General features: G+C 42.0%; 8 protein-coding genes and 1 long non-coding RNA gene across 21 annotated transcripts in view; 4 read left to right on the forward strand and 5 right to left on the reverse strand.

Moving 5' to 3' along the window:
* Positions 1-16,189, forward strand: part of LOC138967960 (proteoglycan 4-like) — a 17,827-nt gene extending 1,638 nt beyond the window's left edge. The window contains exons 1-3 of one of the 2 annotated variants that reach the window (XM_070340527.1): positions 5,770-6,100; positions 12,489-12,754; positions 13,297-16,188. In XM_070340527.1, coding sequence (XP_070196628.1) covers positions 6,094-6,100; positions 12,489-12,754; positions 13,297-14,940 — 1,917 coding nt within the window. In that variant the 5' untranslated portion in view covers positions 5,770-6,093 and the 3' untranslated portion in view covers positions 14,941-16,188. Of the gene's footprint in view, positions 1-5,769; positions 6,101-12,488; positions 12,755-13,296 lie in introns of those variants that run through there. The other variant, XM_070340523.1, reaches the window with a different exon arrangement.
* Positions 16,190-21,197: 5,008 nt separating this feature from the next.
* LOC138967972 (BBSome complex member BBS4-like) lies at positions 21,198-41,129 on the reverse strand. 2 transcript variants are annotated; one of them, XM_070340543.1, is made up of 13 exons: positions 41,046-41,129; positions 40,189-40,300; positions 39,626-39,769; positions 37,740-37,851; positions 37,248-37,320; positions 36,978-37,031; positions 36,113-36,240; positions 35,648-35,702; positions 35,132-35,353; positions 34,628-34,799; positions 33,200-33,269; positions 32,537-32,675; positions 21,198-23,645 (listed from the first exon to the last, which is right to left on the reverse strand). In XM_070340543.1, the coding sequence occupies exons 1-13, from the start codon at positions 41,088-41,090 to the stop codon at positions 23,064-23,066; spliced, it is 1,908 nt and encodes a 635-aa protein (XP_070196644.1). In that variant the 5' UTR covers positions 41,091-41,129; the 3' UTR covers positions 21,198-23,063. The 2 variants fall into 2 exon arrangements, with proteins under 2 accessions (XP_070196644.1, XP_070196638.1); XM_070340537.1 differs by having other exon boundaries at positions 40,948-41,086.
* Positions 25,237-29,890, reverse strand: LOC138967986 (uncharacterized). The gene is made up of 3 exons (XR_011456080.1): positions 29,200-29,890; positions 28,109-28,273; positions 25,237-26,788 (listed from the first exon to the last, which is right to left on the reverse strand). It is a non-coding gene; the product is annotated as an uncharacterized lncRNA (long non-coding RNA).
* Positions 41,130-41,289: 160 nt separating the features above from the next.
* Positions 41,290-51,382, forward strand: LOC138968002 (RUS family member 1-like). Of its 2 annotated transcripts, XR_011456081.1 has the most exons (3): positions 41,290-41,757; positions 44,269-45,698; positions 51,251-51,382. XR_011456081.1 is itself a non-coding variant. In XM_070340566.1 (2 exons), exons 1-2 carry the CDS (start codon positions 41,385-41,387, stop codon positions 45,264-45,266), a joined length of 1,371 nt encoding a protein of 456 aa, XP_070196667.1. In that variant the 5' UTR covers positions 41,290-41,384; the 3' UTR covers positions 45,267-45,783. The 2 variants fall into 2 exon arrangements, 1 of the variants encoding a protein (XP_070196667.1); XM_070340566.1 differs by lacking the exon at positions 51,251-51,382 and having other exon boundaries at positions 44,269-45,783.
* LOC138967993 (b(0,+)-type amino acid transporter 1-like) lies at positions 48,997-61,893 on the reverse strand. Its single transcript, XM_070340557.1, has 13 exons — positions 61,491-61,893; positions 59,929-60,127; positions 59,089-59,190; positions 58,138-58,377; positions 57,682-57,807; positions 57,078-57,177; positions 56,565-56,609; positions 55,234-55,357; positions 54,680-54,783; positions 53,242-53,338; positions 51,234-51,389; positions 50,694-50,862; positions 48,997-49,854 (listed from the first exon to the last, which is right to left on the reverse strand). Exons 1-13 carry the CDS (start codon positions 61,503-61,505, stop codon positions 49,793-49,795), a joined length of 1,539 nt encoding a protein of 512 aa, XP_070196658.1. The 5' UTR covers positions 61,506-61,893; the 3' UTR covers positions 48,997-49,792.
* A 2,747-nt stretch (positions 61,894-64,640) lies between these two features.
* On the reverse strand, positions 64,641-83,482 carry LOC138968013 (translin-associated factor X-interacting protein 1-like). Its single transcript, XM_070340577.1, has 16 exons — positions 83,329-83,482; positions 82,706-82,811; positions 81,591-81,836; positions 81,140-81,274; positions 79,913-79,982; positions 79,620-79,705; positions 79,220-79,407; positions 77,716-77,827; positions 76,915-76,976; positions 76,490-76,579; positions 75,850-76,012; positions 74,848-74,976; positions 73,851-74,021; positions 72,954-73,196; positions 72,311-72,417; positions 64,641-65,987 (listed from the first exon to the last, which is right to left on the reverse strand). The coding sequence occupies exons 1-16, from the start codon at positions 83,370-83,372 to the stop codon at positions 65,789-65,791; spliced, it is 2,151 nt and encodes a 716-aa protein (XP_070196678.1). The 5' UTR covers positions 83,373-83,482; the 3' UTR covers positions 64,641-65,788.
* A 3,124-nt stretch (positions 83,483-86,606) lies between these two features.
* On the forward strand, positions 86,607-111,042 carry LOC138968020 (ran-binding protein 9-like). Of its 4 annotated transcripts, none has more exons than XM_070340583.1 (11): positions 86,607-86,816; positions 88,946-89,063; positions 92,866-92,933; positions 94,403-94,570; positions 96,229-96,266; positions 101,695-101,879; positions 102,335-102,447; positions 102,780-103,439; positions 103,808-103,953; positions 106,620-106,731; positions 107,104-111,042. In XM_070340583.1, the coding sequence occupies exons 1-11, from the start codon at positions 86,627-86,629 to the stop codon at positions 107,232-107,234; spliced, it is 1,929 nt and encodes a 642-aa protein (XP_070196684.1). In that variant the 5' UTR covers positions 86,607-86,626; the 3' UTR covers positions 107,235-111,042. The 4 variants fall into 4 exon arrangements, with proteins under 4 accessions (XP_070196684.1, XP_070196695.1, XP_070196688.1 ...); XM_070340594.1 differs by having other exon boundaries at positions 96,229-96,251; XM_070340587.1 differs by having other exon boundaries at positions 92,881-92,933.
* A 2,186-nt stretch (positions 111,043-113,228) lies between these two features.
* LOC138968043 (putative per-hexamer repeat protein 5) lies at positions 113,229-135,757 on the reverse strand. Of its 6 annotated transcripts, none has more exons than XM_070340625.1 (18): positions 135,640-135,755; positions 133,864-133,981; positions 130,177-130,310; positions 129,630-129,680; positions 129,100-129,210; positions 128,437-128,691; positions 126,887-126,916; positions 126,434-126,526; positions 124,371-124,496; positions 122,957-123,181; positions 122,183-122,290; positions 121,159-121,404; positions 120,425-120,535; positions 119,476-119,652; positions 119,108-119,218; positions 118,186-118,272; positions 114,129-114,246; positions 113,229-113,516 (listed from the first exon to the last, which is right to left on the reverse strand). In XM_070340625.1, exons 1-18 carry the CDS (start codon positions 135,704-135,706, stop codon positions 113,390-113,392), a joined length of 2,295 nt encoding a protein of 764 aa, XP_070196726.1. In that variant the 5' UTR covers positions 135,707-135,755; the 3' UTR covers positions 113,229-113,389. The 6 variants fall into 6 exon arrangements, with proteins under 6 accessions (XP_070196726.1, XP_070196716.1, XP_070196709.1 ...); XM_070340615.1 differs by having other exon boundaries at positions 124,371-124,490; positions 126,230-126,526; XM_070340608.1 differs by having other exon boundaries at positions 126,230-126,526.
* Positions 135,758-138,646: 2,889 nt separating this feature from the next.
* LOC138968087 (kielin/chordin-like protein) overlaps positions 138,647-143,532 on the forward strand; it is a 13,999-nt gene continuing 9,113 nt past the window's right edge. For both annotated transcript variants that reach the window (XR_011456085.1, XM_070340653.1), the window contains exons 1-4: positions 138,647-139,003; positions 139,485-139,616; positions 142,123-142,269; positions 143,118-143,252. Coding sequence is in view for 1 of the 2 variants with exons in the window: in XM_070340653.1 (XP_070196754.1) it covers positions 138,946-139,003; positions 139,485-139,616; positions 142,123-142,269; positions 143,118-143,252 (472 nt within the window). In the remaining variant the exon portion in view is untranslated. The remainder of the gene's footprint in view (positions 139,004-139,484; positions 139,617-142,122; positions 142,270-143,117; positions 143,253-143,532) is intronic.

The following is a 143,532-nucleotide window of genomic DNA, read 5'->3' on the forward strand; positions in this document are numbered from 1 at the left end:
TTTCATTGTGAAAGTTGAGTAGCGTTTGCGCAGTGCCACGGGCTCAGGCTTAGACAAACAAAGTTTTAAAGATACCATTCTTCCAGGCTGTTTATCTTCTATAAGAACAGATTTCTATTTCGATAATATACGGTATACCAAAATTCTGCTGTCTGGTTGCTTTCAGTGCAGAGTAGGAGTGTGGTGGCTGGTTTTTTTTTTATATCGTTCTGAACAACTTTTCCTCTTTCCTCTCAGTTTTTTAATTAATAAAAAAAAACCGCCCTCAACCTGCCCCTCGGGTAGACTCTACCTCTCACTGTCAAAGCTGAGAAGCTCTTACTCAGTAACATGCACTTCACGGTTTGTTGAGCACATAAAGTCTGGAAGACTTAGCCCGCGAGGATCGAGTAATCTACTGCTTACCTATACACTCGGTGTGACCACGTGCAATGTTGACACGGGTGGGGTTTCATACGTCTTGTCCCCAGAAGGCCACCTCAGCTGGTTTTTTCAACCCTTAATATCTCTCTCTCTCTCTCTCTCTCTATCTCTCTCTATCTCTCTCTATCTCTCTCTCTCTCTCTCTCCCTCTCTCCCTCTCTCCCCCTCTCTCCCTCTCTCTCTCTCTCTCTCTCTCTCTCCTTCTCTCTCTCTCTCTCCCTCCCTCTCTCTCTCTCTCTCTCTCTCTCTCTCTCTCTCTCTCCCTGTATCTTGCCAGCTCTGGTTTGTTTACTGCAAGTTCCTGTTATCGTGAACTGTAAGAGTTTATCTGGCTGTATCAGTCGCCTTGAGTTTTGCCGACACTCGGCCATAGTTTAGCAGTCTCTAAATTCGCGGTCAGTGGTCACCGATGATTCTGCTATAATAACTCGGTTGTTGTAATGATTATTTTTTGTCACACACACACACACACACTGACACACACACACTGACACACACACTGACACACACACTGACACACACACTGACACACACTCATACACACACACACACACACACACACGTGACATACACACAAACACACACACACACACACACGTGACATACACACAAACACACACACACACACCTACGCACGTGCACGCACAAACACGCACACACACCAAAACACAGCGCCCTCACACGCTTTTAAAACGGGTAACCAAAAAATCTATATCATTCACACTCGCACGCAAATTACAAACATATGTATATGAAGGAGTACAACCGTGGCTCTCCCTCAGCAGATTATCTAAACCGGCCGAAGTCGACTTCGCGAAATCCTTTTGCAGAAATTCAGTGCATAAGCTTCGTGTAGCTAGCTGCGTGAAGTAGACATGACGAAGTCGACTTTACCCAATTAATTTGAGGCTTTGTACATGGCAAATTTGTCAAAGGAGTTTCTTTCATACCGAAGCACCTCAAGTCAGAGAACACTGCTATAGGCAGCCAATGTGTCACTGTGACTCGTGTCACCGTTCATGTCAGTCCTTTACATGCAATTGATCATGAGCAATGATAGGCTGGTTAAAGAAAACTGTATAGTACAGTAATTATATGCCATGAGTCAGTTACAATTTGCAAAATCCCATTAGCCCTTATTATGTAGAAAATATACCGGTACCCAGACACCGGTTGACCCAAATGTAGTGTACGTATAATGGGATACACTGAAAGGACGAAGAAATGTGTCACAAGGTAAGTACTATACATGACGGAAATGATTATCTATTTGTGAATAAGCGTGTCAGGTAAATTGGCAGAGGTACGTCTGACAAATAAAGCTGCCTGCCTACCTACCCGTGCCTGCCTACCTACCACACTCTATACCCCCACCCCTTCCTCTCCGTCCGTCCGCCGACCAGTCAATCCATATGTCTGTCTGTCTGTCTGCCTGCCTGCCTGCCTGCCTGCCTGCCTGCCTGCCTGCCTGTCTGTCTGTCTGTCTGTCTGACAGTCTGCCTGCCTGCCTGCCTGCCTGTCTGTCTGTCTGACAGTCTGCCTGCCTGCTTGTCTGCCTGTCTGTCTGTCTGTCTGCCCGTCTGTCTGTCTGTCTGCCCGTCTGTCTGTCTGTTGTCTGTTGTCTGGCTGGCTGGCTGGCTGGCCCCATACAGATTGTTTTATTTATATTACAATTGTAAAAGAATCAACAGAAAATCAGCAGAGACTTTCTTCTGAGATTATAAACATTTCTTAGCAGAGTCAAAGAGAGAGATACATATGTATATATGTCTGTCTGTCAACCTGTCTGTGTGGGTGGCTGTCTGTCTGTCTGTCTAGTGCGTGACGATGATTATTTTGATATACTAGATTAGTACCTAACTAGCCATAAACGGGACAGGGGAAGGGTGATTGGACAGGGAGGGGCGAGGAGGAATGATGTCCGATTCCATTGGATTGCTTGTTGCTTCTTTTAGTTTAGCCACGACGCGTCTGCCCAGGAATGGTCCTTTGCTCATTTGTTCGTTCGTTTGTTTGTTCGTTCGTCCGTCCGTTCGTTCGTTCGTTTGTTCGTTCGTTCGTTCGATTGTTCGTTCGTTCGTTCGTTCGTTCGTTCGTTCGTTCGTTCGTTCGTTTGTTCGTTCGTTCGTTCGTGTTTGTTTGTTTATTTGTTTGTTTATTTGATTGTTTGTTTGTTTGTGTGTAAATCCAAAAACAAAGAGACTGCCAACGTTCCCAAATTCAGAATTAAAAAAAACAAGCAAGGTAAGTTGTTGGAACGTTGTTATTGACAAAATTACGTTAAGAAAACTGATTCCATTAAGATAAGTTTTTTTGTGAATATTTGTTTGTCTGTTCACTTAAAAGACCGTTGGGTCGATATATCTGTGATCGTAACGTAATTTTGTTTGTGTGTAACCATTCTTTCTACAGCAGGGTAATACACTGAATGATCGCCAGAGTGACTTATAGTGACTGCTTGTAGATCAAAACTTAGAATTTCCAAGTTGGCAGTGGATGGAAAGGAGAAGAAAGAATGTTGGAACCAATAGCGGTCAGTAGAGGGTGGGAGGGGCCTGGTGGTATTGGAACCAATAGCGGTCAGTAGAGGGTGGGAGGGGCCTGGTGGTTCTTTCACATTATTTGAGCACACAAGTCACCAGAAAGGGTCTTGTCGTCACCAATCTTGACAGTTAAGTAGCTTTTTTCTGTCAGCCTTCCGCCAAAAAAAACTAAATCCTCTTACTACAGCAAAGTCTCTTGTGTGGTTCACTTGAGATCAAGTCACTTGGTGTTTGTTATTTTGCCCACTTAAGGGTCAAGCACTTATAGACAGGCGTATTGCTCGTGCTGCTACACCAAATACAAGTACAGAAAATTAACTTTCTTTGGGCGTGAAACGAACAATCGAGGTCTGTTCCGTTCGCAATGCAAAAAGCCTGTGCACGTGTTCATACATAGCTCTTGGGTAAGATATTCGTCTCCAAGTTGGCAAGGGAAATGTAATAACAGATCTCCGTTACAGGGTCAAGAAAAGAGCTCCCTTTCTCCCACGGTGTACTACTACGCCCTGTACACTTGTATTCTTTACACTGAGTGTTTGAAGGCACATATTGGGGTACATAGTTACCAGACACGGGTAAACTGTAGCACAGAGTATAGGAAATTGAAAAGCCTGTTCAAAGAAGAGAGGCTTTATCATTGCCACCCGGGAAACGCTGAGAAATGACGCACAGTTTCTGGGCTCTTGACTTTTTGTTTTATTCCAACACTAGCAATTTCTTCCTGTAAACTTTAGAAGCTGGATAACATATTAAACCATAGGTATATGATCTTCTGATTTGCTTCTTTGACAAGTTAACATATGTCTACTTATGTTCCACAATAGTTGATACTCCTCATGTAAAAAACCAACACTTTATAAACTTGGCTAAAAGAAATGTTACATTTTGAAATCAAGACTTAGGTTGGGTCGATTTGGGGGTTCCTTCCTTTGAGTGGCAGTCACGTGACTCGTGTAAAAGATATCATCAACCCGAAACTTAAAATTTTAAATATATTTTGAAAAAGTGTTGATTGTATAATAAGAATGAAAAATAAGATATTTTTGTAAGGAACGTAAAATAAGGCAATTCCGTTTGTAACCCCTAATATCTCAGAAGAAAAGCTGATTCCCATTTTTTTTAATTTAAAAAAAAAGGATGCAAGTTCACCGCTATAGTTACGATATTCTTGGAAATTTGACAGCAGTAATGAAAATAATACGTATCAAAGTTAAAGTTAAAATAAAAACGAGAGAAAAAACGGGAAAAAACAACGAAACTGACTGGTCCAGAAAGCTAAAACATGCATCTTTTAGAGAATAGAAAGCGTGAATAAAATGGCACGGGTATGTTTTCTTCAGTTGAGGTACAAAAAGTTTTGATTTTTTTTTCGGGGGGGGGGGGGGGGGCTACTCTGAGAAATACTTGATGCCATATAGATGCCATTGTCAAAACTCTTTTTTTTTCTCTGTGTATGTCTCTTTCTCTGCCTTATTTACCTGCCGAAAATCTAGCTGTCATCGTTGCTTCAGCGTTTTCCTTCTATCAGTTACCTCCCTTTCCAGCACATGCTCACGTGACGAGTACTGATATGATTTGGATTTTCAAATCAAAAACCGTCAAGTTTTGTGTCGCAAACAGACTCTACCTCTCTCAATAGTCCGCCATGAGGCTACGTCATTGAAACATGAAATAAATGTTTCATGGAATAAATCAAATGTCAATGTCAAAATCATACCCTTTCAACACAACGCCATAGTTTTCTATTTCTGCAAAGTGTTCTATCATGTAAAAGCTTCTTTGAAATTAGAAAACCTAACCGGTCTTGAACATTACCACTGAAGTGTATATATCTATGACCGGCATTCGGAGCGGATTGAATATCGCTGTAGCTTGTGGCAATCATAGACTAAATCCAGCAGAAAATCCTCGAGCTCCACAGAAATTGCAGTAAATGTTCAGACAGGACCTGGGTGCTTGAAGCTCCTGTGGAAATCTGGAGGGACGTGTGATGAATCAGTCTGCAATGATTTACACGGGGAGGAGAATATCTATGCTTTTTTCTTTCATATCGTTCAATGTATATAGTGCCCTCCCTCCCCCCCCCCCCCCCCCTCCCCCATCTCTCTTTCATTCTACCTCTTTAAAGACCCGATTTTCCGCTAATAACAAATATAAGATTTTCTCCATTTGAAGGCTCCCTTCCTCAGATTTTTGGAGGTCGTGTACCAGGTGTTCTGACCACAACCAAGAGAGGGTGAAAGAGCACATAACATTTTGTAGGTACGGTACTGTATATAATTATGCATTCTTTGACACAGCGACACACAAAAGAACCAAACTGCTGCAAACATACACTTCTTGCATTTGAAACGGCCCCGCGCCGCACCAGGCAACATGGCGGAAATGGATGACGTCTGCAGAGGGCAAAGTTCATCTCTCGCTCTCATTTACACGAAATTGTCACCTCAAAAAACACCTGTGCTAAAGCTTACCATTGCGTTGGGTCACGTCTGCACCTTGAAGATCGCTCATGACACCTCTCAGTCCTGGTCGTTGACTCCTAAATTACCTTTCGTATTGTCAACTGATCCTTTCGTTGCTTGCAGCTGTGCGATTTTCAACGGCTGAAAGCATGAGCGTGGCCATTTTTGTGGAGTCTTTGTGAAGACATTCAAGTCTGAGTTGTAAAATATTGTCTCGGCTCCGAATGAAAGAGTTCTTTGTACATTCTCTTTTCTTATGACATACACAACTGCAACAAAAATTCTGTGAGAGTGGTCATACACGAAGAGCAGTATATGTGTTGCAACGGGCCTTTGAAAGCAATGTTTGTCCCGTAACATAGAAGAGAACATTATACAGGACTGCTTATGGTTCTCAATGCATAATACTTGTAAACACTTCTATAACCGTGCCAGTCGGTTTCTCGCAGAATACTGGACATCTTTTAAAATGTCCCTCAGAAAATTATCTGATGGTGTTTTAACTACGCAACGAGAGCGAGTACTATCATCCAGAGATGTTTAAAATTTAATTTTTCCTTCACACTTTGAGTGAATTACAATGTGCCTGTCTTGTGGTTGGTGCTGACGACAGGATTATATGTGGTAGAAACCTCTGAGAGGCGAACGTAAAACCTGCCAACATGAGTGGTGAGTATGTATTTGGTTTTTGTGAGTGTCATCATGTTCAGTTTGTTTAACTTCGACTGGATAATTTGACCACACAACAATACTTTCGTTATAACGAGGTTTTAGCTGTCCTTGGTTTTAGTTTTCTCGCGGCCGGCCTGTGTCGACATCTGTCAGTTTCTCGAACGCCGTCAAGCAATTGGTATTGAACGTGTGATTACAGCCATTCCGGTGTAAAGTTTTCGGCCAACCTGGGCAGAAGGGATGTAAGTCGACCAAAAGTGGAAAAATTCTGGAGGCGTTTTTCCTGTATACAGGGAACACCCGGGTGCGTTTCCTGTAGAAAACTTCCTTACCGCTCAATCTCGCGCCAAGCGCTTGACTCAGTCAGCGTTACTTCCCTTCATAGACATCCAAGTTGCGGTTCGACAGGACTTGGTGGATTTTCTCATCTTTTCAATAAAGTTGCAACACTGAATCGAATCTCTTTGAAAACGACAGAAAAGGAGAGAAAGATATCAAATTTTACCGATGTGACTATGCATCACGTAACTTTCAATGAGATCGGCGAAACGCCACTGGCCATGCACCGGAATGCATTCGCTGTATACAGGAAAAGGGTACATCACGAAGCGTCCCGGTACCGAAGCGTCCCGGTACCGAAGCGTCCCGGTGCCGAAGCGTCCCGGTACCGAAGCGTCCCACTATAACGCGTCACAGGGGTACCGGGACGCTTTGGTACCGGGACGCTTCGGGACGCTCCCGCGCAGTAGGGCACGAAGCGTCCCGGTACCGAAGCGTCCCGGTGCCGAAGCGTCCCGGTACCAGTCACCACGCACATCCTCGGCTCGCATGCCAATGTATTTATAAAGCAAAGGGAATGCCTGTAATTCACACAGAGCAATCACTTGGTCTTAAACGTGCACAAGACAAAAACTGTCATACTGGGGGAGCGAGCCAGTCTGAAGAGTACTCGGGTCCAGCGCGAGCGTTTTTTATTACCCAAATGAACCCAAACAAACCCAAATTAACCCAAATGATACAATTTAAAAGTCGGAGGCAGAACTGAAAAGACTTTTTCCGACGCTCACGCTTAGTGAAGCCAGAAAGCGTGTGTGATAACAGACATATCCCTCTTGTGAACGGAAGCCTCCGGACTTTTCCCCCGAACTTGTCCACACGGGTACAGTATTTCTAAATTGGTGTAATGTGAGTACAGATCTAAAGTAAAGTTGGGGAAAAGTTGGGCAAAAAGTGAATTTTTTTTACCGAGAGCAAATCAAGGTCTGTGCAAAATTAAAAAAATCAGTGAAGTTAAGGTCAAATCAAGGTCAAGATTAAATTTAAAAAAAATAAATATGGTTAGTCAAGTCAAGATCAAATCAAGGTCAACAAGGGCGGATCTGGGGGGGGGGGTTACACGGGTTACGTAACCCCCCCCCACCCCCCCCCCTCCCCCAAAAAAAGAGGTAATTTATTGGCTCAGGATGCACCAGATAGCTCTATTTTTCTTCTTTGGATAAAAAAAAATTCCAGGGGGGCATGCCCCCGGACCCCCCTAGAGGCTTAGGCGCTGTCAACTTCTATCTTCGTTTAACTTGTATCTTGGTCAAGGTTTAAAAAACAAAAGTCTAAGTCCTGTGACGCGTTATAGTGGGACGCTTCGGTAAAGGGACGCTTTGGTACCGGGACGCTTCGGTACCGGGACGCTTTGGTACCGGGACGCTTCGGTACCGGGACGCTTTGGTACCGGGACGCTTCGGGGTGTCCCCCAGGAGAAACGCGCTTTGACCCCTTCTGCCCAACTTGGAAGAAATATGATATGAATGCATGCAAACTTGAACTTAAGCAAATTCCAGTCATGAGATTATCTGAACTCCGATTTTCTCTCTGCGCCATGTCGCACGCTTGTGTAGCTTTTGTCGGGTTTTGCTTGCTCCTGGCTTTGAAATAAGCCATCGGGACATTTTAAGATGCGTTGTCCACTTGCCTTTGTCCTTTCTGGTTTTTGAAGTGCATTTAAAGATAGCGTCCTTCCTGCATACGATCCAAATGTTGCTACCTACGTGACCGTATTAAGGACAGACATCACATGCACACTTGACGCCGATTTGTTCAAAGCAGAAAAACGTTTCTGTGCATAACGATACCTGCTGAGTTGTACGCCTTAGACATAGACATAGACATAGAACACTTTATTATCTCCACGAGGAGAAACGCAGGTGTGGTGTATACAGCATTGCAATAAACAACATAAAACGTAAGAACATAAGTGAAATATCGAGGCCTTGTGTCCAACACTTAGGACTACAAGATCATTTTACTCAACTGTGATCAGTGAGGGGCATAAAGAAGCACAAAAATCACGATACGAGACAGACAGACAGACGGAAAGACAGAAACATAGTTAGACAGATAGAGAACAGGACAGACAAACAGGTCACAAAGAGATCAAATAAATGCAAAACAGAAAATTCAAACAGAAAAAGAAAATCATATGCGACACTCCCATACAGAAGAAGACGAAGGAAAAAAACCAGAAAGAAAGGAGAAGAGATCTGTCTCACTCAAGCCCTGTGACAACACAACACAACACAGCACAGCACAGCACAGCACAGCACAGCACTTTTCTCCAATCACATGTCAAGTAGGCAATTAACTGTACCCCCAGGGCTATTTCCCCACCGCTGATTTAAATTAATCCATCGACTCAAATCCTGAAGAACTTTGAGAACGAAGGATTACGCCTGTTTATCAGGAGTCAAGAATGCATGTTGCCCAAGGGCCACAAGACGACATAGGGTCGGGTTGTGTAATTAAGTGGAATATCCGGTTATCAGTTGAGGTCGACGGGATTACTCCAATTTGTAACAACTCACCTGGAGCTCAGTGCAACACTGATGTCAAAATAAACGGGGACTTTTGGATGGCTGGTTAAATGCGCTATCCTTCCCCTGTTAAAAAATTTTTTAAACATTAAAAGCCTACAGAATAAGAGATATGTAAGGCAAACTTCTTCACGTGTAAACTGTTTGGCTCACCACCTCAGATCTTCCCAGGCTTTTACATGAGATACGACCATACTTCCACTTGGTCACGTACCCAAATTCCTTACCCTGACGGTTTGCTGTGGGGGAGTTGGAACTTTTTTTTATGAGAGAGAGAGAGAGCGAGAGAGAGAGAGAGAGAGAGAGAGAGAGAGAGAGAGAGAGAGAATTGAATTGAATTGAATTGAACTTTATTTAACAAGGATTAAGATTTAAGGCTACGCCTTTTCTTACAATCTGTCCTTGGGACGCATAGACACACAATTATATAATTAAAAAATTAAAAATTAAAAAGTTAAAAAGTTAACCAACAAAAGGAGGTCGGAAAACTGGTCTTATACAGGTCAATTCGTGGAATCGGTGGGATCAAGTGGGATCAAGTTGACCGACCCATATCTGTGGGTAGCTTTATTAAATAATGATGTAATGTAAATCGGCACTTTACCGTAATACAATTTATGCATGAACATGGCTTTGTTTAACTTGAGATGCTTTTCCAGTGGAAGAAAGTTAAGCATTTTTAATTTCATATCTGTTGAAGCATTATCCTTTACGATGAGTTTGGCCGAGCGACGATAGAGAGAGTCTAACTTTTTCAAGTGGACATCACTGCTGCCATCCCAGAGCGTCGAAACATAATTAATGTGAGGCATTACGTGAGCATGGTGGAACATTTCCAGAGTCCTTCTGTCCGTAAATTGTTTTAACTTGGATAGGAGGAAAACGTTCTTGGCTACTTTCTTGCAAATATGCTGTAATTGTGCCTGCCACTTGAATTCACAATCAACAATTACCCCTAAAACGCGATGCTGTTGAACTTGTTCAATTGATTGCGTACCAATAGCAAGATTTCGTTTCAGTGGAGAAATCTGGTGTTTTTGTCTGGTTGCAGTTACCATACTTTTAGTTAGAGAGAGAGAGAGAGAGAGAGAGAGAGAGAGAGCGCGCGCGAGAAAGAGAGGGAGAGAGAGAGGTAGAGATAGATACTCGTAGATATATATAGATAAATACATAGGCTTACATAAATAGGTAGAGATAGATGGATTAGATAGATAGATAGATAGATAGATAGATAGATAGATAGATAGATAGATAGATAGATAGATAGATATAGATTGATAGATTTTTTTTAACTGTTTTGACGCACGTACGTGTGCCCGGCCCGTATCGTATTTTTAAGGGTTTTAAAAAAGCAAAGCGGTTGTGAGTGCTCATTGCTCTGCAGATTAAACAGAGGATAGAAAAAGTTCGTGAAAAAACATCCTGCAGCCATAAGCTTACTTACAACAGTAAATCAGCCATGAAAGATTGAGTTATTCGAGCTTGGTCATTCGCCAATACACTTCTTGTGGTTCCTTGTTTTCCATGGTGATAGACTGAATGCATGTGATTTAGGCGTGAAGACAGTAAAGTTGGTGGTGGTTCGGAAGGTCGAGTGTTCGAATCCCGGCCGCGGCTGCCTGGTGGGTTAAGTGTGGAGATTTTTCCGATCTCCCAGGTCAACTTATGTGCAGACCTGCTAGTGACTTATCCCCCTTCGTGTGTACACGCAAGCACAAGACCAAGTGCGCACGGAAAAGATCCTGTAATCCATGTCAGAGTTCGGTGGGTTATAGAAACACGAAAATATCCAGCATGCTTCCTCCGAAAACGGCGTATGGCTGCCTAAATGGCGGGGTAAAAACGGTCATACACGTAAAATTCCACTCGTGCAAAAAACACGAGTGTACGTGGAAGTCAAAGCCCATGAACGAAGAAGAAGAAGTTGGTGGTGGTGGCGGTAGCGTTGTTGTTCTTGTTGTTCTTGTTGTTGTTTTGTTGTTGTTGTTGTTGTTGTTGTTGTTGGGTTTTTTGTTGTTGTTTTTGTTGATGTTGTATGTGAAAAAGAAGAGGAGACACTCTCCTTCTCTGTCACGGTCACTGTCACTGTCTGTCTCTCTCTGTCTCTGTCTCTGGCTCTCTCTGTCTCTCTGTCTCTGTCTCTGTCTCTCTCTCTGTCTCTCTCTCTCTCTCTCTCTCTCTCTCTCTCTCTCTCTCTCTCTCTCTCTCTCTCTCTCTCTCTCTCTCTCTCTCTCCCTCTCATATGCGTTCGACTGTGCGTAATGTGCTGACTGCTTATTTACACCAAAGCCAACTTGTAGGGAAAAGTCCATGCACCCTTTATAACTATATTACTCACCCACCCCTTTCTCCACTCAGATTCCACTTCAGCCACATTCAGTGCCATAGTAATAGGGCCATATACGTCCGCCATTCAAAGAAACATTTTTAAGTGGACAAAAAAAAAAAAATTCAATAGAATCGCAGAATGTCGAGGCATGAATGGTGCTGCCAGAGGTTTGAATGCAGTGTTATGGCTTTATAACACAGCGGTGTAAAAAAATTCTGTAGTCAATCGGTTCGTGAATAATTTGATTTTCTGTCGATTAGAGAGACTGACGTGACATACCAACTTGTACAAAAAAAATGAGCTATATACAAGGGCTAAAATATGTGAGGGATTAATTAACCATGTGAAACTTAAAAGATTTTTATAAACAGAAAGTTTCACCTTTGACGCCTTTTGTCTAGCTATCTTCGCACTCAAGTTTTACACTCGTGTTTATAATCAATTTCTGTTCGTAGACACCCTTCCGTCTGAATCTGTTGATGCGTGTATATTTGTGTCTATGGGCACTTTTTGTTTGCTTGTTTGCTTGTTTGCTTGTTCAAGTTGTTGTTTTGTTTGTTTGAGTTTGAGGTGTCCCAAGGACTGTTCCAACGTCTATATTCCTCTCATTTTGCTTCAGTCACGCCAGAACAAAATTTTGCTCCGTTTTATAAGCTTCCTGTGTGAGTGCTTCGCGCGCACGAATGTGTGTGCGTGTGTGTGTGTGTGTGTGTGTGTGTGTGTGTGTGCGTGTGTGTGTGTGTGTTTGTTTGTGTGACTCTGTCTGTCAATCTGACTGTCTATCTGTCTGTCCGTTTGTCTGTCCGTTTGTCTGTCTGTGTTCAACCGTATGTCTCTTTTGCGGCGTACGTGTGTGAGCTTGTGTGTTTGGCTGTCTACTTGTCCGTCTCTCTACCTGTCCATCTGTCTGTTTGTCCATCTGTCTGTTTGTCCATCTGTCTGGCCACTGCCTGCGCTTATATTTTTCCATAACTAATTCCGCCCATCACCAACCGAACACCACTATACACACCTACCCTACTTTAAACAACAACAACAACAACAACAACAACAACAACAACAACAACAACAACGACGACGACGACGAAACATCATCCCCACCCAAGAAAAAAAACTCACATCCAAATCCCTCCCAAACAACAGCGCTTTATTCAGTAATCCTTTTAACACGTAATTCCCTCTTCCATTGCAGACAATACAGACAGCGGGTCCTTCGACGCTACGCAAAAGGCCCTCATCACTCTTGGAGTGCTGGGAGCCTTCATCCTCATCGCCGTTGTCATAGCTAAGATCGTCGACTACTGCTACGACCAGCACATGGCCATCAGCGACGACGCCAGCGACATCAGCGAACACACGCGCGAATTGATACAAATGAGGGTGAACGCCTTTCGGACGAAGAAAAAAGACAAAACACCGAAGGCGAAGAAGAAGGATGTGTCTGAGAAGCAAAGCAAGGTGGGTTGCTTGGACTGAAAGGCACAGACTGTCCTGTGTAAGAGAGCTCGGGTCAGCATCTCCAATCTGTCCAGGCTGCTGATTCAACAGACTTGGCTGCTGTCTGTGCAGTGTTTGGCATTTTAAAGACACCTGACAGTACATCTGTGAAATTCTCACTTCGCATAGGAAGCAATCAGGGCAATCGGTACATCTTCAAGTGTGTGTGGGGGGAGGGGGAGACGGTTGGTGGTCTTATTCCATGTAAAAGCCTGGCTAGATTTGAGATGAGATGGTAAGCCGAACTGTTTCCACGGCTGGAAGGACTGTTCATTGTAAATTAATCAAATTGGGGTTGAGAAGAAAGCAGATTTTGCGATCTGTCAGATTGAACTACATTTCGATCTCTAAGAATTACCTTTTTTTTTTATTAGTCACATCGGCTTTTGGGGAAAGCCCAACGGGCGCTTGCATCACCACGCGTCGAGTTCAGGTAATGGTCGAATTTAGTTAATGAACTTCTGGGTTTATGTATGTCTTAACGTGTTTTCCTATCTTTTCAGATCATCCGCATCTGGTCGGCCAAGGCGAAGGAGTCACGGCGGATCGCAGACCAGCGGCGAGCGGAGGATGCGGCCAAGCAGGCGGCGGCAAGGAAAGAGATCATCATCAAGGTGGAGGAGGCGGGGGGCAACCTGACAACCAAGCGACAGATGCTGACCGTTCCCTCCGTCATGCTCCATGTCCACTCCGAGACGCCTCCGGACAATACGCTGACCGTAGTGGACAAGGCCGACAAGAAGGACGAGGAGAAAATTCCTAAGACCAAGTCCTCCTTCCCCATCAGACCCGAGCTGAAGAGGACACTGTCCGGATTGAGTATAACCAACAACATGGCCGACTCCACGGCCGTAGTGCACGTGTCGGCCTCTGGAAACACTTCGCGTCTTTCCTCGAGAGGAAGCCGGTCTGGGTCTCCCACCAAGGTTCACTTCGCTGACAAAGACGTGGAGGCGCAGCATTCAGAACTGTCCACACCCGCAAACCGGCCTGACGGTTCACAGTCGCCGCTACCTAAATCAGCGAGTCCTAGGTCGCCAAGGACGCCTGAACGGAAATCGCCCGAGCCTAAAAGGCCGCCATCAAAATCTCCTCCGCCTAGACCCCCACCTTCTAAAGCTTCAGGTTCAAAATCTCCTGATCCCAAGCTTTCTGAATCTAAGCCATCAGACTCTAAAACAGCACAGCCTAAGACTGCGGTATCTGAATCAACGGGGCCTAAAAGTACGCCATCTAAAACTGTAGAGTCTAAAGCTGCAGCACCCAAACCGCCAGCAACAAAAACACCAGAGCCTAAACCTTCACCGTCAAAAACACCAGAGCCAAAATCTACACCATCTAAATCGCCAGAGCCAAAACTTCCTGTATCTAAAACATCAGATTCAAAAGCTCCTGTTTCTAAAACACCAGAGCCAAACTCTGCTTCAAAAGCACCAGAGTCAAAAGCGACAGAGCAAAAGACTGCTGCATCTAAACCACCAGAAGCATCATCTCCGAGACCAAAATCTGCGGTTCCTGCCTCTCCGCGTCCAAAAAGTACGATGAAAGTTCAACCACAAAGCCGCTCTCCCTCACCGGTGAAAAGCCCTGGCAGCGAGAAGAAAGAGCTGGTGTCAAATAAGAGAAGGGAGGACACAGGCACAACAAAGGCAACAGGCGGTAAGTGGACGTACACACCGGTGAAGCCTATAGGCGGGGCAGAGGCTCCGCAGGACGGTAAAGGCGAGTCGGACACACCTGACTCCCCCAGCAAAGCAAGGCCAGCGTCTTCAGTGCCAGGGAAACTCTTCACTACGGTTGCCCCACCGAAACGCTCGTCCTCGCCCACAAAGGCAACGACATCACGGGCCTCATCACCCACAAAGGGAAGTCCGCAGAACCAAGTTCGGCCTCAATCGCTAATCGCAAAAGAAGATCCCAAACTGAAGGACGTGCATCCCAAGCTTGTAAAAAGCGTGGCACTGTACGGGCGCGCGACAGAAGACTTGCAGGTCCATAGAAACTTGATGTCCAAGAAAAAGACTACAGTCTCTCCTGTGAAACCTGCCAGTGACACATCCCCCAATACTAATAACAACTATGGGCAAAGTTATATAACACCGGCAGCCGCTGCGAGAAGAGCCAAGTCGAAAAGTGCCAAGTCTTGAAGCACAGAAGGGGGTAGGAGGTATAACTGTAGCTTTTTCAGCTGATCCGTTTTCAGACCAGTTTTGTTTTACATATGGATTTAACCCATACGGCACTGGGGCATTCCCTGTTCCAGAACAACGGCCAAAGTTTTCACTAGCTGCTTTTTGAAAACTACAAAGAAACAGTTCCGTACGCCGTGAATATGGAGAGAAAACTGTAATGGAGTATTGAGTGAGGATTGAATCATTTTGTACGGCCGTCATCCTGTGCCGTCTTTACTGTGTTATAACCAAGGCGCTTGGGATCCCTTTCAGACACAAACTAGATGTGTGAATCCAGTCGGAATTTTTGTTCACAGGAACAGCAACTCTTTGTAAACAATATTCTTGACATGTGTTCAGACGCGTGTGTAGTGTTTCCGTCCAGATATTTAATTCGTGATATGCGTCCATTCGCTGGAGTAATGGTTCTCAGACTACTTAGGATGTGATGTATCACAGCACAATCAAATCTTCAAACAAGTAGATAATATACCTGTGCGATCACAGTGATTTAAGCCCAGGAGTCTAAAATATTGTATTGCCATCAATGGAGTCTTGTTTGATATTTCTGTGGTCATTCTTTCCCATATGAAATGTTGATGTTTAGATATAACGGCGAAAACTGGCTACAAAAGTAACAATGGACTCGTATTTAAAATGTAAATCACACTGGTGTTCTACAAAGTAAAAAACACATGCAAACACCAATGCAAAAACTGCAGAACAGCATAAGGTCATAACTCAAAATCGGAGACTGACTGCTGAATCAGTCCACGTCATTGCAAAAGAAACGGGATAAGATAGTTTTACTGCTGGTTTTGCATTTTTCAGAGGTGTTGATCTGACTGCGAGAAAACTGAGCATACGTTTGTGTGTGTGTCATAACTGTCCGCAACTCATTCTTCAAACGTATTTAGAAGGTATCAGTGCTTCTTTGGAGACATCGAGATGGGACTGTTATGTGTATTTACTCTTTTAATAGTTTGATTCATGTTTAAAAGTGCCATGAATGAATATAAGGGTTATTTATAGATTGATGGGAAGAGGAAAGAGTTGCTTCAAAGAATTCCCGACAAGGTCATATGCCAATGTCGCACAGATATCCATGTGCACAGTATTATGTGCCATCAGCAGAATAATTACTTAGAATTTGCTTAGATGTGTGTGTGTGTGTGTGTGTGTGTGTGTGTGTGTGTGTGTGTGTGTGTGTGTGTGTGTGTGTGTGTGTGTGTGTGTGTGTGTGTGTGTGTGTGTGTAGAACGATTCAGATTAAACTACTGGACCGATCTTTATGAAATTTGACATATGATATCCCCGGAAGTTTTTTTCTTTTTTGCGATAAATGTCTTTGATGACGTCATATCCGGCTTTTTGTAAAAGTTGAGGCGGCACTGTCACACCCTCATTTTTCAATCAAATTGATTGAAATTTTGGCCAAGCAATCTTCGACGAAGGCCGGACTTCGGTATTGCATTTCAGTTTGGTGGCTTAAAAATTAATTAATGACTTTGGTCATTAAAAATCTGAAAATTGTAAAAAAAAAAAATTATAAAACGATCCAAATTCACTTTCATCTTATTCTTCATCATTTTCTGATTCCAAAAACATATAAATATGTTAATTTGGATTAAAAACAAGCTCTGAAAATTAAAAAAATTAAAAATTATGATCAAAATTAAATTTCCAAAATCGTTTCAAAAACAATTTCATCTTATTCCTTGTCGGTTCCTGATTCCAAAAACATATAGATATGATATGTTTGGATTAAAAACACGCTCAGAAAGTTAAAACGAAGAGAGGTACAGTAAAGCGTGCTATGAAGCACAGCGCAACCGCTGCCGCGCCAAACAGGCTCGTCACTTTCACTGCCTTTTGCACTAGCGGCGGACTACGTTCAGTTTCATTCTGTGAGTTCCACAGCTTGACTAAATGTAGTAATTTCGCCTTACGCGACTTGTTGTTTTATTCTTGTTGACTTATCACAGGAGGCCTGTACTGTAGTTTGTTATCTTGTTGGATTTCATCAAGAGAGAACAAGTCGCGTAAGGCGAAAATACAACATTTAGTCAAGTAGCTGTCGAACTCACAGAATGAAACTGAACGCAATGCAACGCAGCAAGACCGTATACTCGTAGCATCGTCAGTCCACCGCTCACGGCATAGGCAGTGAAATTGACAAGAAGAGCGGGGTAGTAGTTGCGCTGGGAAGGATAGCACGCTTTTCTGTACCTCTCTTCGTTTTAACTTTCTGAGCGTGTTTTTAATCCAAACATATCATATCTATATGTTTTTGGAATCAGGAACCGACAAGGAATAAGATGAAAGTGTTTTTAAATTGATTTGGAAAATTTAATTTTGATAATAATTTTTATATATTTAATTTTCAGAGCTTGTTTTTAATCCGAATATAACATATTTATATGTTTTTGGAATCAGCAAATGATGGAGAATAAGATAAACGTAAATGTGGATCGTTTTATAAAAAAAATAATTTTTTTACAATTTTCAGATTTTTAATGACCAAAGTCATTAATTAATTTTTAAGCCACCACGCTGAAATACAATACCGAAGTCCGGGCTTTGTCGGAGATTACTTGACCAAAATTTCAATCAATTGGGTTGAAAAATGAGAGCGTGACAGTGCCGCCTCAACTTTCACGAAAAGCCGGATATGACGTCATCAAAGATATTTATCAAAAAAATGAAAAAAACGTCTGAGGATATCATACCCAGGAACTCTCATGTCAAATTTCATAAAGATCGGTCCAGTAGTTTAGTCTGAATCGCTCTACACACACACACAGACACACACACACACACACACACACACACACGCACATACACCACGACCCTCGTCTCGATTCCCCCCTCTACGTTAAAACATTTAGTCAAAACTTGACTAAATGTAAAAAGTAATAAGATGGTAGCTGATTCATTTGCTGTATTACTTAATCAAATTCTACATGAAATCGCAATTTTTCCGAGTCAGTTATTTTGTAGATTCGCATCCTTCAGTCTCACAGTTAACACAAGTGTATGTACATGCACTGGTCGTCTGCACCGCTCCTCTGAAGAAGGAGAACGGCTGCCTATATGGCGGGGCGATAAAAGAAACAAGTCGCGTAAAGCGAAATTACTACATTTAGTCAAGCTGTGGAACTCACAGAATGAAACTGAACGTAGTCCGCCGCTAGTGCAAAAGGCAGTGAAAGTGACGAGCCTGTTTGGCGTGGCAGCGGTTGCGCTGCGCTTCATATCACGCTTTACTGTACCTCTCTTCGTTTTAACTTTCTGAGCGTGTTTTTAATCCAAACATATCATATCTATATGTTTTTGGAATCAGGAACCGACAAGGAATAAGATGAAATAGTTTTTAAATCGATTTCGGAAATTTAATTTTGATCATAATTTGTATATTTTTAATTTTCAGAGATTGTTTTTAATCCAAATATAACATATGTATATGTTTTTGGAATCAGAAAATGACGAAGAATAAGATGAAATTATTTTTGGATCGTTTAATAAAAAAATAATTTTAATTACAAGTTTCCGATTTTTAATGACCAAACTCACTCATTAGTTTTTAAGCCACCAAGCTGAAATCCAATACCAAACCCCGTCCTTCGTCGAAGATTGCTTTGCCAAAATTCCAATCAATTTAATTGAAAAATGAGGGTGGGACAGTGCCGCCTCAACTTTTACAAAAAGTCGGATATGACGTCATCAAAGGTATTTATCGAAAAAAAGAAAAAAACGTCCGGGGATATCATACCCAGGAACTCTCATGTCAAATTTCATAAAGATCGGCCCAGTAGTTTAGTCTGAATCGCTCTACACACACACACACACACACACACACACACACACACACACACACACACACACATACACCACGACCCTCATCTCGATTCCCCCCTCTATGTTAAAACATTTAGTCAAAACTTGACTAAATGTAAAAACGGCCCTGAACGTAATGTGTTCACTTGGATGACAGACTGAATCACCTCTACTGTAGCAGGTAGCCCTGCGACTGTGAAAGGCACAGTCTTTCCCGTGAAAACCAGTTCACCTAACCATCACAATCTGTCCCAGCTTTTACATCCACTTTAATAATAATGCAAACTTTTATAGCGCTATTCTAGAAAAATGTCTACTCTTAGCGCTTTACAATACATACATCGACCAAGCATACTATACACGCACAGGCAAAGAAACCGACCAAACATAACCAACAAACTATACATGCACAGGCAAAGAAAGCGACCAAACATACAATACACGCACAGGCAAGATAACGACCAAACATAAACAAACATACTATGACCAAACATAACCAACATACTATACGCGCGCAGGCAAAGAGAACAATCAGCACATGTAATAATTACTGACAACTAATAATGCAGGCATACAATGACAGTCAATACACAGCCTAAGCACAAGAACCACAGTAGGCTTCTATATAAAAACGTGTCAACGGTACTATTTACACACACACAAACAGTGCTGACACAAAGCGCAGAAAATATATATACACGTTATTTTAGGCGCAACTTTCACACATAACAAGAATCAAAAGCCTGACTGCTTCCTGTGCAAAGAAGGATTTTTTTTAAAAATGGGGGGGGGGGGGGGTGAATTAAAAATGTTACGGACAATAGTGGCGTTTTAAGAAATAACTGGAGTTTGAACCCGTCCGACGTTGAGCATGGAGCTCTTTTGGGGTAAGCGCGAAGGATTGGTCCTTTACGCGCAAGTACTCTCAGACGCAACAACCTGTAGACAGCAATCATGGAACAACACCAAACTAACAAATGCACAAACATTGTCATACGAAACAAAACAGTGTCTGGTGCAATGAATGGAAAGCCCAGGGTCAGTATATAGTTCATGCCAATCAGTTGAATCTGGCCAGACTATCAATGTTATGATAGTTGGTTTGGGCTTATCAAAATACTATTATCAGAACCACTCCTCCTACTAAAGATTGGCGTATACTGTCCACTACATATAAATGTGCATTCAGTCATAAAAAAGTACTTCCGCACCATAACAGCGGCCATTGTATTTCAAGGTCTAACTTAGCACATGTACTTTGACGAAGGGGGTGCACGAATGTAAGTTCCAGTGACCATAATTATAGGAGGGGGGGGGGGGGGGGGGGGTTGTTTGGTTGGAGTTCCCAAACAGCTACAGAAAATATTTTTGGATTGTTACATTAGCTCCTTTGCTGTGGGTATCAAAGGAATGTTTGTGTCTCATTACTGAAGTGTAAGTCATATCACGCCCTTTAACAAATATAATTTGAGGTGTTATATGAATGTGTATTGAACAGGTGCACGATGAGAACAAGGTGTGTGCATGATGCGTGCAAGTTGTGCATTTGAATTGTGTTGATGCAAGTGGCTAGGGAGTGTCTGTTTTAATTAGCTGTGCTCTGGTCTTTCTCCAAAAAATACTATTTAGAACATAAATTAATTTATGATAAAATCATAAAAACCGCCTCTGACACTTGTCAGAGCCAGACAAACTGAGAAGCTGCATGATGCTTGTAAAGAGTACGCACGTTTGTTTGTGTGTGTGTGTGTGTGTGTGTGCCACGGTGTATGTGTGTGCGTGAGTGTGTGTGTGTGTGTGTGTGTGTGCGTGTGTGTGTGTGTGTCAGTGTGTGTCAGTGTGTCAGTGTGTGTGTGTGCGTGTGTGTGTGTGTGTGGGTGTGTGTCAGTGTGTGTCAGTGTGTGTGTTTGTAAGTGTGTGTGCATGTGTTTGTGTGTGTGTGTATATATGTGTATGTGTGTGTGGTTTGTTCGTGTGAGAGTGTGTGTGTGTGTGATATGACTTGGCCTCAGGAACTCTGAAGCGACTGCAAACCAACAAAAAATGGGGGGAAATTGGTTTTTTATTTGTATTGGCGTGACAAGGTTGCCCCCCTTTCACAACAGTGAGGCCAACACAGCCGCCTGTTGATTGGAAGCAAGCAATCGTGGTGTCATGGTAAACAATGAGCTCTGTTGTAGTGTCCGTTCGGTATGACGCCACTTCCTTTTAGAAATATGTTCATCACAATTCACCTATTGCTGTTGCAATGATCGCTTGCATTCACTGTTTCTAGAGCTAGTGGCCGTGCATGTTTGCACCCACGCACGTACACACACACACACACACGCACGTACGTACACATGTACACACACACACTGAGAGATTGAGAACGAGAAAGTAAACCCAAAACCAAATCAAGTTTACTGATGATAAATATTTATTTGCAAATATTCAGTGAACACCGTGGAGCATAACCCTAACTTCATCCATGCTATATTCAATACATGTATATGTAATTTCATGTTAATGCATATAATATATAATTTTCCCAATGAAAATGACATTACAACCTATGAAATACACTTCCAGGTGAGGTCATGAATTGAATCACCTGGATGGAGTGTATGTGCTATCTGAAAAGCAGCAACAACAGTGGAATTGAAACCAAAACTGTACCTACATTGCAGGTGGCTTTTCAAAAAAGCTATTTTCCGTCCAAGATAATGGACTAAGGGACAAGGGAAGGTGTCCTTAACTGGGAGTTGTCCTTCACCACAGTGGCCTTATATTACCACTGCACAACAAATAGTAGATACAGTAGAACCCCCCCCCCCCCCCCCCCTTTTTCAATCAATCAATCAATATGAGGCTTATATCGCGCGTATTCCGTGGGTACAGTTGTAAGCGCAGGGATTTTTTTTTTTAATTTTTTTTTAATTTTATGCAATTTATATTGCGCAGGGATTTATTTATGCCGTGTGAGATGGAATTTTTTTTACACAATACATCACGCATTCACATCGGCCAGCAGATCGCAGCCATTTCGGCGCATATCCTACTTTTCACGGCCTATTATTCCAAGTCACACGGGTATTTTGGTGGACATTTTTATTTATGCCTATACAATTTTGCCAGGAAAGACCCTTTTGTCAATCGTGGGATCTTTAACGTGCACACCCCAATGTAGTGTACACAAAGGGACCTCGGTTTTTCGTCTCATCCGAAAGACTAGCACTTGAACCCACCACCTAGGTTAGGAAAGGGGGGAGAAAATTGCTAACGCCCTGACCCAGGGTCGAACTCGCAACCTCTCGCTTCCGAGTGCAAGTGCGTTACCACTCGGCCACCCAGCCCTTTTAAGACCCCCTGATTAAAGACTTCCTCCCTTTTAAGACCCTAGCTTTTTTCTTAGATTTTCTGTCCATAACCTCTGTTAATTTACCCCCATTTTAAGACACCTTCCTTTTTAAGACCTGGTTTTCTCAGATGTATTTTTTTAGGTCTTAAAAAGGGGGGGGGGGGTTTACTCTGTACTCCATGAAAGGTAACACACACACTCAATTGCTCGAAGCACACCTCTTCCCATAAAATGAAACAAGCTGACACTCACTCAGCAAAAAACTGTTCTATTTAGAAACATGTAACATATCAGATCCAAGGAAAGTGCAGTTCGTTGGTTATTTATTTTTTATTTTTTTAAGTCTCTACAACTGATAAGGCTATTTTGATAATGCAAGTTTGTTCCCCAAAGCCCAGTTGAGCAAAACAAACCGTCAAACCTTTTTGATCATATTCTGAGTATATTCACCAAAGACCATGTAACCACTAAACTGCAGTAATTCAACAACACAAAAGCAAACAACACCTGCATGTTCAAATCAGATCTGAGAAAACCGTCACTCATGTTCCTTGTCAATTCAAATTTGCGCGAATTTTCATCAGAGACAGGAGAAAAGACCCACAGCAAATGCGTCATTTATAAAACATTTAACAAAGAGCTGATGATATCACACAACACTGGACGGATTTCCAAGACACAATGTACAGAAAACAATAGGTCTAACACAAGAACAACTTTCAAACGTAAAAAAACCCACAAAAAAACGGCCTACAATGTCTTCAAGCTTTCAACCTCAGATTCTAAAACAAAACAAAACATGTGAACAATCAACAAAAGAAATATTCCATATCCCTGTCCACAACAACAAAAAGAGAAAGAAATTGAACAACTCACAAAGCAAATATTCCACATCCCTGCAAGGCTCTGCATAACTCTCATCTCATACAGCCGGCATAGGTTTCCGTTTGCTCTGAGATTCTATCTCCTCCTCAATATCGCTTTCTTCATCATCCTCGGGGTCCTCAGTGGGGAGAGGGGGGAGGTTAGCAAGACTGGGTAGCCCCCCTTTGCCCCCCATTCCCTCCAGGCCCGATCTGAGAGGCGGCAACCCCACTCCCAGTCCCATCCCCTCCCGCTTGATGGGAAGGGCGTACATCTCTTCCCCGAGAGGTGGTGGTCCTGGCAACTCTCCTGGAGGATTGTCTGCCGACGATTCCGACTCCAGGTTTGCAAAGTCATTGCGGTCCAGACCCATAGAAAGCGGTGCACCATCCCCTGCAGGCTTGTTGACCCGGGCTGAGTTGATGTTGTCATTGTTGTTGTTGTCGTTGCTGGCTGCGTTGGCGTCCTCTGTGACGTAGGCTGCTCCACCGCGAGAGATTTCGTTGTCCATGTTGCGCTGGACTTCCACTGAGGTTTCTGGAGGTTTGGCAGCCTGCGCTTCAGCTGTGACGGGCGGTTTCCACACCAAGCCCTCTCCCACCTGTAGCGCTGGTCCTAGTTTGCTGGCCATTTCGAGCAGCTGGAAATTGAACACTCTCTCAGTAATATATGATTGATATATCTGTGATAATGCGTACTAACAAACACAAATGCATTCACACACAAAGACACATACCCAGCCAGCAAAATTTTGCGCAGCGAATGCGTGTCGCAGTCGCCAAACTCTGCGTAACAACTGCACTGGACGCATGCGTAACGCGCGCGATTTTGCAAAGCGAAATACATGCGTGACACACTCGTTTTCCCTCAGATTACGCAGACCATACGCACCTCCAGCGCACGCTTATTTGACACCAAGACAAATTCGCACTCTCCACGCAGACGTCACGATTGCTTTACGCATTCTCACGCTATTAACGCGCTCTCCACGCAGACGACGCGATTGCTTTACGCATTTAACGCGCTCTTGACGCAGATGTCCTGATCATCTTACGCACTCTCCACGCAGATGTCACAAATTATTGACGCATTCTCAGGCATTACGCGCTTTTTACGCTCTCTTCACGCAGATGTCACAATTGCTGTACGCATTCTCACGCATTTGACGCACTCTCCACGCAGATGTCACAATTGCTTTACGCATTCTCACGCATTTGACGCACTCTCCACGCAGATGTCACGATTGACCTACACAATTTTACGCAGACCACACAACCGCTTTACGCACTCACAAACAAATAATGGTCAGTGCACAACATTGTATTGATCCAGAAAGACAAAGGTCAAGCGTGCAGGTTCGATAACAGAGATGATCATAATTATGTACAAGTTCTAAAACAAAAATGCAGTCAAATAAATTGATTAAAACAAAGGAGAGATTTGAATCTCGCTTATTGCCATTGTGACTTCCAGGTTTTAATTTCACTGCATTTTGACATACCAGCAGCACGGAAACAAAAATGATCAAAATACTATTCAAAGCAGAATTCAAATTGGCAGAACAAAGAATAAATAGAACAAAACCCTGATAGTCATCATCGATACGCCGTAGTACATGCAGTGAAGAATCCAGTATAACTTATAAGAGAGAATTTTGATGTACACTCGTCACTATATCACATTGATGTAAACAAATAAATAAATAATTGGCACAGCCTAGGCATAGGCAGCAGTGAGTTGTATCAACATGTTTGAATACAGAACAGCAACAAAAAGAGAAAAAAAGTTCTACAAGCCAGCTAATAGTTGAACTTCAGATTACTAATGATATCACAAACAAACACTTAGTTAATGCCCATTCTCCAGGGATCGAAATCCAGTCAATGTACACCAAACTAGGATAACACATACATTTAGAATCTATCACGACTGCATAAAACATTGGTATGCAATTCACAAAGCAAGGAACTTGAAACATGAACATTGACATTAAACGTATGTGCCCCACACACATTTCGGACAAGGCAGCTGAACGAAATTCAGATGTGGATGGAGCACAAAATAATTAGATGGGGCGGCGTGAAAGCATACTGGGACAAGGAACAAGCAAGAGAAAGAGGATAAGAAGATAAAAGGAAGAACAAACAGAAGAATAAGAAAGAAAAAAACAAAATAAGAGAAGGAGAGAGAAAAAAAAAAGGAAAAAAAAAAAAAAAGGAAAAAAAGGGAGACAATCATATGAATGTGTACCATTTAAATAAAAGAAATTAAAAAAATTACTTTTAAAAAGGAGACATTTCAGGTTTTGATTTAAAGTGTGTTAACATATTCACATATACCAGTAACTTTGCATGGAAAAAAAAAGGTCACAATGATTTGAAGCAAATTCAAATGCCAGAGAAAAAACAGAACAAAACCCTGATGTCATCATTGATAATCAGTGGTACGTTCAGTGAAGAAAAAACAATTGACACAACCTAGACATGGGCAGCAGTGAGTTATCAAGTTTCACTACACAAAAGTAACAACTACAATAATGAAACAAAAGGTAAAATGCCAGCTAATAGTCAAAATTCAGAACAATATCAAAAAGAAACACTTATTCAATGCCCCTTCTCCACTGATATGTATAAGCACACCAACATGACATAAACTCATAAATTAAAAAAAAAAACATGACATAAAACTCATAAATTAAAAAAAACTTATCAGACTGCGTAAAACATAGGTTTGCCATCTCAAAATGGATGTAAAACACGCAGCTTACTCACAAAATGATAGACAAGTCTCCAGCGGCCAGCTGCTCAGCAAACAAAATAAGGTGGCGAGGATCAATATAATTGAAATGCATTTTTTTTGCTGTTTCGGAGAGAACTTTGCTTCATTTACCTTACACTGCCTGCATTCAAGGGCTAAATTTTTATCAGGTGCACCAAGACTTACATCTATAGAAATCCAATCATAACGGTTTTAACAGCAAAAAAACAAATATATATTTCTAGTCTCGCTTCTAAATTCTCAACTCAACTCCAAAAAATAATAAAGAACAACAAAAACCCGCATCATGCATTGTCTCCTTCAAGCTGCCTAGGTTGTTTGCGTTCGACTCCCATAAATGACAAGGAATTGTTAAAACCTTTTCTTTCTATTTGTTCACTTTTTGTTTTCTTCTTTTCTGAACTCTTTATACTTGTATTTTATTCATTTTAATTTAGCCTGAAGGTTTGAGTCGTGTATTAAAAATCGAATATAGTGTGTAAGTGCCCTTGAACAGCTTTTCCAGAATCATGTATTCTATATTTTTAGTATGGGATACCCACAAGAAAAGTTCAAATGCATCCATGCGTCTCCACTGATAGTAATGGTAGTTGAGCACTTCCAGTTTAGTCTTCTGTCGTTCTGACACAACCTAAAAGGGTACATCATGTCTGAACATCATCTGTAGAAGAGTGTGACGTTTAAAGCTTAGCTTAAATAATGTCCAACAAAACCCCAGACTCTTCTGTACATTACCCATCAGCCACACAGACCTGAACTGTGAAATACAATTACTCACTAGCAATTTCTCAGGCGAGTCAAATCTTACATTCATCAAATTTTTGCAACTAGCATTGTAAATAAGCCTACAGAGATTACAAAGTTCAATTACTGCAAACCAAATCATGAAGGCTCTTCCATGGCCTGTTGTCTCTTTCTTTTATCACAGGCTTCCAAAAACCAGTCTTGAACGGCCGTCTTCAAGGTCTTGACCTGTGGCACCCGTACAGCTTCACGGAACAGCCTCTGCATGACAAAACAAAAAAATAACATGAACTTAGATCATCAAACAACTATCACTGATTTGAGAAAAGTCTCAAGTTTATTTCCTGACGCCTGTAAACTTGCTAAAAATCATACAGACACACAAACTTGCATACACACCATACGCTTTTACAACACACCAACTATACTTGAGTTAGGAAATTACAACACATTGTAATCCTTGTAGAAGAGAAGTAAAAAAAAATACCTACCCTAATATTTGTTTTAACCCTTTCGCTGCCAATCAAAACTTGGGTATGTGCATTCCTGACTGCCAGGGAATATTGGAGTTTGGGGTGTAATAATTCACAAAAAAATCTAGCTTCAAACTGGCAGTAGGTAGGTAAGTAAAACCTATGTTGTTTTTAAAGGAAATTGAACCAAGAATCTGTTTTTAGTGTCTAATCATGGAAATGATAATTAGTTTGGCTTATAATGATGTTTAAATATGAACTTTTGAAAAATCAGCCCGGCGCATCTTCCGGTGCCTGTGGATCAAACACAGGTGGCTGTTTTGCTCGCTCCAAGAAAGGATTATAATCACTGTCATCTACCTGTTTCCAACGAATTGTCCGAAAGAAGATCTCCCCCTTCCCCTGTCAGTATCCATAATCATTTGCACCGCCTGTAGCGTCAGTCCGGCTTTGTTTTTCCCTACTAGGGCCCGGTCGACAGTCACCGTTAGCCATTTTGACGAGTCGAGATTTCTCTCCCATACCCTGTCGACAAGGCCGAAAATAGCCTTCAAACGCAAAACCGCGTCACCATTTATGTTTATTCATGAGAATGAGGTATCCTACCAAGCCATTGGCTGCTATTTGTGTGTCAGCAGTGACGTAGCATTTCTGGAAAATCCCGGAACGGAGAAGACGGGTTTACCCGTCCTAAGGCGCTGCGGCTGCACAAGCGCATGACTGGTATACCCGTCATAAGGCAGTCAAGTGGTTAAAGTTACCTTTACTATGACTTTTTCTTTGGGGGCCTTCGGAAATTCATAATACATGTACTGTGACGTGCAGACGCATATGTGACGACATCATACCGTTTGCTAACATCCTTATTTCGTATGTAGTCGAAAATCCATGACACTGACAAATGAGCTCAGGAACTTGGCTTCTAGCAATTTAATGTTAAGCGTAAAAGCTTTGACAACTATCATTCACATGTGAAACATGGCAAATTTAAAATTGATTCCAAAGAACAAAATTTGAGACAGAAATAACTTGTTGTTTTGTAGACATGGATTTTATCTTCTTCCTAAAAGGACCAGGATGATTTTACAAATTATGAAAAACAACTCACTGTCGATGGCTTTTAGTCGCAGCGTACACCATGGTCTCTTTCCCTGCCCTCCCCCAGAGCCCCCTGTCAGCAACCGTGTAGCCTATGGAACACCTTCGTCATCACAGCATCAGTAGTCGTCTTTAGTTCATGTCCACCAACCACACCGAGCTCATGGTCATGGATCTGAAACAAACAAAACAAGCCAACTGAATTCCAAAAATCAAATATTCAGACAGCTCTTCTTCACATACAAACAATTCAATCTGGAAGCATCATACTGTCACCTGGAACAAAAAATCAATAATCGCACTTGCTTTAAATAATTAAAAAAAAAAGTTTTCAGAAGAGCAAATGGTGATTGAGTGTAGCATTGTCATAAAATGTAATCACACACCTCAGGTGACCTGCATCAATCATTCAATACTATCTCACAAATCTTCATTTGGAAAGCACAAACATAGAACTTTAGAAGAGAGCGTCAACCGTGATACTATTCAGTGTGGACAATTTTTTTCTGACCCATAATCCGATGCCTACACAAAGTGAGAATCAGAACTCACAAGAAGGCACTGTTGCATGTTTGTGATTATTTGCTTGAGTGTAGCACTTGCAATTTTGAACTTGAGGAAACAGCGTAGCAATTTCTGTTACATCCCTGAAAACCTAGCAGATGGCAGCTCTGGCCACAGAGCAATATTTGCATTATTTCTCACAGATGCAATGATCACAGAAAACAAAGTGGTGCATGCATTTTCCGCACCCCACATGAGAAAAAGAGGCCCATCATTGTGCGTACCCATAAGCATAGTTTTATCATCAAAATGTGTTGGTTAAATTCACAAATGTGACCAATACGCATAAACCTTGCATGAATTCCCAGGATAATGGGAAACTGGTCATGACTGAGAACTGATGAACAGTTAAGATACACCCGTGAACCGTGATGACATCTGGCATCCTCCAAAAAGCACACACTCAAGGTAACATTTAAAGCCTAAAGAGCGTCTAACAATAACATGTCACTCTCACAAGATCTTGCTACAGTTATCTGGGGAAAATAGCACAGGCATGACTGGTCTGCTTTAACAATAGCATTCAAAGCCACCTACCAGTGATCACTCCTTCGACAGATCCATCATGTGCCTTCAACATCTTCCACACTCAACAGTAAAAAGATGACTCCATCGAACAGTAGCACAGGCTCTGGCTCCACCATGATTCTTTGGCGACCAATTACTAAATTAGTCGCATCAGGTCCATCTGCTCCTGTAGAACCTTCTCCAGCAGCAAGAACTGATGTTTATCTTGCCGCTCTGCTCTGCTCGTAGTCTTGTGTCCGCTGAATGGAAGAAAAGAAGAACAAAAAGACATTTACATGAAGCAATACATATTTTAGACAATCTGTCGGCCTGAAAAGAAACCATCAGCACTAAAAAACAATCTGAGCAAATGTTCAAAGTAAACGTGACATCTCTATATTTTTGAATGAATTCAGGAGAAGATGAGGAATATATATATTGCAATCAATTTTTAAAGGGGCATACAGAGTGGCATTTGATGGGGTAATAAGATGTAGGGACTCAGCAGTTGGAGATGAAAATTTTTGTGTGTATTTACTTCAAGCAGATTTTTTTTTTTTTTTTTTTTTTAGACAGAAGAACAAACACACACTAAAAATCATTGTTTAAAGTTGAACTGACCTTAAATTTTCCTCCAAACACTAGAACTTTTTGTATTCATTCAAAAATATTCATCAAAAAGGTTAAATTTTAAATTCAATTTTGCAGACTTTGGATGAAAAGTTACTCGTCTCTGGCATCCCGCGGACACAGTTCACACTTTCTCATCAATGAGATGCCTGTGTTAATTAAAAACAAACATCAATAAAACTATTAAAATAAAATAAAAATTTAAATATAAAAATAAAATCGACCAACCGCCCCCACCCGATTTTTTTTCCCTTTGCTGGAAACAATACATTTGTTTCACTAAAACAGTAAAAGAGATCAGCTGAATTTGTTTGACACATCTGGTTATAACTAAAAGAATAAAACACAAAATAAGCCAAAGTCACAGAACAAAAAGACGCTGTCAGTGTCACTATCAATGACTCTAAATGAGACACTCATTGCTATCGAGCCATACCTGTTCATCTTCACCTTGCCGGGACGGAACGACAGTCTGCGTTACTGGCATCGGTGGCGGTGTTAAGGTCACTGTCCATCTCAGCTTTCTTCACCTTCAGTTCAAACAAGCAGTGAGCACCGTCATACTCAAGTCAAAGCTTTCTGAAAAAATAAATACTTGGAAGTTAAATAGGATCACATTGATTCCCAAACCTAACAGTAACAGTAACACGCAAACATCAAAACTGGAATATTAATTATTAAATATAAGCATCTCAATTTCACTAAATTAGTATATTTATTTTCTCTGTGAGTGTGATGTATTTTTTTATTTTTTTTTATTTAAAAAAAATCTGTTTTTCAACTTTATCACTGCACACGCTGACACAGCCTCTGCCTGCCTCTCTAGTCTATGCATGCCTCGGGAACAAGGGTAATTTTTCTCTTTTCCGAGACTCAGACACAGAATATTCCACTATGAGTCTATGTCAGTATGCGGAACTGAAAGTTGAACATCTGTGGAAAAATAAAAAGATACAAATAAAAAAAAACAGATTTATGAAGAGCCTATTAGTATTACTACTAAAGCTCCTGACAACTGCTGCCGCAATGACTCGACCAGATTAGGAACCAACCAAAGTTCACCAAGAAACAGACAATGAGACATAAAATGATAAACGAAAATTCAGTTTTTATGGTGCCGTGAGCGACCCGCGAATCGGGATTCGGATGGTATTTTCACTCTTCCACAACTCCTTAAAAACAAACCACTGCATCAATCAACTTTATGTTTTTGGAAAAGTTAGTTCATTCATCCATCTTTCAGACAAAACAAACATGAATGAATAGAACAGTGTTCTTCTAGGCGAAAAAAAAATCGAAAGTGTGAGAAATTCTCTCTGGAATCAAACTCGGAAGCCGAAGCCGCGAGCTATCAAAAATTCAAATTCCCAAATCTTTCCTTCAGTTGATCAACTTACCTATTCTTGAAAGAAGTCAATCTTCATTTCAGAGAGAAGGATAAGATTACCTTGCATCCAATAAGCAAGTCAAAAATACAAGTCAATATGAAGAAAAAGCAAAAAAACGCCGATACATCATACAATGTGGATTTGACAGACTTCTTGCCAACAGGAAGTTGGAGATTGTCTGATTGACAAGGGAAATAACTTCAATAAATTGCTCTTTTCAGTCAAGGTAACTGTCTCCCCTGAAATTGAACTTTCATAGAGATTTTCTTCCAAAGCAAAATAAAATAAAATGAAAATATGCTGAGAACAAATTTTATGTAACCATTAACATCAGCCTTTATTTTGAGTAGATAATTAGTTTCAAAGTTACTTTAGTTTACATTTTTTTGTTTAATCTGAATTTTTTAAATGTTTTTATCGTTTTGTTATGGGTGTTCATATAGATTTCAGTTATCTTTTCTGTTCATATAATATTTTTATTATGCTTTGCCTAGATTTTTCCACGACATTATTTTGTGGAAAGCTGATTCCTACAACAATACCAAATCCCCATTACAATAATTATATTACATGCTAAAACAATTATAATGATAATACAAATTAAAATAATCATATTTATTTTAAGATAAAAATAATCAGGATAACAATTAAGCAAATAAATGTTAGTAATAACAAAATGATTAAATAAAAATTAAATGGGAAAACCATTACATAAAATAAAAATATTTTTATTAAACTTTTAAATGCATTTTTTTTTTTAACCGAAACTGTCTTAAGATAAACTGAAAAATAACGGATTAAAAGTTTTTATGCAATTTTTTTTCTAAAAAAAAAAACTAGAAGTTTTTGAAGAAGAATAACTATTCATAACCAAAATTTAAAAGTAAATATTTTTTAATAACATAAAATATAATAAATTATTTCATGAAGTAAATGCATAAACCCACGGTATAAAATTAGGAAAAACAAAAATTGCAATCACCTTTTCATTGAATCCATGCGTGCTAAACACTGCGTGGTGAAGTCGTTTCGAATGCGACAATCTGCGTAAAAGTTGGCGAAAAGTAACGCGCGCGAAGCGAAGGTGTCACGAGGCCGTACGCATCCCCGCATGAAAAACGCAGAAATAACGCATGCGTCACGCAGAATCATGCTGGCTGGGTACAAACAGGAGCATGCATGCATGTGCACACACACACACACTCTCACAAACACAAGCATTCACAGGCAGAGAGAGAGAGAGAGAGAGAGAGAGAGAGAGAGAGAGAGAGAGAGAGAGAGATTGAGAGAGATTGAGAGAGAGAGATTGAGAGAGAAAGATTACAAAAAAATGGAATGGTAAGTCTAACCTCCTGATCAACATTTTGTTGTCCCTGCTTGGCGTTCTTCATGCGCTGGTCAAACTGAGCGAACTGCTTGGCTGCCTGCTTGCGGTCACCGATGTTGTGCAGGAACAGGGCGTAGTTGAGGGGAATGCTGGGGTCCTTGCTGCAACAGTGGTGTGAACGGTACTTAGCGTCAGCCTGACTATTACAAAATATAGATCCATGAAGAAGTTCACAGAAACACATGCAAGAACACACACACACACACACACAAACACATGTACGCACGCACGCATACACACACACACACACACACACGTACGCATGCATGCATACATACACACACACAAGCACACTGACTCACGCATGTATGTTTTCAAATGAAAACACACTTGTTGAAACCTTAGTCAATAACAACAATCTTTTTTCAAGACAATTGGTGGTCAAATGCTCTGCTAAACAGAATGCATACGCAAAGGGTGAAAGTATACACATCAAGTTCTAACACAACGTAGTTTATACTATCCCTACATCATGCACAGTCTGCAAGGGAAGGGAGTCCAAAACAGAAGGTAAATTTACAGACTTTGTCCTGGGGAAATCTTATTTATTAAAGTCTGAAAAGAAAAATTAAGGATCTTAAACTTAAGTGTTCCTGTGGAGAAAAATAACAGAGAGAAAACTCACGCATCCAGCTTGAGTGCTTGTTCATATGACTGGTGGGCGTTCTCTGGATCCTCCAAGCGAGATAAAGCCACTGAAAACATAACAGATTAAACATTTGTATGACACGAATCCTTGATAACAACAATCACATTTGCTGCAATCAATGAATACAATTAGGGGAAAAAAAATCATTTTTCTTATCAACAATAATGTAGACGTACATCTAACATTTCCACTCAGTAACATCTTGGAAAAACAAGAAGGGCAAAGCCCATACGACTCACATGCTTGACCTTGACCTTTACATGACCTTGACCTTCAGGGTCAAGGTCAAATAACTAAACCTAGCAATGACATCATACACTAAGAACTGCTTTACACATTTTTCCTACCAAAATACATGTGACCTTGACCCAAGGTCAAGGTCATCCAAGGTCATGCAACACAAAGCTGTTAATTCAAGACATAGGAAGTACAATGGTGCTTATTGGCTCTTTCTACCATGAGATATGGTCACTTTTAGTGGTTCACTACCTTATTTTGGTCACATTTCATAAGGGTCAAAGTGACCTTGACCTTGATCATATGTGACCAAATGTGTCTCATGATGAAAGCATAACATGTGCCCCACATAATTTTTAAGTTTGAAACAGTTATCTTCCATAGTTCAGGGTCAAGGTCACTTCAAAATATGTATACAATCCAACTTTGAAGAGCTCCTGTGACCTTGACCTTAAAGCAAGGTAAACCAAACTGGTATCAAAAGATGGGGCTTACTTTGCCCTATATATCATATATAGGTGAGGTATTCAATCTCAAAAACTTCAGAGAAAATGGGAAAAATGGGAAAAATAGCTGTTTTTTAGACAACATTTATGGCCCCTGCGACCTTGACCTTGAAGCAAGGTCAAGATGCTATGTATGTTTTTTGGGGCCTTGTCATCATACACCATCTTGCCAAATTTGGTACTGAGAGACTGAATAGTGTCCAAGAAATATCGAACGTTAAAGTTTTCCGGCCGGCCGGCCGGACGGACGGACGGACGGACGACTCGGGTGAGTACATAGACTCACTTTTGCTTCGCATGTGAGTCAAAAAGGTGTGAAAAAAGTATGTGAGCTAAACTGCACATCCTCTGAGCACACAAACAAATGAACAAAGCAACAAAATCACAAACACTGAAGAACCTAGAACACCATTCCCCCAACCTCCTCCCCCCAACATGAACATGAAGTAGAAGGGAAATAATACCACCACTAACTACCCCCCCCCCCTAACACACACACCCACGAACAGAACGAACATAATACCACTACCACCCTTTGACAAGGAGCAGAATGCTGGGACGGGGCGGGGTGAGAGCATATAATGGGACAAGGAACAAGAGTTGGGACAGGCAAAAAAAATATTTAAACAAATAAAAAAATAAAATTTTAAAAAGCGCCTACCTCCCAGCAGCATGTAGAGCGGCCCCATCTTGGGCCTGAGGTTGATGGCTGCGGACAGAAAGTGGAATGACGAGGCGTACTGCTGCATGGTCAGGTGCACCAGCCCCAGGTTGTAGAGAATTTTCCAATCAAACGGCGCCAGGTAGTTGGCTCGCTTCAAACAGCTGATGGCCTGCAACACGCGACACTTCAGCAATTGTAGGTGCTCTGGCTGTTTAGGATGATACCCCATATGCCGTCTTAATTGCCTAACACTGTCGTTCATTGTTGTGACTTCAGTGTAACTTTTCTCTCTCATTTGTTCAGCTGACTTGTTTTTCTACACATTCTCATGACCAATTTAAAAAGTTTTCCTTCATTATATTCTCCTTATCCAAATCATTCATTGATCAGACTTCATATCTACTCTTTGCACCCTTACATTTCCCCTTTACCCTGTTTGCAATCTCACCCTTTGCAAACAATAAACAGAGGAGCAAGACAAAAAGGAAAAGTTACACTCACCGCAACATATTTCTTCTTGCCAAAGAAACACATTCCAATGTTGTTCCACAGTGGGGGGCTTTCCGGAGTGTTGACGGCAGCAATGCGATACTTGGTCAAGGCCACGTCAAAGTCGTTGTGGTTCTGCATCATGCTTCCGGCAGCCATGATGGCCTTGGTGTGAGTGGGGTCAAAGGTCAAGGCATTGCCGAGGTTTTCAAAAGCCTTCTGGAACTGTCCAACCTGCAACAGAAGCAGATTAAAACTCATGAAGCAAACTCAGTGCTGCCTCATCTCTCATGCATTAACAATGAAAAGATTCTTCAAAAAAGATATCAGAATGTAAAAGATAATCTCCATACTTCAAGTGAACAATATTCATAATGCAACAGCTTTTCCTCCCAAGTACAATGTCATAATTCTCAACAAAAATCTAACCAGTTACTGGAAACATCAAATATTCATATTCTATTCTAATCTTGTATCTCGATCCTCTAACAGAATTTATTTATATTCAAATTTCAGAATTTTACGAACTTGCATGTACAGTAGTCCCAATGTTGTCAGTAAATCCGGGTTTTCTGGTGAATACCTGAACAAATCAAACATATAAACCATGAGGCGAGCAATGGTTTATAAATCCTCTAGAAATTCTCTTAATTAAGAGGTTATCATAATTTGAGTTCCCATGATACAGAGACAAAAGCAAAGAATATAGTTAACCCAACAATTTCTCATTTGCATGGTAACAAAATTTCAGCAAAAACAATGAAACCAACCAATCACAAAATGTCATTCTGGGTTTCTACTTCTTCTTCGTTCATGGACTGAAATTCCCACACATACATGCACTGGGTGTTTTTTTGCATGAGTAGGTTTTTATGTGCATGACTCTTTTGCATACATCTGCGCATGCATGCACATCCACGCTTGTAGGTGAGCACACCATAAGTATAACCTATTCATTACTTCAGCCACTGCTACATGATTTCAAACACTCACTCCACAGCAGCCCTGTAGATCTCAATGGCTTGCTTGATGTCTCCTTCCATCAGATGAATCTTCCCCAGCATCACATAGGACACCTCATGGCGTCGAAACTCCAGGGCTTGAACCAGACATTGCTTGGCCTGTCGATAAAATTCACACACACACACACATTACAGTGTTGTTCTCAGGCCTCGGTCTTCGGTCAATGACACATAATGATTTTATCTGACACATTGCTCTGACGCCTGGCTGGTCAAACTTCTGATTGTTTTGAAATACATAGTAAGTCTTCTCACCATCAATAAAAATAAATTAAAAAATAAATAATGTGACTACTAAACGGACAAAACCAGGGTATTTGGACCTATATTTAACAAAATTGCATTATAATTTATGCCGACTCCAGATATAGCACAGCAATCCCAATCTACCTTCCCAAAAACAAAACAAGAAAAAAAGAGCTTTTTCACAAGCATTTTTCTATCACTGATTTTCTTCACAGCGCAAATAAACAATCGATGTCTGACAGTAATCCGAGAAACTACATAAAAAAGAGTCGCAGTAAGCTAAATTGTAAATCACATCACACGTAAATGGTTCACCTCAAGGCAAAACCAACAAAGTCAAATTAATCTCTATCTATTTACGATGACTTTGTACCTAACCCTCTCCCTCATCCAACCAGTAATAAAACTTCACCATTACTACTTTAACCAGTGTGTTTTACAGATAGTAGATACATGTACCAAAATTATTCACGAACCATTTAACCCCACTGCATGTCATTTAAAACTCAAAATACTGTCATAAAATAATTTATAGAAATCCAACTAAAATCTCAATAATCAAATCAAGTATTTATAATTAATTAGTTTACCTTTTCAAAGTCTCTGAGATACATGTTGCAAACTCCCTGGTTGTGTGATATTTCCTGTAAGAAAGAGTAGAATGATTTGTAAAATGAATAACACTTGCAGTGCAGCATTTTTAGTGCGGTGTGATCAATGCAATTTATCTCCCAGGCATGAAAAAGTACATGCCTAATAGTGTTTTCAGTACCACAGGTGATCAGACCCAAACACTCCTAACTGCCGTGGATAACACATTCAGAAAGATAGAAAGTTTGAAACAAAAAGCAATGCCTTACCCAATCTCTTTCGCTGAGCTTGGCAGCCTCATTGTAAACGTCAATAGCAGCCTTGTGTCGAGCAAGCAAAAACCTGAAATAGTTAACAATCTCAGGGTCCAACTTTTCATTTCACTAATGTGTTAAACATGAGTTAAATTAAACAACAAGTTAAACAAAGAAGAAGTCTCTCTCTCTCTCTCTCTCTCTCTCATAACCCACATAGTTCTACGTTTGTTTGTTGGGTCGGACTTTCCATACTGCAGACTTTGTATCTCCAATACCCCCCTCCCCATGCTCAATGGGCACTTAGCCTGGGAGTAATAAATACTCTCTCTCTCTCTCTCTCTCTCTCTCCATCTATATCACACACACACACACACACACACACACACACACACACACACACACACACACACACACACACACACACACACACACACACACACACACACACACACACAAATAGACACAGATTATTTCCCAACTAAACACAATGAGCACTTCACTCACAGAGATCTTGCCACTTGCTTCAGGTTTTCAGCACTCTGGGGGCTGAGAAGTGTACATGTCTGGAACAGTTCCAGTGACTCCTGAATCTTGCCCTCCTGTCGCAGAATCAGCGCTGAAAAAAGCGCATGAGGCAGGCTGGTAATAAGTCTTATATATGGTAAGAACGTTCTGAACCCTACACGTTTTCGATTCCGATTGTTGTTGCCTTGAAATAATAATTCGGAAACCATTCATTTACTGAACTGATGCAGTCGTATTTCAGTGTAGTCTGCTACGTATGACTGAGTCGATCGAGTCGACTTCCAAATGCTGGTCTAGCTGGTACGTTATCGGAATATTAACACTTGTGTTTTCTTTTAGCCGCTGGGAATTGTATACTAACTCATCATTTGGAAATGTGGATAATAATCTACATGCCACTAACACGGCATATGAGAAGAATCTATGCAAGTCGGCGAAAATGAGATAAAACACAGCGGCTTCTATTTTTAGATCAGTGGCACTGTGGCACAGGCACATGCAATCTGTCAGAAAAAAAACACTTCTGCTTTAATTGAGAAGCAGGAAATGTATCTTTCTTTATTTGCTGTTTAACGTCGTTTTCAACCACGAAGGTTATATCGCGACGAAGGAAATGTATGGTCATTTGGTATTGTGGAGAATAATTATAAGCTACATGTCATTAATTAATTCTGAGGATGAGAGTACAGTCTCGCTTAGGCAAAGGGCGGAAGAATAGTTGCTCTGTGGAAAAGTTAGCGCACTCTTGGAGTGCGCTAACAGTTTTAGCGCATCGCCATTAGCCAATCAACTGGTTCACATCAGTCATGTGACACCAGTACTTACTGACAATTATGTTTAGATTTAAACTTCAAGAACACTAATAATGGTGATGCCCTTCTGCTGAGGCACCTTGGACAATTTAAAGTCGTTTTCATTATAGCATAAGCAGTGTTGTTGCCAGGCCTCGGTCTTCGGTCTCTGACGCATTCCTTTCTGATTTGACGCATTGGACCTAGCCTTGTCCTGTCGATGGACCGATAGTTTTTACGTTTTGGTGGTCAACTGACCGATACATCTTCGTACAAGGCGGACAAGGTCTGCAATGAATGGAATGGGAGTTGCAAAGTCGGAAAACAAACCCCGATCAAAATGCTCATGTTCGCTACGAGTGAAAATGCACTCGGTGCCGAGCCCGTGTTTGTCGTCATTGACAATCGAGGCTGTGTTTACGGAAATACCCGATCCAGCCGGTGTACCTATTTACCGAAAACGGCGCAAACAGCAGAAAGTTCATCAATATAATACTACGGCATAGTAATGCGAAGATCAGGCAGGATCCCTACATTCCCACACGTACTGGGCACTGTATTGGAAAGGGTAGGCTAGGAATGTCAGGCTCTTTCTCCTAGCAAAGTTTATGAACAATGAAAACTAGGATTGTTCAATGGCTTTATTGTCATTTTTGCGTAAAAAGATCGATTTAACTCCGGACTGTAAGTTACTTGTAATTGCATGTATCAAAGGTATGGCGGTACAATTTGGACCTATTGTTTTTTTAAAGCCAGGACATTTGGACCTATTGTTTTGTTTTAGGGAGGTCCAAATGACCTATTGTCTTCTTAGGCTGGCAACAACACTGCATAGGTTATCAAAACAGTCACACAGTCTTCAAAAATGAAGACATACCTCACCTACTTACAGTGTAAATCTCAAATAAATCGTATCAGTCTAGGTACCGAGATAGTAATGACACTTACACATATATCACAAAACCCTTAACGAAAACATTTTGTAAGCACTGTCAGCCCAAGACTCTCTTGCCTAAGAAATATACACGCCGACACACACACACAAGCACCCACACACACACAGAACGGACCTACCTTGCACATACACAGCATATTCACACATGCCCCCACTCTCTGACAGGAGTTCCCGGATGAGAGACTTGCACTTGTCAAACTCTCGCTGGACATAGTGCAGATGTATCAACCAGTTCCGCCGCTCAAAGAGTGGAATCTCAGGAGCTATATTTCACAAAGAAATAAAACATCCTTGATAAATTAAACAACTTGAGTCTTATTTCATGTGCGTTTGTCTGTAGGTGGGAATATGTTCAACATGCACATGAAACACTGGAAAACTTAACAAAGCATGACAATTCCTTTGATCAAAAGGTGTTTGTCAAAAAGGGACAGATTAGGATATGGTGAAAAAACAGATGGAGTGGGAGAGAGGCTCAGATCTGAGTCATACTCTATGGAGAAGCATAAATTTAGGCAGCTAGAGAACGAGACCAAAACAGGGTGAGCTCAAAAAAAGTTTTCAAAAGTACATTAAATTACTATAAAAAAAAATATTTAAAAAAGGGGGAAAAACGACTAAAACTGTCAAAGACAGGCTGACCGAATCTTGAGTGAAAGACTTTAAGCAAACAGCAGCACACCTTTCTTTGGTCGTGGTTTTATTGCCCCTGGTGCTGCAGCAGATGGAACGCTGGGAACAACAGGAATGGAGTCCTCCCCTGACGGGATCTTTAGGTCATGATCACGGTCATGCTGTTGAAGTTGAACATCGTGGTTGAAAAGAGAACAGACATTAGGCCCAAAAAAAAAAATTGTCTGTTTAGGGTAACCCGACCGACCCTATCGATTTGGCGCCGACCCAAAAACTTTTTTTTTGAAAAGAAAAAAAAAGAGGTAAAAATGCTAAAAAGAGACATTTGGCGTTTCTTTCTCTCCCTTTCTCTCTGTTTTATTTATACGTTAGTTTTGAAACATGTATTCATCAAATATAAGAAGTGAATGTTCAGCCAACATAGCATTTACACACAAACAAAAAAACAAAAAAACAAAAACAAAAAAAAACCTACCTACCTACCGACCCTACTTTTTTTGGTCATGTTACCCTAAACAGACAATTTTTTTTTTTGGCCTTACTCACATTACTCGGTTTTGAAACAATTAATTAAAGTTGCATCATAACGTCAAAACAACACACTGAAAAAGAAAATTGCATTTCTGGTTTTTGTTAATATTAATCTTCCAGATTACGGTATGCACACACCTAAAAATCACAACTTTAATACATGTGCAAAACACGAAACATACCATCCTTCTTTGCCCACACATGACACAATGATTCAGTTCTGCTCAAGGCCTTGCCCATATGATTGTTAAACCCAAATAAAAAAACGTATACATACGGCAGCAAAATTGGACCGTCTCTTCGAAAATGTGTGTACATTGTTTTCAGAACAAACCATACAACAGTACAAGCATCCTCATCGCCGTAAATTCATACCGTTGTTAGGGCCGCCGCCTCTTTGTTGACCTCTTCTTCGGCCATCTTTGAAATATGTGCAAGTCTGCAGTGAATGTTGCTGTTCCGCACTGTAAAAAATTAAGATAATATGCAAAGAATAATAATTCTTACATAAGAACTTTGATGTAAAACGTATACTTATTTCGTAAATCATACTTTTTGATCGAAATTAAAGACGCTGCTCAAAGACCGCAAGCAATTTTTATCAAAACAAAAAGGGAGTTATCTACCGTGTTCATGGCCACCAACCAGTGGTACCAACGTGTCAAACTTAAAGTTCTCAAACCGTTGCTTGTTTTTGACTGACCCTACGCGATCATGTCGAAAACAGCAAGCCAAACTTCTCAAATAGGAAGCGTCTTGATCACAGTTGCCACTGAACAATACGGGGTGTCCTCTTTAAAGAATGACTACCACAAAACACCGGAAGGCCAACTCATCAAGGAGGACCGATCCGCAAGCCATTCGTCTTTATCTCAGTTCTTTCGCTCCGTGTTCCTGCCACAGGGGTACCCTGAAAGTGTGAGCAATGACTATGCCGAGTACCAGATGTGGGACACCATACAGGCGTTTGCTAGCAGCATTTCTAACACGTTGGCCACCCACTCACTGCTGCAAGGGATGGGTGTGGGGGACGAAGCAGCTACCGTGCTGGCAGCGACATTCACATGGCTCCTAAAGAATGGCACAAGTATTCCCGAATGCTATATTAAATATATGCTGTCTGGCTCATGGTGGTTTGGGGAAAAATACTAACTAGTGCTTGAAACTCAGCATTCAGTCCACTTCTTGTGTGTGTGCCCGCAGGCGGCGCATATGTGAGATAGAATACATGTCTGTACACTCTTCAAAAAAAGTTAAGGATCACTCTTTTACAAGCACGCCACACAAAACAGACAAGACCGAATTCTTTTATTTTTTTAAAATTATATAATTGAACAACCAAGGAGTAATGACAAACAAAGCAAAGATCGTACGCGGCAGCGACAATTTATCTAGAGTGTGTCAAACGTGACAACCCTCGAAAATGGAATTCACAACAATGTGAATCAGTGTCAATAACGCGTGTGCCCTCCGTTGTGTGCCAGGCATTCAACACATCGTTGGCGCATGGAGTGGATCAGGTTGCATATGAATGCTCTGGGAACTCCATTCCACTCCTGCTGGAGCCATTGCAGCAGTTGACCCAGATTGGCAGGAGGAGGGTGATGTTGCTGTACCCGACGACAAAGCTCGTCCCACATGTGCTCTATGGGGTTCAGGTCCGGTGTCACGAACTGAAAACTCTGCCTGAACAATCCTTCTCATTGCGGTCAATGCGCATGCGCTAACATGAGGAGAGTAATCAGGTCGTGAACAACCTAACCCTAACCCTACTCCTAACCCTAACAAAGGGAAGTAACTCTGCCTGCCAAACAAAATTCTAGGTCAAGACTTATTGTTCATTTGTTAATTCAAACACATTAATCTTTTACCCCCCGCGGGTTAGGGGGAAGAATTTACCCGATGCTCCCCAGTAAGAGGCGACTAACGGATTCTGTTTCTCTTTTTACCCTTGTTAACCCTTAGGCTGGTTGTCGCGACATGTCGCGCTACTTTACGTATACTGTCACCTGGTTGTCATGTCACCTGGTTGTCACGACATATGTCGCGCTACTGGCTCAGTCTGTTTGGTCGGTTCCGATTACCTCCCATGGCTGCGAAAACCTATATGACCGTTTTTTGTTATTTTTCTCTCTGTTATTGTTAATTCACCAGTGGCTATGTAACATGTGTTACAGAATTGCACCAGTGTAAGGGTTAATACAAGAAACATAGTCAATTTTTGTAAAGATTTTTAGTCAAGCAGTATGTAAGAAATGTTAAGTCCTTTGTACTGGAAACTTGCATTCTCCCAGCAAGGTAATACATTGTACAACGTTGCAAGCCCCTGGAGCAAATTTTTGATTATATAGTGCTTTTCATTTCATTTCATTTCATTACTTTATTGTCCCATCGCTGGGAAATTCGGGTCGCTTCCTCCCAGTGGAAAGCTAGCAGCAACGGAGTCGCGCTACCCAGGTGTCTGCGTGTTTAGGTGTATTCAGCCACCTGCACTTATGGCAGAATGACCAAGGTCTTTTACGTGCCATTGTGATGACACGGGGGTGGGACATGGCTTCCGTCTCTGGGTCTGCACATAAAGTTGACCCGTGTCCGTCCCGGCTCGAATTCGAACCTGCGACCTTCCGATCACAAGTCCAGTGCTCTACCAACTGAGCTACCGGGCCCCCGTGAACAAGAAACAATTGACAAGTGGCTCTATCCCATCTCCCCCCTTTCCCCGTCGCGATATAACCTTCGTGGTTGAAAACGACGTTAAACACCAAATAAAGAAAGAAAGATTAATCTTTTAATTATTATGTCGATGTTTAATTTTTTGGCAATTTTTTATCATTAGAATTTAGATCCGTTTTTTCAACCGATCCTTAACTTTTTTTGAAGAGTGTATGTACAGTCATCTGTGCATGTATATATGTGTGTGTTTGGGGAGATACATGTGTGCACACATGTGTTTTAGATAACCATTGTTAAGTTTATGTGCCATTTGCACATATTTGAGGAGGATATGAACGTTTCTTTGTCGAAGCATTTGCTTTTCTGCAAAAAAACTGTTACAAATAAATTATTATTCGGAAGAAAATGTTGAAAGCAAAAAATGCCTCAGAAAAAAATCCACACATTATTCCAAGAAAAAATTGTTCTGGTAATCCAACGGAAAAATCTGTTCTTGACATCATTTCTATTTTTCCGTGGAATAACCGAATAATGTCTTCATACGCAAAGGATGCGGGGTGGGGGCGGGGCCAAGTAAAAAAAAAAATGTTTTGCTTCGAGGGGAAACGATACTGCGGCGGATGTCATCAAAACTTTGGTTATCCCACGCAAAAACCTGTTGTTGTTTTTTTACAGCATTTCTATTTTTCTGTGGAATAACTGAAAAATATCATGCGCTAAGGATAGAGCGGAGGGTTAAGTGAAACATAGTCTTTTTCTCCCCGTTTCACCTTGCACAACTTCCAAGATGCTCACGAGTACAGTTCTGATTTAGAAGATTTTGTGTATTTTTGCCTGAAGTTTGATTGTAGTGCTTGGAAAAAAATAGATAAGAAGGGATCAAAATTGTAAATACGTGTTGTAATGACTTATTCCGTTTCCACAGGTATGATGGGTAGCATCATCTTTGCCTGGATGAAAGGGAATCAGCTTGACTGTGACGCCAAACGATGGAGGCTGTTTGCAGACTTTCTGAACGACTTTTCCATCAGTCTTGAGATCATGGCTCCCTTGGCGGGTACCTACTTCAGATGGGTGGTGTGTTTTGCTGGCGTGTGCAAATCACTGGTAGGAGTGGCAGGGGGAGCAACTCGTGCTGCCCTGACACAGCACCAGGCGCGTCGCAACAACATGGCTGATGTCTCCGCCAAGGACGGTAGTCAGGAAACCCTGGTAAACCTTGGCGCTCTGATCTGCAGCTTGGGCCTCTTGCCGCTGGTCAGTGGTCAATTGGTCCTGACTGGCCTGCTGTTCGTCATGATGACAACACTGCACCTCTTTGCAAACTACAGGGCAGTGAAAGCCGTGCGCATGGAGTCCCTGAACCTCGCTCGCTTCCATCTCATCATGAACAACTACTTTAGCTTAGGCAGAGTGCCACCAGTTGACACGGTCAACGCTGAAGAGCCCGTTTTCTGGACTCTGAAGCCACACTGGACTATCGATATTGGGATGTCGTTCAACTCCATTGAGACAAGCTTTGATAACCTCAGGGAAGTGTATGGTGCGATCTCCTCTAAGTATTTGCTGGACTTTAACAGACAGACTCAGAAGGTGACTGTGGTGCTCTCTCCGGAAGCCACGATGACTGACCAGCTTCAGGCGTGTATGCAAGCAGAGCTCATCATCTTCGTTATCGATCACTCCGGTCACGCTGTCAGCTCTGATCTGAGTGAGTGGATCAGCAGGCAGTGGCTTTCTGACAACCATACCAGCATGCTGTTGCAGAGTTTTGACCAGGCCAAGGGCTTGTTTCCCACTTTTCTTCACGAAATGGAACAACAGGGTTGGCGCACAGACTTGTGTCTTCTGGGTACTGACGAATGGAGGACTACGTGGGACTTCAGTGACCTAGCCAACGCTAGTAACAGGAAGAATGTGTGAAGCAGCTTGCAACTGTTAGAGCAACCTCATCACCTCATAACTCAATTCTCCATATGAAATTAATAGAAAACTTAAACTAAAGTGCTGAACCAGACTCTAGATTTTTGTGTGAAATGGGACTATCTGTGTGTCACATTTGAGTTACATGGTAATTTGTTGTGGAAATAATTTTGGATCATCAGGTTTCCTTTGCAAAAACATATAGTGTGGTGCTAACTCATCCTATCATATTGTTAAAGATGTGTTGATTTAGGCCAAAAAGAAAAATATGTCTGTTTCCGGTAACATCGCCCCAAAAAATAGGGTCGGTCGGTGTGTTTTTTCTTTTAATTTTATTTATTTTTATTTTTTAAACCTTTTTCTTACGTTTTCAGAGGGATTCCCAGCATCATTCGCCGCCATTTTTTTTTCGCGTGACGACGGAAACGGGAGGTAAGTCTCTTCGATTGTGAAGTCTCATCGACCGATTACCTCCCGTTTTTTTGGTGGTTTTTTTTTTTTTTGGGGGGGGGGGGGGGGTTTGGTGCGAAAAGAGAAAAAAAACTTTAGGGTCGGCGCTTAAAAATAGGGTCGGTCGGGTTACCGGAAACAGACATATTTTTCTTTTTGGCCTTACTCTGCCCTTTGTATTTTGAGATCATTATTCTCAGCTTGACTGTGAAGTAAGGTGTGCTTATAGTTAAATATAGATCTGAGTCATTTTTGAGTCACTTGAGAAAAAGTGACTCTATGTAATCGGTCAGTGTTAGTCTGTCCGGCCGGCCGTCCGTCCGGCCGGCCGTCCGTAGACACCACCTTAACGTTGGACTTTTCTCGGAAACTATCAAAGCGATCGGGCTCATATTTTGTTTAGTCGTGACCTCCAATGACCTCTACACTTTAACGATGGTTTCGTTGACCTTTGACCTTTTTCAAGGTCACAGGTCAGCGTCAAAGGAAAAATTAGACATTTTATATCTTTGACAAAGTTCATCGGATGTGATTGAAACTTTGTAGGATTATTCTTTACATCAAAGTATTTACATCTGTAGCCTTTTACGAACGTTATCAGAAAAACAAGGGAGATAACTAGCCTTTTCTGTTCGGCAACACACAACTTAACGTTGGGCTTTTCTCGGAAACTATAAAAGTGACCGGGCTCAAATTTTATGTGAACGTGACTCATTGTGTTGTGAATAGCAATTTCTTCCTGTCCATCTGATGCCTCATATAATATTCAGAACTGCGAAAGTGACTCGATCGAGCGTTTGCTCTTCTTGTTATGATATTTGTTTTGATTATTCACAACCTGGTTATTTAATGTTATTTCTTTTGTTGTTGGATATCTTCTTTTGCGCAAGAGTGACATTGTATTGTGCAATATGTGATGTGCATTATTTTCACTTGCTCAGTCAAACTTTGTTACATGTATTACATGACCACATGTCTACATTTCTTTGCTTTCTCACTTTCTCTTGACTGTACTTGTGTATAGTTTTTAAATTTTCTTATATTATGTTCTATCTGTGCAATTACATTACAAACACCCAGTTGCATAGTAACAAATGAAAAAAACATACACAACTGACACCTCTAAACATACACAACTGACACCTCGCAGTCATAAAAGTTTATTGTTGTGCATCAAAATACAGCCTTCCACACCCTATTGCCCTCTCATTTTTATATTTAGTCAAGTTTTGACTAAATATTTTAACATCGAGGGGGAATCGAAACGAGGGTCGTGGTGTATGTGCGTGTGTCTGTGTGTGTGTGTGTGTGTGTGTGTGTGTGTGTGTGTAGAGCGATTCAGACTAAACTACTGGACCGATCTTTATGAAATTTGACATGAGAGTTCCTGGGTATGAAATCCCCAAACGGTTTTTTTCATTTTTTTGATAAATGTCTTTGATGACGTCATATCCGGCTTTTCGTGAAAGTTGAGGCGGCACTGTCACGCCCTCATTTTTCAACCAAATTGGTTGAAATTTTGGTCAAGTAATCTTCGACGAAGCCCGGGGTTCGGTATTGCATTTCAGCTTGGTGGCTTAAAATTTAATTAATGACTTTGGTCATTAAAAATCTGAAAATTGTAAAAAAAAAATAAAAATTTATAAAACGATCCAAATTTACGTTTATCTTATTCTCCATCATTTGCTGATTCCAAAAACATATAAATATGTTATATTCGGATTAAAAACAAGCTCTGAAAATTAAATATATAAAAATTATTATCAAAATTAAATTGTCGAAATCAATTTAAAAACACTTTCATCTTATTCCTTGTTGGTTCCTGATTCCAAAAACATATAGATATGATATGTTTGGATTAAAAACACGCTCAGAAAGTTAAAACAAAGAGAGGTACAGAAAAGCGTGCTATCCTTCTTAGCGCAACTACTACCCCGCTCTTCTTGTCAATTTCACTGCCTTTGCCATGAGCGGTGGACTGACGATGCTACGAGTATTATACGGTCTTGCTGAAAAATGGCATTGCGTTCAGTTTCATTCTGTGAGTTCGACAGCTACTTGACTAAATATTGTATTTTCGCCTTACGCGACTTGTTTACCCTCTCCCCAACATTCCAAAACTGCAATGGACAGTTATCAAGTATTGAAGGGAAGTTAGCAATCTTCGTCGTTTAATTTGTGCTTGATTGTTTTAGAATTAAATTGTAAAGCGCCTGGAGCCAATTGATGGGACTCGCGCTATAGAAAAGTTTTTTATTATATATTATTATTATTATTATATTATTATATAACCTTCACCGTACTTTGTGGGTCGTGGACGACCCAGAGCCCCACAAAATTGACTTTATCTCTGAAACTTTTTGGAGTTTTTAATAGAGACTTCATGTAATCTCTAATCACCATACGACCTTTCTATCGCCCATTTTTTCAAAGATTATCTTTGTAAACAAACAAATAAACGATGACGTAACTTGAACTACACAGTCCGGATGATATGGGTCATCCATGGAATTACGTAAGGAATTTTACCTTGTTTATCCTTATTCGGATGGCGTGGGTCGTGTATGACCCATACTCTGCACAGAGGCGGCAAAATGTGTATCCCTATTCGGATGGTGTGGGTCGTGTACGACCCATACTTTTTACGTTGAATCCTTCTTTGGAAAGTGTGGGTAGTATACGACCCACATCATCCGTACTGTGTAGTCCAACGCGTGATCCGGTGAAGGTTAATACATGTATAGAGAAATCTTGTCTATTTTTAAGTGTGCTTACTTCCCTTCGTTGTTAGATTTTATCATTGATTACGCTTCCTTTTAACTAAGGCAATTGTTCTGTGCTTCCATATTTGATAAATTTATTGTACAAAAAAAAAAGGCTGTTTTGAAGAACACTTTTTAAATAAAGCAATGACTCAGACAATGTGTTGTTGTTGTTAATACATTTGTACAAATATAGTAGTAGCGTAAGTAGCAGACCACAGACGCTACAGGTAACAGCCAAACTTGTCACTTCTACCATTCTCTCTCGCCTTGACTATTGTAACTCCCTTCTTGCTGGACTTCCCGCTTCTACTATCTATTGTCTTCAACGCATTCAAAACAGCTCTGCTCGTCTTGTCGTTAAAAAGAAAAAGAAAGACCACATCACCCCTCTGTTGCAACAACTTCACTGGCTACCCATCTCACATAGGATCAAATACAAGCTCAACACTCTCACATACTAATGCCTCAACAAGCTCGCTCCTACCTATCTCTCTGATTCCCTCTCACTCTATCAACCTTCCCGACCACTCCGCTCCTCAAACACAACCTCAAACTCAACATACCTCACACAAAACTCAAAACTGCAGGCCAACCCTCTTTCTCCTTTCAAGCCCCCACCAACTGGAACTCACTACCTCTCCCCCTCCGTCAACAACAATCTTTAGAAGCATTCAAATCTGGTCTCAAGACTATTTTTTCCTAAATAATCCTCAGACTACAGTGCCCCGCTACACCCCACCCACCTCACCCGCAAGCCTAAATCAGAGCAGTTGTAAATAGCCATGTACATAATTATTATTTGGAATTTTCTTGTTTTTCATGCTTACTTTTGAGTGCCGTGTCTCTGTGTTGTTGCCTTGTCATCTTCATGTAATTTATGCGTAAGTGTATAATGAGTGTGCATGAGTTGTTAATGCGAAAGAATGTGTATGAGTGCGACTTCACTTGAGTCGCCTTGTGGTGAGATATGTGCGCGTTATAAATTCTCATATTATTATACCTTTGTTAAGCAATAGTAATATAGCTATTGAACTTCTCTTAGGAATAATGGAAAGAAGTAGAAGCTGAAGTAGTGTTGTCATAATATATATTTTTATATTCTGTGTTTGTTTTTGAGTGTGTATTGTTTTGTTTTTTGTTGTATGGTTGTTGTTTTTTTTTTTGGGGGGGGGGGGGGGCAATGATCATGAACAAGGGAACTTTTATTTCTTCATTTGTTCCTGTTGAATGCCTTCAACCAACATGCACGCTAAAGCTTCAGTTCTATATTTTCCGCATTTACAAACAAGCAAACTACATTCAATGTACACATCAGTCTTCAGCTTTGGTGGGTACCACTTGGAGGAAAAGCTGTACGAAGATGGACACATTATCTGGAAGAGAAGAAAAAGTGTCAATTAAAGAACTCACAGCATCTTTATATTGCAGTAGGATTCTCTGCAAGTGATTAAGTTAGTTTGTTTTTCTGTAGGGAGTGTCTGGGAAGCAATTTTTGGCTCACGTAAGTGTAGCCTATGCGATCGTAACTTTGTCTGTCTGTGCGTGCGTGCGTGCGTATGTGCGTGCGTGCGTGTGTATGTCTGTGGTAGAAACTCTAACATTTGAAGACGTCACATTACATTGACGTCACATTATGACGTAAGAGGGTTAGACGTCACGCGAAGGAAGTACTGAAAGTCTCGGTCATTATTATTTTGAGCGCGCCGAGACTAGTTGGCAGTCGTGTCCCTGTAAGTAGGCTACATGCAGACAGACAGATCTAGATCTAGTGTCTCGCTTTCTTGCACAGTTTCACCTATGCTCTTTCTGTGTGTGTGTGTGTATGTGTGACGGAGTGATTGAGTTTGTGTTACTGTTTGTCGATTTCTTACGTGAGCCTTGATGGCTTCGCCTCTTGTTTGTAGTGTATTGGAAGTGTGTGTGTGCTTGGTGCGTGCGTGTGTCTGTGTGCATAACCGTAGGCAAATCAGCACCATCATGTATTGCTCCATCCGAGTGTAAAGGTTTTAATTGTTTTGTTTTTCAACAAAAGATATTTTCCCTTTGTCTACTTGTTTTACCTAAATACACCTGTCGTGACACCTGCATTTTCGGGACACTTTTTGTGGCTGCATGGGATTTGTTCCCAAGGTTCTCCTTTCATGGCAGGCAACTCTGCAACCAGATTCAGAACAAACAAAAACAAGATGCCTGATGCAGCTTAGTGACGTACCATAGAATTTGACCTGCACTTTGCAGTGGACCAAGGGTATGTAGAAAATGAGGCCTCCGAGGACGAAAAGAGCGGCGTAGAGAAACTCAATCCGGGGGTCATCCACAATGGGGGCAATCAGCAAGTATAGTGAGATCAACACCATCACCACAGGTATCACCAGGGGCACCTGACAGAAAGGTAGAAAAGGTAACTACAGTGGAACCCACAATTTAAGACCTCCAAAAATCTGAGAAAATCAGTCCTTATAAAGGAGGGGGTCTGAAAATAGGAGTTAATTTACACAGGTTATCAACACAAAGTCTGAGAAAATAAAAATGTGTCCACGGCAAAAAAAAGGTACATAAAATTATATGTATCCTATTGTCTCTCTATCCATTATTTGCTCACACGAGAACTATCAAAATATTGGTCGAAAATGCTAAAAGTCGTTTTCCTTCCGGTCCCCCCATAGGGGCTCTGTAAAACGAAAAGGACAAGGTTTTAGAAACACAAATCAAATGTGTCGCTGGTGTAATTATCAATTAGATTGTATATTACCTTGTACGCTCTTTCAGCATGACGCCACTTTGTTCTATATCGGAAGAGGATGAGAGAAGCAAAGGTGAGGCCATAGAACAGCCAGGCAGTGAAACTGAAGAAGTCAATCAAACCGGCTATGTCTCCAGGTATGATCATCAACAGTGACAGGAATATCTGAAATAAACATAAGAACACATACAAAAACAAGAGGCGAAGCCTTCAAGGCTCACGTAAGAAATCGACAAACAGTAACACAAACTCAATCACTCCGTCACACATACACACACACACACACACACACACACACACACACACACACACACACACACACACACACACAGTAAGCATAGGTGAAACTATGCAAGAAAGCGAGACCCTGGATCTGCCAAGAAGTCTCGGCCCGCTCACAATAACAATGACCGAGACTTTCAGTAATTCCTTTGCGTGACGTCTAACCCTCTTACGTCATAATGTGACGTCTTCAAATAGTTTCTATCACACACGTCGAACACTTTTGACCGAGACTGACGTAATCCATAGACTCGGAAATGTTAAAGTTTCTACCACAGACATACACACATACATACATACGCACGCACGCACGCACGCACGCACGCACAGACAGACAAAGTTTATCATCGCATAGGCTACACTTACGTGAGCCAAACAGTCTGCAACTAAACGTCTTTTGTTCTTAACTGCAGCTTTGATCGGTAGATCTTTTGTCACTTATTACACCCCCGGTATAAGGGTGTGTATAGGATTCGCTCGATGTGTTTGTTTGTTTGGGTGTGTGTTTGTGTTCGCATATAGATCTCAAGAATGAACGGACCGATCGTCACCAAACTTGGTGAACAGGTTCTATACATTCCTGAGACGGTCCTTACAAAAATTGGGACCAGTCAAACACACGGTTGGGGAGTTATTGGTGGATTAAGATTCTACAAGGACTTATAGAGGGACATGTTAATGGTCAAAGGGAAATAACCTTCTCAGTTGGTGGCAGTGAGAATGGTTATTTCCCTTTGTTCTTCTCTCAATCAACTTATTTTAACCACACTTGTTAGCAGTGCCTTCTCAGTTGGTGGCAGTGAGAATGGTAAGGACGGGGGTGTTTTTCCTACCTCGGAGGAATTTCTTGTTTCGTCTGTTCCCACAAGAGGTTGGCCGCCTTTTAATTGACAGCATTCCTCATTATTGACCGCCATGGTGTTCAAGGGTCGTTTTGGTGTGTGTGTGTGTCAGTGTGCCGTTTGTCTGTCAGTGTGTGTGTGTGCCGCTTGTGTGTGTGTGCCGCTTGTGTGTCGTGTGCCGCTTGTGTGTGTGTGTGTGTGTGTGTGTGTCACGAGTGTAGCCTATGTCGGTGTGTGTGTCAGTGGAGTGTCTGTGTATGTGATGGGGGGAGGGGCGTGTGTTAATGTTTGGTTTTTGGCTCACGAAGTGTAGCCTATGCGATCGTAACTTTGTCTGTCTGTGCGTTTGTGCGTGTGTGTGTGTGTGTGTGTGTGTGTGTGTGTGTGTGTGTGCGTGCGTGTGTGTGTATGTCTGTGGTAGAAACTTTAACATTTCCGAGTCTATGTGTGAGTGGTTATCCAAGACTATGGATAAAGCTCGCATAAGATTACGTCACGGTCAAAAGTGTTTGACGTCAATTAATGCATCATGACGGCATGCCTCCCTGTAGTCTTTCTCTCTCGCGTGGTGTGTGTGGTCTCGGTCATTGTTATTTTGAGCGGGCCGAGACTATTTGGCAGTCGTGTCCCTGTACACTATGCAGACAGACAGATCTAGATCTAGTGTCTCTCTTTCTTGCACAGTGTCACCTAAGCTTACTGTGTGTGTGGGTGTGTATGTGTGACGGAGTGATTGAGTTTGTGTTACTGTTTGTCTATTTCTTACGTGAGCCTTGAAGGCTTCGCCTCTTGTTGTCTCTGTATTTGTGTCTGTCCGTCCGTCAAACCGTCCATCCATCTTTATATATATATATGGCTGTGCAACCTGATATGAAACACATGGACAAACTCACAGTGAATATCATGGATGGAACCGGTGTGAGCTTGTTGCAGTGAACGTAAGACATCATATCCGGCAAGTCCCCATTACGTGCGGCAGCATACAGCACTCTGGGCAGTGAGGTAAATCACTCAGTGTATAGTACATGTCACCAAATAAACCCCCCTTAACTAAGTTCAAGTTCTTTAAACTTAGATCTGTTTGCAAAAATTATAAAAGAGTCATTTTTAGTAGTGCCATACATGTCTCTGGTAGTGCTACGCGTAATAAAATATGATTTGTTCTGAACAAAACTTGAGCAAATGTAAACTGTATGCCTTTGAGTTACAACTTACTCAGGGCCGGACTACCGGGGGGGTTATGGGGGTTGCGCAACCCCCCCCCCCCCCCCTAGCCTAAACATGTACCTTACTTATTTAATTTTTTTTTTATTATTGCTTATTTTATGCCGTTTCATGCAAGGAGCGACCATTTTCCTATCTCAGAATATGACCTTCGCCCCCTGACCCCCACAACGAGGGGGGGGGGTGGGTTCTAGGGTTTCCGGACCCCCCCCCCCCCCCCCCCCCCCCAGCCAAAAAATAAAAATATTGAATGAGGTATGCATTTCTTTATTTTACATTGAGTTTCAATTTTTGGGGTATTAATCAGTGACAAAATCTGCTGCCTGAAACTGGTAATGATCATCCTCAGAATGCACCAGATTGCACCATTTTGCATCCTTTTTTTCAAAATTTTCCGGGGGGGCATGCCCCCGGACCCCCCTAGCAAGCTAGGCGCTTTGCGCCGTCGGCTCGGCGCTTCGCGCCTTCACACCCATATCTTCACAATATACTTTTGAAAAAAACCAGTCATAAAATGAACTGATCCGCCCCTGCCGCCAGGGGGGACATCCCCCCGGGCCACCACTGGCAACCCCCCCCCTCCTCTTCGCCTAGTCCGGCCCTGTTACTGTTCGATGTCCTTCAGTTGTCATCAGTCATCACTCAATCTATCTGCTCAGTCATTCGTACAGCTATGTAGACTGAAACCCGTATTATTTTGTCTGACACAACAGTTTGTATCAACCGGTTAAATCCCGTCTTCAGTTTCAGTCACCATAAATATCGTAAAACATTATATTTAAAGAAAAAAGTAACTTACCACAAAGAAACTACAATGCCAGGGGTCAATTTCACCGGGAAGTAAAACTGGGTTCATCTAGAATTACCCCCCGGTAAGACTAGACAAGCCAAGATTTTGACGGGAGTGAGGTGGAAATGGGTTGTTTTACAGCAAAGGAAAAGGTCCACTTGCACACATTATCCAAACATTTTGCTAATAATTCAGTAGCTTTTATTGTAGTGCAGTATTTGACGTAAAACAGCTGACTAAAAGTGAGTTTTTCAGCTTTATTGTGTCGTTTACACGAGCTTGGTATTCCTCCGTCTGTGTGTTGTTTTGCTACTGACCTTCCGCCAGAAAACGCAGTGCCATTGGCTGCACCAAAGGTAGACACCATGACAGAGAGAGGGATCAGCAGCGATGCCACCCCTAGGACCACGTCTCCCCATGTCTGCACGCACACACACACACACACACACACACACACACACACACACACATACACACTATTTTTTTAATGGGCGGTACTGTATCAATGTAAGCTGAACATTCTAATATTTCAAAAATATTTAAGTATTTATAACCGAATAACGTTTAAACAATCAATCACCGAATCAATCCGACTGTAACAACGTATAAATTCAGAGAAAACAATTTTGATTGTACGATACCAAAAGTCGTATTTTGGCCTGTGCGCTACAAAGTCACCAGCATGGTGGGAGCCCGCGGGCTGCCGGGTTGGATTGCCGGTTGAAATCACAACTGGACAAACCTCAATCCGACCCCGCGGCTTGTTCCCACTCGGTGTTTACATTTTTTGTGCACACCAGCCTTGGTTTCTTTTGTAAATCAGTATACTTCAATCATCTTCCAGCATAGAAAACATGAGTAGCAAACGCACCACAGCCACGGCCGGGGAGGCCAGCAGCTCGTCAGGCGTCATGACGGTGAAGTAGGACACGTTGGTGAAGGCGTACACTCCCGTCACCACCAGCACTCCCAGGATGTTTGCTCTCGGTAAATTTCTGTGGGAAGAAATGTTTTAACAACATCGACGACAACAGTGACAACAAGAACGGCGCCAACAACAGGAACAATGCAATGATAAAAGACAAAATCAAAGGACTGCATGAATACACTTTGTTGAGAAAACGCCATGTCCGCGTTTTTCCCCCCGATAAATTCAAAATTGAATTAAAGATAAAGTACCTCCATTATTTGGTTGAAAGTGTCTTCATGTCAAAGTAGGGTCTCTAACTTAGCCTCAAATTGACCAGAGCACAGAGCCGGCGTGTGGGAAGAAATGTTTAAACAACAACGACGACGACAACAGTGACGACAATAACCATGACAACAACGGCGCCAACACTGAACAGGAACAATGCAATAACAGATGACAACATCAAAGAACTGCATGAATACAGCTTGGTGAGAAAACGACATGTCCGCGTTTTTCCCTCGATAAATTCAAACCTCAAATAAAAATTGTGGACTTTAGTTTGGGCAAAGAAAAAAAAATTAAACCGAATACCTATGACTATTCTCGTGATAAATGGGGATACTGTTGCCAACATGGCCAGGAAAATTCGTTGTTGCAAAGACTGAGTAAACAAGAAATTCCTCCGAGGTAGGAAAAACACCCCCGTTGGTCAAAGGGAAATAACCATTCTCACTGCCACCAACTGAGAAGGTTATTTCCCTTTGACCATTAATATGTCCCTCTATAAGTCCTTGTAGAATCTTAATCCACCAATAACTCCCTAACCGTGTGTTTGACTGGTCCCAATTTTTGTAAGGACCGTCTCAGGAATGTATAGAACCTGTTCACCAAGTTTGGTGACGATCGGTCCGTTCATTCTTGAGATCTATATGCGAACACAAACACACAAACAAACACATCGACCGAATCCTATACACACCCCTATACCGGGGGTGTAAAAACAGTTGTTCTTGTTTTCTATAGAACTGTCTGTCGCTCTGTGCTCTGGTCAATTTGAGGCAAAGTTAGAGACCCCACTTTGACATGAAGACAATTTCAACCAAATCATGGAGGTACTTTATCTTCCTTTCCAGTATTCCCGCCTTCCCATAATAAACCCAGTCCCAACTCCTACTTTTACTGAGATGACTTAAACTTCTACTCAAAGTTTGTTCAGAAAAATAAAATAAAATGAAGAAATGAAAACTGGTTTTGAAGATAATTAGCTATTCATATATGTATGTGCAACTTACTTTTCAGGCTCTTTAAGCTCTTCCACGACGTAATTCAGGTTGTTCCTGTTGAGGAAGGAGAGATGAACAAATTAGAATAAAGATAAGAAAAGGAAGTGAAACAAAAACGGAAAGGTGATAATGCAATACATCTAAACTTGTTACCTTGTTAAATGTCACTGTTTTCTCGCGTTTGACTGGTTGGTGGTTGGCCGAGTGAGTGGCCGCGGGGTTGGGTTATTGAACTAGTTGGTTGGTTGGTGAGCTGGTATAGCTGTTTTTGGTGGGGGTTTTGCCTAGCTCATTTGGTTGTTGGTTTGCCGTACCCCTGTTTTCGCTATTAGTTTAGATGTTTCTGTGTTGCTGTCGTCATCCAATGCTGCAGTTGTTACAGGAAATGAGCACTCCCGCATCTGATTTTGCGCTATTCAAAACAAGACTTCATTTTGCTTTAAACATAACTGTGCTTTTATTGCAGACGGGCAGATCCGTAATGATTTAATATCAAACAATACACACATCACAGCATCTCACCAGCCGTCATAGGCCCAGAGGGCACTGTAGAAAGCCAGGGACACGGTAGCTGCATTGTCAGTTGTGCCCTCAAACCCTGTCTCCATCACGCTGGTGTAACCTACACGGGGATGACAGCGAATTAGATCGAGTAGCAAAGCAAATATTCAAACACACAGGGTAAGCCAAATGTCAAACGGGAACTTCTTAGATGTCTGAAGCTTTCATTTAGGAACAGTTCTCGATATCTGGTACTGCACACACACACACACACACACACACACACACACACACACACACACACACTGACACACACACTGCGTACGCACGCACACACGCACGCACGCACACACACTGACACACACACACACACACACACACACACGCGCACACACACACACTATACGTACGGCTCCGCGGGCTTTATGTGCCTATCCATACCTGCTGAAAACGTTTTATCAATTTATGAAGAACCCCAGATAAATACCAAAACAACATCTTAATATTTGCCAGATCTCGGGACAGAAAAAGAAGAATGGCACACTTTCTTGTCCAAATTCGCAAGCTTTACTTGTAATCCAAGTATAACTAGCCAAACAATCAATAACAGGAACTGTCGTCTGACCTTGAGACAGTCTGATGACGCCGCCGATCATGATAACAGCTAGTGCACCCAGCTTGGCTGCCGTGAATATCACCTGTACCCTGGCCGCTAGGTCTGCGCTGTAGCAGTTTACCAGCCCTACCGTCACTGCAATAGAAAACATCAGTGACGTCACCCGCATCAGTGACGTCATCGTTACCGACACATAGTTATGACAGTAACGTTAGTGACATATCCAGACCTACTACCGCTAAGATCACGGCTGTACCCTGGTCGCCAGGTCTGCGTTGTATCAGTTCACAAGGCCTTCCGTTACTTCAACGTACAAAATCAGTGACGTCACCAATCAGTGACGTCACCAATCAGTGACGTCATCATTACTGATATCGATTGTTGTGACATTAATACCAGTAACTTACTGTTACTAAAACATTACCCCAAAATGCAATCACTGCTGGATGAAAAGCTTTCACTCACCCAGAACAGCAGCAGCAGCAATCTTTACCGGTAACAAAGGTGTGCCACACACATTGACGACAGCGCATGCGTACTCTGCGAAGGTGAGCGAGATGATAGCGAGGCTGGAGGGTCGTATGACCATGACGGAAGTCCAGGAGTAGAGAAAGCCGACCGTGTCCCCAAACGCTTCTTTCAGGTACTGGTACTCTCCCCCTGACTTGCCCATCAGCGTGCCCAGCTCCGAGTAGCACAGTCCCCCTATGCCGGGGGTAAAGGGATGGTTATGTTCCTTGATAAGATGATACAAAGCATTTTGGGGGTCATGACCAAGGCTATACCGTGAGCATTCGAGGGCTTTGAAAAAGCTAGCTATCCTCAAAGCATTTGGGACCTTTGACAAAGGCCATACTCAAATAGTTCGGGGGCTTTGACGAAGGCCAGCAATACTCAAAGCATATACTCAGAAGCAATCGGGGGCTTTGACAAAGGCTTTACCCAGAAGCATTTGGGAAACTTTGACTAAGGCTTTACTCAAAGCATTCAGGAGCTTCGACTGATGAATACTCACACGCGATCTGGAGCTTTCTTTTAAGTCGTCATCAGGACCATTTGGGATTTAAATTGACTCAAATCAGATGCATCCGGGGGGTTCCGCGGCTGAGGCTATAATCAGTAGTGGCACTGAAGGACTTTCCGACACAAACACTATGATAAGAAACTTTCAGGACATACCTCCAGGGTAATAATCAGAGGCTTTTGGGGCCCTTCGAATTCACCGTGGCAGGCTTTTATTAGTCAGAATCATTGGGGTCTTTCTTTGGGGTCATCATCTGAAGTATTCGAGGCCTTTCCTAAAGCTCACCAACACAAACGCCGTAACCAGTAGCAGTTGGGAGCTTTCGCTCAAACTCTAAATGGATCCTAGACAAGCATTACTAAGTTCGGTAGGTGAAATAAATTAAATCTCACCCAAGAGAGAAATTCCACCCGATAGAATCCAGACGACGAGACTTAACGCAACGGATCCGGTATTCTGAAGAACTCCCTTTGGAGATACGAAGATTCCTGACCCTGCACACAGACACGTACACGATTACAGACAGACGGACTCAAACACGAACAACACAACACAGCACCCCCGACATCAAAGCTGGTACTTTTAAACACGTAGACGCATTTGCACATGCACATTGCCGGAGAGGACACACGATTTTCACCAACGGACTTCAAAAGTAACAGTTGTCTCCAAAGATGAGTAAACTGAGAGACGTGTTTGCTCATATAATCAAAACTCTCAACATCCACACTGTAAAAAGGTACGGTGACATTGAACATTCAAAAGCTTCATGCAGAAGGAAAAAAAACATATTGTCAAATGTTTCTTATAGTATCATTAACTTGTATCAAATGATTTACCACCCCCTCCCCCCAACGGTCATACTTCTCGTGGCATTCATCATGTAGAGCACCTCAGGTCTGCCCAGAATATTACATGGGATGAGAATATCTCTCTATTTGGACACATACCAGAAATCAACACTCTGGCTGTTCTCTGAGAAGAATGGCAATGTTTTGTTGAATCAAATCCGATAGTTACACCTATTTAAATCTGTTGAATTAATTCAGCAAAAACTAAACAATTAATAAATAAATAAATCCTACTCCGCACAGGAAGCAACCAGGCTGTTGATTGTTGGTATGTGTCCGAATAGAAGTATACCCGCAGCGCAATGTCGGCATTTCTGATGCTGTGCACATGATCGCTTACACAAGAAGCACTGTAGCTCTGTAAGATTTGCGCTGCTTTACCAATAATGGTTCCAATGATGACGGAGCATCCTCCAGTGAGACCCAGGGTCCTGAGAAGAGCAACTCCCTTCGTATCCACTTCCACCTCCACTTCCACCTTGCCCTCGTCTTTACTATGCTGGGCAGCTGCCACGGTTGTCATGGCGACGGCCGGCTCCTTGACTGGCTCCTGGCCCAGTACGTAGCGTTTGTGGCTTCCCTGTGTGTTAAGAGATTTCAGAGATAAAGGAATGAAATTGAACATGAAAATAATTGCACCGACACAATGGGCTAGCCATTCTTGTGTTTTAACTTTGAAGTAAGGTACGTGTGGATGAACGGCTTGTCCTAGCTATTTTTCTCGAGAGACTGAGTGAATTACTGCGAGAACTAGTAAATGAGACAGTTGTGCGACTTCCTCAACTCAATCTGTTACTAAACAAAATACTGCTCTGGCAAATCACAGTGTTCTTCTCCGGCTTCATTTGTTTTTATCAAGAAAAAAAATTCATACTAATGCAGTAGTGTACATTTAAAAAAAAATCTTCTGAACATCGTGACAAGCAGACACATTGTAGCCGTAGCCTAAGTATACAGCTTGATTCAGACTTTATGCTAGAGAAATCAAAATACTGACTAGATAAAGACTATCTGCCCCTATGGTAAAAAATAATTTTGTAATTATTTTGTACATTTCTTCAGACAGACTTTTAATTGTGTAGTCGATAAATTACTCCAGCACCAGGGGCGGATCAGTTGCTTTGTAAGGGGGGGGGGGGGGGGGGGGGCACTTTGAATCGAAAGTGAATGTGATGGGCGCGAAGCGCCCGAATTTGCTAGGGGGGTCCGGGGGCATGCTCCCCCGGAAAAATTTTTGCCCAAAGAAGCAAAATGGTGCCATCTGGTGCCATTTGAACTTAGAAATGGTCATAGAATCAGCATAGAAAAATCTTTTTTTTTTTCTTCTTTTTTTTTCTTTTTTTTTCGGGGGGGGGGGGCACGTGCCCCCTGTGTCCCCCCCCCCCCCCTCGTCCGCCCCTGAGCACACACACTATAATTGACCAACAAGATCGTTTCATGTCTGTATATTTGTGTGATGTACAGGCCATTTGCTAGAGAAATAAACGTTAATGTTTTAGCCAGATGTACAATTCTGCAGACAGATACGAAGTTTGGGCATATTGACTTACATCATTGATTGAATAGGCACTGACTCTGCTCTTGCAGCGTCTCCCGAAACAAAACAAAAACAAATCGTGCTTACGGCGGGTTGCTCAAACTACTCCCTCTCATTATCGTACAAGTATTGATTATTCTATTTTCATTCATTACGTTAGGCAAAGTCAACTAACAGTGACATCCTTCATCCTTCAAACACACACGCGCACACAGACAGACAGACTACAAACTGACATACACACACACACACGCGCGCGCACGCGTACGCACGCGTACGCACCGCGCATACAAGCCACACGTGACATATACACACCCGGTCCACGCCGCGGCACGCACGCACTCTCAGTGCCCCCAGTTCCACACACACACATACACACACTGAAACAATCAAAACAACATGGTACCTTTATCTTGTCCATGATTATTGTCTATTCAAAAATCCACACGAAGTCAGTCCAGGTGCGACAGATCCAGAGAGTATTCTTTTTCTGGTAAGGCCTCTGACAACTCGTCTGCGACCGACAAACACTTGCTGTGCAACGAACACGCACAGCTCACACAACCTCGCAACAGGCGCCGTTTGACTGGGTATAGCGTATTTCGCTTTGGTTTTTCCGTAAGTCATTACGTCAATCTGGAGACGGACGAAGAAGGTGGAAGACGCTGAATAATTGATTATGCATATGCATGCTCAGCACCGCAGGGACAAGTTTCCACTTCAACAGGGTAACATAAGTGGCTTTATAATCAAACTGTCTATGAATATTTCCGTACCGCGGTGTCATAAACAACAAATCGTGACAGTGCATTAAAAAACCGTGTTGCTTTCTCTAGTTCTGACGTTTCAAACTCTGCGTATAATGACTGACTTGACCTTTACTCACTAGCTTTGTTATGGCTTTCATGCGGGTTGTCTCCTTGGCCGGCAGTACCTGTATTATGACCTTCAAATAAAGTCGTGAGACTGCACTTGCTGACCGGTCGACGACTGAATAACTTTAAGAGTATCACTGAGTCTGTGTGAGTATGGTATGTGTGAGTAGGCTAGTCCAAAGACTGCCTTAGTTTGCCACCTCATTAGGAAGAAATCTTAACGTATAAGGCAGGAGTTCGCTGAAAAAAGTATTTGCTAGTGTAAGTTAACATCGTGTTTTAGCGCATCCCCCACCCAGTTAATGTCCGTGGTAGGCGGTTCATTGACCTGCGAGGACATAAAGAAGCATTTTTGATTAACATCGCAGCATCTGGATGTAATCTTCCAGAGTCAATCTGCAAAGTCAGCTAAGTGTATCTTGAGCCTTTTTTGGGTCTTTTTATATTTAGTCAAGTTTTGACTAAATGATTTAACATAGAGGGGGGAATCGAGACGAGGGCCGTGGTGTGTGTGTGTGTGTGTGTGTGTGTGTGTGTGTCTGTCTGTGTGTGTGTGTGTGTGTAGAGCGATTCAGACTAAACTACTGAGCCGATCTTTATGAAATTTGACATGAGAGTTCCTGGGTATGATATCCCCGGACGTTTTTTTTCTTTTTTGCGATAAATACCTTTGATGACGTCATATCCGGCTTTTTGTAAAAGTTGAGGCGGCACTGTCACACCCTCATTTTTCAATGAAATTGATTCAAATTTTGGCAAAGCAATCTTCGACGAAGGCCTGGGTTTGGTATTGCATTTCAGCTTGGTGGCTTAAAAACTAATGAGTGAGTTTGGTCATTAAAAATCGGAAACTTGTAATAAAAATTATTTTTTTATTAAACGATCCAAAAACAATTTTATCTTATTCTTCGTCATTTTCTGATTCCAAAAACATATACATATGTTATATTTGGATTAAAAACAAGCTCTGAAAATTAAAAATATACAAATTATGATCAAAATTAAATTTCCGAAATCGTTTTAAAAACTATTTCATCTTATTCCTTGTCGGTTCCTGATTCCAAAAACATATAGATATGATATGTTTGGATTAAAAACACGCTCAGAAAGTTAAAACGAAGAGAGGTACAGTAAAGCGTGCTGTGAAGCACAGCGCAGTCGCTATCGCGCCAAACAGGCTCGTCACTTTCACTGCCTTTTGCACTAGCGGCGGACTACGTTCAGTTTCATTCTGTGAGTTCCACAGCTTGACTAAATGTAGTAATTTCGCCTTACGCGACTTGTTTTATCATTTTAATGAGTTTATTCTGCCTAAATTGACTGGGAAATATCAGTGGCGAATGTCATACTAAGAAAGCAAAAAATAAACACAAACCAGTTTTAATGGTCCTGGTGTGTGATGTCATTATCACTCAACTTGAAACCGGCCCTTGGCCGACCCATAGACCTATAATTTTATTAGGTCCTATAATATAGATCCCTGGCCGGCCGAACTATGTATATCTTGATTTGAAACAAGCGGATTTGTGTGTGTATATGCCTTTAAAATACACAGTTGACAGAAATCGTTTAACATCATAGTTGCACGGATTAAAAGTGGTTAATTGGTTCTGGGTTTCAGTTTTGTGTTATTTGGCGCGGAGTTCTGCATGTCATGTCAAGTTATGGTAGAGGGCAAAGGCGTACGTATTAACACGCACGCACGCACCCACACACAGACACATGCACACACACACACACACACACGTACCGCTCCACACACTCAAACACACTGACACGCGTACATCCACACACACACACGCCGCAATTAGCACGGAGTGTGTTTTGAAAACTCCTAAGCAGTGTGATACGAAAGCGTACCTCTGTATTGTCGTAGCCCAGTGTTTTTCCTCCTCGGGCAAGTAGGCATGTATTGCGAATATGACGTCAATACAGTGGAACCCCCTTTTAAGATTCCAGGTCTTGAAAAGGATGTAGTCTTTATAACTGAGTCTTACAGTTCGGCGTGACGTCTTGGAAAAAGAAACTAAATGGGAGGGGGGGGGGGGTTCCACTGTAAAGACACCTAGTATCATATCATGGCACCTCTGCACTTCGCGTGACGTCACTGTGACAAATTGAAGTTTTCACTCTCGTAATGGTTTCAAACCTAAAATAAATACATCTACCTCTGTGTTCCTGTCACACCGTGAATGACCAGGTTTACAGTCACCTCAAAAACACTTGAGGCTGGACTGTTGAAGCTGTAAAAGTCAGCCAAGTGCCAATTTCCCATAGGCTTCGATTGTTATATACCATACATTGTAAATGTCATTGGCTAAACAGTCACTCGTCATTCCTTAGCCACAATGAGAACTGTTTATCTTGAGAACAATTTATGGGGGCTGGTCTTACTTTTAGCACCCATGGCATGCAGAAAACGTGTGTATGCCTGGATACACACAAATGTGTATACACAAGCACATATGTGCCTGCATTCACACACACACACACACGCACACACGCACGCACACCGTATACACACACACAAATGCATGCACAGACACAAGAATTCAAGTGAACACACACACACACACACACACACACACACACACACACACACACACACACACACACACACACACATGCACACTGTTCTTTCAAAGCTTAATTAAAAGAGGAAAGTTTGTGAAACCAAAAAATCTAAATTAAACAAATTTATTTTTATATAAATGCTTCAGCATAAACATTAAACCATGAATAGAAAAATCACCACTTTCTCTGTCTCATATCTTCATCATGGCAGATGTTTCTAATACAGTAGTAAATAATTACTGCCATGAAAATCAAATCTGAATGCACTTAAAACTTTTAAGTAAACCACAAAACCAAAGCTTTTCAGTAAAATCCAATTTACTCACACAAAATGTCATAATTATATCCAGCCTTATACCCCTCCCCTTTCCTTTATAATTACTAAAGCATGATGAATTTCAATTGCGTTTCAGTATTATGCAAAGCTATCACAGATTTTCAAAGATACATAAACAGTATTTACATCTTTTTTCACACACGCAAAACAGACTTCACAACTTTCAATTATACACCTGTCGAGAGTTGGGACTGATTTTTGTTTTAAAAGTTCTGTGTATGCTAAATGGGCTCTGAAATTTGTAAAGTTATGTCACAATATGGACAAGTAACTTTAAAGCAATCAAACAGATCACATTCAAAAGCCATCAGTAATTTTGGGACAAAATTATAAAGATTTATAAAATATCAAAAGTTTTGACCTCAGGCTGTGGTCACTTCATGAATTAAGTTCTTTTCAAAAATTGTGAAAACTACACAGCCGATCACAAGATCTATCCTTGCAAAAGGAAAAGGACAAACTGATACATGTAGCTGTTAAAAAAACAATACAGCCAGTTCATAAAATAATGATGAACACAAGTAAACAGGAGGAGAGAAATACAGATGATTGCATTGTATATGTTTATATTAAACTTTGGGGCGTTTAATATTTGTATAAACTATGGCATGGCAAAAACGGCTAAATGCAGTGTAACAGTTCAAATGATCCAGAATTCAGCCTGGCATTTGTCTGTGCCAACCATATATATCTGCTTTCTTTCTCATCCTCTTAATACCTTGTTTGTTGCTGAAGAAATACAAATTTCAATCAATGCAAGTCTTTACTGCAATCTCATCACACAGACTTGAGATAATTTGTAGCCCCCCACCCCCCACCCCCCATCCACTCCCTCCAAACTCTCCCCAAATTCCAACACTAAAAGTCACTCAACAAATATGTCTAAAGCATGCAAAGAACACCATCTCAAGAGTCTTTTTACATTTTCTTCCCGATTCGTTTCACAGTTCCATTTTGCAATCTTTCGAGAAGTTTAGACTGTTCCATGGGCTCTGCGTCCCCAAGCGTTGCAAGGGTGGCATTGAAGGTCCACGTCACGTAGGCATCCATTGTGGTTGTGTCCATTTCCGGGTCTGCCATTGTCAGTGCTCGCTTCAGGTCATCAACCGAAACAGGGCTGCAAACATAAATGAATATATAAAATCAATAAATAAATGAGTGAACATGGGAGTTTCAGCCGATGAACAAAGATCAAGAAGAAATAAATACTTTACATATGAAATAACTGGACAAAAAGTATAAATCTTTCACTTTTAAAGAGTTTACTTTGTTTTGTTTTAATTCAAGGGATTAAACACTTTTTGTACCCCTTAGTCCCCTGTTTTTGTGTTTGTTTTTTCAGCAAACTTCTTTCAGTAAAGTTTCTCACCAATATCTCTCGATCTCTCTCTCTTCCACTGTTTCTGTGTGCATCTCCACCTGCCACCCTCCCCCCCCTCACACATACACACACCCATACACACACACACACACACACACACACACCCATACACACACACACACACACACACACACAAACACACCAGAAATGCTGTCCTTTTCCATCATCTTTCTCAAAAACTCTATGCCTAGCATACTCTCATCTTGCATTTCTGGTCCTGATATTATTTCTGTTTCCACTCAAATATTTTTTCTCCACTAACTGCAAATGTAAACATAAAGCCTTTTTTTCCAAGGCTGTGTGACCATGCTACATTATGACATCAAATACATGTATGGTATACTTGTGTTGCTCTCCTACATTGTTGAAAGTAGAAATAATCTCTGCCAGAGATGTACATTTACACAGGCCTGTTATGCTTCTCTGTGCCTGACTAGTACTGTCTATCTTACCATTATCCTATCCTTGTCAAGATGCATGAAGTGCTTTTCAATCATGCACATACACACTCACACAAGTAACCGAGTGCCTGAAGCACAAGAATTACCCTTGGAGGCAAAACCAGTCAAAGAGGTTTGAAATTTTAGAGCTAATTTCTTAGCCCCACAAAAAAATACAATGGGTACGCAAAGGTTCTCCAGAGCATAGAAGGAGACAGCAGCAGCCCGTCCCTATCCCAAACAGAACTTTACAATTGAAAGATGTCTAACCGGCGACTGACGTACAAGAAACGTCAAGCTACTATAAATAGCTCGCGCTCTTCGCCGGCAGACAACTCTGCAGAGAGCTGCTGTGAAGGGTGACGCAGTAGCTAGTCTCCCTGTCACACATATGCAGGCACCAACGACATCTAAAGAAATCTTTAGATGTTGTTGGCAGGCACACACAAAGGAAGAGAACTTTTAACACAACTGATACTACTCCTGCTTCAAAAACTATAATTGCTTGTTTTCATTTGTTTGGTATGGAATATGATATAAAATGTTTTTGTTTGTTTGTTTGTTCGTCTGTCTGTCTGTCTGTCTGTCTGTCTGTAGTGTGTGTGTGTGTGTGCATGTTTGAGTATGTGTGAGTGAGTGTTTACTTGTTTGTTTGTTTTAAGTCAGGAGCAAAAGATCTAAAAGAAACATTGTTGGGAAGATTCAAGAAAACATGAGAAGTAAGAGAACAAGAGGAAGTAGGGGGGACATTTTGTTCTGCATTGCATTAGAATGTTTAATTTCAAGTTTCCACAGCTTATTCTTGATTTAAATTTTAAACTGCAAAATAAACTTTCCACTGCCAAAATTAAGAAAGCACACAAATGCACTCACACACACAGTGCCAAAACTGATTTTCACAATTAACAAAAAATACTGTGCAAAGCTATTATGTGCGGCTGGGGTAATAACAAACCAATGGACCTGATCAAACTGTGTAGCTCCACTTAGAAGTTCAAGTGATCAGTTACTACTTATATCACATCATCTGAACTAATAATGACTTTTAATGAAAGGGTATAGTTATGTTACAAATCAGACATTTCTTGACACAATGGATAGAGCGTTTTACTACCATATAGGATTGCACCGATTCTAAGAAGAGCTTCAATGCATCGGCCAAGGCTTTTTGTGACTTAGTCACAGCACACCGCTCAGTAAGCTATTTTTGGCTGTTCTGTGAGACATTGGACTGTTGTTTTTATTTTGTCTCTTTGTGTGTGCAATGTATGGTGTGGCAAACTTTGACTCTAACGATATTTCATGAACTAAATATTTTAGATGCACCATATTTGATATAATATGAATAAACATCTATATACCTCAAAATAGAAAATACACCACAAAACTGACAAATCGGTGTCCCCGTTGTTCAATATCTTTTAGACACAGTTGAATTTAAATTGGCTGATGGTCTGGCGTTTTATTCGTGAGGCTTGAAGACTTAATTTGCATGCTGCAGCGTCCTTCTCGAACAGCCTCCCCTTCCCCCACACCACCTTCGAAGCCGTGGAGATGACGGTCGCCACCACCACCACCCTCACCTTCCTGTGTATATATCGCCCTCCCCCTAACACCAAGAACAAGCTGAAGGACTCTACTTTCTTCGACGAGTTCTCCCAAGCCCTCGGCCACTACAACGTGACGTCCCACAGCGCCATCGTCCTCGGTGACTTTAACATCCACTGGGACTGCCCTGCCAATGCTGACACCAAGCGGGCCCGTGCGCTGTTGGACAGCTACAGTGTGGACCAGGTCGTTCCTTTTCCCTACCACTCCCGTGGCCACATTCTGGATTGGATTGTCACTCGACCCTCGGACAATCTGGTCTCCAGCCTCGTCGCCAATGACCATCTTGTCTCCGACCACACTGCCATCAACTTCGTCGTCAACATCACCAAGCCAGCACAGAAGCGGAAGATGGTCACACGTCGCAAGCTACGAGACATTGAGACAGATGCTTTTGGAGACGAAGCTGCCCTGCTGCTTGCCCAGCGAGACCCGTCCTCTGACCCCGCCCATTTCTTCAGCTTGACTCTGCGCCAGCTCCTCGACAAACACGCCCCGCCATCCCTATGCGCAGTCTCTGAGCGACAGCCGGCTCCCTGGTTCTCTGAGGACATCACAGCCGCCAAGATCGAGAGACGGCGAGCGGAGCGTGCATGGCGACACTCTGGCCTGGAGGTTCACCGGCAGATTCTCAGGGATGCGCTGCTTCGAGTCACGCAAGCCATCACTGCTGCCAAGGTCGAGCACTTCCACGACCGCATCGCCAACGCCTCATCATCCAGGGAGCTGTTCTCCATCATGTCCTCTCTCCTGGGCTTCTCCCCCGCTGCCCCCTTACCCACTGCTCACCCACCACAAGATATCCCGGAGTTATTCTCGGAGTTCTTCAAGGACAAGATTGACAAGCTTCGGAGAACACTCGATCAGCAGCCCTTCGTCCCGTCCCCACCCTCCCCCTCCTTCTCCGGCTCCCCCCTTACGTGCTTTCAGCCTGTCACTCAAAACCACGTCAAGCGACTCATCACCAAGACGGCCATCAAGACCTGTGAACTAGACCCCCTGCCAGGCTTCCTCTTCACCAAGTGTCTGGACAAGCTCCTGCCGTCTATCACAGATATTTTCAACATCTCCCTGGCCACAGGCGTCATTCCCGACTGCTTCAAGTCTGCCGTTGTCCGCCCACTCATCAAGAAGCCCGGCCTTGACGTCAATGAGTTGAAGAACTACCGTCCTGTGTCCAACCTGCCCTTCCTCTCCAAGCTTCTGGAGCGTATCATCCTGGAGCAGTTGAGCGCCCACCTGTCTCGGAACTCGCTGATGCCAGTGTACCAGTCAGCGTACCGCCCTCACCACAGCACCGAGACGGCGCTCTTGCGAATCACCACGGACCTCCTGAATGCAACAGATAGCGGTCTCGTCTCTGCCCTTGTGCTGCTGGACCTTTCCGCGGCCTTCAACACGATCGACCACCAGCTACTCGTCGATCGCCTCAGTTCCACGTTCGGCATTCACGACACCGCCCTCTCTTGGTTCCGGAACTACCTCCAGAACCGCTCTCAGACTGTCACCACTGATTCGTTCTCTTCTCAGCCTGTCCCTGTCCGCTTCGGCGTCCCACAAGGGTCTGTCCTCGGCCCTGTCCTTTTCACCCTGTACACCCAACCCCTCTCCCTGGTCATCGAACGCCACGGCTTGAACTACAACTCCTTTGCCAATGACACGCAGCTCCAGAACAGCGCCAAGCTGGAGGACGTTGACCATCTCCTGGGATCCATCTCCAGTTGTTTCACTGACATCAAGAACTGGATGACTGAGAACAAGTTGAAGCTGAACAGTGAGAAGACGGAGGCCCTTCTCGTTGGAACACGACAGAAGATTGCTTCCCTCACTGTGACCGACCTCCAGCTGGATGACGCGACTGTTCCATTCTCCCCTGCTGTCAAGAGCCTTGGCATCTTTCTCGACTCCACTCTCTCCATGCAGACACACATCTCCTTCATCATCAAGACCTGCTTTTTCCACCTACGACGCATCGCCTCCATCCGTCGCTACCTCACCCACGACGCCTGTGTCAAGCTGGTTGTCTCCCTCATCTTCAGTTGTCTGGACTACTGCAACTCCCTTCTGGCTGGCCTCACCGCCTCATCCATTCATGGCCTACGAGTCCAGAATGCTGGTGCCAGGCTGACGTTGAGGAAGACGAAGCGAGACCACATCACCCCCCTACTTCGCTCCTTGCACTGGCTCCCTGTCAACACCCGAATCTCCTACAAACTGTCCACTCTGGTCTACAAGTGTCTCAATGACTCTGCTCCCGAGTACCTTCAATCCTCCCTGGACCTCTACACCCAGCCCTCCGACCGTCCCCTTCGTTCTGCTGCTGACCCACTCCGCCTTCACATCCCTCGCTCGAAGCTCGCATCTGTTGGTCAGCGTGCATTTCCCTCCGCGGGCCCCTCCGTCTGGAACTCCCTGCCGCTTGAGCTTCGCCAGAGCCCCTCTCTTGACGCGTTCAAGAGTAGGTTGAAGACTCAGTTCTTCCCGTAGCTGGCTGCGACTTTCATGTTCGACGTGATGGGTTGTGCCCCAAAAGACATTCTTGTGCTGTGCTCTGTGAGAGGTGTTTTCTTTGTGCTTAATATTATTTAGTTAAACAGTTGTTTGTTGTATGTTTATCAGGGTTTGCAAGTGTGTGATAGGGTTCGTATCCGTCTGTAGATGTTAGTTTCTTTGTTAGTCCTGTGTTGACAACTCTTCGACAAGCGCTTAGAACTGTACCCACGGAATACGCGTTATTATAAGCTTCCTATTGATTGATTGATTGAATTTGCTTCTTGTTCTGTCATCATCTTGCCAATGACACATTATACATTATTTTCACTCGGGATATAACAATCTGTCAAGCTTGGACACACATTTTTTGGGTAGCACTGCCATATTCTGACGCCTAAAGGCCTGTCCAGACACTCCAGGCTGACCCTGTCCACATTTGACTTATGCTCAAAATGGTCCCGCGCGGCACGCCGCAGCGGGCTATGATCGCGAAGCGTTATCTGCAGAAGAATAGAGCGTGTTCTAATTTCTCTGACACAGACATAGAACGACGGAAATTTGACCAATCAGAGAAAACCAGAGCGATGACGTCAACCGTCAGATCGAGTTGGATTGTGGGTAGACTCTAAGTATCTCTTCGACACAGATCGGCGAACTTATTCTTGTCGTCACACATCTATACCATTAGACCGGACAGCAAGATAAATGATGCTGCGAAAGCACAGCAAAACTGTTCTTCTACTTGATTCGTGCAGCTCAACTATTATACTGAGCACAGCACTAATTAACATACAAGTAAATAACAGACTGCAGACCAAGGGAGTCAATTAGACTCCAAGCACTGATCACTGCATGCTCATGCATTTACACACTGCACAATGCAGATTGTCTGAAAGCTTACTCTATAAGCTGCTAGCTTGAGCAATAACAATAATAAAGCCTTTTCTTTCCTCAAAGATACCATAACTCAGCATTGAAGGTACAGCTTTGCAAATGTACATTGTTGTACAGTGGAACCCACATTTTAAGGCCTTAAAAATGAGAAAATCAGGTCTTGAACAGGAGGGAATCTTAAAATAGGGGTAAATGTACAGACAGGAACATAAAGTCTGAGAAAACAGGATCTTACAGTATTGGCGTTAACCGGCAATTACCAGTATTTTACCGGTTGAAACGAGAAAATACTAGAAACAAAATTGGCTGCCGGTATGACATACCGGTTGATTTTTAGAAGTACCGGGTTTTTTTCGCCGGTAAAACCAACAAAACCAGTACTCTGAGTTGGACTCTTACTGGTTCCAATGACCAGCCTACCGTTTTTTTCTGGACTGTTTGCTTTATAAAAGTTTGCGTACCGGTTTGAAAAAATACTAGCGCCATCACTGTCTTAAAATGGAAGGAGTCTTAAATTTGGGGGTGTTTGGGTGCTCCACTGTGTAACTGAGAATTGAAGGCACAGCTTTGCAAATGTACATAGCTCAATTTTAAATGAAAAAACAAAAACAAAGAGCTGCTCACCTTGTATCTCCCAGCTGTTCCTTGATCTCACTGACATATGCCGCTTTCTGACGCTTCGCAAATTTCTTCACTTCATCCAGGAATAGACCTGTCTTCCCTTCATCATCCTGTAAAAGTTTCACAACTACATCAGTAACAGGGTAATTTGAAAAGTTCATGGATTTCTGCTAAGTTGCAATGTTTAGATTTCTTTTCAGTAAAATGGCTATATGTCTGTATGTGCTGTTGTGTTTGATGCAGGTGTGTGTGTGTGTGTGTGTGTGTGTGTGTGTGTGTGTGTGTGTGTGTGTGTGTGTGTGTGTGTCTGTGTGTGTGCATGTATGTGTGTGTGTGTGTGTGTGTGTGTGTGTGTGTGTGTGTGTGTGTGTGTGTCTGTGTATGTGTGTCTGTGTGTGTGTGTGTCTGTCTGCCTGTGCGCATGAGCGAAGGAAATGCAAATATATTTCACAGAGATAAGTCTCCTTCAGTATAAGAAAACACAGTCTATTTGTAAAGTCCTTATAAGCTGTCTGAAGTCAGTATATAAGCAGGTGAACAAGATTCATCAAGGAAATCGTAGGCATGTTCAAAACCGATTCCTGACAAACACCAGTACCCCGTCATTCATCTACCACAAAATTCCCGACATTCACACACCGCTGACCTCAGTGAAGAGATACTTATAGTCCACTTCTGGCTGATCTTTCTCGTCCTGCTCAGTCTCCACGGCTCGCATCATAGTTGCTATGGTTTCCTCGTCCATTCCTGGCAGTATGGCCTCCAGTGTGGTCTGGAAGAGGCTGCGTTCCAGTTTACCAGAGTTGCCCTGGTCAGCGTCCACCTTGGTCAACTCCGCCAGTATGGTGTGGATCAGCTGGAGTTCCTCGTGGAAGACCTCTTCGTCTGCCTGGTGTTATGAAAATCTCAATGTCATCATCAAATTCCTCAAAATTAATATTCTGCCTCTACAAAATAAAAGAAAAAGGGAAGGAGGGAAATATATGAAGGAAGGGCAGAAAGAAACGAAGAAAGAAAAAGAAAGATTAAAAAAATTGAATGAAACAAAGAAACAAAAGAGAGAAAGAATGAAAGATAAGAAGATAAAAAGACTGAAAGAAAAAAGACTACAAGATAGATAAAAAGTAAGAAGAATCACCCAAAAATATTTGGTTGCCCTCGTGGCACAAAAACTTATGCATACATCAACCTGGCTAGTTAGAACAATTAAACAATTTTCATCTGGAAGTTCTCCCAAGGAGATGAAGAATTGGAGCGCAGGTGTCACCAGTCAATCTGTTCGGTTGAGTGACCGTTTGTAAAGCTCGAGGTGTGACTACATTAGTTGTGCTAACCTTAAAAACGTCTAAAATAGGTCATTAAATAATATTCTATTAAAGTCAAGCTTTTTTTTTTTAATTTAAAAAATGCAAGAGACCTTGTTTGGCTATCAGGATTATGTTAGGTGAAGAGTTTGCATGTTTAATTCAGTGTAAATATTGCATGTGCAAACATTCAACAAAAGTGTCTTGACAACCACTGCCACCACCATCCATACACCTACTTCATCGTTAAGGATCTTCCAGAAGAGACCAATGTTTTCATCGTGAGAGTAGCGCTGGCACGCGTCGTGCAGGTTGTAGCCCCATTCGATCACCATCTGCTCCATAGAAAAGCGACGCTGCAGGTACGAGTACAGGAAGTCCCACATCTTTTCTCGGGTGCCGTCGTCTCTCTGGTTGAGGGGTGAAGAAAAAGAGCCCAATACATGTGTTCACAGGGAAAGTAGAGACAGAAGGGTCCAGTGTTAGGTGTTTTTCCATGTAACATTATGGGTTTTAAAGACATGCTCATATCATGCAGACAGAATCCATGCATTTAATGGTGCACTGGTCTTTGACAACGGATATTGGGGTGGAAAAATAGTTGGCTTAAACAGTATTTTATTCATAAACACACACATGGTAATACAACAAGAGAAGAAAATAGTTGTTATGTTGCAATCATAAATATATTGACTGCCTGATGTGACATGCGGATCAAGAGCTCGATCTTTTCATTCATTGACAGGCTTCATATATATTTGTGTTTACACTTAATAATGCAGTAGTCGAAGCCAAATGCATCCATGGACATATGATAATTCATGATAGAATACATGATAGAATGATTGGGCAAGCAGCCCCAAAAGCCAATTCTGGGTGTCAAGGTGTCTTCCCATGACAGGGACTATTAAGCTCCGTTTACAGACCAACAGATAAGAGAAAGCATTCTATTTTTACTGAGAGATGCCCCTCCTATCACAGGAGTCTGACCCCCCTTTTAAGACCCCCCAATTTAAGACTTCCTCCCTTTTAAGACCTTGCTTTTTCAGATTGTCTGTTCATAACCTCTGTAAATGTACCCCCATTTTAAGACTCCCTCCTTTTTAAGACCTGACTTTCTCAGATGTTGGGAGGTCTTAAAAGGGGGGGTGGGGGGTCCCCTGTACTGCTTCTAATCACAGAAATGCATATGAACCTGTAGCAGCAGAACTGAACTTATTAAAAACAATTGCTCACCTCTGCATCGGACGCAGCTTTCTCCCTCCAGATGTCCCGGATGAGCAGTAGCGTGTCTCGCTTGCCCAAGCGTCTGTTTCTTACTTGGCCCACAAAGCGCAGGTACTTGGGTATTTCGGGTCCAGTGCCCTAAAAACAGCAACACAGTATTAAGACGGTCCTTAGTTGACCCCCAAGTCAACTTCCCGAAGTCTTTTTACAGAAAACTCTGCTAACGCTCCGTGCGGCCAGCTTCGCCAAGTATACTTTGCGTAGTCAACTTCGCCCAATTCAGGACAGGCTTAAGTCATTAGTCGTCAAAGTTATAAGTAATAAAAACACGTAGAGAATAATTTATTAGCATTCTAAAGCACACCAACAGCGACAAAACTTTATTTCTCCTTTTCTTGCTCTGAGAAATGTATTCCCCCCCCCCCCCCCTCCCCCGACTCAGTTTTAGTGGTCTTGATTGATTTCACATGCAACACTTGGTTCAGAAGATGCTATGCTGCAGAAATGTTAATTGTTTCATTCATTTCCTGAACATGACTCACTTGTATTAATAACAACAAAAGACAGATTTTGAAACGTTTGCCATCATTGAGTTTTTGTTTTGTTTGTTTGCTTAACGCCCAGCCGACCACGAAGGGCCATATCAGGGCGGTGCTGCTTTGACATATAACGTGCGCCACACACAAGACAGAAGTCGCAGCACAGGCTTCATGTCTCACCCAGTCACATTATTCTGACACCGGTCCAACCAGTCCTAACACTAACCCCATAATGCCAGACGCCAGACGGATCAGCCACTAGATTGCCAATTTTAAAGTCTTAGGTATGACCCGGCCGGGGTTCGAACCCACGACTTCCCGATCACTAGGCCAACCGTGCCGGTTATCATAGAGTTGGTTATACCCATACCTAAACTTCCCTGAGCTCCCACAAGTGTGTGCAAACAAATGCCCAGACATTGTCGATCTCCTTCAATTTCAACGGATTCAGTTTGTGTAAACTAGGACCCACCTGTCCCTCAAAATAGTCTGCACCAGCAGATTCGACAAAACCGCCAGCACTGATTTCATGCAGCAAGACGTCCACCAGTTCGTTGCTAGCTTTGCCATCAGACAGTTCCTGCCACCGTGTGATTCCTCCCTGAACAAAGTCCGCACACTTCTCCCAGTCTGGTCTGCACATCACAGAAACATTCAGATATGTTTTTGAAAAATTGCCGCTCACATGGTGCGAACATCACAGACGTACTGCATAAAAGCTGTATCTTTAGTTTCAAATTCATGTAACTGTTTACCATATAATCAGCAATTAAATGTTAGTTAATAAAAACCTTGTTTAAAAATAAATAATGAATGACAAAAAAATTACTTTGGTTAACTTAATTCTGTTCCCTTCATGCAGGTAGAGATTTGAATATTAAACAGATAGATCAAAAGATCACTGTTAATAGTTGTTAATGCATTTATCTGTGAGAATCTATCAGGCTTTTCCTGTGCAAGACGCATGATCTTCCTAAATGTATGACACACTTGTTGCACATCAGAATAACTGTATGAAAAGAAAATGTGCATTCACATTTAGTCAAAAACATTTGCTCGCTCAGAACGCACTCAATCCTTTAAAACCGTCACCCACTGATGAAGTGACTAACCTGGGTGTAGAGCTGCGTTTGAGTGTTTCCAGTTCCAGGTAGAACTGGTCTCGCTGACTGATCACGTGTTTCTGGATATCCAGCAGGGCACTGGGAAAACAAGTCAGTTCAACAACAGTTAAGTGCTACACGCAAAATCAGAGAATGGGCGCTTTCAAAATCCATCTATCTCCCCAAACCAAAGGGTTTACACATGCATCAGTTTTACACAGACCATCATGAACGAGTAACATACGTCCTTCATCCATGCAGATGAATAGCAGCGGGAGTGTCCTGGAAAAAAACATCAACACAGGAGATGCTGAGAGTTCTAAATGTATTTTACTTATGTTTGAATGCTATATGCTCCCCTATCCACCCCCTCTCCTCGCCAACCTGTTTAAGATCATGTGAGAGTAAAGATACAGTGTTGGAAAACAACTTACTTGTGTTCTGCTTGCAACTTGAGGAAGTCTGTTTCATTAGCTTCAGCATGTTTTTCTACTTCCTGCATGCAAAAAATGAAAAAAATGAAATGATATGCTTGTGAAAACAATGGAAGTGTACATGTTTTATATCAAAAACAAGTGCAGACATCAAGCAAGTACAATCAATTTTGCAAAATGTATCTGTTCTTTTAGCATAACATCATGGAGACAAAACTATAACTTCTATAAGATTAATTGTTGCACTTGACTTTTCTTATTTGAGGCTGGGATCTGTCAAGACACAAGGTTATATGATACATTGATTACGTAAATAAAAGTTAAAATAATATATCAAATTTACATTCTACTTTTAATCTGTATAATGTTTAATCATTTTGTAATTGGTGGTCAGAGAGGGAAGAGGAATAAGGATAAGGATAAGATTCATATAGTCCTGTGAGGTTACCCTCATGGAAATTCGTGCTGCTTTCTCCCTGGGGAAAGCGAGCTGCCATACAGTATATGGCGCTACCCTTTTTTTCTTTCTTTTTCCTCCATGCGTGTATTCATGTTTCCAAGCCCTGAGACTTTCGCTGTGAACTTCGGTTCTTAATCGTGCGCATGCGTGCACACGGGGGTGTTCGGACACTGAGGAGAGTCTGCACAAAGTTGACTCTGGGAAATAAATCCCTCGCCGAACGTGGGGAACAAACCCATGCCGATAGCGACAACTGGTTTTAAAGCCAGCGCCGCTACCAACTGAGCTATTTCCCTGCCAATGAATAACTCTCTACATTTGCTCTGAAGCCTGTCAATTACCTTGTAATTCTTTTCCAGAGCTTCAAACTCACGCCTTGGTATGACGTCTCCATAGTTGGCAATCATTTCATTCAACCTGACAGAGGCAGCCTTTTCATCTTCTCTGGCTTTCCTGCAATCAAACAAACATAACAAACAGTGTGAATTAGAGTATTGGCAAATAAGTCAATCAGGCATAGCAGAAAAGGCACAAAAGCCCTTTGCAAGGAATTACAGACAATATTGTATTGGCATCATGCAACTGTCCAAGTATTTTTTTAACAAAAACATAGCAGGGAGAAAGGTACACAGTACCTGCTCATCAAAAAATGTCTTCATCGAATCAAAATTACTTGGCTGACTGACTGGGAGTGAATGCACATGTATTATAAGTTACTCCCAAAATGTTATTGCCTCTGTGTGTGCATGCAAGTGAATATGCATATGTGTAAATGAACAGTGCATCCACATGCAAAGTACTTCCCAAAATGTTGTCTCATCTGTGTGTGCGTGCAAAAGGTGCATGCATCATGTGTACATGGACATGTGTGTGAGTGTGTGCATGCGTGCATGCACATGCACATGTGTCTAAGAGCAACCACTGGCTGAAAAAAAACCTAAAACAAAAGGCTGAAAAGCAACATAGTACCAGACTTGGTCGTGTGACAGACGTTTTCTTCCACACAAGACCAGTTGATTGTCTAACGAAGCCGTTAGGCTGAGTTGAACATCAGCTAATTGAGTGTGGAAGAAAACTCTGTCACACGACCAAGTCTGAATAGTATTTGTGTCTCCCAGCTTCAACAAAGGAGAGAACAAACACGTTTTGCATACTCACGCCTTGACAGGGCCCACACCAGCCATGATTGTAGAGAGATCTACTTATTTGACGGAAGTGACCGAACAACTAAGAATGACGTCTCAGTATGTGTGAATGACGTCACAGTCACCGTCACAGTCTGTATCAATTGAAGCATCACATTCTTTATGATGTCTTTCTGTGTCTGCATGCGCGAAATGTTTGTTCTTTTCGGTTTGTTTGTCTTATCTGTTCACAACTCTCTCCTTCATAATTCAGACTGACAGGCCCCATGAGCGAGCCGATTTCCAATGGCAGCTAAACTCGCGTATGAAAACAGTACTGTTGGGTGGGATGTCGTTTGCAGTATTCTCGGTGTTGTCGAATTTTTGAAGAGAAGAATTGATAAAAGCTGGAGAAATTAAAACCACGTGTGCACTTTTTGGCTTTTGGGGGGACGATTGCGAGTTTGACTCTGTTCTTGCCATGCTCTAAAGCGTGTAACATACAATCTTGCACACGTTTGCTTTTGTAGTGGTCAAGAAGGAAAGCGTGTGACACTGTAACTTAGCAACTGCAATTACAAAAATGGTAATGCCAAGAAAAATGTTTCTCTGTTGTGTCTCTATATCCAGCTGACTGTGCTACAAACTGAGCAGTTTACAGGCAATAGCAAATGTGAACAAATGCTGTGGCAAAAATAAACTGAACACTCAACACACATACTTGAGGGCCAGTTTTAGCATGACCGGATCCTCCGTGACCTCTTGGTCAGTGTTGCTCTGTTTGGACGCCATGTAGTCCTCCTGCTGGTACCGCAGATCGTTGATGTCAGCAATCAGCAGTTTCCTGGCGTCGCATTCATCGCGGTACTTCTGGTGTTCCTCTCGCAGGGTTTCTTGCAACCGAGATACCTGAAGACAGGCAAGATTTTTTCTCATCCAGGTCACCCAGCAACAGTTGCTCACAGCTGGTCCTTTCATGAATTTAACACAACTATTACCTTTTAATTTTACTGTCTACTGCAGCACAACTAATATTATCTTTCTAATTACCCAACCTATTGGCATAATTTCAGCACTTTCAACCATAAAACCTGCAATATGACAAATGCATGCGTGCTTACCTGCTCCTCCAGGTCTTTCTGTTCATTCACCATTGTGGAAATGCGTATGTAGAGTGATCTGTTTTCTGTTTTCAAGGCAGCAATTTCTGCAAAAAAGGAAAGTCTTTTTGTGATAAAGCAGTCTGCCTGAACGTCACAAAAAATGTACAACTTCTTTTTCTCCTGGTTATCTGTACATCAGGTCTGCAGTACTATTTTTTCACCCATCTCACAATTTCCTATCAGCAAAATGTTGAAAGCTTGCAAACAGCTTGATCAGGAAAATGGACAAAAGAATCTTAAAAACACATTACCTTGTCTTTCTTCATCTCTCAGGGCCATGACTTTCTGATCACACTGCTCAGACACTGTCACAAGCATTTGCTGAAAAGAAAAAAATACTTAATCTTTGTACTGAATTCTCATCAGCGTCTTCAATTAACAACAACAGATTCTGACTGCTCTGGTATCTCTATCTCCAATCTTTCAAATAAATACTTTGTCGTTTAACAACTGCTCTGTTAAATGGCGGTAGACAACTACATTTTCAAATCATGTGTCTGCTCATAAAAGGCTTCATAGTCCAACAGTGACTGAGCCTTCAAAATATGTTGTGTTTGCACATGCATACCTCCATGTGTGTGTGTGTGTGTGTGTGTGTGTGTGTGTGTGTGTGTGTGTGTGTGTGTGTGTGTGTGTGTGTATATGTGTGTGTGAATTCTCATCAGCGTCTTCAATTAACAACAACAGATTCTGACTGCTCTGGTATCTCTATCTCCAATCTTTCAAATAAATACTTTGTCGTTTAACAACTGCTCTGTTAAATGGCGGTAGACAACTACATTTTCAAATCATGTTTCTGCTCATAAAAGGCTTCATAGTCCAACAGTGACTGAGCCTTCAAAATATGTTGTGTTTGCACATGCATACCTCCATGTGTGTGTGTGTGTGTGTGTGTGTGTGTGTGTGTGTGTGTGTATATGTGTGTGTGTGTGTGTGTGTGTGTATGTGTGTGTATGTGTGTGTGTGTGTGTGTGTATGTGTGATGTGTGTGTGTGTGTGTGTGTGTGTGTGTGTGTGTGTGTGTGTGTGTGTGTGTGTGTGTGTGTGTGTGTGTCTGTGTGCCAGTGTGCATACATGCATGCTAAATGAGCACAAGGATGGTGCAATGTTTTATTCATTGATATGTGTGTGATTGCACTGTAAATAATGTTATGTTGTTGTTGTATTTTCTTCCAATGATTGTACAGCGCTTTAAGCAGGATTAAATCCTGGATACATACGCTTTAGAAATATAATGCATTATTACATGTATTATTATTCATTTGGCCAATTCCTAACCAAATCAATGGATCACTCTTGCGACTGTTTCATCAAATAGTCATTTTCATAATCAATAATTCAGTCTCTTTGACTCTTGAGGGCCCAAACAATAGGTCATTTAAGATTAAATGCGTCAATGTCTGGCCTAACCATGTGTTGCTGCAACATGCATATATACATATCAAACAGTTTCTGATATGCCATATGAACATCTTTACCTTTAATGGTTCAAGCTGTCGTATCTGTTGCCTCTGAAAGGCCAGCATCATCTCATACTCATTCTTGATTGCTGATAGTAAAGGTTTGTATGTCTTGAAATCTTCAATCAAGTATTCAAACACCTCTCTATGGGCCTGAAACAAAATTTAAACAAAAATATGTCAATACTCATCTCTATGACTGCATGTGGGTATGCACGGTAAAAACGGTAAGTCACAGACAAGCTCAAGTCTTTCAATCAAGTCAGAAATTACAGACAACACACTCTCGCACACATGCATGCACAGAAATTAAAACACACACACACACACATACACACACACACACACACATACACATACACACACACACACACACATACACACACGCACACACACACCCACACACACACACACACACACAAACACACAAAAACACACACACACAAACATACACACAGACAGTACAAACCTGCAAACGTAGGTCACTCGGTGTGACTTCTGTGACCCCAAGAGCACGCAGCTCCTTCTTCAAGAAGTTTTCCAGCTGTTCCAGGAATCGGGGCTTGGGAATCATGGGGGCTTTTCCTCCATCCTCCTCGCTCATGATGACCAGGGATTTGTTTTTGGACAGCATAGCAGCAGAGGCAGACAGGGCCAGACCACTTGCATGTGCTGGCCATGTGTCAACCTCTCCTGCTTTGGTGTCATTATACGGCTGTAGAATGCATAAAGAGAAAATTCAGGTGTATCACTGTATACAAAATATACATCAAATATTCTGACTCCCATCTAGGTATCTCCTCATTATTTGCCTCTCATCCAAAATAAGAACACTTTCACTCAGGTAAAGGTTAAGTGATGGACAGCCATGTCAAGGTGTAACTACTATAGATTATTACCCCACACACACACTCACAAAAATTCCACAAACTAGGGTGCTGCAAATGTACCAACTTGAAAACTACAAACCTAAAAAAATAAAGTGGAAAGAATAGTTTAAAACAAATTGCAAGAGGTATAGTCAAAAGAACATTCATACCCCCCCCCCCCCCCCCCCCCCCCCCAATGTTAGATTCTGCATGGTTATTCAATGAATTAGAATATATATATACCTTTTTACGTTTCACCTTATAATAAAAGGAGAACAGTTCTTACTTACTTAGGCCCTTTGCCCCCAGCGGAGCATAGGCCATTGACGACATAATAAAAGGACAACAGTAAAGAAAGAAATGTCCTTATACCAAGATCATTGAATTATGGCTCAGTCCAGATGTTCAATGCTCTATCTTACAAGCCCGTCACTCAAACAGCCTTAACCCCTTCACTGCCACAGTATAACAGCATTATCTGAACGGTCTATGGGAAAGAAATGTGTTTAGAACCCCTACAAGTACTTGGACAGTGGTTACCTCCCATTTAGTTTTCAGAAATGTCCTGAAATGTTGTTGACACAAATCCCACGTATGAGATACGGTTATGGGCGTAGGACAAACCGAAAATGACCACGTATTACATACGGGGTGGGCAGTAAAGGGGTTAAAACCATTTGTTGAAAAGGTACGATGTTTGAGAAGATGTACTCACTCGCAGGGCTTTTGCTGGTGGCAATGGGTGAACATTGCCATTAAGTCTATATGGCTGACCACTGAAAGACTCCAGCCTGCTTTGGTCATGATGAACTCCTCTGGGTCTTTACACAAAATGAAGTCAACCATTAGCTATGTTAATTGTCCCTAAGAACAGTTTGTTTACAAGGGGAATGCATATGTTCACAATGACCATATGATGATGGCATTTGATTGTTCATAATCATTGTGAGCACACTAAGGGCAATTATACTTACAGCAACAATAAAAACAAAATAAAATGCCATTGGCACATTATCATTATTTTTGTTTTAAAAAACTTAACACAACACACAAACACACACACACACACACACACACACACACACACATAATCCGGCAATTACAAAATCTCCAGAGAAATATCTCCTCTACATTCAAATAGACATTAACATAGCAATGAAGGTCGGAAACCATTTTCGTTCTATCGCTCTTTTGAACCCGACTTGTTTAATTTTTTTTAAATCATCATCATTCGTGGGGGGGAAAAGACCACAACAAACGATCCAAAACACATTGACATTGGCAAAATGAAAATGCCGCACAGCTTTAAATTTATTGAGGATATGAAGTAAAAATTACCCAAGTGGCGGAAGCCTTGCAAGAGTCAGTTTTCCGTCTGACATGGCTGGTCAAGCACGGCGTAACAGACGATATACTACAAAGGAGGAAAAGGACTAACAAAAAATGACAGATCCTCACTACAGTTGTTCCAAAGCAGACGCCATTTTGTTAGTGCTATGGAAACAGTGTTTTTACGACAACATGCAAAACCTATTTACACAGACTTGTTACTAAGAATACATGCATGTATAAATGTTTAATGGATGTTGGTGATATTATTTGCATCTTTTCAAATTACAAATAAGCGTTGAACAAATCTTTATGTCGTAATCAAGATAGAACACGGGAAGCTACTCTTACAACTTCGTTTAAGTAACCTGTTTTGTGTCCTCCGACACAGCCGTTTTGAGGCAAAGGTTATCAAAACCGTGCCCATGCTAACTGCCTATTTTATAATATGACAGCACCATAATGGTAAGGAAATAATTAGACAGAGAGAGAGCGCACGAGCACAATACTACCAGACACAATTGTGTCACTTCTGAAAGCCACGAAGATTAAAATAAAGAGACTGACTGATCTGTATCCTGTTAGGATACAACGTTGAAGGTGCAATAGGCCACGGTCAAAAGATCGTGTAGGTTACCTAGCCCAAAGTTAGGCTAGGATAGCAACTGATCAAAAGATCAGACAAAGGCTCAACAGCTTAAGTACCAGTCTGTCAACATATCATATCATATCATATCAATGCAACACAACATCTAATGTATGGGAGGGGAAAATGCACACACAAAAAAAGAAAAAACGAAAGTCCGAAGAAAGTTGTTGTTTTTTAGAGAGAGCGAGCACAATACTACCAAACATGAATGAACAAACAAAAACAAACAAGCAAACCAAAATTTAGAGAAATGAAAAGAAAAAGACTGAAACATGTGGAAATGAGAACATAAGCTGGAGTTAGGTATGACCCTTAATTGATAAAAACAATTTCCCTCTATTAGGGAATAATGACCAATTTTTAAAAAAAAGAGTTCACATTGACATTGTGTCACTTTTCATAGCCATAAGAATGTAAAAGAAAAAGACTGACTGACTGATCTTATTCAATAGGGATAAAACGTTTAATGTGTGTGTGTGGGGGGGGGGGGGGGGGGTTGAAAAAAGTTTTAAAACAAAACTATCTCTGGAGAGAGAGAGAGAGAGAGAGAGAGAGAGAGAGACTCACAGTGTTACATTCTTCTTTCTTAAACAAACAAAAAAAAGGGGGGGGGGGGGACATGGCTAAGTTTAAACTTTACTGCCACTTTTTGCAAGAAAATGTAATAAATTATAATGAGTTAAAATATTATTTCAGTATTTCTTAAGAAAGATGGGAATATTCAGCCCAAAATGCTAGCACTTGAGAGTACATTACAAAAAAATTGAGGCTAGATTATGCCACCCCCCCCCCCCCCCCCCCAAAAAAAAAAAAAAAAAAAAAAAACAGATGCTTTTTTACCCTGTTTCAATATAGGTCTTACTTTTTTCTTCTTTTACTTTATTCTTCTTTTTACATTTAGTAAAGTTTTGACTAAATGTTTTAACGTAGAGGGAGAATCGAGACGAGGGTCGTGGTGTATGTGTGTGTGTGTGTGTGTCTGTCTGTCTGTCTGTCTGTCTGGCTGTGCGTATGTGCGGTTCCTGATTCCAAAAACATATAAATATGATATGTTTGGATTAAAAACACGCTCAGAAAGTTAAAACGAAGAGAGGTACAGAAAAGCGTGCTATGCAGCACAGCGAAACCACTACCGCGCTGAACAGGCTCGTCAGTTATCACTCCGTTATGCACAAGCGGCGGACTATGGTCATTGTGAAAAAATGCAGTGCGTTCAGTTTCATTCTGTGAGTTCCACAGCTTGACTAAATGTAGTAATTTCGCCTTACGCGACTTGTTTTTGGCTATGTTACCTTAACCACACCTATTATTTTTTTTGGCCTTACTAGATTGTCCCATTGCTGGGAAATTCCGGTCGCTTCCTCCCAGTGGAAAGCTAGCAGCAACAGAGTCGCGCTACCCCAAAGTAAAGGGATCTATTAGAATTTTTTTTCATTACTTAAATGTCCCATCGCTCGGAAATTCGGATCGCTTCCTCCAAGTGGAAAGGTAGCAGCAACAGAGTCGCGCTACCCAGGTGTATGCGTGTGTAGGTGTAATCAGCCACCTGCACTTATGGCAGAATGACCGACGTCTTTTACGTGCCACAGTGGTAATACGGGGGTGGAACATGGATTCGAACCTGCAACCTTACGGTCACAGGTCCAGTGCTCTACCAACTGAGCTACCGGGACACGTACACTTTTGGCGTATGGGCGATAGCACCCCATTACTGGCAGGCTGGATTTCTTTTCTTTGTTATGCTATAAATCGTAATATTTTACCTATCCGGCTTTGCCATCCCCCACCACCTAGCATAGAGGCTCTAAACAACAAATATTAATAATAATAAAAGGCATGTATTACTTTAATTGTGGCATATGCAATGTTTTTTTTTACCAAATCGCGGTTTTAGGTTCGACGTAATTTGTAAAATGTTTTTACATTTGTACAAATCACGGGTTAACAATAACAACTCTGTTCGTGCGCTACGCGGAGACGAGCGTGACCCATCTCGGTTTTTCGGTGTGGTTAGTCGAGACTATCTTAATATGGTCTCGGCGATGACTGTTGGTGTTAATCTGTTACTTTGATGCCGACAGCTTGACTAAATGTTTTTATGTCGCTTCACGAAACTTGTTCTTCTTTAATTTTTCTTTTTCTGTCTTTTTAACTGTCCCCCCCCCCTCTCCTTTCTGTTGTTGTTGTTGTTGTTGTTATTAGAGAGAAGGTGGTGCACATGGGACATTGGCTAATGTGTGTTGATGGGAGGGTGTTTGGTGAGGAATAGAGGAATGCAATTGTGGTACATAAGTTGCTTGGTACTAACCTTATGAAAAATAGGTATTATTGCTTGTACAATTGTTCTGAGTCAAATGGCACAGTTTTCCATTTCGCTAGTTTCAGTATAGTTTCAGGGAGGACAATACACACTCACACACAATTAATTATTATATTATTTGTTTTGGTTAGTCTATCGTGGTTTGTTTGGGGACATTTTGCAGTAAACAGTATGCGTTCTGTTAGCACACCATCGTTGTTGCCATAAATGTTTGAGCCGAGCATTTTGATTAGCTGCAATGTCGACAACATCCAATCAACGAAGGTAAATCCAAAAATAGCTCGTTCATCGGCTGTCGTCACATCCGGGTTTTGTTCGCAGCTGAGAAGACACGAAAAATGGCGACTGGAACCACTTCTCCCTCGACTGAAACACTCAACTCAAATTCGCTCGATCCTTCGGATCCTTTAAAACAGTTGTATCCAGCAGTAAATGAAGATGACACTCCGTTGCCTCGATCGTGGAGCCCAAAGGACAAATTCAACTTTATTGGACTGTCTTTGAACAACCTCAGAGTTCACTACAAAGGTAAACGATCAAGCCAACATTCGCTTCTCAAGCGTAGCAGAACAATGAGAATAATAAATGTCATAATGCGCATGTCAAAATTTGCGAGAACATTATACCAAACACAATACTTTATTTTTAAATTGGATGCATTTTGGATTGTTCGGTATTGTTTTTACGTTGCACTAGAGACTCATGCCACCTGTTTCTGTCCGAGATTGTTTTGGCTTTCGAGGGCAGCCAGGAAACCTAAATATTGCGCAGATCTAACCAAAACAAGCCTTCAAACACTTACATGCCAAGAAAATGGAGACCAGCGTGAAGGGCTTTGCCGTTGGAGTTTCTTCCAAACTAAATCCCAAGCTGATTTAGATGAAGCTGATCGAAGTAGAGTTTATTAATATATGATGCAGTTTGGGTTAGGGTGTTGTCAATTATATAATCAATGAATGGCATGATTTCTTGGCCCCAACTTAGCTGTGCTGTTGTGTTTGTTCAGAAAATCAAGCTTGCTTTCCTGGGCAAACATGTGTATCAATTTTGCATGACATATCACCTCAGTCAATGTTTATCTGTGTCACTGTGTTCATTACTTGCAAGTTGCAGGTGGTGTCTGTTGTGATGACAAAATCGTATGCATACTCTGAGTCTAATATTAAAAAATCCCCTGTTAGTAGTGCTTCAGAGTTGAATTTTATTGCTCTGGTTGTCTGAGGTTTCTGTGATGTCTAACACAAGGAAATTATAGACCCATGGATTGTAAGACTTTGATTTTATCGAAGTCTGTCGTTTGTGTACTTGACTCTTGAGTGGCGATTCTTGCTTGTCAGTGTCTGTCACGTGGAGCGCTGGCACAGTGGCAGGCAAAGGCACATGCTTCAGCCGTGCAGACAAAAGGGATACGCGCCAGGTGTGCTAACAAAAAGAGTCAACACAATGTTTACAGGCACCATATCCGACAGTCATGCACTGCTGATTTGCCCGCCATGAATTGTGATGTCAGACCTAGATTTAGCAATATCAGTTTAAACTTTGTTTTGTTTGTAAAAAGCCTTTCAATGAATTGTATTTCCATGTTTTGCAGCGTGTAGATATGCAGCATAGATCTTCAAGTAACACTGACACTAATTAACATGAATCAGGTTTTCTATGATTTTATTGGTGGGTCATTTTAAGACTAAGAGCTTTCCAGATTAGAAGAAGAAAACAGTGTGAACTGTAATCTTGAAGCCCAGAGGGTTTTTTTACCCTCCCATATGATTTACCGGACACATGCTCTTAACCCCTATATTTCCAAACTGAATTGAGTTGTGAAACACTGAAAGACCTGTACATTCTAACAATAGTCTCATAAAACTACGAATTGAAATGATATCCTGTGAGTCAGTGTTACATTTAAAACTGAGACACGAATAAGATAGCAATAAAAATGTACTCACCAGAATATGGCAAAAACTTAAACAATAAATAATACAAAAGAACATGTCTCTTGACCAGTCTTGTTCTCATTCTGAGACATTAATGTTAGATTTAGCTGTGCATGACTTGTTACATTGCCTTCTTCAGTTCTTGTCCGTTGGTGTAGATCATTAGTGGAGTATGTCTTTTGTTTTGACTTTGTAGTTCTCAACTCTAGAGCATAGGTCGGTGAAATGCATGCAGTAGTTTTTATTGTGCTTGTGATCTTTTTCAAAATCAAATTAGGGGTTTTGCTTGCAATGCGCAGAGAATGAGAGATGCAACCCGTTATGGGTTGACCTGCTTGAGCTTGCTTGTATACATTTATAATCAGACAAACGAATGTTCCGGCTAAAAAACAAATGAGTCGACATACAGTGATACATCCCACAACATTCCCACGAGTCCCCACTGCTTGTGTGCTGGTCATCTGTTTATTGTCATGGTCTCTGGTACAAGCATGAAGATAATCACTTCAAAGCTTTTCAATTTATTTTTTTTTCTTGCTGTTTGTCGACTTTTGTTGCTTTTTATAGTTATTTTTGCACACACAAAACGAATCATCCTGCTTTCTGTGTTTGCCCTCCCTTTCTTTGTCTGTGTCGGCGAGTTAGGTAAAAGCCTTAGTCCCAAATGGATTATGATCCATAATTCCATGTTTGAGGGCTCTAACGAAGACAATGATGATACAGGTGTGGGCAAGAGTCACAACCACAAAGATGCTGCCAGCGTACGAGCCACTCACCCCATTCCTGCTGCTTGTGGGATTTACTACTTTGAAGTGCGGATCATCAGCAAGGGAAGAGATGGGTAAGTCTTTAATCTTCATTATGTGACTGATTGTGAGGTTCGGGCAAACTCTGGTTATCACTTTATGAACAGCTTTTGGGGGGTATAATTTTGTGATGACAGATTTTATGCTTTGTGAAGATGGTAAGCACAAGGGTTTGCATGGTTTTATAGATTGACCTACGTTTTACATATACATATGAGTTACGTAATTTAGGTTAATAGTATTAGGCACACAAGAAAATAGTCTGTTTATGATATTTTTTTTTTTTCAAACATTTTTAAGTTATATTGCAAAAAAAACAGACTTCATTAACTCACCTGAGTAATCGGTGGGTCTTGGTAGTGAGAACTGAGAAATGTCCTTCTGTATGGGTGGCCAGCTGTAACGTTAAGGTTGTCTCAGATGTTTTTGAAGTTAGAGCTTTGAAACTTTGCACACTTCTTGTGTTTGAATCTTTGATGATCTCCCGACACGACCCAAGTCTGGTTGACATTTGTCCGGAGATTTGAAACTATATGAGCCTGTGACAAAAGGTCGTTGACAATCAGGACTGAAAGTGACAATTTCCAAAATGGATTTAAAGTGTTCAGTTTGTGCATGTTTTAAGTTGTGTCCTTTGGCTATCTGGAAACATGTGTTAAAAGATACTTTGAGCAACACTTGACATGATTTTATCAGTTGTTAGTCGAATAATTGGAGATTGTTGGTTGTGACACAAGACAAACTAGTTCACAAAAAATAATGGCAAAAACATCTCCAAAGTTTAAAACAACAGTTAAAACTTACTGAAACAAAGCTATATAACTATCCCTGTTAAAATTCATCCAAGATTGTCGAAATATATTGTGTTAGATATGATGTAATAATATGTCCACTGTGACAACCAACACACACACATCTTGATTATTTCCACTCGCATCAAATAGAACACCAAAACTGACCTCAGGTTTTTTTTATATGTCAAATACCTTTATTTCCTTCAATCAACACACAAAATAATTGTCATAACATGACAGCATGAACATGGGTGCACATTTGTGCTGTTGGGTGTCGCTAAACAGGAATGGACATATTCTGATAAATGAAATGTGCAAGATTTGGATATAAAACATCAGATATATCTCTGTAGTACTCAGTAGTAGTAGCTAACACACATGGCAATGTTGTTTTCCTAGAATTAAAGAATAAAAAGGAACATGTCTTTTGATATTAGTTACAAGAACATCATTTCCGCTGTTGGTTGTCACCACCCTGCAATGGACATACTTTTAAATGTGAACAATAGTCAAAGCAGTAGTTGGTTGTGACGATTCTGTCGGTCGTGGTGTTAACAAACGGACATACTACGGTCTCTTGCCTTCACGTGTTCGTGTGGCCATTTTTGGAACTGAAAGCGAGGCTCTCCTTACATCCGGCATGTTCCGGTTTATGCAAAAGCTAATATCGGACCAGCTACGCATTGTGTAATGAAAAAATCGGTGAATCTTTGGTCGTGACGTTCAGACAAATCAGCCAGTACGGCACACATTTTTTCAAAATACCGGTGATGTTCAAACTTTCCAATATGCAGTATATAGTTTTATCGTTATTACTGTTGTTTATAAAGGAAAACATGTTTAAACTTGTCCAGGAAACGATCAGGTGAAAACAAAAAAAGATAAATGGGAAACACATCGGTGGGACATACGCGAGTCACAACCGACTGACTGATTCTTTTGGGTCAAAATCATCCGAATTTGCAACAGCTTAACCATAATGTTGACTGAGGTGTATTTTTCAAACCTCAGTTGTGTGGTTACTTGCTAAAAATTAGTGCTTATGATTTTGGATTTTTTTTTATCAACGAAGTAGGTGAACACACCGGACACGTTCTCAGGAGGGAAACAAAGAGAATATATTTATACTTTTTTTTTTTTTAAATAACATCCAGATTCACAGACATCAACATGTTGTCATATGTATCTCTCATGGGTATATTCAAAACAACAAACGAACACAAAAATAGTAAAGCTTTTGTGAAAACATTTTATTTTCTTTGCAAATGCACAAGGGTATACCAAACGACCTTTTGTCACAGGCTATGCACTTCTAGGATCTAGAGTGTGATGACCTCCCTACATGACCCACATCTGGTTGACCCTCAACAAATTTTGGGGTCGCAACCGGTTTGAGTAGTTGTCATTAAATGGAAAAAATTTTAATTTCTTGAACATTTTTGTTTTACTGGACCTTTGAAACTTTATACACTTCTACTCCGAGGTTGGATGTCCTCCCGACATGATCAAATGAATTGTCCTCCAGCTGACCCTATATATATATTACTAGATGAATACCCGCTTCGCCGGGTACGGCTTCGCCGGGAAAAGGTCAAGCCAAATACCCGGCTGCGCACGAAGGAAGGGAGATAAATGCACAAAACACTGGAGAAGATAAGGAAGAGTAATACCCGGCTTTGCCGGGACAGTGACCTTCTAAAAATAGTATAACGGGAATATGGATTTAGCGTTGTCGACAGTGACCTTCTAAAAATAGAAACGGGAATATGGATTGACGCCACACGAAGGAAGGGAGGTAAACGCAAAACACTGGAGAAGATAAGGAAGAGTTAGTGGGAATGTATCTGGGAAGATGAACAGAAAAACCAAAATCGGTTGCGCGCTGAGAGCACGTGTTGAAAATTCTCATCGACAAGGTTGTGTCCGAGGTCTACCTGAATATGCCCACCAAATTTGAAGCAGATCCATCGAGAACTGTGGTCGTGCATCGCGAACACACACACACACAGACAGACACAAGCCGTATTTATATAGATAATCATGATTATCCTCTTCAGCTTTTTGTCCACAGCAAGTGGTAAAGTAGACGACATACATGTGTATATAACGTCATCAAAGACATTTATCGAAAAAATGAAAAAAACGTCGGGGATATCATACCCAGGAACTCTCATGTAAAATTTCATAAAGATCGGTACAGTAGTTTTCTCTGAATCGCTCTACACACACACACACACACATACACCATGACCCTTGTCTCGATTCCCCCTCTATGTTAAAACCTTTAGTCAAAACTTGACTAAATGTAAAAAGATCAGTCACTGAGTCAGTCAAGCAAACCAACTCACAGGAGTCACAGGCTGCACACACAAAAAAAGCAAAGAACAAAACAAGCCTAGGCAGAGGTGAATGGGCTGAGACTGAAGGAGTCAATCACCACTCTCTCTCTCTTTTTTCACAAGTAATTTTGCAGTTGTTAACATAGGTCATTAGGTGACATGATATTACATGTATTGTTAAGCTGGCTTTGTTTGAAGCTAAAGGTTATTGATTCACACATGTATGTGTGTAAGTGACACTCAAAAGTCATGTTAGACTTAGAATCTGTGACTGTGGGGCAACAGTCTCTGCTGGAAGTGAAAAGTGGAAGGGGCTGTCTCTTTGTTTGAAGAGTGAGTGTGACTCAACATTTTAATTTGGACTTTTGCCACAATTGTCATGCCTATTTTTAAACTGTGACCAATAGTGGTAGTTCATAATGGTTTGAAAGGTTAGGGAACTAGAGTGTGTTGGGGGGGGGGGGGGCCACAGGTATTTAATTTAAGCTGGAAAGCAAAGCCCGAGGGGGGGGGGGGGGTGCAGATGGTTAATTTCAAGCTAGGTATCTCAGATGATGAAACATGGTGTTATTGTGCACTAACTTTATTGTACTCTAACAGAAGTGATGCATGTTTCCCAAACAATTAGCCTGTTGTAATGACGTGTTCTTGTTGCATGACTTGTTTGTGTGAAAGCAGCAGAAATGCTGTAATTAAATCTACAGCTATTTTCGTCACAGCTACATGGGGATTGGCCTGTCCACCCAGGGAGTCAACATGAACAAGTTGCCTGGTGAGAGCTCTATGCCATGTTGTTATGTCTGGTTTGCTCTTCAAAAATGTGCTGCTCTGTCCATTCTTTTCTTTTCTTTTGTGATTTTTGTTATTAAATGTTTATCTTGTATGTCTGTCTGTCTTTGTCTTCATTTTTACATTTAGTCAAGTTTTGACTAAATGTTTTAACGTAGAGGGGGGAATCGAGACGAGGGTTGTGGTGTGTGTCTGTGTGTGTGTGTAGAGCGATTCAGACCAAACTACTGGACCGATCTTTATGAAATTTGACATGAGAGTTCCTGGGAATGATATCCCCGGACGTTTTTTTCGATAAATACCTTTGATGACGTCATATCCGGCTTTTTTTAAAAGTTGAGGCGGCACTGTCACACCCTCATTTTTCAATCAAATTGGTTGAAATTTTGGCCCAGCAATCTTCGACAAAGGCCGGACTTCGGTATTGCATTTCAGCTTGGTGGCTTAAAAATTAATTAATGACTTTGGTCATTAAAAATCTGAAAATTGTAAAAAAAAAAATTAAAAAAATTTAAAACGATCCAAATTTACGTTTATCTTATTCTTCATCATTTTCTGATTCCAAAAACATATAAATATGTTATATTCGGATTAAAAACAAGCTCTGAAAATTAAAAATATAAAAATTATTATTGAAATTAAATTTCTGAAATCGATTTAAAAATAATTTCATCTTATTTCTTGTGGGTTCCTGATTCCAAAAACATATAGATGTGATATGTTTGGATTAAAAACATGCTCAGAAAGTTAAAAAGAATAGAGATAAAGAAAAGCGTGCTATCCTTCTCAGCGCAACTACTATCCCGCTCTTCTTGTCAATTTCACTGCCTGTGCATCGAGCGGTGGACTGACGATGCTACGAGTATACGCTCTTGCTGTAAAAATGCAGTGAGTTCAGTTTCATTCTGTTAGTTTGACAGCTTGACTAAATGTTATAATTTCGCCTTACGCGACTTGTTATGTGTTCCTATTGTTTTTTTATTGGTGGTGTGCACTCATTCACGTGTGCTTTATTTTTAATTTTACATTTCATGTTAATGTAATGTGTGATTCTTATCCTTTTCTGTGTTCCATTGGCCATGCATGATTCATAATTAAAAAATTCTTTCATGTATCTCTTATCTTCTGGGAAGTTTATCATTTTCTTTTCTTTAGACCTTATTCTGTATTCAGACGCCAAAGAACAAACAAAATCAAACCAAGTCCAGAAACGTGTGTGTGTTTGCTGTGTATTACAGGGGTACTTGTGATGTGAGGCCCCTCCTAGTCCTATAAGAGGAGACCTCTCATGAGGACACTTTATCTTGTCCCTTTGTCTATTATCTCTACCAAAGTACACCTGCCATGACAGGCCACCTGCAATGTAGGGACACTTTTGACTGGTCCCAAGGGTGTCCCTTCATCACAGGTACCACTGTACCCAAAAATGAATTTATTCAACATGCTTTTCAGGATGGGACAAATACTCCTACGGTTACCATGGCGATGATGGCAATGCATTCTGCTCATCGAACCCTGGCATTCCGTATGGTCCCACCTTTACCACGGGTGATGTGATTGGCTGCTGTGTCAACCTCATCGACAACACTTGCTTCTACACCAAGAATGGCATCAACCTTGGTCAGTATCAATTAGACATATTTTCACTCAGTATGTGTTTTGTTCATGAGGGAAAAATTCCCATTATTGAGGTGTCTTGAGTTGGGAGGTTAACTGAAAGGTATTGTCCCTTTTCTCTGTAGCTTTTGGTTTCTTGTCTTCTTTTTTCTCCATGTGTTATTTTCCTTTATTTGTGATGATGATAATGATACATGTGTCTTGTCATATCTGTTTGATATTTTTTGCAATTTTGTGTGAGTGTGTGGGTGAAGAAAAAAACACATTTGTGCTTCTGATTTGGAATGAAAAGGTCCTTGTTAATGTTAGGTTAAAGGCACAGTAAGCCTCCGGTAAACCATCACAGATACGGTCAGGCTTTTACACACAGTACGGTTTAAACACTCACCGCTTAAGAACATCTTAGGTGCCCTACGTAAAGAGCGAGCAATTTTCAAAGAATTTATTTTCGTGGACCGTCTGATCTGCAAATCAGGCGCTAGAACTAACTTTTAAAATCTAGATAATAAATTGATAGCTTGTTACACAAACATTCTTAAATCATAAAAGAATTGAAGTTTTGAAAGTTTGAAAAAAGAAAAGCCCGGAAACGTGTCACGCAAACCGTCTTTCTCATAGCAGATGACGGTCGTGCCAAGCGCCCGTTCCTTTGAACAGTCAACTGCCACCGCACTCGTTCGTGTGAATCGCAGCCGTTTGTTGCATTTAGATTGAGAGGGACACCAGGGTTCCACATCACGTAGAATTAAGGGTATAATACCCTTTGACCCTCCAAATCACGTACGAGATGCTCTCTGAAGAGGTATAAATACGTAACTGTTTTCTTCCAAATAGGTTAAAAAAACGTACGAGTCAAACGCTGAAAGGGTATAGCCTTTGCTAGTTTACAAGCAACAGCACGCAGGCTGCCTGCTCTACTGAGACGACTAAAGTACACACCGTGTTCGTGCCACTCCTCTGTCGACACTGGCACGCCGTGAAGCAGAGGTTGCCTCCCTTGTCCTCAAACTGCGCGATAACTTTAAACTGATCATCTCGATGGCACTGTTCGCTTTAGCCTATCCGGTGCTGTCGCCTGCTCAAAGAAATGCCTCGCAAAACGAAAGAACAAAAAAATGACATTTCATGGATGATTGTCACTCATACCCTGTGAAAAATCTGGAAGGGGTATAAAAACCCTTTACTTTTTTCCTGAAAGGGTATGAATACCCTTGACTTTTGGGGTTGTGTGGAACCCTGGTACACAATAACGCGCTATTGCAGATAAGCTTACAGCGAGTCTCATTGAAATCACAAACTGACGACTACATTGTGAAAAAAGGAAACTGGATCACACGAGTTCGCGATGGCTCAAGGGTAAGATAAACCACGCAAAAATAAATTCTTTGGAAATTGCTCGCTCTTTACGGAGGGCACCTAGGATGTTCAAAAGCGGTGAGTGTTTAAATGAAAGGGTGTTTATACTGTGTGTAAAAGCCTGACAGTATCTGTGTGGTTTACGGGAGGCTTACTGTGCCTTTAATGTCAGTTGTCAGAATAACATTGACAGTACAGTAGCATTGGTTTTTAATGTGTTGCCATGTGTGTCTACAGACATATGTTTGTGTGTGTCTCCAATAGAGCTGTACATTTTACATTTACATTTTTGTGTTCTGTCACAGGCATTGCCTTCTCAGATCTGCCGGTAAGTGTCATGAGGGTGAGTATTCATCATTCCATGCACACTCCATTCATCAACTAACTGTCTTGCATCCGCACATGAAAAGTGTGTTCTTCTGTCCGTGTTAATCATCTTCACAGTTCATTTGAGTTCAGAAGCTTGTGTTGAATTCATGCTTAAGTCTATTATTTCAAGAAGAAAAAGAACTGAAATAATCGTTCTGACTGATCAAAATACAGTGGAGTCCAGCTATAACGATCCTGGGTATAACGAAATCCCTCTTTTAACAAACTGCCATTGATTTCCCGGCAGACAGCCTTCTATTTCTTATTTGTTACTTTCCGGCTACATCGAACCTTTTGAACTCATTTGCATAACGAACCCCTCTTTTAACAAACACGTTTTCATCGCCCCAGAGCCGTTTTGTCTCTAAAAGTCACAAGGCTACAACGAACTGATGTCAATAATTGTCTCCAAAGACAATAATACACAAACACAAGTGCACATCGCGTGATGAGCGAACTCTGAACAAAAAACAGCGGGAGGTGCACGGAACAGATCAAACCAAAACCGAAAGTTGTGGTGACGTCATGACATTTTGCGATGTACGTCAGCGAAGCTCGTGCACATGTGGTCTGTCTTGCTAAAAACAATGGCTGACGAACATGGTTTCGAAATCTGGAACTGTTTTTTTGTTTTCTCCGATCCGTGACCGAGTGACGCGATATAGAACCACGCGTTCGTTTGAATCAATACTCTCCTCAGGCAGTGAAGTCTCCTAAATTGCTCAACACTGTGGACAGTCCGGAGTGCAGTTATGTCCCGTGAATGAGCGAGTCAAAGTTTTATCGTGAAAACTGACGCTTTTCATGCACCTCCCGCTGTTAGTTTGCCTCTCTCTATGGATTATATTATGAAGCTGTTGAAAACATGCAGAGATTGTACTCTCCAAGGAAAGATCGATGGGACGATCATTTGAAGGTGATTGGGAAAACTTGTCTTGAGGCCATTTAGGGTTGAAAACTCTACAGCGAATTACTGATATAACGAACTAAAATGTATCTCCCTTGAGATTCGTTGTACCCGGACTCCACTGTAGGTTAATACTGTTTTAACGATGAGAAAAAGTTTAAGGTACGAATGAAAATGTAATATATATATATAAGTCACAATTACTAATGTTGTCCAAATTGGTCCAAATTTCCTAGCTTAAAAAAAAAGTGTTTAGTCAGAAGAGCTCCTGCATGTCAAAACTATCAGACAGTCAATTGACCAAGGGTCAGAACAATGTGTCAGATCAAAAAAGTATGTGACAATGACTGAAGACTGAGGCTGAGAACAACGATACAATACTCACTGTATCTCATTTTAAATGGTGTGTAGCTTAGGAGCTTTATGTTGATTGGTTTGGAATGAAAATTGAAGGAAACAGTAACTCATGTTAGATAAGCTTTTGTCTGTGTGACGGAAATAGTCCAGGCCACTTATGATTTCACCTCACAATAATGACCATAGAATTGATTTATATCACAATACATAGTACCAACCAAGAAAAAACACATATGAAAAGTCCCGGTGAGAAACTGGAACAATTAATTTTTTTTCGGGCTTTTTCGATATTTAAAAAAAAAAAAAAAAAAAAATAGCAATTTCTTGGAAAAAAATGAGAACCCTATCATGCTGCATATCAAATGAAAGGGCTTGAGCTGAATAACAAGAATATTAAGCTAAAATCCATTTCCGGTCAAATGCTGATGAAATATTCAGTAAGAACGTTATTTCCCGCGGTAACTGGTGATCATACCTGATGACGAAAAGCATCATCACAAAGAAAATCCCTTACATGATGCATAATTCAACCTAGATACCTATCTGACTCTATTTCTACAGTCCTAGTGACTCCTACCTCAAATATTAGTCTCCTCCTCCTCTTCATCCATGGGAAGCATCGAATTGAGGCAACTTATTCCACGGCACTGTCCACAGGCAGTTGTGCAGCTAAGGCCGACCTTCCGGCAACTACAGCGTTGTGAGGAACAGTCAGTAGTGCAACCACATCTGATGATGTTCATTAACTCCTCAGGGGCTGGAGGAATGTCAGTGTGAACAGGAAGCAGCTGTCCCCGCTGAAGCTGAAACCCCCATTCTTCAGGCATGAGCTCCAGACTGGTACCCAAACAAGCCCACTCCTGAACCTGGTAAAAGACCCTGTGGCTGCAGCTGAAGTAGGAGGCAGGACTTTTGGCTGAACTTGCTTAGAGCCGGTGAACACTTTCTCGTGGTACTTTACCAGCCGAAGCTTGTCAAGAGTGTCACCATCATTTCCTTTGTAGATGTCGACTAACAGTTTCTCTCCTGTCTCTGCAATCATCTGGTGATCCGAATTAGTCTGCAGGAAAACCTTGGCACTATTTTCAAACAGTTTGTTCTTTTTTTGCAGTTTCTTCACTGGGACACATTTTCCGACACTGAAAGGCCGAGAAGTTGTGTCACAGCCACTAAATGCATGCGCAAATAAGATATTCTTGCACACATTGGGGCCAAGACGGCTCTGCGTTGATCTGATGTCCCAAAGTCTTGTTGTACTTGCCCTGCTTGAGGAGAAGAACACATCCTTCATGTCTGACTTGACATGAAACAGAAGAAGAATGAACTTGATCAAGGGATTGCTGCATCACGGAGACCAGGTCTGGAAGTGTTACCTGTTCATAATCTCCAAATTCCAGAACCTTGACAACATCTTGAAAAGCACGATTTATCACTGGGTTTTCAGGACGACCTTTTGGCTTCTTCCCCTTTGCTTCATCAGAGAAAGACTGAGGAATTCCAGATCCTTTTCGAAAATTAGTGCTGCACACGTTGTGGTAGACTACATCATAGGCACAACAGTCAGACGCAAATTCCAGGCGACTGTTGACTTCATTGGCCCACTTGTCATCATCCCCCCTCACCCCACACACTTTCACAATAGATTCCTGAAAACAGTCTGTTCTTACTGGAATTAGTTTCTCAACTTTTCTGTTCCTCAAAGGCTCTGTGCTTTGGCAGCAGAAGAGACACTGAGCCTTGAAGTCGAAATTATGATGAGACCGGAGGCTTCTCCTCTTCTTAACTGGGGAGGGGGTCCCTTCTCTCACACTCCGTTTCAATGCTGCAATGGAATTGTGATGAGTGTAGTCCTTGCGGCATTTTGCGTGAACCAGCTGTCCTGCTTTGACCTGGAGGTTGTCCCCTCGTTCTATGCTAGCAGAGTTTATCCCAGAGCAGCCCTTTTCAGTCAATTTCACATGATCCCCTGGTTTTGTCGCTTGTTCACAGATCGCACAGTCCAGGTTCAACGGAATGTTCTGCAACAAGGGGAAAAATGAAATCAATAATGATCAGCAGTATGCTGGACGCTTGACGAATAGATGAGTCGAAACTGAGCGCCTGTTACTCAGATTTTAAATATACACAGTTATATTTACATACAGGGGGGGGGGGGGGGGGGGGGCTCAGTCAGTAGTGCGCAGGATTTGTAATCTGACGACGAGAGTTCGAATCTGCCTAGGGGGATATTTTCCCGGAGTTAACATTTGTGCTGACTCCATTCCCTGAAAGTGGTGGCATAGTGGTCTAGTGGTAATGCACCCAGCTAGAAATTGAGGGGTCATGGGTTCGAATCTTGTTTGGAGCCTATACCTTTCCCCCATCCACTAGACCAGATGTGGTGTGGTCTGGGTGCTAGTCTTTCGGACGAGACGATAAACCGAGGTCCCGTGTACAACACGCATTCAGCGCACGTAAAAGAACCCACGGCAACAAGAAAATTGTCCCTGGCAAAATTCTGTAGAAAACCCAACCTAATAGGTAAACAAATACACAATGCACACAGGGAAAAAAAAGGGGGTGGTGCCGGTGTGACGTTTTCATCTTTCGCCGTGTTGATCTGTATTTCGATTCTCGGCCTCGTTGATCTAGTATAAACTCTACACTGAACAAAAAACCACCCTTCGATAGTACTGATGAGCGACATTGTGTACCTTACATTCATGGGGCCAAATTTGTCCAACCAATTTGTTTTATTTAACTTAGAAATTTGATTCATCCCACAATGTTTCCCTTCTTACTCAAGGGACGTAACCACTCGGTACACGTTTTCGAAGAAATCGATTTTGGGGATGAAATCTATTAAATTTCACCACCAATTTTCTTCAAATGCAAGAAACTGACATGCCTTTCGTCCATACATAATTTCACTTCTTAATTTTACTAGGAAACAACATTTCAGTCTTGAGTATATATCGAGGGGGAAATATGTACACAGGCGAAAGATGAAATCGTGACACCGTACTATGGCGACGCGCTATCACTGGGAAGAGCAGCCCGAATTTCACGCAGAGAACTCTGCCGTGACTATAAATATATACCATACCATACCATACCATTTCTTAGATATTAATTTAGATGGATGTCTGTAACAGGGCGAGAAAGCGTGTACACATGAGTGTGCTGTGTTCGTCTTTCACTTTCACTAGTTTCAGTTTCAGAATCACTTTGAACAGTACAGTTCGAAGCACGGAAAACTTCTTACGGCGTATGCATGTTAGTTTTTCTACCTACTTTGCTTCAATTGTTACTGTAATGCACTATTAATCGTAAAATGTGCTCACTTACCTCTGTTTTGTTCGTCGATGACTCAACAAATGTGCTGCTCGAAGATTCGGCAGCCATCTTTGTTTTGGAGTCGTCTAGTCAAATCAAATCACTACACTGAGCTAATCAACTAGATCTATACAGCAATCAATCGCCAAACGTGTTGTTTAGCCCATACATGGTGTTAGATATCTTCACAGTGTGAAAGAAGTGGAAACAAAGCCCTATTGTTTGCCAGAAAAGGTGTTATGGGACGGAGGATTAAAAATACTCAACTCCCGGCTGCACGCGCGTTGCTGTAAAACTATGCGACCGCATTCCGATCTCCGCCGCACAAGAGCGTCCGCTCACCGAGACGTAGGCCCAACAAAACAGGCAAAAAAACAATACTATCTATCCGAAGATTCCTTGGGACTTTTTACAGCATAAACTAGAGACACTGAGGAGTGTAATACAATTAAAATCAAATCTATGGTCATTATTGTGAGCATCAAGTAAGCAGCAATCATAGGTGCGCTGTACTAAAAGCCTTCAACTGTGTTTGGCCTCACTCATGTTTGAGTATAACCATGCTGTTAAGGTTATGCTCAAAGTGTACCCTACTGTACCGTAACAGTAACACCTTGGCAGTTGCTTCAGTGTGTATAGATCCAGTGTCATAACAGCCCAATTCTTGTCATAGATGTTACCTTTGTGGCTCTGCAGTGATGCATTTAGTAGCATAGCTTGTGACTAAGATCAAGATCCTGACAATCCAGTTTGGCCTCTGGACTTACATTATGACTTTTTTGCTGTGACAACTGCTTCTTCACCATAAGAGCGCTGTGTGCAGCCAAACCTGTACCCCACTGTAGGACTGCAGACGCCAGGAGAGGTTGTGGAAGCCAATTTTGGGCAGACCCCTTTCGTCTTCAATATTGAGGAGTACATGAAGGAATGGCACATGAAAACCAGGATGACCATTGAACGCTTCCCCGTCTCCGATCGGCGTGGGGAGTGGCAGCAGGCACTACAGAGGTGACACATTTTCTTGTTATCTGGTGGGTTTTTTAGAAGTGAGTGAGTGTGTGTGTTGTTCGCAGACATCAGATTTGGATGCCGAACTGTGTTAAGATACACTTTTCCGTCAATCTAAACTCATGATTTAGCCTATGTTTGATGTCAATATTATAAAAAATCTCTCCACTTCAGGACAACCGCCTCCCAAGCCCTCCCCCAATAAGCTTTTTCATTTCTACCCCTGCTGTGTTTGAGCATGTGTGAAGGCTTTCTTGGTTCTGGGGAAGGAAGTAAATACTGACAGAAACAGAGTACAAACAAAAGATATATTTTGTGCATTCAGGGTTTGCCGGACATAAACCGGGGCTCAGTGCATGATCAGATTACAGCTAGAAGAACCAGGAAGTACTGATTACAGATTCTGCGATTTTGAATTCACATGATAAAATGTTGTCACAAATCTTGTGTTCCAGAATGGTTTCAACATATCTCATTCACCATGGCTATTGCTCCACTGCAGAGGCATTTTGTAAAGCGACCACACAGCCTATAGACGAGGACATCACATCAATCAAGCACAGACAACGTACAGTCTTCGTGTTTTCTCTTCTTCTTCTTTTTTAATATCCTTTGTGACACTGTATCAGAGGAGATCTGATGTCCTTTTTAGTTAGCGGCTTATGAATGCATAAGGTTAGCTATAAGATCCCTGTTTTAAGGGCAAATAACATGATTTAAGATTTATTGTGAAAAGTGGACTTAGCAGGTGAACTTTTTAAATTTTTCTCTCTCAAGTTGTTTGATGTCAAACTTGCTCTAGGGCCCATGGTTATTATTAGACAAGTTTGTTCAGATGTACTTATGTAGTCTATGTCTTTGTAACCATCGCGTAAAAGCACAGTATGTTTCTCCTTGCAGGTATCCAGAAGCTGGTGCTAGCGGGTCGGATGGGGGAGGCGATAGAACTAACACAGCAGCTGTACCCGGGCTTACTGGAGCGCAACCCCAACCTCCTCTTCATGCTCAAGTGCCGCCAGTTCGTGGAGATGGTCAATGGGTCAGACAGCGAGGTCAGGGGTCCCAACAGCCGGTCACCACGCTCTCAGCACAGCAGTGGGGGCACGGGCAGCTCGCGGTCGTCACCCAACTTATCTCCCGCACACAACCTGAGCGCCAACGCCTCCAGTAGTGCAGGCCCCCACATCCTCCACTACCAGTCGCAGCGACCGGGCTCCGGCAGCAACAGTCCCAACCGAGCGGGGGGCAAGCACTCTCGCAGCTCCACCCCCACCTCCTCCTCCTCCTCCTCTCACCACTCCCAGCAGCAGCACTTGTCAGACAATATGCACAGCAACGAGGATGTGAAAAACGCTGCCAACGCTGGCTCCCCGCAATCCTCGTCGGACCGCTACGCCATGAACGGCTCGGGTTCCGTCTACATCGAAGGGGAGGAGAACATGGACTTGTCCGATGGGGCTGTGGAGGATGGACTCGTCACCAACGGCAACTACAACCCTCCACCTCCCTGCATGAATGGCAACTCCCACAACTTAGAGGCAGGGGACGCTGAAGATATGGGTGGGTGTAAATGTTTTATTTGCTTCTTCTGTGCTGTTTGTTTGTTGTTGTTTTTGTGCAAAGCTTCTTTTTTTTTTTAATTGGTGCAGTTGTGGTTGCTGCATTTGTTTATCCTGGTGTTTGTGTGTGTGCCTCAACACCCCAAAATGAACTTCAGCTGCATTAATGATGCACATCCACGGAAAATTCAGGTCTGTTTTTTGTTATGTGGTTGTTGGATTATTGATTGAATTGTTGAGTTTAACTTTAATTGACAGTGTTGATCAGGTTATTTTGGGGCAATTTGAATTGTGTGCTTGATAATTATTTGGATACTATTAGTAGAGGGATTCACAATAAGTAAGAGAAAAATCTTTCTTTCTTGCCAGATGTGGAGGGATCAGGGAAGCAACTTTGTGGTGGAAACCGAACAGCCATTGAGAAGATGTTGCAGTATGGCCGCGAGTTGCAATCCATGAGTCAGCATCTTCGTCGGCAGTTTGGTCACAGCGACACCAACAAGAAAGCAATACAGGTATTTAAGAATAGCTTGCTATGCCCATTGCCTTTCACCCAAAGAACACACAAAACAAGAACTGCACTAGTGTGCTAAAGCTTCTTTCAGTTTCAACTGCTATGGAAAAAGTGTTATGCTGTAGTTTTGACATTTTGCAGGGGGTGGGGCAAGTTTGTTTCTGTTGGATATTCTTAGGATTGGACAACCCAAGGAATTAATACAGGTCACATCAAGATCAAGTTTGGGTCATTTACTAGGAAATCAATGTTTTAAGACCTAAAATAATCTTAAAAAATCAGGTCTTAAGAAGGAGGGATAGTCTTAACATTTACTGAGGTAAAGAACGAAAAATCTGAGAAAACAGGGTCTTGGAGGTAGTGTTTTATTGGGGTGTGGGAGGGGGGGGGGGGGGGGTATGGAGGAAGTCTTCCATTGGAAGGGGGGGGGGGGGGGGGTGTCTTAAGGGGAGGTGGGCCAGTGCACTACCTTTTTTTCAATTTTGAATGTTTTATTGTGTCTGAATGTTATTTTATGAAAGAAATGAACAAATGATGACAAAGAATAGTCACTTTTTGTATTTTTGGTTGCTGGTTTTTGTTTTACGCAACAAAAACAGTCAAAATACAGACAAAAGTGGAGTACAGGAGATACACGGATTTTCATCAGATGTGATTGTCACACTTCTAATTATTGTTTTATTTTATCCTTCTGGGTATGCTCTAGGGGATTACGAAGCAGATCTTGTTTATTATATTTATATTTGGAGTTAGGAACACTTCTTTGTTACAACTGTCAAACTTTAGGGTAACGCTTGCGAAATTATTTTTTGAAATAATCTGGATATGACTATAATAAAATTTCAGCAAAATCCCTTCGTAATCCCCCAGAATGTTATATTCTGCACAAACTACAAAAGAAAATATTGCTCTAGCTAAATTACAGCCAGAGAAATCGCGTAACCCAAGACGTAACCGTAGGCAAAATGGCTGAACTGAGAAAAACGACATTGAAGATTGAACATCACAGAAACACTATTGAAACAGACACACAAGGACAAAACTGTGTTATGAATGAACAGCTTAGTTTATTTGAATTGCAAACTACTTAGCCTTTAGCACGCCAGCAGAGAATTTATGCGTCCATCCCTTCTTTCCCTCTGTCAACCAGCATGGGGATACTGCCCCAGCGCTAAACGTGTATCAATGACCCGATTCTCGTTTGTATTTGCATGCGAGAATAACGGTATTTTCAACGGTAACTTACTTGAGCCAGAACGAAACTTATTTCCTTCCGTTATCTCGTCGATTTGTTGGTTTCCTCGAAGTTTTCTGCTTTTGTTTTTACATCGATACAGTACTTTGGTGCTTCGAAAAGCAAGATGGAGGATGATGAATTTGAAACTTTCGTTTGAGTTGTTTTTTGACAACAATCGTACGTGGAATCTGAACAATTTACTGAGGAAGCTCTTCGCAATGAACTGTGTATCGCGGTGAAGAAAATGACACAGTTCGTCAAGACAGTGACGGAATTTACGAAAGTGCAGATTGATACAAACAGTTGCTGATCCAGTTTCGTTCGGGAAATGGCAGGCCCAGCAAACATTACCGATAATCTGACTGATGTTGGATACTTTCTCCTGTTTATGTTTTTTTGCGTAGCAAATGCTCAACTTGCTTGTCGAGGAGATACTGCACAGAAACTGACTCAAATTCAGCGCAAAGCAAGCCAGTGCCGAGACGTAAAAAGTGTGCTGCATGGCGTGTTCGGAAATGGCGACCTGTGGATCTGCGTGGAGATCAAAGCTTTCCTCTGTATCGGAAACACCGACAGAATCCAAACTTTGGCCTAGTACCAGCGGAACTACTTGTTGTTGCTAACCGAACTAATAAAGACATTGTCCTCTTTCTTATTTCGAGCCATTGTTATCGTATCAAAGGTTGTTTCTCAAGGAAAAATTCGCTTTCGGTTGTCACCGATCGTTTGATGTGTAACCAGGATGTTGTAAAACCGAGTGAACTTCGGGTGTTCCCGTCATGGCCGAGGGTCTCTTCGGTAGTTTCCGTATGCAAAATTCGTAAGCTGAGCATGCGCACTCACAAAGTAAACTGGTTCCCGATTTCGGTTTATGAAACGAACCAATGGATGTCGAGTACATTCCAAATAAGGACATTTCCGTTCGATTACGATTGCTGCCTTTGCAACGGACAAGTGGCTGAGTGAATGGAACATTCATCAAAACACTGATGTCATGTTATAGGTCAAGAGCTGCTGCGCAGTTTCGTATGTCGTGAATGCACTGTTTTGCTGAGGACAAAGCCGTAACTAGCCTTTGAAATGAGACATTTTTTGGCGGGGGAATATCGACTACAGAAGACAATCAATGCCACACATGTTCACATTTTGTCTTTATTGACAGATAAATAGGACACTTTTGACAAAAACACCGACACACATGGATGATAGGTATGTTATGGAAACATAATCTGCTAAAATACCCAAAACAGTGTTTTGAACGATTTGGTCAATTTTGCACTGGCCCACCTGCCCTTAAAAGGGGTTCATGTCAAAGGGGAGTCGTATAAGCATTTGCCTTCATGTTGTATACAGTAAAAGTGTTGGTGGTATTAGAGGTGATGGTGTGTGTATGAATAGCTTCCCTGTAAACTTGATTGCTGTGTTTTCAGGATGCCTTCAGCCTGTTGGCCTATCCGGACCCCTGGAACAGTCCTGTGGGCTTTCAGCTGCAGTCAGTACAGCGGGAACCTGTGTGTGCCGCCCTCAACAGTGCCATACTGGGTCAGTATTTGCTTGCTTTCAACATCATTTCCCTACATGACATTGAATTGTTCAAGAGATACTGTGAAGTCTTAAGTCTGGATCTAAAATGGTTGACTAGGGTGTGTTGAACGGGGATATGCATTGTGACGTTCTTAGCCGGTCAGACATTTTCTCTGAAACTGTTCTGTGTGGAAAGTGCTATTCTGTGTCTTTGCCGTTGATAGGATTTTTTCCTCAAAATGTAGGTCTCATGCGTTATCACTATTAAGCATTAACTGAATGTCACTACATATAATGTTTTACGGTACAATATGCTACGAATAAGAGTTAAAACATAAATCTTTTCAGAAACATACATTATGTGACACCGCAACACCTGTTTCATTTCAGAATCTCAAGGTTTGCCGAAACAGCCGCCGTTGAAGCTGGCCATCGCCCAGGCAACTCAGTGCATGAAACTCATGGCCAAATCCGGCATTGGAGCCTGTGCGTTTGCCAGTGTGGCCGACTACCTCCATTGATGCTAGGCCTCTGCCCTTAGCGGCAGACTTTTGACTAGACTTGTGCAGCTCTCTGCAGGCAGTTAATGACCTTGACCTTGACATGGGACAGAGACCTTTTCTCGGCCGGATTTCCCTGCTAGCTGTGAGTGTGGGTGGCGAGTCAGGTGTTACGTTGTGCTCAGAGCTAGCCCAGCCCTGGCTGTGGTGGATTCATGATGGTTTTCCTTTGGGATTTTATGCCGGAGCAGTAACAGATCTGTGCACTCCACTGGGAGCCTGATTTTCTTCATTATGTGATCATTATCGGAAGAGGGTCGTTAAGTGGGTGAGAGATGGACAGTGTGACCTCAGCCTTGACCTTTATCCCCTTCCCCATTCCCTCTTCACCCCCACCCCTCTTCCTCAGTTGTGAAAGAAAACATGTACATGTTTTGATTGTTGATATGCGAACTGACTTTGTCGTCGCATGTTATTACAAAGAAAATGAACTTGAACTTTTGAAGATGTGATTTTTTGGAGAATGACTAGTCGTAGTCATATGTGCAGATATATTCAGAAATTTGGTTGGTTGCCTTTATTGCATTCATATTTGTTGAAAGGGAAAGTGAAAGACTTTTTTATACTGGGATACTGAATTGGAGAAAAAAAACAAGCATTTAGTAGAAGACCCTGTTGGTTCGTCAAAGAACTATCCTTCTTTCCCTGCATCTCTCTTTTCCTTGACACTTTTGCTCACACTGAACCACCCCCCGCGGGTTAGGGGGAAGAATTTACCCCATGCTCCCCAGCATGTCGTAAGAGGCGACTAACGGATTCTGTTTCTCCTTTTACCCTTGTTCAGTGTTTCTTGTATAGAATATAGTCAATGTTTGTAAAGATTTTAGTCAAGCAGTATGTAAGAAATGTTAAGTCCTTTGTACTGGAAACTTGCATTCTCCCAGTAAGGTATTGTACAACGTTGCAAGCCCCTGGAGCAATTTTTTTATTAGTGCTTTTGTGAACAAGAAACAATTGACAAGTGGCTCTATCCCATCCCCCCCCTTCCCCGTCGCGATTTAACCTTGAACGGTTGAAAACGACGTTAAACACCAAATAAAGAAAGAAAGAAAAGGCAGAGAAAAAGCACAACTGTAACTGTAATGCAAAGTTGAAGGAGAAGACAACAGATAAAGACACGAAAGGCAGCAATCTTTTTCTTTCTGTAATTAATTTCAGGCTGTGCAAAAATCAGGCTGGTTTTGTTTTTGTTTTTGTTGCATTAAATCAGATTCTTTTCTTCCTGTCTTAACTAATTTATCTTGCTTCAACGACAACAAAATTCTTCATGTAAATTGAAGATTTGTAGTCCTGACTATTTCTTCTGACATTGTTCTCTGTATTAGTTGGAAATCTGCTACCATGCTGTCAATGTCTCCCTGTCTGACTTTGTTCTTTGTTTAAAAATGTCTTCAGCAAAATTGTTGTCATGATGCAAACTGTCCTTTTGCTGGCATGGACAGAATGGCACCGTTTCACTCACAGGGAAAGTAGTGCAGAACACTTACGCACTGCAGAGGCTTTTGCCAATGATCTGATCCCAGAACTAGAACTAGAAGAGGGCAAGGCAGCCACTCGGTAAGAAAAGACTACAACTTTATTGATTAACACTAGAGAAATGATATATTAATAGCTCCTAATTAAGGAAACTCTATTTTTTTAGTTTGTCTTGTGAAGGGATTGTGCACATAATGTTATTACGAAATGGCAAATTCCTCAATAAAAAAAACAAACTACATGTGGTATTGAATGTAGACAAGATCAGAGCCAAGTCTTCGAGATTTATTTATCATTGTAAAATGTATAGCGGGGTGGGAGTTGGAAGGCATAAGGTTACGAGGAGCCAGAGCATCCCTTCAGTTTAACTGCTTGCCCGAATTCCTTGGTTGTGGCATTTACCAACCTCTTTCACATACTGTGCTTTGAAAATGGTGCTGCTTTAAGTTAACCTCTTCATTTCAATACGTTGAAAGAAAACATCAGTGACTCAACAACAAAAATCTCTTGAATGGAATGAAGTGACTCTCCAAAAAGGAAAGGTCTTACGAAGAATAAGGAAGCAATAACATTGGAATGAAGTTTTGATCTCATTTTTGTGTTTGTCTGGGTATCACTATCAGTATATTCTTACACATGTATTATTCACATGATTATGAGATGCTGGATTATGTCAGAAAATATAAAGGACCTGATTGTGGGTTTGATTTGCGCCGATATCTCTGGATACATAACAGTTATATGTAGTGATGTACCTGTTGATTGCATGTTTTTGGTCTTGGTCAAACATGTCCAGTAGTGAACCACCTTCTTCACTATTTGCTAAACATGTCAGGGATATTCAGAAAGTTTGATGTCTCGCAAACTTGTCAATGCCCGATGTTGATGCAGTCATTGTGTTTCACTCAAAGATTCATAGTAAGTAAGCAGATCCATGGGTGGGGATTCTTCCGGTATATTCCGTAAATCCGGATTCGTAATGTCTGTGGTGACGTTGTTTTTGGTTGTTAATTAATTCAAATCTTTCAGCGTCTGGGGGTCCCCCCTTAAAATTCTTCAGGATTCATGACATTTTTCAGTCCCACCCATGCAGATCTAATGAGCAAAAGTCTTTCTTTTTTTCTCTATTTTTTTGTTCGATAGAAAGGTTAAGACTTTGCTTGTTCGGAAATGTTAAAGTTAGGCCCACCGATCTACACAAATACTTTCCTTTTCAATTTCATCTTCATTAATGACACAAAATCCCAGAAAAGCGAGTATGGCTGCCTTAATAGCAGGGTAGACAATAATCATACACCATACAGTCCGCTCGTACAGAACGTGAGTGTATGTGGGATTTGAAGCCCACGAAAGTTGAAGAATAAAGTCAATTTTGTTTTGGCAAGCGGTTTAAGCCATATGAAGAATTGATTGTCTATTTTCTGGCATTATTGAATTCTCTTCTTTGAATAGGCTCTCGCTGCGGATAATCGGACGGAATTTTCTTTGATTGAACTTGACACACTCAAGATGGAGACAGTCAATTAAAAGCTTCAAACAATCTTAATTTGATCACTTATGAGAACTGCTTAAAAGCCTGGTCAGTGTATGTCAAAGGAAGCCACTTTCATGAAGATTAAGTAAATTTATTCGCTTCATTGGGATGATGGTATGTATTTTAAATCAATCAGTCCTTAAATGAATGTATTTTTAATTGTCAGACAAGTCCAAGAGCATGAATCATTGACTTTCATGTGCTCTGTTCTGAATTTTCTATGATTTTAGCAATTTTATATAATGCATACTGCGTCATGGAGAGTGTTTTGATTTACACAGCCGTGGCAAAAATGCTTGTGATTACACAGAGGACAGTTTGTTGTGCGCTGTGGTGTATGTATTTATGTCAATATCTTTCCTGTTATCCTCCTAAGAGAAAGATGAAATTGAAAATGTACATGTCTTATATCCGCTACCTTTCCCTTTTTGATGGATGCAATTTGATGGTTTGACTTTGAGAGTGCTTGGGTCGAATGAAGCAAAAAAGAGTGAATGAAAACTGTTCATGTTAAATGAAATGACAAATTTGTACAAGAAATAATCATATGTTTTACGCTAGCGTAACTGAAGAGTACCAGGAGTTTGAAGAAGTGTGATTGATTTGTGGGTAGAGTGTGGTTTGTGTTCTTACCTTCAACTTCAAGTTGGTTTATAAATACAAAAGAAACTGCACGTGAGAGTGTAACCTGTTTAGCTTTGATACAAGTCATTTTGAGTTTGTCTTTCAGTATTTCTAGTAAAGTGTCATGCCTATAAACCAGATGGTGTTATAGGGTATTGAGTGTTTGGGTGTTTGAGAGCTCAGACACAGAAGATTTAAGGAACAAACACATCACTCATTAAAGTTAAACTGAGACGAACAATATTCTTAGTTCTGGCATCAACAGCAAATTTAAATAAAAGGACGGGTAGTGTTGTGTTTAGGCCTCAGTCTTTGGTCACTGACACATACTTTTTGATCCAACACATTGGTATTACCCCTGGCCGGTTGACCGTCCCATAATTTTGACATGCAGGTGGTCTGACAGACTATTTTTTTTTGTAGCCAGGACATTTGGACCAATACATATTTTCAGTCCACGTTGAACTGACCTTTTGTCCTCCGAGTCTAGGAACAACATTGCATGCATTCCTGCAGGGAGATAGCTCAGTCGGTAGCGGCGCTAGCTTATAATTAAGTTGAAACCAGTTTGTCACTATCGGCGTGGGTTGGACCCCACGTATGGTGAGGAATTTATTTCTCAGAGTCAACTTTGTGCACACTCTCCTCGGTGTCCGAACACCCTTATGTGCACACTCTCCTCGGTGTCCGAACACCCTTATGTGCACACTCTCCTCGGTGTCCGAACACCCTTATGTGCACACTCTCCTCGGTATCCGAACACCCTTATGTGCACACTCTCCTTGGTGTCCGAACACCCTTATGTGCACACTCTCCTCGGTGTCCGAACACCCTTATGTGCACACTCTCCTCGGTGTCCGAACACCCTTATGTGCACACTCTCCTCGGTGTCCGAACACCCTTATGTGCACACTCTCCTCGGTGCCCGAACACCCTTATGTGCACGCATGCGCACAATAAAGAACACAAGCTCACAGAGCAAGTCTGAGGGCTTGAAAACATGAACACACGCATGCGCACAATAAAGAACACAAGCTCACAGAGCAAGTCTGAGGGCTTGAAAACATGAACACACGCATGCGCACAATAAAGAACACAAGCTCACAGAGCAAGTCTGAGGGCTTGAAAACATGAACACACGCATGCGCACAATAAAGAACACAAGCTGACAGCAAGTCTGAGGGCTTGAAAACATGAACACACGCATGCGCACAATAAAGAACACAAGCTGACAGCAAGTCTGAGGGCTTGAAAACATGAACACACGCATGCGCACAATAAAGAACACAAGCTCACAGAGCAAGTCTGAGGGCTTGAAAACATGAACACACGCATGCAGGAAGAAAGAAATAACAGAAATTGGGTAGCGCCTTACTGTACAGCAGTTGGCTTTCCTCAGTGAGAAAGCAGCCTCAATGTCCATGAGGGTAACCTCACAGGACTATATATGATACCTTATTCTTATGCTTAATAATAATAGAAATTCTGGGGGGAAAATTATTCTGAGGGTATTAATTGGCTGTGGAAGAGTTGCACCCCTTTAAAACAGTGAGGCAAACATTTGTGACCACTGACCAGTAAGGGAAGGTGATCATAGCGGCAGTGGACAGATAGCATATTGTGGAAAGAAAAGGGCATCATATTGAGCAGGCACTGCCGAGCAAGCACATCGGAGCTCATTATTCACTTCGACACCATCATTTCATACCTCACTGATCAGCAACGTGTGTTTGCCTCATTGTTTTGAAAAAGGAGCATTATTTTTACACAGCCATTGTTTTGAAAAAGGAGCATTATTCTTACACAGCCATTGTTTTGAAAAAGGAGCATTATTCTTACACAGCCATTAAAAACCCTATCAGTTCTGTCAAACATTGTTTCTTTTGACCTCCCACAGAGGACCCAATATGTTTTCACGTGACCTTTGGCAGTAGGTACATAATAATGCAGATGCAAGATAAGTGGGTGACACAATGGGTTTTAATTCTTATTTTCAATATATTTTTCTATCTGACTCTTTGAAGTTGGGGGAATACACCTGAATATTTTTGTCAGATGATTTCTGTGCAAAACAACTTGTCTTTTACATGTATTTGCTCAGGCTGTTCCAACACTTGGCACCAACATATACCTGTGTCTGCGTGCCTGCTTGAAAAACTTTGAAGTACATGTACATGGTTTCAGAACAAAAAAACAAACAAGCTACATGCTGTATGATACATCTCTCTCTCTCCTCTCTTTGTGTACGTTTTGAGTCAGAAGTTCTATGCTTTATCTCATGTGCACAAAAACTTTCCCATTCATGACTCAAAACAACAACATTTATTCGGGAATTTATTTGACACAATAAATTGCAGTCGACACAATAAATTGCAGTCGGGGAAAACACTTCTCCGATTGTAACAATCACACCTTCACGCATCTTCACAACAGCCAGCGTTTCTGAGGAATGCGACAACGTCTGTTCCTTGCAGAGGATGGTTCAGTTGGCGGCGTAGCCAGGAGGATACTGGATGTTGACGCCGGCAGGACAGCTGGGTGTCTTGCAGCACTTGCCAGGAGCAGGACCCTGCATGCTGCACTGTGAGGGTAGGTTGAAGGTGTAACACCTGCAACACAGCGAGTAGATTGCAAGAAGAGTGGTACTGTGGTACCTGCGATGTAACCAGTGTAAGGCCCCTCTGATAAGAGGACACCTCTCGTGAAAGGACACTTTGTTGTCACTTTGTCTAGTATACCAAAATGTACCTGGGTCACGACAGGTCACCTGCAATGTAAGGACACCTGGCTTATCCCAAGGGTGCCTTTTCATCATAGGTACCACTGTATCCCCATTTTAGATCTCAAAGTCTAAGAAAATCTGTTCTTAAAATGGAGGGAGTGTTATGGTGGAGGTGTTGTTTTTTCTTGTTCATTATTTATTATCACGTTGCCTGGAAATTCATGAGGTAAGCTAGCAGCAACAAGAGTCGTGCATCTAAAGAGGGTGGATATTTCCAAAGGTTATGAACAGAAACTGAGAAACAGGGTCTTAAACTTGGGCTAGGGGGGGGGTACCAAAATTTGAATTAAGTCCTCAAACGACACCAAGAAACTGGGTCCCACTCTGCCAATTACATTCTCGTGTACATCAGGCCAGCACTCTACAAGGGCAAGGGCAACACTTCAGGACTTCTCTCTCAGGCTTATAGAAGCTTTGAATTGGGTAAGCTGCTACTTACGGGTCATTGCAGTTGTACTGGCCCTTGCTGGCGTCTACACATGTACACCTGAATGTACAACCGTCATTCCACGACTGGCCCTGGCCGTACACCTGGCCTTTGTACGCACATCCCATGCCTGGAAAAACACAAACAACAAAACACAGACATACTGAGAGACACCTTCATACTCTACTAACTCAGATCAGAGCACAAAGAAAGGATATCTAAAAGAAAACAAATAACAATAATTATTAAGTGTGTGTGCTCGGCGTGACGTCTATGTCACGGAGGTCTAAAATACAGGTACCTGATTCCTTTTCATGAAAACTACTAGTACCAGAAGTTGTTTGTCTGTTCAGGAGCGATTCACAGAAAACCGCTGGACAGATCTTCCCGAAACTATACATGTAAATTCTTCTAGATGGTATTCCCAGATTTGTTCCCCATTTTTTCGATAAATGTCTTTCATGACGTCATATCTGGCTTTTCACAAAAATTGAGCTGAAGCGGCACTGTGGCGACCACATTTTTTAATCAAAACTCAATTGACATTTTGGTGAAACGGTCCGGACTACGGGATTCCATTTTAGCTTCGAAGCTTTAACAATTGCATAGTTTTTTCAGTCAAACATCAAGCTGATTTTACGCTATCATTCCAGCACCCTGCTTCTTTCCATCTGCATGTAAACCAGAAGGGTTATCATATTCATCATGGTCATCTATTGACCAGAATCCACCCTGAATCCTCGACAGCTCATGGGGTGCAGTCATAGCTTGTGAGGAATACTTTTTCACGATTGAAAAGTTCAGAATGGTCAACTGTAAATAACTGCACTTCGTTTATGTAACAGGAGACTCACTGAAGTACGTTTCGGTACAGAGCTCGAAAAGAACACCATATTTTTAAGTATCGCCCTTTACCTCCATAGCCGAATGACAATGGAAAACGTGTGTATGATTTTATTCCAAACCCAAGAAAGTGCTTTGAAATGCTAACGGAGTCGATTTATTTGACGGAACGCGCATTAATCACTCATTCGCACCAAACTGCGTAGGTAAACTGACATTGACATTAGGATTCGATCAAACTTTGGCATAAAAACACCCTTTTTGTTAAAAATAAATAAATAAATAAGCTGCTAAAATGTGGTAAATAGGTTACACACTGAGTCTAGGTGAATTTAAAAATAGTGGTCTTAATTTGCGTTCATAAATAATAATCATTATAATGAGGGTATTTATATGGCGCAAATCCTAAAATAGTTTGAAGCGCCTTACAATCAATCTTAAACATAATAATCTTAATTACAGCAACAACACAAAATCTTTCAATAAATAGAACAAGTCGCGTAAGGCGAAATTACAACATTTAATTTAGTCAATCTGTCGAACCCACAGAATAAAACTGAACGCACTGTATTTTTTTCACCAAGACAAAACAGCTTCGTCAATCCACGTGGCAAGGAAGTCGCTCAATTTTCCCGTGCAACACGAAGTGAAACTGACATGCAAGAAGAGTAAAATAGCGTACTGCGGTAAGCAGGGAAGCGCGCTTTTCTGTATTCTTTTTAACTTTCTGAGCTTGTTTCGAATACATATTACACTGCCGAACTAAAGTTAAGGGCCAGAAGAAGAATCATCTCTCATAACACAACAAATCAAAGCAACACCTTCAACCCTTGAAATGTTTTAATACGACATGTAACCGTTCGAGTCATGTAAACAAAATCACCAACAAAGAAATTTCATTTGCGCAGCAACCGTCGGAAGTACCCCACCCCCCTTTCGAAAAGTGGCAAGAAAGTTCTGTCAGTTTGTTCAAGTTCAGTAACGGGTGTGGCCACCCCGGGCTGCAAGGCATTCACCGATCCATGAGCGCATTGAGTTTACATGGTTCTGGAGCATCTGTTGAGGGATTGCCGTCCACTCCTGCTGCAGGAATCGGAAGAGCTGGTCCACATCAGCAGGTGGGGGGTGATTGTCCCTCACCCGGCGTCCAATGATGTCCCAGAGGTGTTCTATGGGCGCCAAGTCGGGGGATCGGGCTGGCCAGTTCATCCTCACAATCTGCTGACGCTGCAGAACATCTTGGACCACCCTAGCGCGATGAGGGGTCGCGTTATCGTCTTGGAGCATAGCGCCGGCACCCATGGCTTGCAGTGTAGGGATGATTTGAGGCCTCACGATTTCATCCCTGTACCGCACGCCGGTAAGATTGCCTCTAATACGGTACAGGGGGGTCCTCCCGTGCAGATGGAAGCCAGCCCACACCATAACTGAACCGCCTCCATACCTGTCATGTTCCTGGACACAGGCATCGATGAAACGTTCACCCGGACGTCTCCAAGCGCGTATGCGGGCATCACAGGAAGAGAGAGTGAACCGGGACTCGTCTGTAAAGAGTACCCTGCCCCACTGCTGTCTGTTCCAACGCCGATGGTTGCGGCAGAACGTCATTCTGGCTCGGCGATGACGTGGTGTGAGGGGCGGACGGACGACAGTTCTCCTTGAGTGCAGGCGCACCTCACGCAGACGACGGGTCACAGTCATGCGACTGATGGTGACGTTGGTAGCGGCCCTGAAGTTGCCTATCAACGTCCTGCGGGTGTTGGTTCGGTTACGTAGAGCCAAGAGCTGGAGGTAGCGATCGTCTCTTCGATCTGTACATCTTGGGCGCCCAGACCGAGGTCGCTCAACAGCACTTCCGGTAGTCTGGAAGCGTTGGTGGAGCCGCTGAATAACAGAGTGGCTCACTCCTAGCCGTCTGGAAACTTCTCTGCCAGACACGCCGTCCTGCAGCCATCCCAGCGCCCGTCCTCGATCCAATGTTGTCAGTTTCGTTCTTGGAGGCATGCTTACTCAGAGCTCTGGTGCGCGCCCCTAAATACCCATTCCTGTGCAACTTTCATGGTTTGCTCGTGCACCATGCCAAACACCGACTGCAATACTGCTTCTTCAGCAAAAGTGGAGCAAATTTAATAGGAAATTATCGTGTTTTGACAACCATTTCACTGCCCCTAAAAACGGTGTTGCTGAACTGCAATGCGTGCAAAACAAGGTCAGGCAGTGCAGCAGTGAGACAGGCTTCTGGAAAACCCAAGTTGGCCATTTTTTCGTCATGCAGTGTTGGCATAAAAAATAACAACGGAAAGCTGCGCAAATGTTTTTGGAAACAGGAAATGATAAGGAATAAGATTAAATCATTTTTGGATCGATTTCTTAAATAATAATCGAAGTACTAATTAACCTATTTTCGTTAATTGTGATCACATTTTAAGAGTAAACATGACATATGTATATATTTTTAGATTCAAAATTTGATGAAGAATACGATGCAATCAATTTTAAATCTTTTTGCGAAAATTCGATTTTAATGACAACTTTAATGAGCAAACTCATTAATTAATTTTTAAGCCTCCAAGCTGAAATGCAATACCAGAGTCCGGGTTTCGTCGAAGATTACTTGACCAAAATTTAAACCAAATTGGTTGAAAAATGAGAGCGTGACAGTGCCGCCTCAACTTTCACAAAAAGCCGGATATGACGTCATCAAAGATATTTATCCAAAAACTTAAAAACAAATTCTGGAGATATAATACTCAGGAACTCTCATGTTAAGTTTCATGAAGATCGGTCGAGTAGTTTCTCAGAATCGCGTTATACACACACACACACACACACACACATACACACACACACACACACATACACCACACCCTCGTCTCGATTCCCCATCTATGTTAAAACATTTTGTCAAAACTTGACTAAATGTAAAAATGGAAAAGAACCTTGCTGAAGATAGCATTTATCTTGATCCCGGCGTTAACTTAGATTAATTTTCAAATCCACTGAGATTCCATGTGTAGCCTCTACGTATTTCCCTCGGTGTTCATAACATTTTATCTCACGACCGAAGGAGAAATTGATGCTTTTTAAACAAGCAAAAGACGAGCAAAAGAGACAGCAAGTAATTATAATTATGTTTGCGACTATCTCCACGTGTCCAAACCAATACTCTCTATTGTGTATGAGTACCTTATTTGTATAAATACTATTCAAGTTCCCCGGCACTTACTGTTTCCGCTGATAACTCCTCCAGTACCGGTACCAGTGCCAGTCTGAATTCCCGTGCCAGTTCCGGTTTGTGTGCCAGTCATACCAGCTTGAAGAATGGAGAAACATTTCGTGAGGACAGTATTTCGAAAATAAATCACTCGATCAATATAAATGTTGTGATATTTCATGTCCTGTGATTGTTTTTCGCAATACCTCGAGTCAAAGATATTTCGTCAAACTTTTAAAATAAAACAGCTGGCACGAACACATACGAACAGACATAACATACAGTATTAAGTACACTGAGCACAAAAAGTTAGGGATATCACATTATTTTCAGTGGTGTAACTCAGATGGAAAACAGCAGTGTTTAGGTCAGAAACATGTGTTTTTGAAGATCTTACTTTCTTCTGCTCAAAAATGGGTTAATTAGATTTGAGCAATATAGGGTATGACGTCACACGGCCTTGACCACACAAACATGGTGTTTTTGACAACATGATTTACTTTGAGCCGTCGAAACGGTGACCAAAGCTGAACGACACTTCACACATGTTTACATAAGTGAATTTTGTTTAGTCTTATCTAACAGGGCATACATCTAAAAAATATTCCCGGAGCAGCCTCTCAAAATTACACAGGAAGATGATGTGCTCAGTGTATTAGATCTGTGCACTAGCGCGCACACACAAACACACACACACACACACACACAATCAGGCACACACACACACACAAGCACACACACAAGCACACACACACACACACATACACAAACAACCAGGCACGCACGCACACGCACACACACACACACGTACATTCACACACACTACACGCACGCACGCACACACTCACGCACACAAAAACACGCACACACAAACACACTGATGCGCGCACACTCCCCCCCCCACACACACACACACAGTCAGCACACAACTTACTCATGCAGTACATGCAGCAGTTCTCCTGTACCCACTTAGTGTACTGAGGATCGGTGCATACAGATTTGCCATAGGCCTCACAGGTCTGCATCTTGTTGCCAAGACAGGGACCTGCAAATCATCACGGTACCATCATGGTCAGTATCACAGCACATGGGCGCTACGTAAATCGAGTCTGTTCTGAGGTTTTTATTTTTATTTATGTATTTATTTATTTATGTTATTTCATTTCATGTTGGCGTTCCAAGAGTAGTATAATGCTGTCCCTCAAATGGACATATAATTACAGCTTTTCATTTATGTTATACATAGATGTTTGTTAGCTGTATGATATCTGGATTTTCGCCTTGACGCGTACGTAGGCCTACCTGTCATTGTTCCAGTGCCACCTCCAGTAATAGTTCCAGTGCCGCCTCCCCCAGTGATAGTTCCAGTACCAGTTCCAGTACCTCCCCCAGTAATGGTTCCAGTGCCAGTTCCAGTACCTCCCCCAGTGATAGTGCCAGTTCCAGTCATGGTTCCAGTGCCAGTTCCAGTGCCACTGGCTTTTGAGAGAAGCAGCAATTTGTATGAGAGCATAATTATATGTCACCTGAGGGCAGATAGTTGGGAATCCAGGCATTTTTCTCAGACGCCCTTTTCTTTTTCTTTTGCATTTGTTAAACATCTTGCCCGGGCTTATCACCTGTAACCTCAGTATCTGGAAATCCCAACAATCACCAGAAGCTTAGTGTTCATTGTATGGAGAAAATAGATCGTTTCCCTTGACTCCCCGCATTTTTCCTTGGGTCATTTCAGCTTATACTGTTGGCTCTCATCACGTCTTTGCGTCAAACAATTGGAAACACTTGTCAAAATACTCCCGCATGTATGATGTCCTTTGGAAGTGTTCTTCTTTGGGAACTGAATTTCATCACTTGCTGGGGATTGCCGCACGATACATGGTACACCAGAATGGCCCAAATCCCTTTTGCTCTCTCTCTCTCTCTCTCTCTCTCTCTCTCTCTCTCTCTCTCTCTCTCTCTCTCTCTCTCTCTCTCTCTCTCTCTCTATCTTTGTGTAGCGTGAGTTTGTTTACTTTCTTTAATTTATGTCATGTCAGACTCTCAGTAGTCTTTCGCGGTCAAAAGCCCGAGATCTTTAACGAGCGCAGACAGTGAGAAAGAAGGGCATTCGAGCAAAAGAAAATCCACTCCCTCTGCAAATCAAATGTTCAGGCTGAATTGATCTTTCTTTTGCAGTGCATATAGCGTGTGTGCCACCCCTCCCCTGAACAAACAATGCAAACCAGTGACATACAGTCTGTACACAACTTACTCATGCAGTACATGCAGCAGTTCTCCTGTACCCACTTAGTGTACTGAGGATCGGTGCATACAGCTTTGCCATAGGCCTCACAGGTCTGCATCTTGTTGCCAAGACAGGGACCTGCAATTCATCACGGTACCATCATGGTCAGTATCACAGCACATGGGGTGCTACTTACATCGAGTGTGTTCTGATCTATGAAATGGCAAATGGAAACAGAGGTGTTAAACAAATATTTATTTATTATCTTTTTTTATGCGCAAAAAGAGTAGTAAGCCCTATAATAATGTTGTCCCTCCAATGGACATAGGGTTACTGTTACACAGTTAGATTAACGTACATATGTTTGTACTAGATGAATACCCGCTTCGCCGGGTACCCCGCTTCGCCGGGAAGAAGTAGAGCCGAATACCCGGCTTAGCCGGGTACCCGGCTTCGCGATTGACGCCACACGAAGGAAGGGAGATAAACGCGCAAAACACTGGTAAAGATAAGGAAGAGTTACTGGGAATGGATGTACAGAAAAACCAAAATCGGTTCAGCGCTGCGCGCTGAGAGCACGTGTTGAACATTTTCATCGACCAGATTGTGTTTTGGGTCTACCTGAATATGCCCACCAAATTTTAAGCAGATCCATCGAGAACTTTGGCCGTGCATCGCAAAGTGACAGACAGACAGACACACACACACAAGCCGTATATAGATATAGAAGCTGCATGCATCTTGACTTTCAATGTACGTACCCGTCATTGTCCCAGTGCCACCTCCAGTAATGGTTCCAGTACCTCCCCCGGTGATGGTTCCAGTACCGGTTCCTCCCCCAGTGATGGTTCCAGTTCCGGTTCCTCCCCCAGTGATGGTTCCAGTTCCGGTTCCGGTTCCTCCCCCAGTGATGGTTCCAGTTCCGGTTCCTCCCCCAGTCATGGTTCCAGTTCCGGTTCCTCCCCCAGTCATGGTTCCAGTACCGGTCCCGGTTCCAGTTCCACCAGCTGTTGAGAGTAATGTGAGAAGATGATTAAAAAATAATAACATTGCAAACATTCTTTAACATTTCTGAACAAAGATACGAAGGAAAACAACCAATAAATCTTTATTCTGTGACTGAAACAGTCATTGGCCAAAGTAGCTTCTATTGTGCGTGTGCGCGTGTGTAGTGTGTGTGTGTGTGTGTACAGACATGGGGAGACGTGGTCCTCGGGGTGGCATCACTGCTGATCCCTCTCTCTGTGTTTGATGCAGGTGTGCGTGTGTGTGTGTGTGTGTGTGTGTGTACAGACATGGGGAGACGTGGTCCTCGGGGTGGCATCACTGCTGATCCCTCTCTCTGTGTTTGATGCAGGTGTGCGTGTGTGTGTGTGTGTGTGTTTTCTTTTAATAAATATAGGAAAAGAATTTCCTTTGTTATTTTCGGGCCGTTTGTCCAGTCTTCGCCAAGACTTTCGAGTAAAAACTGACAAGGTCATCCGAGCCCAAAAAGCATTTGATGGTTCAGGAGCCACGCCGGAGCCTAAGTTTAATTTTTTTTTCGACCGAGCAAGGTAAGTTACCTCCTGAATATCTAAATGGACCGAGCTTGTAGAACTGAATGCAGTACTTGACGCATGGTCGTGAACTGGTAAACTTTGTTTTGTAGAAAAAAAAGATGGCACACAACAAACACACACACACACACACACACACACACACACACACACACACACACACACACACACACACACACACACTACACACACATACATACACACAAACACACGTTACATCACTTACTTCTGCAGTAGATGCAGCAGTTGTCCTGGACCCATTGTGTATACTGAGGGTCTGTGCACACGGCGGTGCCGTAGGCGGCACAGTTCTGCAGCTTGTCAGCGCAGGAGCCTGTAATGTGTCAAGGGGATGCAAATCAACGTCACACGTACCTTTCCTATACTGTTGACAGCAGAGAGATTGCCAATTGAAACATCACACCTTATCTACACCGTGGACATCAAAGGTATTGCACATTTGCAAATGAAAATTACACCTGATCAATACCTTTGACACCGAAGAGATTACACGTGAATATTACACCTAATCCCTATTGCTGGCATTAAAAAGATTGCAAATGAACATCACACCATATAGGAAACAATTGACTATCTCAGACCAGGCTAGTGTATTACATGTATGGGATAAGGCCGTCCCTCCACCTGGAAATCTTCCACAAATCCACTCCATGCCTGCTTTCTGTGCAGTGTTTTGATCAATTAGTTTCTTATATTTCTTGGGACATTCGTCCATAAAAACTATTTAAAACACTGCACAAAAAGCAGTCAGGATGTTGATGTCAGGATGTTGATGTCAGGATGTTGATGTCAGGATGTTGATTCTTGGTAGGCGTTCAAATGGAGGTATGGCCTTATGCCATGTAAATCCCTGTCCAGATCTAAAATGGTCACCTGAATTGTTAACAAGGGAAAGACTGTGCCTTTAAACTCGGATTGTGGAATGAGTTAGAGAGAGAGATCGACAGGTGGAGACAGACAGACAGGCATACAGACTCACCAGTGAAGGTTCCACCCCCAGTGCCAGTGCCAGTGCCAGTGCCGCCTCCAGGTATAAGGATAGTACCACTACCGGTTCCGGTGCCTGTTCCAGTTCCACCTCCTGGTATGAGGATAGTACCACTACCAGTTCCGGTTCCTGTTCCTGTCCCAGTGCCAGTTCCGGTTCCACCTCCAGGTATCAGTATAGTTCCGCTGCCTGTTCCGGTCCCCGTCATTGGCACACCTGTACAAAAGTGTAAATCAAGCAGTTGGTGAACACTTGTAAATATATATATATCTATCTAAACATCGTAATGACAGAATGCAAGAAAGCGTATATGTATATATATATATATATATATATATATATATATATATGCATGTGGTGGACTAATGTGCCAGCGTCAGGTATATCAGTTTTGTGAACTTTCTTTTCGTGTTCAAGGGCCATAACGTAATTAACGGGCAACATGATGGACTGTTGACGGACACACTCCATTCTGGTCAATGTTTTATGTTGTTTATTGTGATACAACACACCCGAGTTTCTCGTAATTGAGATAATAAAGTGTTCTAATAAAGTGTTCTATGTTTTTGAATTTTTTTTCATCATATGTTGCGATTTCTGTGGTCAAAATGATTATTGATTATTTGATACATGTATAAATGTGTCTCCAGGAATATGTTTTGTTTTAATCTTGTGTCGATACTATTTAGTTCTGCCTCGTTATTAGCCATTGAGTATAACTGTTTTATCATCATTGCTTTGTTGTTGTTCGTTAGCCATTTACGTTGAATGACTTGTTATACATTGACATTGATAGTTTTATTCTTCTTCTTCTTCGTCGTTCGCTAGTTAGTTTTTATCATAAGAACCTTTTCTAATTCCTATTAACTCGATGTTCTTTAACTATATTTATACATAAATGCATATATTGTAAAGCAGTATGCATTGTTAGAGGATTTTTTAGTAGCAGTGTTTAAATGTCGAAGCTGCTTTTCCCATTTTTACCCAAGAGACCGACTGTATATTGTGTTATTGTATTTGTCAGACTTGATTGTACCAAGTCCCTACACATGTTGTATAAATGCGCTTAGAGCCAAATATTTTTGTTTTTTGTAAGGGATAGGCGCAATATAAATACACTTTATTATCATTATTATTATTAAGAGCATCACAAGACTGTTTTCCATTACTTTCCGTCCGTTTTACGATGTGCTATCATTGATACTTCCTTGAACATTTAGAACTTCAGCTTGAAGTGGGATTCAGTGAGCACAGTAAAGAATGTTTACATTTCGGTCAAGTTTGACCTCGCGTTTCTCCAATCAGAGGGTTTTTGTCAACAAAGTCCAAAGTCGCAGAAATGGCCACAGATAGCTAAATGGTGGCCAGCCCTGTCCGCGAAGGGCATGTGCCTCTACACACTCACCACAGAGGCCGCAGGTGCGTCTGCAGTTTGTGATGGCCCAGTTCCGGTACTGGGTGTCGCTGCACACAGCTTGACCATAGGCAGCACAGTTGGAGATTCCATCACCACACGTGCCTGTACCTGTACCTGTATGTAGGGAAAAACTGCGTTGTCAACGACATATATACAGTTTTTACATGTCATAAAATCACATTTCTGATTTAAACAAATCCCTGTCCGGTTTCCTAAAATGTCAATATTCCCCTCCAAAATGAAATGCTACAAGATACATTATTTCATGTCCAATTTCATTAATTGCCTCCAAGAAGATGTCTTCTTTATTCCATTTCTGCACATACTCCTCTCCCATAAAGTTGTTATGATTGTTGAGAGTGTTAGCTGTGTATGTTTGTATATATATAGTGTGTATTGCATATATGATTATTATGTGAACAGTACATGTGGTGATTTGTGTCTGTATGATTAATTTGTTTTATGTAGGTTGTACTTTTAATTGTTCTATTCTATATATATAATTATGTTCTTTTGTAAAGGGCCTAGAGCCATAGGTTAGGCACTTAAAATGTCCAGTTATTATTATTATTATTATTATAAGATGAAATGGTACAAGATTATTTTATGTCCAATTTCCTTAATGATTGTCTATTATCCCACGAAAAGATAAAATGCTACAAGATAAATTATTTCATGTCCAATTTCCTTATTTGTCTGTTTTCCCAAGAAGATAAAATGATACAAGAAATCCTGCTGGGATCATCCTAATGCCAAGCCAGTTGTTCTGACTTTGACATTTCTCATCTGCTGTCCCTGCATAGCCCCGGGACGCACTTAACTTTTTGATGATATATCAGAGACAGCAGAGTTACTGTTTTTGAATAATTATACGACTGTTACACTTTTTTTGGACAATCACCAAACAAAAACTATGATAAGAGAAACATAATTATTTTCTTTAAAGGGGTGGGCTTGGAGGGGGGGGGGTTGGGTTGGGCGCAGGGGTGTCCAAAAGCACATGAAGACCGCGCATCAATAGAGGATTCGCTGAGTTTGCAAAATTGTCATATATATATCTTGCCTATGATCCCCACACGATATTGGATTCAGCAAACACTGAACACATTAATAAACCTGTATTCACATAAGCAACTGAACGTAAACTAAACTGGAGGAGTAAAACAGAAAAAGATCAAGCAGAGAAGCGCACAGCGAACTTGGCAAGAAAAACAAACGAAAAATAAGGTCTTTATTGTAACCGAGCGCCCGAAGCCGGCACAACATCACCTTTGGAGGCAAAGCCATTCAAACAGGATGGAGATTTTCAGCTAATTTCTTTGCCATACAAAAATTGCTATGGGTACACAAAGGTTCCCAAGAGCATATAAGGAAACAGCAGCAGCCAGACCCCATCACAAACAGAATTCAATTGATGACAGGTACAAGAAACGTCGTGCCCATGCTCAAGCCCTCAAACCCGGCAGACAACTCTGCAGAGAGTCTGCTGTGAAGGTGACAAACCTATATTATGAATGAAACTTTTCTGTTCTTTGTTGATGAGAGCTTTGCAGAGAGTCTGCTGTGAAGGTGAAAAAGCTATATTATGAATGAAACTTTTCTGTTCTTTGTTGATGAGAGCTTTTTGAATTCTAACACGACGGGTTTGCAAACCATGGGGGTAGAAACCTTTATAAAGTGTTGGAAGCAAGAGAAAAGTGTCGTGTCTCGCTCAATGCTCAGCAAAACAAGACTCGTGACAAGCAGTTGTCCGAAGTATGGTCATACATCCATTGAAAGCATTGAAGCAATGAGAAGCCCACAGCAAAGCAAAACAAGCCTTTTCCTTTTCTAAATTTTCATCAGACCTGTACCCGTTATGGTTCCCGTTCCAGTACCAGTTCCTGTTCCAGTACCAGTTCCCGTTCCAGTGCCAGTTCCCGTTCCAGTACCTCCAATCCCAGTTCCCGTTCCAGTACCTCCAATCCCAGTCCCCGTTCCAGTACCAGTTCCCGTTCCAGTTCCCGTTCCGGTGCCTATTGGAGGTATTAGATATCCTCCTGTACCAGTACCTGTGCCAGTGCCAAGAGGCGGTATTTGATAACCACCAGTTCCTGTGCCAGTTCCAGTTCCTGTAACGGTTCCAGTGCCAGTTCCTGAACCCCCTGGAAAAATTAGTTGAAAACCTGGATCAGGGCCACTTCCAGCTCCGCTATTCCGGTGCCTGTTCCAGAGCCTATTCAATATATCGTATAAAAGCATTGTGTCTCACCGACACACATATTTGATATAAAGGGATTTCATTTTCTTTCTTTTACTTCCTCGTCCTCTTCTTCGTCGTCGTGTTATGAAATAGTTTGGTTTTGTTGATATCGAACCGAGCGTTAACCACGTCGGAAAGTCGCACCTGGGCGTCAAGTGGTCGTGGCCCGCAGTCGGCCAGCTCGATTGTTCGATTGACTATGTTCAAAAATTAGAAATGTAGTGTAATAAATTGTTAGTATTTTGTGCTAAACGTAACATACCGGTTATGGTTCCCCCTCCAGTCATACTTCCTGCAACACGAACAACGACCAGAATGACTTCATGTACCACGGGCCTATCAGTCTCATCTAATCATTTTATTTTATTAGTTGTATAAACTGCATCCATGTATAGTTTGACATAAGTCGCAAAAAGGTTCAAACAGTAGGTGACAAAAAAACAAGAACTGAAAAGGTTAAGCCGACATTAAGTTTCAGTTTCTATCCTTAACTTTGTTCAGTATTACAAATTAGACTAAAAGAAAGGATTTCTTAAATAAATAGGCCCAACGTGCATAAAACATCAAGCGCCCTTGAGGGTTTGGGATACACGCCGGCTAGTTTGAGCCCATTTAGTTAATTCTGCTAAAAATTTTTTTTAAAAAGGCACAAAACAGTATTTCTTACAGCTGCAAATTGACTGAAAGCACCCTGGGGGTTAAGAGACGATTTTTTTTTATGGGTGATATGTTTTTAATTTGTTCACCAATCCGTTGATTTCACCCACGTCCCGTTGATACATGCCTTGGCAACCCGCAGAGCATGGGAAGACAAGAAGGGCAAAGCCCATACGACTCACATGCTTGACCTTGACCTTTACATGACCTTGACCTTCAGCTAAACCTAGCAATGACATACACTAAGAACTGCTTTACACATTTTTCCTACCAAAATACATGTGACCTTGACCCAAGGTCAAGGTCATCCAAGGTCATGCAACACAACGCTGTTAATTCAAGACATAGGAAGTACAATGGTGCTTATTGGCTCTTTCTACCATGAGATATGGTCATTTTTAGTGGTTCACTACCTTATTTTGGTCACATTTCATAAGGGTCAAAGTGACCTTGACCTTGATCATATGTGACCAAATGTGTCTCATGATGAAAGCATAACATGTGCCCCACATAATTTTTAAGTTTGAAACAGTTATCTTCCATAGTTCAGGGTCAAGGTCACTTCAAAATATGTATACAATCCAACTTTGAAGAGCTCCTGTGACCTTGACCTTGAAGCAAGGTAAACCAAACTGGTATCAAAAGATGGGGCTTACTTTGCCCTATATATCATATATAGGTGAGGTATTAAATCTCAAAAACTTCAGAGAAAATGGGAAAAATGTGAAAAATAGCTGGTTTTTTAGACAACATTTATGGCCCCTGCGACCTTGACCTTGAAGCAAGGTCAAGATGCTATGTATGTTTTTTGGGGCCTTGTCATCATACACCATCTTGCCAAATTTGGTACTGATAGACTGAATAGTGTCCAAGAAATATCCAACGTTAAAGTTTTCCGGACGGACGGACGGACGGACGCCGGGACGGACGGACGGACGACTCGGGTGAGTACATAGACTCACTTTTGCTTCGCATGTGAGTCAAAAAAAGGCTGCCCCGGCGGATGTCGCCGTTTTGATGACGTCATGTGAAAACAACTCAGTGATACAAGTCGCATTTCAAACGAAATGTTACACCCCGTTTCAACACATTAGGTTTAACGGAGAAATCAGAACCTAAAAAATAAAAAAGTCAAGATATTGTCCACCACCTCACCGCACAGTCCGCAGTATTTGGCGCAGTTTTTGCGTGCCCATTGTGTGTACTGCCCAATACACGAATTGTCCCCGTATTGGGCGCAGTTGGAGATGGCATCGGTACAGCTACCAGTCATTGTGCCACCGCCCGTTCCGGTTATGGTTCCACCGCCAGTACCGATAATGGTTCCACCTCCATTACCCGTTATGGTACCACCTCCTGTACCGGTTATGGTTCCACCGCCTGTACCAATTATTCCTCCAGAGGTACCACCTGGAACGGGAAAAAAGCTAAGTGTGAATCTCGACTGATGCAGTATCCTTTGCTGTTGAAAGCAGCTGCTGTGACTTTGAAAAGATGTAATTAACTTCTGTCCACCCTCTGAATAACATAAATAGTTCTTGTAGTAGTAGTAGTAGTAGTAGTAGTAGTAGTAGCAGAGACATACATCTATGTCTCTGGTAGTAGTAGTAGGAGTAGTAGTAGTAGTAGTAGTAGTAGTAGTAGTTGTAGTTGTTGTAGTAGTTGTAGTAGTAGTAGTAGTAGTAGTAGTAGTAGTAGTAGTGGACTGAGTAGCATTAATGGTGCTAGTAGTGCCTCAATTTTATCAGTGCTTGAACGAAAACCAAGACTGTGTGGAACCGTTTTGTATCATTCAGTAAATTGTCTTCAGAAACTTACATCGTTGACAGTAGAGGGCGCAGTTGTCAGTGGCCCACTGAGCGTACTGGGTATCTGTGCACACAGCGGTGTCGTAATCCTTGCAGTTCTGTAGCTTGTCCGTGCACGTTTCTGTGTGTTGAAACATTCAAAGAGGATGCACTATGTTGTGATAAGAACACAGACGCTCTGATAACATAAGAGAATATTAGCAACAACAAAAACAAACAAACAGTTAAATCCAAATATCAGTCAAAATCAGTTAACCAGTTACATAGTCACTCACAAACTCTCTCATTTTCGATCTATGTATTTATTTATTTGCCTGTCTGTCTTAGTGTCTGTCTCTCTGTCTTGTCTGTCTAACTGTCTGTCTGTTTGTCTGTCTGTCTGTCAGTCTGTTTGTCTGTCTCTCTCTCTTTATCTCTCACTCTCTCTCTCTTTCTGTCTGTCTGTCTGTCTGTCTGTCTGTCTGTCTGTCTGTCTGTCTGTCTGTCTCTCTCTCTCTCTCTCTCTCTCTCTCTCTCCCTCTCTCGGAGGGTAGGACGTACGCATGGATCCTCCACCAGTCATGGTTCCCGATCCCGAACCGGTGTGGATGACTGAAAAACAGACCGCAGAATTTACCTTGTCAGTCAAAGCAACAAAACAACAACAACAACAACAACAACAAAAACAACAACAATGCTCGCTCATCTGGATTCTGAACGTTCAAGAAGCGAACCGCACCAAAACATATTGTCCATCTTTCTTAAACGGCATTTTGTAAGTTATTTTAACAGCGTCCAAATCAGGATTATGAAACACGTGTTTTAAAGAGGAAGAATCTTCTGCCTAGCCATCCAAGCTTTAAACTATGTGCCATTTACAGAGAGAGAGAGAGAGAGAGAGAGAGAGAGAGAGAGAGAGAGAGAGAGAGAGAGAGAGAGAGAGAGAGAGGAGGGAGAGAGAGAGAGAGAGGGGGAGAGAGAGAGAGAGATATGGACAAAGAGAGAGAGGGGCAAAGAGAGGGACAGAGATAGAGAGAGACAGAGACAGAGAGAGACACACACAAACACAGACACAGACAGACAGGCAGACGTAGAAAAGTGAGCATACTTCCCCCTTGGTGGTTGCCGGACACAGCCCCAGGAGGCATGGTGGCGAAGGAACACTGCGGCTTGCTACAGCACGGCTCGCCCGGGGGCTTCACCAGGGTGCATCCTGCCGGCAGGTTGTCGTACGTCGGGCACCTGTTGGGGCGTCATCGGCAATGACGTCACAACGGTGTTCATTTAGGCACATGTCGAATATTATGATACAATATTTTTTTTAAACAGACACACTATGAAGTTTGGGCCAGGCAAACAGGCAGAGCGAGGGGTAGGGAGAAGGAGATAGGGGAACACGATCGCTATCACATTAAGGAGGTTTAGAAACTGCGTCACATATCAGCTACGTCACCTACCAGGACACGTATCTCACATGCGGGTCACGCTGCGTGTGGTGATTAGGTACGTGTTCACGTAGCAAACCCTTCCATACGTCAGCGCAACGTATGTCAGATTTTATCAAGTCCAACCATCCGAGAAGGGTGTAAGAATGCTCAATATTTTCTGGAATCTTTCCTTCACGCTTCAGTCCATATTTCATAATTCTGGTTTGTATACATCGTAGTCGCCAATGAGTCAAGAGCATGACCCCACGAACGACAAGGCGCTGAGACTTACGTCGCGTATCCTTCTGTGGGCCTATTGAGTGTGCTCGCCTCGCTTCACTTCGAAAAGCAGACACAGAAAGCAAAATACCGCTCGTTCAAATGTATTTACACCCCCGGTATAGGGGTGTGTATAGGATTCGCTCGATGTGTTTGTTTGTTTGTTTGTTTGTGTGTGTGTTTGTGTTCGCATATAGATCTCAAGAATGAACGGACCGATCGTCACCAAACTTGGTGAACAGGTTCTATACATTCCTGAGACGGTCCTTACAAAAATTGGGACCAGTCAAACACACGGTTAGGGAGTTATTGGTGGATTAAGATTCTACAAGGACTTATAGAGGGACATATTAATGGTCAAAGGGAAATAACCTTCTCAGTTGGTGGCAGTGAGAATGGTTATTTCCCTTTGACCAACGGGGGTGTTTTTCCTACCTCGGAGGAATTTCTTGTTTTTAGTTAAATCTGTTCAGTGGAATGAATTCAATCCCTCCGGTAGAAAAAATAATGAAAAAGCTCCCCTAGAATGGGCAAATGTGTCGGTGTCTCGATAATACGTGAACACTGTGACCTTCTTTTTGACAACTTCTGAGCGTTAGATACCACGTTACGTGCATACTACACCCCTATCACTGCGGGTATTCCCACTGTCGATCGCTGTGCGTGTTTCTGCTGCGGGCGTGATCACGTATAAAACTGTTTTTATACGTGAAGGCAACGTATCTCATATTACTTTAAAATCTAAATATGAACCATTCAAATAAAGTACGAGACCTCCCCTTACAGCATTTTCCTAAATCCTGGCGCATAAACCACATTTTTCAGTTGTGTGGTTGCTTGACTAAAATTAAATAAATCGGGTGACCCGTTCCAACGGCTCTGCGATATTACAGCAAACCATGAACACACATAAAGGCATGCGCGTACGCGTACGCACGCACACACGCACAAACACACTGACACACAGACACACACACACACACACACACATATATATATATATATACACACACACGCACACAAACACTCGCACACACTGACATGGCGTCGCCCATTTCAGTACACAGACAGACAGACAGACAGACAAGCAGACAGTATGGGCACTCAACTTGTGACAAAATGAATGAGTAAGCGCAAGTAATAGTGTTCATTATTGTAAACGACTATCACTTGATGTTCGTGTGACAGGGGAGGCTACCGCTCCTTTCACAGCAGACTCTGCACCCGAGTTGTTGGCCTTTAAAAGTCAACACCCGTGGATTGTAGAATTCTGTTTGTGATGGGGTCTGGTGGTTTCCGATTGTCTGTATGTTCATGGAAACCTTCGGGTTTGCATAACAGTTTTTATAGGGCTAAGAAATTAGCCCTAACATTTTCAATCCTGTTTGATTGCACTTCGCTTCCCGAGATGATCGTAGTGTTTCGGCACACGGTTACATTCGGACGACTTGGGGAGCATGAAAGCCACGTAAGGAGCGTGGGGTAGGGGTGGAAGGAGCGCGGAGTGGGGGTGGGGCGGGGAGACTATGATTATCGAGTATACTATCAGAAATGGTTATGATCAGTATATAGCCGGGTACCTAAGGTTCCGTATCGCCTCAAACCGGCGTAGATAACTGCAGAGTGTAGCCTATGCGATCGTAACTTTGTCTGTCTGTGCGTGCGTGCGTGTGTGTGTGCGTGTGTGTGTGTGTGTGTTTGTGCGTGTGTATGTCTGTGGTAGAAACTCTAACATTTGAAGACGTCACATTTAAGGTCAACATGCGTCTTCGCATTGATACTAAAAGTAGAGAAACACGTGTCGGCGGTGTGTATTCGAAACAAAATGTGATTCATGTGAAACACATCGGCTACACCTGGAGACAACTGGAGAGATTGGCCCAGGATCGGAGTGCCTGGCGAGCTCTTGTTCAGTGGCGGCCTATGCCCCGGACGGGGTCAAAGGCATAAGTAAGTAAGTAAGTATGCTTTATTCATTATCCCATAGCTGGGTCGCTTCATGCAAGTGGAAAGCTAGCAACAACAAGTTCTGCGCTAACTGGGCTACAGCGTGTGCGTATTTAGGTGTAATCAGCCATCTACACTGTTGGCAGACTGACCGAGATCTTCTAGGTACCACGGCGGATAAACAAAATACACGGTTTGCTGTGCCGTACTAGATTTACACTCGTTGCTTTTTCAAATAGGGCCTATTGATAAGCTCGTTTTCGCTCGTAGTTCAATCTTTAAAAAGGCAGCTTGTGAAAATCTGGTACGACCCAGCAAACCCTATGTATTCTCTATTTAAAGGCACACTCAGCTTTACGTAAACCATCTGTTTCTGGTCACAGACACTGTCAGGCTTTTACACACAGTACAAACACCCTTTCGTTTAAACACTCACCGCTTGACAACATCCTAGGTGCCCTCCGTAAAGAGCGAGCATTTTTCAAAGAATGTATTTTTGTGTGGTCAGCCGGATTTACAATGAGACAAATCGGACGCCTCGTATTGGCGCTAGACCTAACTTTTAAAATCTAAATAATAAATGGACAGCTTGTTACACAAACATTCTTAAATCATAAAAGAAATCTTTTTTCATCAAGAAAAGATCAGTACAATATAACGTGCTATTATAATATAATTGCAGATACAGCGAGTTGCATTGAAATCACAAACTGACGACTATATTGTGAGTCAAAAAACGATAGTGGATCACACGGGTACACGATGGCTCAGGAGTTAGATAAACCACGAAAACTGGTGTGTGGTTTACGCGAGCTAAATAGCCATTCAAACGAACTGTGTCATTGAATGCTATTAAATGCTATTGCATGTGTGTTCCATAAGATTAGAACTGCTTTTTTCATGAGAAGATTTAAATCGTTCTGTAAACCATTTGAGACACTGAGACTGGGGCTTTAAGAAATGCAGGAATTCAAAACGTTTTGGGAACGTAAGCAGTCTATCTCTTTTTGGATTTCTTTGAGGTTCAGTGACGGGTTTGAACGGGAGCTAACACCCCATGCTAGTGATTGTGGGAAATGGTACAGGATGTGCAACGAATTAATGCTTTATGATATTCTGATGCCGTCCATCACTTGACTTACACGTTAGTGCATGTGTAGTGGCCCTGGGAAGCATCGTCACACACACAGTTGTACTGACACTGTTTGGTCCACTTCTCGCCCTGTTGGTACGCCCTGCCCTCGTACAAACAGCCGTTCCCTGAAACACACACAACAATTGTAAGAACGTGGCTGATTGCACGTACTAGTAGGCTACATGCACACTCCTTCCCGTGTAAACACGTCAGCTCACAATCACCAGGCTTTTACATGGGATAAGAACTGTCCTCTACTTGGATACATACCTAAAATCAACACCCTCAATGCTTTGGATTTTTGGTGAAATAATTTCTTAATTTACTAAATTAATTTGTCAAAAAATCCCTATGTACACAGAGGGCGCCTACGCTGTTCAGTTTTAATTTTCGACCAGAGCTGACCTGTTAACACGGAATAAAAGTGTGCCTTTAAACACGCACACGCCCTTGTCGCGCGACTCATGCCAGAAGCTTTGACACAAGCTCCTGTGGATCAGATGGAACTGCGATGTTATCATACGGTTGTCGTGTGACACAACTGAACTTAGCCTAGATTCTATTTTAGAAAATCGCTCCAACGAAACGTTCGGCAAGTCACAGGACTGTCCAGAGCGAGCACGAAAGCCCCCATCTAGCTCGATTTCTAATCGTCAAGTTAAAGGTACGACCTTTCCTCATGTCACCGATCATGTAGGGATGTACTCCATTCTGATAAGCATCACTCCACGGCTTTTGCCAGTTGTCTCTCTGACCGGACGCTACAGTCCTACGCGAATCTATCAAAACAAGAATACAGAGTTATCTCCCATATGTTTTTTGCGAGCACTGATCTAAATTTGAGATCAGTGTTCGCGAGACAAAAATGATTGCAGATTGGCCGACTTCGACAGTGATCTCCGTTCAGTTCTTCACAGTTATGATAACGACATCGTTCTAAGGTCAAAACAAGTCGAAATTTTGGGACTGCTGTCGGAAGGAGACCGTAATATATGGTTTCATCACTATCAACTGGTTACAGAAAAAATCGTCTGCTCCAGTGAGCGCCTAAACCAAACGGTTGATTATCACGAGACACTTTTGCCATATTTAGAGTTGTTTGCACAGTAAATACAGCCGCGAAAAATAGCTCGCTTGAAACTGTCTTACATATCAATTCCTTTGTAATTTGAAATTTACAAAACACCATGAAAAATCATTATCGACGATCGCGAATTTGCTTATATCAATAATACATTACAAAAAGCTCTAAATATGTTACAAAAAATCGGTTTCCTTGCCAGACAAGGAAACTCAAGGCATCCTGTCAGGGAGAGAATGAGCCGAACTCATTTTGACCTGAGTTCAGGATGGGATGTACTCCACCAGGGATCCGTTCAGGCTTTTACGTGTGATAAGAACATCCTTCCACTTAGCTACATACAGTAAATCCCATCTGTCTGGAACGATCGCCCAACTGATGGACCGACCAAAAGAGGGTCGCGATAGAGAGGTGGTCGCTATGGAAAGGTAAATCAGTAATATAGAAGAAAAGCTCGTTTGGGGTCCGTCAGGGTGGCCGTTGTGAGCAGATGATCGCTTCTGAGAAGTGGTCGCAAGGACAGGTTAACACATCAACAGACTGACTTCTTTCTGTCTGTCTGTGTCTGTCTGTCTGTCTGTCTGTCTGTCTGTCTCTGTCTCTCTCTCTCTCTCTCTCTCTCTCTCTCTTCTTTTCTTCTTTGTGCATTGACCTTGTTAATATTTGTTCACTGTTTTCATTCAAATGAGGAAGAAATCAGACCTGAGATTCCCTGCGCGGCGAGAAGAACAATGGCCAGAGTAGGCAAACACAAGGTCCGTGCCCACATAGTTAGTGTATGGTGTCGTTTGCAGCTCCCTACTGGCCGCGTCCTATATCTTGTCCGTCTTTTGTAATTCTTCCAGTCTTCCATCGCCGTACAACGTTTAAAGAGACAATGTCTAGTGGTACCTAAAGCTACCAAAAAGCAAAATTAGATTTGTTCTTTGCCATATTTTAAGAATGAAGTGCAAAACACGACTTCAAAACAGCACTTAAAAATGAAACCAAAATCATTTGAACACACACATAAAGACAGTAGCATGGCTGTGTTCATGTCTGTATGTCAACCTGTCTGCTGACTGAAAACACAAAATGAAATACAAAATGTAATCTGAACAAATGAAACGTGTGTGTGTGTGTATGTCTGTCTGTTTTTATGTCCCTGTCTTGTGGGTCTTTTTCAAAAAGACGAAATAAAAGGCCCAAATTTGAACATACAGAAGCTATTAACATTCCATGATCTAGGATTAAGCCTAAAGAATTATATCGGCATTTGTAGCAACATGTGTAATGTAATCGTACTGTGGAGTATCGTGGCGAATAGGGCAATATCTCTTTTTATTGTTATCTGCTCACTGGTATTTTTACTTTTAGCCGTAGTGGCACGCTTTGAAAACAGATCCACAGGTGGGACTCTCACAAAGTCTTTTTTCAATATTAAGAAGAAAAAGATAATGCAGATAAGGTTTCGGAGACCTCTTTGTATTTACAGGTCCTTGGCTACATTTTTATACCGAAATCGCCATTTGACCATTAAAATGCAGAGTCTAATAATATCTACAAATATCAACAATACACCCCCTTTCGATCAGGAAAGACGAAGCCAGTGTAGCCGTTTGAAAATTCATTGTAGTATTCCAGCGTAGTACTCATAGTAGGATATCCTTATTTGGAAAATGTCAAGCGCAAAACTCCTCTCAAATCCCGTGCATTTCGTGCGTTTAAAAAAAAGCGTGGACAGCGCTCCAGTGTCAAACTGTTGCTGCACTTGTTTGGGCGTGGCTATAAGCATAGTGACATGAATTTGATTGGTCAGTATTTTTAGGCAAAGCACATGTTCTCAGCAAACAGAAAACAAAATATTGGAAGCGTGAGTCACGCTACCCAAAAATAAAATCTTTTTTTACATATATATTTTTTTCTATAACTTTTTTCCCCATGGTTCATTCATCATCTGACATAACTTTTTAGCGAAATCTAACCATAAGATTATTGAAAAAAAAGCAACAATGTAGACGACCACCTTTAAACAAAGACAACAGCACAGCTATGGACAAACAGCAACAATAAAAAAAACTGTAAAAAAAAACTACTACCTACAATAGCTTGAACTTTAGAAATAAATAAATAACTCTAGGCTTACTGCTAAAAAAGGTCCGTTAGATTGAAAGTTCCATGAGATGTGTCTTCATTTTTTAAATTTGTTTTAATTTAAACTCTTTATGACCACAGGTTTTTCTCAAGCAGAGACACGTGAAACAGAACAAAGTGATCTTTGTTTGTCCTCATGACAAAAAAAACTAGCGATATACCTGCGTGAATCAAAAGGTCATGAATAAATAAATGAAGTTTAGTTGACTTGAAGAATCTCCTGCATTTGTCCAGGCTTTCACACTGCAGCCCACGCTAAATAATCAACGATGGGCTGAGATTCACTGTGAGCGAGTTTTAGCGTCAACTAAGGTGACTCGAGTCGAACCGGAGGTCGCAAAAACTCGGTCCGGTACGACTGGAGTGACGTCACCGGTTAACCAACTTTCAACCTTGCTTCCTGCGTAGGGTCTCTCCAGTTCCAAGATGGCTGCCAAGGCGAGGTGAGAAACTTCTGCAAATATTTTTTGACAAAGTTACGGATTGTGAGAAGACATTTGTTGTAAATCACTTAGCCTTTCAAAAATTAAGGATACTGGGTTGGATACTGTCTTGGTTTTAATGCATTTTATTTTAGCAGTGATGTTTATTTTGGGAAGAAATGAGGTCAACAGGAGTTTGGGTGCGATTTCAGCTCAAATGTACTTTAGCGCCCTGAACTTTTACCCGGCTGTTATCATTCTGCTCTTGGCAGTATTTCTGTTTGTAAAATTCCTGTTCAAGCGTGATTACAAGCCGTGATCGAACTCGCGCTTAATATAAGTTAAGCTTGTTGTGCGGTCCCACATGACTTTGATGTACATGTATGGCGCTCTACATTTACAGAATAAAGTATGTTTAATCCAGTACAGTCAAATGACCAGCAACAAAACCGCAGAGAACTTTTGATAGAGACCTCGCTTTGCATCTGCCTCTGTTAACATCAAGCCGGGTTCCCCATGTCGTGCGTTCCTACGTGCGTTCCTACGTTCGGTTAGCATTACCAGCAGAAACAAAGTATTACCGATGCTGCATGTCCTAATGCAGGGCAGTTGGTCTTAACAGGGCGCTACAACTCGAATTGACGGGCAGCGAAAGTAAACTAAATAATCAAACAAATATACAAACAAGCAAATGAGTGTGAAAGTCGCTTGTTCATTTAAATGCTTGTTCTCTCATGTGCCAGGAGACTGGCTCCGAATAACTTTCATTTACTCTATTACACATAGATATGCATTTAAAGCGCTTACTTCCCTTTGTTTATTAGATGTCAAACAAATAAACAGCCCATCTGTCCTTTGCAAGCTCCTTGTCTTAACACAAAGGGTCCCCAACATTTCTGTTGAGTGTGTAATGTGCGCATCTGTCTGCGTAAATATTTGCAGGTGCGTGAACTATCCGCCGAATGTGTTTCATACCTCAAGAGTACACTTTGGAATTTCATAGAAACCACAGAAACCGTAGCGTCCCATTTTCCGGTCTTTCTCTCTGTCATGAAAATACAGCAATTGAAGATAAGACACTTAAACTGGTCAGAGGTCAATCATGTCAAAAGTTGGCCCATTTTACAATACTCTTGTCTAAAGTTCTGCACACTATCCATTTCAAAAGTTTAGTTTGTGGCTATTCGTGGCGAATTATTGTAAATGCCATCCTGAAGAAGTCAGCTATCTACAGCTGACGAAATATTAATGAAGAAATTCCGAGACACTGGTTCTTGTTGTGTATGATAGTGTCTATTGTTTGAATTATTGAAAAGGATAAACCAACATCAATTTTGCTTGATGTATTGTGTTAAAGGATAAACGAAAGTGTCGATTGTTACTTAACATTGGACGTGCGTGCGTGAACTTTCCGAGTAACTGCTCAACGTTGTCAGTATAACTACTCGTGAAGATGTATCGTAGGTGTGGTGCGTGTACCGTTCTGGTCTTCCTCTGCTGGCATTTTGTGGGTAAGTAGACATATGGGTAACATAGATAGGAACAATAAAGGAAGTGTGACCCTGAGTATTTGAACTTTAAAAAGGACACGATCCTGTTGGTAAAATTTGTTGATGTGTTGGACATAGATTAGATGAAAGCAGGGCTTTTGGGCAAAGCAGTCCACCTTATAAGCCGATACCACAAACACTCAAACATATAAGAAGGCTGCATCAAAATAGGATCGCTGGGCTTTTCATCTCAGACCAAATTTACTGTCACAAAACTCGCAAAAGACGAGCCCAATTGTCCCAAACGGGATTCATGAGCTAATATACCATTCCAAATAACATTTCGACTATTATATGGCTTATATTTACGCATGCATTTTTCAATAGATCACTGATTTGGTAGCGAGAAGTCCAAGATGGTTTTCAGTTTCAAACGCCTTGGACTCGACGAGAAATGGTCTTCTAACGTTTCAAAATGTGAAATTATGAATGGATTTTTCAGGCAGTCTGGGTGTGGAGGAAAGAGCGGCGTGTGCGGATGTGCTGACGAACTGCGAGGACTATGGTCGTGACGTGTGCACACAATACCATGCATGGGCACAGGTCAACTGTCCTAGCTTCTGTGCCTTCTGCTGTAAGATGTCCACATGACTTTCCTCTCTTTATTAATCACATATAGATACTCACAGCAATGCACACAGACAGACAGACAGACAGACAGAGAGACAGACAGACAGACAGACAGACAGACAGACAGACAAACGTGATGACGAACTGTGATAACTGTTGTCTTTACGTGTGCACACAGTGCCACGAATGAGTAGGCTACATATTAACTGTTTTAGCTTCTGTGCCTTCTGCTGTAAGATGAGGGCCCCAAAGGGGGGGGGGGGGGGTATCATCACGATCACGGGAAGGGAAATTTTAGCTTTCACGATCACAGTTACCTTGATTTTTGTTTTCACGATCACAAACACCTTGACGAATAGAGGATCATAAAGTGTGTCACGATCGGGTGACAGAGACCAAGAAAGCGTCACTCAGTGGAGTGCCTGTTCTGGGTCAATGTATGATAGAAAGCGCCTGTGCGTGATATTGGGCTACAGCAGAGTTTGCTGACAGTGCTCAATGAACACGGATGTTTTGTAACGCACGAGTTTCACAGCGGGGGTTTTTGCTGTCACAGGGCTGACGGTTTTTCGCTGACAGCGCGCACGGGATTTTCGCGGATCGAGTTTCTCGTGTCTTTTTTCTGCTTGGGAGGCAGAATTGTGTATAGCTGGACTGGTTTGGTGACAAGGTCAGTCACGTGTATTTGGCTAGGTGGTCTGTCAGAGACTCAAAGGACGACACACTTGACACCCAGCGGCAGAAGGGGAAGGATCTAATACACAGTTTCTAGAGTATGATGGTTTTTCACCGAATGTTATATTCGGCACTCTAGGGGAACTTCCACAAGTTATTCCTTTTCTCTGCCACGTATTTTGCTGAGGACAAGTCGTCAACTTTCCTTCGTCGGCGATGGCTTTCGCATAAGGATTCGACAAGGGGTTCTGGACGTTTTTGGTCACTGTTGACGAACAGAGGCTGTTCCAGGGAGGAGGCGGACTTTGCTTCCTTGAGAGAGTACTACAATCATAGGCTTTTTGAGGTAATAAATCATTATTAAACGCTGTTGTTGAGTCTGTGTTTGTGGAATGAAATACTCTCTGTTGTTCTTTCCAGGTTAGCGCATAATTTACTCTCTGTGACGCTAAAATACTAATCTGTATATGGTTTTTGCAGATAGGGAGAGAAGGACGGAAAATGGCTGTTTTGTTGTTGTAAAAAGTCCGTTTTGTGCAGGCCCACGTGCTCGATGAGATATTTAAAGATGACATGTTTAAAGGTGGTGGGTGAGGGGTAGCAGACATGTTTAGTGCACCGATGCTTTCTGTTTGCAGCCTTCGTTCGTTCGTTACGTTTTCCTGTACCTGCTGCACGGCTGCCTTTGGCGGGACATTGCTAGCTGCAGACGTTGGAGCTGGGACCTGAGGAAGCTACGCTAACCGGCTAACCAGCAGACCGGCTAACCAGCGAACCGGCTAACCAGCGGACCGGCTAACCAGCGAACCGGCTAACCAGCAAACCGGCTAACCAGCAACCCGGCTAACCAGCATACCGGCTAACCAGCATACAGAAAGAAAGCTAAGTGCACCATGTCTTACGCACCCCGTTGACCACCGTTGTCTTTTCTTATCTATGATTACACTGGAGTAGTGACAACGTGGGGTGTGTGACACCTGCATGAACTAGAGCTTTTTGAACAGAACATTCTCATTTTGACTGTATTTACACGGGTTCAGCGTGTTACGTTAATTTTCTATATACTACTGGCATTTTGTCAGTGATCACGGGTTTTTTACGTGTTGAGAACGTAAAAGGAACATATTTTGAGTGAAGGCTCGAGGGAGGTGGCGAGTTTATACATAAACAGGCGTCTGAAACTTATACTTTTGTTGACTCTATTTAATTGTATGACTGCGAGAGTGGATCGTGGTGTGGTTAGTTAATTAGTAGTAATTAACCGGTTCATAATCACCTTAAGTGATATATTGAAACGTGACAAAGTGATACAGCTGTGAAAAATGTACGTTGAAAATAAAATGCTTTGCAATAATGCCCATCACGATCACAAAAACAAATGACGATCACGATCACGAGACTTGATTTTTTTGTCATCACGGATCACGGGCAAAGTCCCATCACGATCACAGAAATGGAAATTTCTGCAATCACGGTCACAGAAAGGTCAAAAAACGCCAATCACGATCACGATTTTAAACCCTTTGGGTCCCTCTAAGATGTCCACACTGATGCCCTCACACATATAGATACTCACAGCAATGCACACAGACAGACAGACAGACAGACAGAGAGACAGACAGACAGACAAGCGTGATGACGAACTGTGAGAACTGTTGTCTTTACGTGTGCACACAGTACCACGAATGTGCACAGATCAACTGTCCTAGCTTCTGTGCCTTCTGCTGCAAGATGTTCACAGACACTCACACACAAGCACAAGGACTCATTTGGCACCCCACCCCACCCCCTATATATAGTGTTTGTTCTTCCTCACTGTCTCTCCACTGTTTCAGCGGGAGGGAGTCAACCCACCCAGCCCAGCCAGTCAAGCTCATCAAGCTGTGTGGATGTCCTCGATAACTGCGCTGCTCTGGGACCCAACATCTGCCACGATTATGTCGAGTTCGTCCACATCAACTGCCAGAAGACATGCAGTCTGTGTAAGAATTTCTTTAGTTTCGCTGTTTCTCTTATCAAAATGGATTTTATGTACCGTGGAGAAAGAGAAGGCAAAGAAAGAGAGAAGGGAGATGGGGGGGGGGGGGGGGTGAGAGAGAAAGAGTTACTGAGAGTGAGTGAGAGAGAGAGAAAGAGGCTGAGAGAGAGAGAGAGAGGCTGAGAAAGAGAGAGACAGAAAGAGAGAGAGAGAGAGACAGAGAGAGAAGGTAAAAGGAAGATGAGAGAGAGAGAGAGAGAGAGAGAGAGAGAGAGAGGGGGGGGGGAGTGTGTGAGAAAATGTGAGAGAGAGAGAGATCAAATCAAATCAAATCAAATTTTATTCAGAGTACAGAGAGACGGCGAAAGATGGAGAAGGAATAGCATGAATTCATTTGTGTGCGATTGTTGTAAGTATTCCAGATGCTTTTGGTTTGTTTGTTTGCTCGCCCACACCCCATCCCAAAGCACACCTAAAAACACACACAAAAAACAGTCCTAACCGTCCGAATGTCTGCACTAAAAATGTAAAGAGATTAAGTATAAATCTTTGAGACAGAGAGAGAGAGACAAAGTTAGAAAGAAAGAAAGAAAGAAAGAAAGAAAGAAAGAGACAGATAGACAAACAAACGGCGATAGGTCTGCTTTCTGTTTCATCACGATACCTGTACTAAAAAACTAACAAATACAAAGGGAAACTTTTGCTTTTTGTGTCCGTTTGTATTTGTTTGTTTGTAAGTCCCGAAAAAGCCTGTATAGGAGAAAATGTGACCTATTTTTGTGTGTGAGTACATATTTCTTTGTTTTTTAACACGCACAAAACACTTAAAATGTATGTCATGTTGTACGGTAGGCAGTGAAACCAGCCAGGCTGTTCAGTGCCAGGACACTTTGACCAACTGTGCCGCTTACGGAGCGGACGCGTGCACAGGGGCGTACAAAGCTTGGGCGACGGATAATTGTCCTAACACCTGCAAACTTTGTCCAGGTAAACATAGGCCTAAGCTTCTTCTTGTGTCGTAGAGTTATCAGAACTGAAAAATGATTTATTGTGTGAGCCAACTGGCCTGTTACTATGTTTACATATATACGCAGCATGATAGAACCTCTCTCTTTCTCTATCTGTCTGTTTGTCTGTCTCTCTCTCTCTCTCTCGCTCACTGACACACGTACACACGAACGCACATCAGAACACACACACACACACACACACACACACACAAACACTAACACACGCACAAACAAACAAACACACACACACACACACA

Source organism: Littorina saxatilis, linkage group LG1 (assembly GCF_037325665.1).
Source record: "Littorina saxatilis isolate snail1 linkage group LG1, US_GU_Lsax_2.0, whole genome shotgun sequence".
Lineage (NCBI taxonomy): Eukaryota > Metazoa > Mollusca > Gastropoda > Littorinimorpha > Littorinidae > Littorina > Littorina saxatilis.

Coding starts and splice junctions, on each gene's coding strand:
- LOC138967972 (XM_070340537.1), bottom strand. CDS start 41,007: ATGGTTTGTTCTGAAAACAATGTACACACATTTTCGAAGAGACGGTCC. Junction 39,770..40,188: donor AAAACCACGACCAAAGAAAG/GTGTGCTGCTGT, acceptor TGTGAAATATAG/CTCCTGAGATTCCACTCTTT. Junction 35,354..35,647: donor TGGGACTACTGTACATGCAA/GTTCGTAAAATT, acceptor CTTCTGTTGCAG/GTTGGACAGTTCCAGAAGGC.
- LOC138968002 (XM_070340566.1), top strand. CDS start 41,385: ATGTCGAAAACAGCAAGCCAAACTTCTCAAATAGGAAGCGTCTTGATC. Junction 41,758..44,268: donor GCTCCTAAAGAATGGCACAA/GTATTCCCGAAT, acceptor CCGTTTCCACAG/GTATGATGGGTAGCATCATC.
- LOC138967993 (XM_070340557.1), bottom strand. Junction 59,191..59,928: donor CATCATTGGAACCATTATTG/GTAAAGCAGCGC, acceptor GTCTGTGTGCAG/GGTCAGGAATCTTCGTATCT. Junction 57,808..58,137: donor TGCTGCTGCTGCTGTTCTGG/GTGAGTGAAAGC, acceptor TTTCTATTGCAG/TGACGGTAGGGCTGGTAAAC.
- LOC138968013 (XM_070340577.1), bottom strand. CDS start 83,372: ATGTCAGACGGAAAACTGACTCTTGCAAGGCTTCCGCCACTTGG. Junction 79,408..79,619: donor AGAAAGACCTGGAGGAGCAG/GTAAGCACGCAT, acceptor GCCTGTCTTCAG/GTATCTCGGTTGCAAGAAAC. Junction 73,197..73,850: donor GGAAGATCCTTAACGATGAA/GTAGGTGTATGG, acceptor TCATAACACCAG/GCAGACGAAGAGGTCTTCCA.
- LOC138968020 (XM_070340583.1), top strand. CDS start 86,627: ATGGCGACTGGAACCACTTCTCCCTCGACTGAAACACTCAACTCAAAT. Junction 92,934..94,402: donor CAACATGAACAAGTTGCCTG/GTGAGAGCTCTA, acceptor CATGCTTTTCAG/GATGGGACAAATACTCCTAC. Junction 96,267..101,694: donor TGCCGGTAAGTGTCATGAGG/GTGAGTATTCAT, acceptor CGCTGTGTGCAG/CCAAACCTGTACCCCACTGT.
- LOC138968043 (XM_070340608.1), bottom strand. CDS start 135,706: ATGTGGGCACGGACCTTGTGTTTGCCTACTCTGGCCATTGTTCTTCTC. Junction 129,681..130,176: donor CGGCAACCACCAAGGGGGAA/GTATGCTCACTT, acceptor TCTGTTTTTCAG/TCATCCACACCGGTTCGGGA. Junction 126,527..126,886: donor TGGAGGGGGAACCATAACCG/GTATGTTACGTT, acceptor TAATTTTTCCAG/GGGGTTCAGGAACTGGCACT.